The 142,586-nt window shown below is 39.3% G+C and overlaps 2 protein-coding genes and 1 non-coding gene across 6 annotated transcripts; 1 reads left to right on the forward strand and 2 right to left on the reverse strand.

Moving 5' to 3' along the window:
- Positions 1–57,180: 57,180 nt before the first annotated feature.
- LOC149022413 (small nucleolar RNA R71) lies at positions 57,181–57,287 on the reverse strand. Its single transcript, XR_016172572.1, has one exon. It is a non-coding gene; the product is annotated as a small nucleolar RNA R71 (small nucleolar RNA).
- Positions 57,288–76,833: 19,546 nt separating this feature from the next.
- LOC149022414 (uncharacterized) lies at positions 76,834–85,360 on the reverse strand. The gene is made up of 5 exons (XM_089150531.1): positions 84,747–85,360; positions 84,537–84,652; positions 79,066–79,410; positions 78,404–78,965; positions 76,834–77,750 (listed from the first exon to the last, which is right to left on the reverse strand). Exons 3-4 carry the CDS (start codon positions 79,408–79,410, stop codon positions 78,408–78,410), a joined length of 903 nt encoding a protein of 300 aa, XP_089006657.1. The 5' UTR covers positions 84,537–84,652; positions 84,747–85,360; the 3' UTR covers positions 76,834–77,750; positions 78,404–78,407.
- A 719-nt stretch (positions 85,361–86,079) lies between these two features.
- On the forward strand, positions 86,080–118,427 carry LOC149022415 (Reticulon family protein). 4 transcript variants are annotated; one of them, XM_089150534.1, is made up of 7 exons: positions 86,085–86,487; positions 86,651–86,814; positions 88,381–88,561; positions 88,662–88,803; positions 90,897–90,966; positions 91,872–92,056; positions 113,910–113,953. In XM_089150534.1, exons 2-6 carry the CDS (start codon positions 86,658–86,660, stop codon positions 92,036–92,038), a joined length of 717 nt encoding a protein of 238 aa, XP_089006660.1. In that variant the 5' UTR covers positions 86,085–86,487; positions 86,651–86,657; the 3' UTR covers positions 92,039–92,056; positions 113,910–113,953. The 4 variants fall into 4 exon arrangements, with proteins under 4 accessions (XP_089006661.1, XP_089006660.1, XP_089006659.1 ...); XM_089150533.1 differs by lacking the exon at positions 113,910–113,953 and adding an exon at positions 93,793–100,663 and having other exon boundaries at positions 86,086–86,487; XM_089150532.1 differs by having other exon boundaries at positions 86,087–86,487; positions 113,841–113,924.
- The last annotated feature ends 24,159 nt before the right edge of the window (positions 118,428–142,586 follow it).

Here is a 142,586-nt window from a genome sequence, read left to right on the forward strand (position 1 = left end):
AAGTTTAACCATAATTCAAGAAGGGTATGACATAGGCTAAATAAGAGATGAATATACAAATCAAAAAATCCAAACTTTGACCTCTATGGGTGTAGATCCTAACCAATCAAGTGTATGCATGTTTGAGACCCCAAATTAAACCAACAACTCTCTAGTTCAGTATCAATTCTCATATGTCTAGCCTATCATCCCTCTCTACTAATGAAGAGAAATCACTTATCCAAGGTCATGAGGACTTGTGAAGGTGGAAGTAACGTAGAAAGGGGCTAGATGGATGAAATACATACATGGAGATGATAAAATTAAAGCACCATTTTTTTTTCTTTTTCTTTTACAAAACATATAACAATTTCAAAATTTTTTTTTTTTCTTTTCATTCTCAAGGCAATAACACCTCTCCTAAGAAGCCGCCCAAAACATATCCTACACCCATAACATGGCTCTCAAATACTTATTGTCCAAGCATTGTGATGGCCTTTGTCTCTAAACCCCACTTGTGCAATGTTAATCTTGTGAGAATCCAAAATACTCACTTAGTGGCATTAACTACAGGGACCCACAAATGCAATGAAGATCTACTCACAATGCTTTTAACCTCACCATGAATTTAACATCCAAGTTACCTTCGGTCTATTCAAGGGATCACACAACCTGAGAGAGTTGCCAATGCGATACTAACACATACACCATGTACATCTCCATGGAATAATAGATGAAGTGAAATATGGTAGGGGTGGAACATAGATTGCATACTCTCTGGTTTCTACTTTGAGAAACTCTGAGTTTACTTACTGTTCTTATATTTTATACTTCTGATGTACTACTGTAAGTACAGTAGCACTTCACTTATGTTTTCTTTTTCATTATTCAAGCTTATATGAATTGCTTATTACTATATTGTTAAATGATTAGATCATGCTTTTATATTCTCTTTTATATGATGAATTGCTGATTGTGTATGACATGACTGATCTGAGAATGTGTTTGATTAGGTATGGTTTGGGATTGGGGAGTGTCATTTTGACACTTCTGTCCTTGGACATCGGAGGGAATAGTATGGGATGTTCTCCGATGATGCCCATTGACACTTTCCCGAATCATTTGGTGTCATACCTAGGACTGTCTAGCAGAGTTTGGCTAGGATGTCCCCCTCATATCAAACCCGATTCGGAAGGGAATTGAGACCAAACGACCCATGGCAGCAATGTGATTCACGGGCGCTTAAGACCGGTAACCAACCCGTGAGAGGACGGGAATCATATTGTGGGGGCCATTTATTGGAGGGTTGCATATGGATAGACTTGGGCTCATGGGCGCTCAAGACCAGTAACCAACCCGTGAGAGGACATGAGAGCTTCCCGTTTACCATATGTGGATAACCAATAGGGTTGATGAGTCCGTAGTTAGGGACTATTAGGACTCTAGTGCGAAAGATACCAGAAAGGATCGTTAGGGACGAGGAATGGACGTATCTGGAACTGAGTTGATGTGACTGAGTAGTTGACTTGCATTGGGCTAGGCTTAACCCTGACATGCGCCAGTACTTAGACCAATGGTGATGTGAAAGAGTGGTGACCTGAACCCCAACCATGGTTTGATGGGGACTTTACCCAATTACCCCGTCAGACCCAAGATGCCAGGATGGCTGAGGGGGAGTGACTGACGACCCAAAAGAAGTACGGTGCTATGACTTAAAGCATGTCTACCAATAGAGACCAGCATACATAGAGTTTAGATGCATACATACATTATCTGTTTCATACTGCATTGCATTTTGTTATGATTTGCCGCATGTTATGTATGTTGTTATGAGTTAACTTGCCTTACTGAGTTTCTTTTGAAACTCATTCCTTTTTTGTACAATCTTTTGTTAGATTATTCTATAGGTACTGACTACTATGACGGACAATACGATGAAGTGCAAACCGATGAAGCGTACTACACGCAAGGTGTTGGCGAAAATCAAGATTACCCTGATGATCCCTCGAGTGATCAAATTGTGTACTACAATTAGACATAATGTAGTGTTGGAACATCTCTGTTGGACTGACGAAGGCCACTATTTTGAAGATGTCATCTATAGGATAGAAAACTCTTAAGTTTAGTTTGTCTTTCTTATTTTTCTTTTGAAACAATTGTAATTCTTTTTAGACTTACGTACTACGTTCTGCTGTAGCTGTGGAGTGAGTTTCTGCCTCACTCTACTTCTTTTGATGTGGTTACATCTGGTATCATTTCCGCACCCTGATTATATTGATTATTCATTTCCTAATTTGAATCTTTTGTTTATAATATTAAAACCTTGATTATTTCCTATTTATGATTATGTTATTGTATATGTGGGAGGATGATTTCCTCGATACTTGATCTTCGGGGCTGTGGATCACACACTCGGGTATGCCAATTAGGGTACCGGCTGGGTGGATGTGACAGTAACTTAGTTGCTTACCTTTTTCTTTCCCTTCTTTTGAGAACTGGTTGTAACCTTTACTTTTATTTGATCTACCTTCTGTTGTTATTGTAGAATGGGTTTCCCCTTTTATTTCGTACTTTAACTATTTATTCTATTGATATCATTTCTGCACTCTGATGTTCTTTGTGATCCTTCTGAGTCTTTCTTGACTTTTATTATTAAATTACTTGAAAACTATGATTTGTTCTTGCTTTTGATTAAGTTATTGTGCTAAGTGGATATGATCATTCCTAAACTTGATCTTTTGGGCTGTGGATCACTCCCCCGAGTAATCCAGATAGAGTACCCACTGGGTGGATTTTTGCAGGATGTGACACAAGTAACCGCATTGGAGCCTTAACCCGTGAGCTTAATAAGCAAGAAGGAATTGCCGCCGAATATGGCAGGAGGATCGATGTCCTGGCCAAAGAAAAGGAAGATCTTCAGAAGATGGTCATCCCCTTCAAGCCTGAACATCTTTCCCAGGATCTTTGAAAAGCCTGCATTCGTAAATATTTGAACAGTGTTCCCTTCAGCAGTCTAATGCTCCCTTACAACACTCAAGCCTATCGGGAGGGGCAGAATGATGTGTGGAAGGCCACTCTCTCGGCTGATCCTTCTTTTGACACCACTTCCTTCAAGGAGGTTTGTCATTCTGAAGTTTTTGAGAAGCTTGAGATGCCTCTTCCCCAGTGGGCCCAGGAAGATGACGATCCTTATCCGGCCGATCCGGATCTTGATTTATATCTTAATGACTCCCCACCCCTTCCCGATACTGAGTCGGTCAGCGAGAATCAGAACCTTCGGGAGCAAGCCTCAGCTGCGGATCCTTCAACCACTCTAGTTCATCAACCAACACCTGAATGAGAGTTTTTTTTTTTTTTTTTTTTTTTTTTTTTATAATGTGACATCCAGCCCAAACCTAGCCCGGGATACCCTATTTGTTTTGGGATAAAGAAAGACTTGTTTAATGTTAGACCTTGAAGTTGGACCTTGATTTCAATGTTGTTATCCTTGAAAGCCTTAGGAGGCCATATCCGGCCTTATCCTTACCCTGACCCGGCCCGGAATTTGTATTGTCTGTTGATCCAATGACCCGAAGTGGTGGGAAAAGTCCTTGTATACCCTTTTGGTTGATGATTTGGTGTCGGAGCCCAAGCCCATGGACATTGACGATGATGCCCCTCACTTGAGAGCGTTGTCAGTGTTAGTTTTAAATCTGCGCACCGAAGAGGGGTGAATTAGTTGGTAGACCTAATGAATACCTGTGCACAATCCAAAAGTATTTCCCGAAACTAGACTTCTTTATGGACTTGTAGGAGAAAACCCCACTCAATTTGACCCCATATAGCCCTCCAAATCCCTGTCCGAAGTTGCTGAACTATGTCTGGAAAATCCTGCTTGCGCATCGAAGAAGGTGAGCTTAGTTGGTAGACCTAATGAACTCCCATGCTTTATCCAAAGGTATTTCTGGAAACTAGACTTCTTTATTGACTTGTAGGAGAAAACCTCACTCAATTTGACCTTGTATAGCCTTCCGAATCCCTGTTCGAAGTTGCTGAACTATTCCTGAGAATTCTGTTGAAACTGCTGTTGGTCGATACTATTGGTCGATACTATCAACCGAAGGTATCGACCAAAACAAGCCCAGAATCGTGAAAAAGATGCTGTTTGGATATTCTTTTGTCCTTTTAAGTGAAACCTCGAACCTAAATCATTATTTCACTCATTTCAACATCTGAGAACGTGGGAAAGCTCCTCTAAGCCTCCTCCTTGGCTTGGGTGATGATCTTCTACAAGAATCATTGTCTCTCTTCTCTAATCTCTTCTCCAAGGTATGTAATCTCTCACTCTCTCTCTAATCTACTTCTACCTCATCTTGTTCTTGCTACTGAGTTCGTGGAGAAGGTGCTGCAACCTTGCAACCACCTCTTCTACAAGCTCTCTTGGGTTGATTAAACCTCTCTTCATTCTTTCCATGCTATGATCTCATACATGATGTTCTTGCTTTCTTATTTTGATTTTCCTCTTCTTTACAACATGAATTCATTTCTTAATCTGATTTTCTTTAGCAAATAGGTCTGATTATATGTTAGTAATTGTCTATATTCTGTTGTTCATCATTCTATTGCTTAAATTCCTAAGTTCTCTTGCAATTGCAATTGATTTCATTGAAGAACATGATTCTTGCAAGTTTGAACCTAGGACCTCAAATTGGGGGTTTTCAATTCGACCATTGGATCATGTTAATTCTTGCTACGTAGTCTCCTGCTACTATTCTTAAGCATCCCTCCAAGTTTCGTATCGATCCGAGACCCGGAAGACCAATTTTGAGCCAAAACCTAAAGAAATAGCCAATGCCATGATTAACAACTCTTGAACTTGATATGCCAATTTGGGGATTTCTAATTTGACCATTGGATGATGTTAATTCTTTGATAATTAGTGTCTCTATATTGTGTTTAAGCTGCTCCCCAAGTTTCGTATCGATCCGAGACCCGGAAGACCAACTTTGAGCCAAAACCCAAAAAGCCAGCTTGCTGTCCGAAATTCTTTTGGTCGATGCCTATTGGTCGATACTATCGACCCAATGTATCGACCAACAAGGTTCTTTGTCGAAACTTTTGCCCAGCTTTTGATCCGTTCGATCTCCGATTGTTTTGATTTCTTCTCTAATCCTTCATATATGTTTGTTTAGGGTTTTAAGACTATAGTTGGACCATTCTCTTGTGACTTCGGATCATCTTCTTCACAATTTGAGGTAAGGATGGTTATTGCCATATAACATAGACTGTATGACTTTTACACTTGCTGTTGGTAACTTAGTAGACTTAACTTATTAATTGATTTTAGACATCATATGACTACTGTAGTTACCTTATGACAAGTAACACCATGCTTAATTACTTGATTTATCATGTTTACTTATTCTTGTCATTTATTTATATCTTGTATTATGAGATGTTATGACATGTTTTCAATATGATAATGTATTGTTGATATGTAATGGATGGAAATAAGCATGTGATTGCTTAGGTATGATTTGGGATTGGGGAGTGCCCTCATCGGTACTTCTGTCCTTGGACATCGGAGGGAATAGTATGGGATGTTCTCCGAAGATGCCCATCGACGCTTTCTGGATCATTGGATGACATACATAGGACTTGTCTAGATGTATGGCTAGGATGCCCCTGTCATATCGGACCCGAATCGGAAGGGCATTGAGACCGAACGACCCGTGGTAGTAGTGTGGATTTGTGGGCGCTCAAGACCGGTAACCACTCCGTGAGAGGACATAAATTGCATTGCGGATACCCGGAAGGGGCCATTTATTGGTAGGGTTGCAAATGGCTAGACTTGGGCTCACGGGCGCTCAAGACCGGTGAAATGATCCGTGAGGGGACGTGAGAGCTTCCCGTTTACCATTTGTGGATGACCAATAGGGTTGATGAGTCCGGTGAGTAATATCCGTGACTCTAGTGTGAAGGATACCGGAAAGGATCCCGAGAGGGGAGGAATGGACGTATCTGGAACTGACATGATATGACTAAGTAGATGACTTGCATTGGGCTAGGCTTTACTTTGACATGCGCCAATACTTAGACCAAATGGTGATGTGAGAGAGTGGTGACCGAAACCCCCAACCATGGATTTGTCCGAGAGGGATGCGGGACCCAACTTCCCCCGGTGATGAGTGACTGAGACTACCTAAAGAAGTATGGTGCTATGACTTAAAGCATGTCTACCATAGAGACCAGCATACTTAGAGTTAGAATCATATTTGCATCTTATGTCTCATATCATCTCGCATCAGTTCATGATTGATATCATATGGCTTATGTATTATGGAATAACTTTCCTTCTTGAGTTCTTTTGAACTCACTCCTTTTTGCAACATATTTTGTTAGACTTTTCTGAGGTACTACTCCTACCGTGTTTGTGACGGTCAACACTTTGAGGACTAAGTTGGTGACTCATACCACTTTGGCTACGGTGACTACATCGGTGAAGGCTATCAGTTCAAGACTCATATTTGTCAGGAGTAGATCCGGCCTGGCTTAGTTTCTTATGATTATGTTATTGAGGAGACATTGTATAAGTTAGAAGAAACTGTAACTTAGTTGCTTACCTTTTTATTTTCCTTCTTTGGAGATTTGGTTGTAACCTTTACCTTATTTCGATCTACCTTCCGCACAGTTGTCTTGTGATTTGGTACTTGTTATTCCGCACTCTGATGTTCGTTGTGATCCTTCTGTGATCATTTCTTAATTTTTATTATTAGATTACTTGAATACTATAAATTGTTCTTGCTTTTGATTATATTATTGTGATAAGTGGATATGATCGTTCCTAAACTGGATCTGTTGGGCTGTGGATCACTCCCGAGTAACCCAGATAGGGTACCCCCTGGGTGGATTTGGGGCGGGATGTGACAGATAAGGGTTGGCCCCCTGTGCCATTTCATGAATTTATGAATAGACCTTGATTCCTTGCCTTAAGAATTTCGTACTTATAGCCATAGTTGATTTGTGGGATTTCCTTTTCGGGAACATCCAAAATATTATGGTTATTCTATGAGAGATGATTTTGGGTAACTCTCATGAGAGGTACCCAAATTAGGAACCCTAATCATTTATTAATTGGTAGACCCTTTCCAAAGCCATTCTTGATTTTGAAAATACTAATGAGATGTTTCCCTTATCTATCTTGGGTGATTTGTGAGAGTCCAAATTGGGTACTCTCATGAGAGGGTATCCAACTGGTAACCCTAATGATTATCATTAATTCAATTTGATTCTCCCCAAAGCCTTTCTTAATTATGATTCCTTATTCTATATTCCCCTAGGGTGAATCTTTATTCTCCCTGGTTCTTACATGAGATCCTTGGACTATATGCCTTGAAAGCCTAACTTCTTGGTTCAAATCAAGAACCTATATTTTTGCCTTTATTTGATGCTTTGACCTTCTTGGATAGTCCTAATATGTTCTAGGATGCTCCCTTCCGAATTTCGGACCAATCGGACTTCAAATGAAGAAGTTATGATCAAACTAGGGTTTTACAGACCCAGACTGTTCCATTGGTCGATTGGTTGGTCTACTGACCGATTGGTCAACTGGGTCAGTAGACCAACCAATCGACCAACACAGACTGTAGCCTCAAAATAGTTCTGTTTGCTTCCGTTTGACTTCTAATCTTCTAGGTCTTATTCCTAATCATTATTATATGCTTGTTTAGGTCTTAATTGCTAGTCTTGGACCTCCTCCTCATTAATTCTACGGAATCCTTTAAATATTACTTAAGGTAAGGACGGTTGATCTCTAATAACCTAATATGCATGCTTACTTGTATTTGTTTTAGTATTACATGATCATATCACTGATGTATTTAGTTTCTTATAATCATATGGCTGCTGTAGTTCTTCAACTACAGTAGTAGTTGTTCTTATTATTCAATTGTTATTTCAATTATGAATGATATATATTGTATTAACAGTTGTGCTTGTGAATGACCCTAGGTTGTGATTGGGGAATGGGGAATGCCCTTTTGGCGTTCCTGCCTTTGGACACCAGTGGAGGTGGTATGGGACATTTTCCTATGGTGCCCCTTGGCGCTTTCCCTAATTACTGGTTGACATACCTTGGGAATGTCTAAAAGTGTTTGGCTAGGATGTCCCTATTATATCAGACCCGATCGGAAGGGAATTGAGACCGAGCAACCCGTGGTAGCAATGGGGATTTGTGTGGCACTTCAGATACCGGGTTACATTTGTTAAGGACATGAATCACATTGCGGATACTCGTGAGAGGCCATTCATTGGTACAGTTGCAGATGTGGGACATGGGCCCCTGAAATCAAGACAGGTAACCATCCCGTGAAAGGAAACGGAAACTTCCTATTAGGATGATGTAACTGGCCAATAGGTTTGTGAAACCCAGCCCTAACCTAGCCCGGGGCACCCTATTTGTTTTGGGTGAAGAAAGACTTGTTTAATGTTAGACCTTGAAGTTGGACCTTAATTTCAGTGTTGCGATCCTTGAAAACCTTAGGAAGTCATGCCCAACCTTTCCCTTAATGTAGATCCATATCTCGAAGTGATGGAAGTTGTCCTTGTGGACCCTCTTTATGGAAGACATGGTATTTGACTCGAAACCCATGGATATGGTTGATGGTGCTCCATACTTGGATGCATTGTTAGTGATTGTTTTGAATCTACAGCCTAAAGAAGATGAACTTAGTTGGTGGACCTAATTCTGTTCTCAATCCGAAGGTATTTCCCGAAACTAGACTTCTTGATTGACTTGTAGGAGAAAACCCCACTCAATTTGACCCCGTATAGCCCTCCGAATCCCTATCCGAAGTTGCTATTCTTGTTTGGTCGACTGCTTGGTCGACTGGCCAGTCAACCAATTAGTCGACCAAAGGAATACAAGCCCGAGAAAATCTGGTCTTTTGGTCAGTTTGGGTTCTATTTATGTCGAACTTCGTGGTTTTCACCCCATTTACTACTGGGACTCTCTTGGGACATGGAAAGGCTCCTCTTAGGCTTCTCCTTGGCTTGGGTGATGATCTTCTACAAGAATCATGGTCTCTCTTCTCAAATCTCTTCCTGAAGGTATGTTTTCTCTCATTCTCTCTCTAATCTACTCTCTCCTCTTCTTTTCTTGCTGTTGAGACCATGACTAAGGTGCTGCAACCTTGCAAACACCTAGTCATATGTTTCCCCTTTCATTTACATTAGTTCATTTCAATTCTTGCTATGCTATGCTTAATCTTAATCCTTAGCATTGCTTTCCATGATTCCTTTCATTCCAACTTGTATTATTGATCTCAACTAATGTATAGATGTATGTTAGGTCTGATTTATTGATGGTTTATGCTTCTAAACTAGTTCTTATCACTTCCTTAGCTAATTCCCCATCATTCCTTGCCATTGCAACAATTTCCATTTCAATTCTTCATGTTTATTATATAGAACTTAGGGTTTCAATTTGGGGGTTTTTCAATTCAGCCATTGGATCATGCTAATTCTTGTTGTGTAGTGTTCTTATATTGTTATAATCATTCCCTCCAAGTTTCGGATCGATCCGAGCCCCAGATGATCGGTTTCAGGCCAAATTCACTATTCAGCCCGTTACTGTTCATTCTGGTCGATTGACCAGTGGACCAGTCAGTCAACCAAAGGTGAACATCAACTCTGTCTTTGCTCGATTTTCTCCGTTTGATCTCCGATTTGACTGTTTTCTTCTTTAATGTTGCATATATGTTGTCTAGGGTTCAAGTACTAAGTTGGGGACTATTCTAAGTGATCCCTGGGATTAGTTTCGACTCGATTAAGGTAAGGACGATTATTACCATAATTACATGGATTATGTGAATGTTACTTTTATGATTGGAAACTTAGTATACTCACCTTCTTTATCGTATTTCTTATAATATATAACTGCTGTAAGTACTTCAAGTACAATAGTGCTATGCTTATCTATTCCTTTGTTATCATGAATGTTCATTCTTGCTAATTACATATGCGATTGATCATGTTTTATTCAATATCTTCTATGATGAAATATCATTTGTATATGATGTGATGGAATTGGGAATGTGATTGAATAAGTATAATTTGGGATTGGGGAATGTCCTACCGACATTTTTGTCCTTGGACATTGGAGGGAATAGTATGGGATGTTCTTCGAAGGTGCCCATCGACGCTCTCCCAAATTATTGGATGACATTTATAGGACTTGTCTAGATGTATGGCTAGGATGTCCATGTTGTATCAGACCCGATCGGAAGGGCATTGAGACCGAACGACCTATGGTAGTAGTGTGGATTTGTGGGCGCTCAAGACTAGTAACCATCCCATGAGAGGACATAGATCGCATTGCGGATACCCGAAAGGGGCCATTCATTGGTAGGGTTGCAAATAGCTAGACTTGGGCTCACGGGCGCTCAAAGATCGGTGAGTCATATCCGTGAGAGGACGTGAGAGCTTCCCGTCTACTGTTTGTGGATGACCAATAGGGTTGATGAGTCCGGTGGGTAATATCCGTGACTCTAGTGTGAAGGATACCGGAAAGGATCGCCCGGGGCGAGAATGGACGTATTTGGATTTGACATGATATGACTGAGTAGATGACTTGCATTGGGCTAGGCTTTACCGTGACATGTGCCAATACTTATACCAATGGTGATGTGAGAGAGTGGTGACTTAAACCCTAGCCATGGATTGTCTGAGAAGGTTTCAGGACCCAATTCCCACCGGAGAACCCAAGATACCGAGATGGTTGAGGGAAGAGTGATTTGAGACCTACCCAAAGAAGTATGGTGCTATGACTTAAAGCATGTCTACCTATAGAGACTAGCATACATAGAGTTAGTTTCATACTTGCATCATTTGTCTCATATCATTTTGCATCATGTTATGTTTTGTATCATGTATCTGTGTTATTATGGAATAACTGCGTTGCTAAGTTCTTTTGAACTCATTTCTTTTTGCAACATCTTTTGTTAGACTTATCTGCAGGTACTACTACTGTTGACTATGATGGTCAACACTATGGAGACCAAATTGATGACTCATACACTACTGTTCATGATGACTACGTTAGTGAAGACTATCAGGACGAGACTGATATTCGTCATTGCGGATTCGGCATTGTCTAGTTTCATATGATTATGTTATTGAGGAAACATTGTATAAATTAGAAGAAACTGTTACTTAGTTGCTTACCTTTTTCTTTCCCTTCTTTTGAGAACCGGTTGTAACCTTTACTATTATTCGATCTACCTTCCGTTGCTATTGTAGAGTTGGTTTCCGCCTCAGTCCACATTTACACTATTTATTCTATTGGTATCATTTCCGCACTCTGATGTTCTTTTATGATTCTTCTAAGATCCTTCTTGACTTTTATTATTAAATTACTTGAAAACTATGAATTATTCTTGCTTTTGATTAAGTTATTGTGCTAAGTGGATATGATCGTTCCTAAACTTGATCTTTTGGGCTGTGGATCACTCCACGGGGTAATCTAGATAGGGTACCCCCTGGGTGGATGCAGTAGAATGGTATCAGAACACAAGTTTTTAGACAATCATAACCACATAACACATTAATGAAGCATCCTTGAGTCATAGATCCAGAAGTGACTCAAACTTTCTTAGAAGTGAATAAAAGAGAACTTGGATTAGAAACTTGAATAAATGAAACATAATACATCTTAATTGAATAATACACAATAATTAAAGTTTATGACTTGTACTTGGGTTGTAGTCATGGTTAGAGTTAAGTTGTCAGTTTTAAGTATTGTATATGTGTGTTGAGTTGTGAATTGAGTCTTGAGTTGAAAGTGTCGTCATGAGTCGTCTTTGTGAGTGAGTCTTTGTTGTGAGGTGTTGTCAAGATAAAGTTGTCATGAGTCTAAGTCGTGTCGTGTCGTTGTCATGTGTTGTCATATGAGTTTGAGTCGGGTGTTGTCGTTGGGAGTAACGGTCGTGAGTAGTCGTCATGAGCTATAAGTCATAACTAAACATTGACAATTACTAATGCAACAAAAGAAATGCATAATGTACAATAACATAATCGAAACAAACTGAATTTCATTAATCACATAAGAGATCTTTACAAGTCTGAAAGGCAATATATCTGTGAAAGCATAAAAGGAAGCTCCTAGCACTATCTTTCTAGGTGATTGACTCCGGTGATCTTTCTGGTCCCTCCTAGATTTGAGCTCCTTCTCCAGTCGTGCAAATCTTTTCTCAAAGTATACATATAGGACTCTATCCTCTCCTGTCGTTGGAAGAAATCGATGACTGACGAGAAGCCACACCCGGAGCCTCAGAAGTCATATGTGATGGACCTCCAATCTAGCAGAAGCATGGTGTAGGAATCTTCTTATGTCTTAGAATCTCATCCTGACCTTGATCCTCATCTCCCTGATCATCAATATCATCCTCATCCCGAACTGGAACCCTGTTATGATCATCATCATCACCATCTCTGTGCTCATCACCAACAACATCACCCTCATCACCCTCATCTTGCTCATCACCATCATCATCGTCACTGGCATCCTCATTGTCTGTGTCATTAGCCTTGGCAATTTCATTCTCATCCCTGACCTAGCTACGTCACGAAGCCTCTTGTGATGTCTGTGCCAGCCGGAATCTACCAGCCAGAATCCTATACGTACGAAACATCCAAAATACGGACTAGTACCCCGGTAGTGAAGCTGATCGCTCTGCCTCCAACCGTAGACTCGATGACAATCCTACTACTATCTGTTTACGAAATTGTTCCTGAGAACCGAACTGATCTCTCATAGCCTAAGACTACTCTTCTAGTCGTGTCAATCAATCTTCTATAATGCATATGTGTGTCTCTATTCGCTCTTGTGTAGAAGTTATCGCTGACAGCTGAGAAACCACACCCGGTACCTCGGAAGTTGAATGCGAAGGACCTCCATCGTCAAACTGTCGAGCTGGAATAGTTTCCTCCCCATCTTCCTGATCCTCCTAATCCTGAGTCTCAACCTCATTATCCTCGTCCTCATCATCATCTTCATCCTGATCTTGAACCTCATTTGTAGTCTGGACTGTCGTCTCCTTATCCTTGTATTATCTCTGCTTGTGGCGTATGAATAGTACTATGATCCTCATCTCTACCTCTCCTAACCCTTAAGTGTTTTTCTTCGTGGTGGTTTGATGGGAAATCTGAAGAGTCAAGTTGATATTTGCATTGCATGAGTAAAGGAAGTTAAGCAATGCAATAGTTGGTGAAGAAGGGTATTTTGGTAAATTTTCAGAAAAAAATTGTTTTCGATGGAAAGTGCTAGTTGGGCATGTTAGCACGTGTACAAGAGTCGGTTTAACATGCTAAGAAGGTTGTTTGGGGGAGATCCATCGGAACCCTTGGATTTTGGAAAATTTTAGCAAGGATGAAAGTTGTGGAAGATCCTCCTGTAGAACTACTAGCCGCAGAACGTGTCCCCGACCTCTACCAGCCCTCCTACCTCCTCTAGGCATAGTGAACCTATTGAGTCAAGATAAGTTTTCAATTGGATGAGTTCTTGAGCTGTTTTGAATGGAAGAGTGGCATTTTCGTAATTTTTCAAAAAATGTCGATTTTGTTGAAATTGCGATTCGAACATACCAGCATGTATATAAGACTTTGATAAACATGTTGGGATGGTTTGTTTGATGAAAATCTATCAATTTTGCAATGTGGACATGAAAATTCAGCAACTTTAGAAGAATGAATCCTCTTTTGGGCAAGGTTTTGTGATTTTTGGAAAGTCGGATTTTGACCAAACGAAGTGTGTGAGCACCTTCCTCATGTTGAAACAGTCATGTAAGAATTGGTTTGGTGTCAAAATTCCTTTTGGTTTGAAAATGGGACAAATGTTTGTAAAGTTGGGATTTTGGTAAAGTGAATAGTGAAATTGGTGCAAAGTGTGGGAAATCTTTTTGGTTGAAGCTTGGCTTGTGTGGAAATTGGTTGGAGCGTGTTTCTAAACACTCCTAAACCTGTTTCTAACCAATAACAGCAAGCGTTTCTCAGTTTTGAAGAAAATCATGTTGTTGGTAATGAATTTGAAAAGAGAGGAAAGAATGAAGATTACCTTGTGTTGTTGATCTGTATGGTTTGTGTGAAGTTGTTGAAGCCTCTTGAGAGTCTTGGAACCTTAGGAGCCCTAGATAACCTTTTCCCCAGAACCAAACTTAAAGTTGGAAGAGTTTGAAACCAAGCAAGGTGATTTTCACTGTTTTGACCAATTTTGAGAAAATTTGATTCTGATGCTTTGGTTGGATTTTAATGACATGTGTAGTTGAGTTAGGTGTGTTTGTCATATTGGAAGTGTAATTTTGAATTTGGATAAACTTTCGTGGATTAATCTTTTACTGTTGTTGGTTTATCAGAATAGCCGGAAGAGGGAAACGTGGTGCCTCCTCTAGTCAGAATGGAAGAAGAGTTACCCCTAAAGTTGGAGTGTCTTCTGGTGGTGATGAAGATCAGAATGCTCCAAATGGTCAAGGTGCTGGTAATCCATCCGGTACTCTTGAAATGGCCAGTATCCTTGATGTTGCAAGTCTCTTGGGGAATTTGATGCAACAACAAAGTGCACAGTTCAATCAGATGATGACTGGGTTTATGGCTATGCACAACGACATCCGTGCTGCTGCCCAGGCAAACCCTAGTCATGCTGTTGTGTCAGATGCTGAAAGGTATGCAAGAATTCCTCATACCCGACTGATGGAAAGTTTTCTGAAACTGCAAGTCCCGAGTTTTACTGGAGTAATGGAAGATACTTTGTTCCCTAATAAGTGGCTGAGGGAATTAGAGAAAACATTTAGAAACTTGTAGTGCTCGAAGCGCCAGAAGATCCTGTTCGCCAAGCAGAAGCTGCAGCACGAAGCTGATGCATGGTGGAACTCAACCCGTCCTATCCTTGAAGCCTTGCATGTTGATGGTGTCACATCCACCCAGCCGGTACCCTATTTGGCATACCCGAGTGTGTGATCCACAGTCCACAAGATCCAGTATTTAGTAAATCAACCTCCCACATTAACAATAATATAATCAAGAACAAGACTAAATCAAGGTTAACAATATTATTCAAATGAATCAAAGTAAAGTAACGAGATAATCATCAGAGTGCGGAAATGATACCAATAGATATATAAAATCAAATGTAGAGTGAGGCGGAATCTCACTCCATGAGTACAGCGGAATGTAGATCGAAGTCAAAGGAGATTACAATTGATTCTAAAGACAACAAAGAAAGATATAATCTAACTAAGCTAAAGTCTATTCTAATTTGTAAAGAATGTCTTCGTAAACATAGACTTCATCAATCACGCTCAGACGCTCCCACTCCATAGTAGGGCTAATCTTGGTAATAAGTGAGACCACTCGAGGAATCCTCAATGTAATCACTTTGCGTATTGTACGCTTCTTCATCTTGCGCTTCTTCATATTGCACTTCATAGTCATCAAGGCCTGTAGAATAGTCTAACAAAAATGTTGTACAAAAGGAGTGAGTTTCAAATGAAACCCAGTAAGGCAAGTAATTCCATAATAGCATAAATAACATGATCACATAAACAAAGCATAATGTGATGTGATATGAGACAGACAATGCATGTATGAGTCTAACTCTATGTATGCTGGTCTCTATAGGCAGACATGCTTTAATTCATAGCACCATACTTCTTTAGGAAGGTCAATCACTCCCCCTCAGCCATCTTAGCGTCTTGGGTCTGCCGGTGGTAGTTGGGTCTTGCATCCCTCTTGGACATTCCTTTGTTAGGGGTTTAGGTCACCTCTCTCTCACATCACCATTGGTCTAAGTATTGGCGCATGTCAGGGTAAAGCCTAGCCCAATGCAAGTTTTCTACTTAGTCATATCAACTCAGGTCCAGATACGTCCATTCCTCGCCCTGGGCAATCCTTTCCGGTATCCTTTCCACTAGAGTCAGCATAGTCCTAGACTACGGACTCATCAACCCTATAGGTCATCCACATATAGTAAACGGGAAGCTCTCATGTCCTCTCACGGGTTGGTTACCAGTCTTGAACGCCCATGAGCCCAAGTCTATCCATATGCAACTCTACCCATACATGGCCCCCACAATGTGATTCATGTCCCCTCACGGGTTTGGTTACCGGTCTTGAGTGCCCATAAATCCCCATTGCTACCACGGGTCGTTCGGTTTCAATACCCTTCCGAATCAGGTCTAATAACAGGGAATATCCTAGCCAAACACTGCTAGACAAGTCCTAGGTATGACAACCAATAATCCGGCAAAGTGTCAAAGGGCAACATTGGAAATATCCCATACTACTCCCAATGAAGTCCAAGGATAGAAATGTCAAAAGGACATTCCCCAATCCCAAATCATACCTAAACAATCACAATCATAATTCAGTCATATCATCCACGACAGATATCTCATCTATGAAAGAGTATAATAAGACAAGATTAAATAAATAAGCAACATACATGAATAAGTATTCATACATGATCAAGTACATAAAGTAAATAAGGAAATAAGATCCTACTGTACTTACAGCATTCATATCATAATAGAAACTAACATAACAGTAGCAAAGCTAAGTAGTTCCCAAATTAGAAACTAAATCTATGCAATCTATGTTAATATGGTAACAACTTTCCTTACCTTAAATAGATTCGAATATATTCCGGACGGACAAGAGGATGAATCCAAAGTTAGCAAATAAACCCTAGAATAGCATCACACAATCATTAGGAAGTAGTCCTAAAAGAATAAGCATCAATCAAATCGAAACGGCCGAAGAAATCCAATTCTATTCTTGCGGGTTGATTGGCTGGGTTGACTGAGTCAGTCGACCCAGGCAGTCTGCCCAAGAGCAAATCCGAATCCAAAAAGAGAATCTTGATCCGAAACCTATGCTACACAATGCGGAATGCGACGAAACTTGGAGAGAATGTCTAACACAGTAGTCTAAGACTACAAATCATATTTTAGACATCAAACAACCATTAAAACCATTACTTACTAATTTGAAATCATAGTTTCTATTTTGGTAAAAATCATGGGTTTCATTGGAAACATGCTATGAACGAAAGAGATGAACTAGAGATGATAAGGTCTCATTCTAGTACAAGAACACAGTAGATCAGAGGTATGAATAATCATGGAGAGGCATCTAGAATGCTAGAATAAATCAAAATAAGAATATGATCATAGTTTAAGAAGAAATCATAAAATTCATATTAAGAATGAATATGATGATCATGGCACAAGAGAATGAAAAGAGATTGTAAAGATATGACTACAAGGATGCAGCATCTTCATCATAATCTCAGTTCAGAGATGAGAGTGATCATGGAAAGAATAAATCAAGAACACAAAAGATTGAATACTAACCTTTGATTGAAGAATAAGAGAGAGAACTAGCAAGATTGTAAGATTAGATCTTCTTCTACACTTTTGGAGGCTTGGAGATGGTTTCCCTTCGTTCTCTAAGTGCTTTGGAGGCTAGGGATACTAAAATCACAAAGTCATGGGGTATATATAGCAACATAACCTAAACAAAAGATTATGCTCGGGTTCAGCATCTCTGGGTCGATTGTGTCACATCCACCCAGTCGGTACCCCATTTGGAATACCCGGGATGTGATCCACAGTCCAAGGATCAATGATCTGAGGTCCATGCCTCCCACATACACGGTAACACAATCATGAACAGTAATAATCAATAGTAAAAACAGCTAATATCAAGTATCATGAATAAGACAAGATTAACTAAATCAGAGTGCGGAATATAGATAATAAATAAGGTATGATCAAAATCATAAAGGGTGAGAAGGTATGGTAGTCACCCTCTCAGAGCAGCGGAAAAGTATTAAATCAAGTTAGTTACATATCCAAGTATCACCGGAATAATTCAAAGACAAGTTAATTACAAAATCCAAGGTTCCACAAATACACCAGGGGAATGGGGCACTATGCTAGGGTTTCTTCTATACTAATGGTAGTCTCCTCAACAGTACGGATGAAGTAAACCCAGCGCTGCCGCTCCTGCACAACTGTGGGGCTAACCCTGGTGCGAATAATGATCCTCCTTGGCTCCAATATACGAATCCTCACCGACGCCACTACCCAGAGGGTAGTATGTGGAATCATAGTCCGCCTCATAGGAGGTGCCATCGTAATCTTCGGTACCTGGAATGTAATCTAAAACATTTGCACAAAAGGAATGAGTTCGAAGAACTCAGCAAGGAAGTTATTCCATAATTAGAAATCATACACATTCAGAACATATAATAATGCAATGTGATATGGAACATATGATGCAGATATGAGCCTAACTCTATGAATGCTGGTCTCTAAGGTAGACATGCTTTAAGTCATAGCACCGTACTTCTCTGGGTCGTCAGTCACTCTCCCATTTCCATATCTTGGGAATGCCCGGGGAAGATCGGTAAAGTCATCAAAAACCATGGTAAGGGGATCGGTCACCGCTCTCTCACATCACCATTTGGTCAAGTACTGGCGCATGTCACAGTAAAGCCTAGCCCAATGCAAGTCATCTACTCAGTCGGTCAAGTCAGATTCAGATACGTCCATTCCTTGCCCCCGGCGATCCTTTCCAGTATCCTTCACACTAGAGTCAGCGAAATCCCGGATTTCGGACTCATCAACCCTATTGGTCATCCACATATAGTAAACGGGAAGCTCTCACGTCCTCTCACGGATTGGTTACCGGTCTTGAGCACCCGTGAGCCCAAGTCTATCCATATGCAACTCTACCAATAAATGGCCCCTTTCAGGTATCCGTAGCATGGTTTATGTCCCCTACCGGATTTGTTACCGGCCTAGAGCGCCCATCCAACCATACACTACCACGGGTTGTTCGGTCTCAATGCCCTTCCGATTCGGGTCTGACACGACAAGGATGAACCTAGCCACACAACTAGACAATCCTATGTATGTCATCCAATAACTCGGGAGAGTGTCGATAGGCACCATTGGAGAAGATCCCATACTATTCCCTCCGATGCCCAAGGACAGAAGTGTCAGTAGGACACCCTCCAATCCCAAGTCATACGTAAGCAATCACACATCAAATCTCATCATTCTCATGCATCCAATGCATATTCATAGTAGTAATCAAATCATGATATTGAAACGAATCATTATAAACATAAGCAAATCAAAATGATAAAGTAACACAACCAATGTATAAAGATTTAAGTGTTACTGTTCTAACACATATGTAACAGTATCATAATGATTGAAAGAAATTTAGGGATTTTGTTCTTTGAATAAAGCATAGTTCAATATTTGATGACTTATATGTTTATGGATATAACCATCCTTTCCTTGGATGAGTTGATGATGAATTGAGAATACCAAGAATAGTCCAATAGAAGTGTTAAGGCCCTAAACAAACATCAATAATAAGTTAGAAAAGAAGTCGGGAAGATCGGATGTCATTTGAGTCAAAACTGACCAAGGTTGCTGTCAGCAACAACTTTGGTCGATGGTTTTGGTCGATGGTATCGACCAAAATAGTCATCGGGCAGAATAGTGGATTTTGGGGATTTTGGTCCGAAATGAGTCTTCCGGTGTTCGGATCAATCTGAAACTTGGAGGCATACTTAACAACAGTAGTAGGACACTATAAATCAAGGAATTAACCCAATCCAATGGTCTAATTTAAAAGCCCCAATTTGAGCTATCAAGTTCAAGTGATAAACATCATGGCATGAGTTGGAATTGATTGCATTGATGAGGAATAGCATGCAATAGCTGGAGGAACTAATAGAAATTCGATTGGAATCATATGGCAATGTTAAACATGAACATAAGACACTCTATAGCTCAGTTTGATATCAAATGGTATGATGTTAATAGGTAAATCATGGAATACATATGCTAGGCATGAGATATAAGCATTAGTATCAATGAATGGCTAAGGGAATCATGGATTGAGCATGAGTAGGCACTTGGAGTGGTGGTTGCAAGGTTGCAGCACCATTCCAAATGTCCCATCAGCAAGATGACAATAGAAAGGAGTAGGAAATGGTAGGGTAGAGAGTGGAATGAAGAGTCATACCTTAGTGTGGAAGATGAAGGCAAGAATCAATGATAAACTAAGTGTCTTTGATGAGATACCCTTCACATTAACCAAGGAGCTGCTTTGGGAAGCTCTCCCCACGTTCCCAGGTGAGAAAAATGATTGCAAAAGGCTCAAGGCTCGAGGTCATATTAAATAGAAAAGGAATATTCCATGGAATCATTAACTTGGCAGACTGGGACATTTTGGTCGATGGTCCTTGGTCGATGGTATCGACCAAAATGATCGACCAAAATGTTTTCAGCAGAAAACTCAGGTTTAGAATAGCAACTTCAAGTAGGGATTTGAAAGGCTATACAAGGTCAAATTGAGTGAGGTTTTCTTCCACAATTCAATCAAGAAGTCTAGTTTCGGGGAATACCTTCGGATTGTGCACAGGAGGTCATTTGGTACATCAACCATATTAATCTTCTCCGATGCGCATACTTTCCTTAAACACTGACAATGCATTTAAGCAAGGGGTATCATTGTCAATGTCCATGGGCTCGATCTCCAAATCATGATCATTAATCAGGATGGTCCATAAATCTCTTCTTCCACCGCTTCGGGTCCTCGGACCTGAATACAACAGTGGATCCGGGTCAGGGTCAAGGTTAGAATAGGGCTGGGTATTACAGATTGGCTGGGTAGGCTGGCCCAGTCGACCCAAGCAGTCGACCCAAGCAGACAGCAAAGACAAGATCAGGGAATTGAGGGCCTTCCACTACTCGGAATCAAATGAAACTTTAAGCACATATTCTATAACTTACCTAACATGGAAAAATCACTTTAAAACACATCCCACCAAGCTCTATGGTCATCAACCAATCTTCTCTTCATCAAGGCGTAGTCTCTTTTCTATATCCAACATTGTCTTCAAGTATGGGGCATCATATTCAATCTCCATAGGTTCGGAGTCGATTACTATGTCTTCTACTAATATGGCCCATAGTTGACTATCACTTCAACTTCGGGTCTTCGGACCTACAGACAAAAGAGTATCCGGGTTAAGGTTAGGGTTGGGTTTCACAGATGGTATCTCTTGGGAAATATTTAAGGAAGCGTTTTGTATGAATTATTTCCCTGAGTCTGTGAAGGATGCGAAAGAGTCGGAGTTCATGGCTCTTATGCAAGGTCAGTTTTCTGTACTTGAGTATCAACAGAAATTTGAGGAACTATTTTTCTTTGCTCCTGAATCCCTGAAGATAGATAGAGCTAAAGAGAAGAAGTTCTTCAAAGGACTAAGACCCTCAATCAAAGCATATCTCACCATTTTACCGATTGAGAGTTATGCTCAGATACTGCAAAATTCGAAGAAAGTTGAAGAAGCCGAGAGAGAAAAGTTTAGTCACCTGAGACCCTGCCCAATAGAAGTTTTGGCTTTGTGGAAAGGACCAACAGGAAATTCACTAGACCTACAGGGTTACACCGTATTCCACCTCGACTTATCAGCCGCGGACTATGGAACATAGTGTTGGGAATGCAAATCTTAGGCCAAACTATGCAAACCTGAGGCAGTGAATCAAGAACTCTCAGCACCGGTACAACCTATAGGACAGAGAGAACTTGTCTATTATTTCCGCCAACGGACAGGACATTCCGCCCGTCCTTGCCCTCGCAAACTAAGTCGTCGAGCTACGTTAGCTATGAAACCATTTTAAGCCCCTTCTGCCGGTAAAGTGATTAACATTGTTGGAAGTGAAATAGAACCAAATCAAGTTGTCGTAACCGGTACGTTGCTCTTAGCCTTTAACTTCTGCTATTGATCTATTCTTTTCTTGTGCATTGTATAAATACCATATCCACTACTTTGATTTATCTTGGCTTGTGCATTGTATGAATACCACATGCATTGCCTTGAATTATTCTTTACTTATGCATTACATACATATCGTATGCATTGTTTGATTTAATCCTTACTGATGCATTGCATATAGGCCATATGCATTGTTTTGATTTTTTCTTGCCATATAAGTTTGCCTAGTCTGTATGAAGTGCCTGTAAGTATTGTTTGAGTTCCTCTTAGCTGTTTGAGAAGTCAGCCAAGAGTTTAGTATTCTTTACCTATAAGATCCATTTTTCGTTGTACCTTCCATTCCCTTGGTAAAATTTCGGTGGGAGAATCACACCCCTTAAGAAGTTTCCCCATCTTATTGGAAGCCTAGGTATGCTTTCAATTTCGAAGGCAAAATTATTTTAAGGGGGGGGGGGAGATTGTGAAATCCCACCTAATCTTAACCTTGCTGTTGTGCTAAATGCATACCTACTATATACATTGTTCGATTTATTCTCGGTCATATGAATTGCCTAGTTTCGTTTGGTAGAAGTTTACCCCGAAGCTGATCTATTTCCTCTACTATTTCTTCTAGTGCCTTCTATCTCCCTTTGATAGAAGGGTAATCTTAAGTCATTCCCATGACTGATCCTTCTACCCCTGTTGTTCTAGAGTGGATCTCCATACACTCTATAACCTTGTGTTTTCCCCAAATGATGATTTCGAAGGGAAATCAAGTGTGATCTTCATGATTTGTTATTCCTTCTAATTGTCTCAAGACTTCAAGCTTTTCATCTCCTATTCTTCAATCAGAGGTTAGTTATCTCTCTTGTGTTGTATTAATCTACTCTTACTATGTGTCATTCTTTGTGATTGAGACTATGAAGAAGATGTTGTGTCCTTGCAACCATCTCTTCTACAATCTCCTTTCATTCTTAAGGTTGTATGATCTTCATATTGATCTATGTCATGATTCTTGTGAAATCTTCATGAAGCCATGATCATACTTTCGATTTAATTTCAAAGCATGGTAAAAGTGATGTATCTCCATTTCTTTCGAAAGCCTAGTACTCTCTCAATTTCGAGGACGAAATTATATTAAGGGGGGAAGAATGTGAAACCCAGCCAAACCTAGCCCAGGGCACCCTATTTGTTTTGGGTGAAGAAAGACTTGTTTAATGTTAGACCTTGAAGTTGGACCTTAATTTCAGTGTTGCGATCCTTGAAAACCTAAGGAAGTCATGTCCAACCTTTCCCTTATTGTAGATCCATGTCCCGAAGTGTTGGAAGTTGTCCTTGTAGGCCCTCATTATGGAAGACATGGTATTTGACCTGAAACCCATGGTTATGGTTGATGGTGCTCCATACTTGGATGCATTGTCAATGATTGTTTTGAATCTACAGCCTGAAGAATATGAGCTTAGTTGGTGGACCTAATAAACTCCCGTGCTCGATCTGAAGGTATTTCCCGAAACTAGACTTCTTGATTGACTTGTAGGAGAAAACCCCACTCAATTTGACCCCGTATAGCCCTCCAAATCTCTATCTGAAGTTGCTGTTCTTGTTTGGTCGACTGGCCAGTTAACCAATTAGTCGACCAAAGGAATACAAGCCTGAGAAAATCTGGTTTTTTGAACATTTTGGGTTCTATTTATGTGGAACTTCGTGGTTTTCACCCCATTTACTGCTGGGACTCTCTTGGGACGTGGAAAGGCTCCTCTTAGGCTCCTCCTTGGCTTGGGTGATGATCTTCTACAAGAATCATGGTCTCTCTTCTCTCTTCCCCAAGGTATGTTTTCTCTCATTCTCTCTCTAATCTACTCTCTCCTCTTCTTTTCTTGCTGCTGAGACCATGACTAAGGTGCTGCAACCTTGCAAACACCTAGTCATGTGTTTCCCCTTTAATTTACATTAGTTCCTTTCAATTCTTGCTATGCTATGCTTAATCTTAATCTTTAGCATTGCTTTCCATAATTCCTTTCATTCCAACTTGTATTATTGATCTCAACTAATGTATAGATGTATGTTAGGTCTGATTTGTTGATGGTTTATGCTTCTAAACTAGTTCTTATCACTTCCTTAGCTAATTCCCCATCATTCCTTGCCATTGCAACAATTTTCATTTCAATTCTTCATGTTTATCATATAGAACTTAGGGTTTCAATTTGGGGGTTTTCAATTCAGCCATTGGATCATGCTAATTCTTGTTGTGTAGTGTTCTTATATTGTTATAATCATTCCCTCCAAGTTTCGGAAAGATCCGAGCCCCGGATGATCGGTTTCGGGCCAAATTCTCTATTCAACCCGTTACTGTTCATTCTGGTCGACTAACTAGTGGACCAGTCAGTCGACCAAAGGTGAACAGCAACTCTGTCTTTGCTCGATTTTCTCTGTTTGATCTCCGATTTGAGTGTTTTCTTCTCTAATGTTGCATATATGTTGTCTAGGGTTCAAGTACTAAGTTGGGGACTATTTTAAATGATCCTTGGGATTACTTTCGACTCGATTAAGGTAAGGACGGTTAGTACCATAATTACATGGATTTTGTGAATGTTACTTTTATGCTTGGAAACTCAGTATACTCACCTTCTTTATCGTATTTCTTATAATATATAACTGTTGTAAGTACTTCAAGTACAATAGTGCTATGCTTATCTATTCCTTTGTTATCATGAATGTTCATTCTTGCTAATTACATATGCGATTGATCATGTTTTATTCAATATCTTCTATATGATGAAATATCATTTGTATATGATGTGATGGAATTGGGAATGTGGTTGAATAGGTATAATTTGGGATTGGGTAATGTCCTACTGACATTTATGTTCTTGGACATCGGAGGGAATAGTATGGGATGTTCTCCGAAGGTGCCCATCGACGCTCTCCCGAAATATTGGATGACATACATAGGACTTGTCTAGATGTATGGCTAGGATGTCCTTGTTGTATCAGACCCTATCGAAAGGGCATTGAGACCGAACAACCCATGGTAGTAGAGTGGATTTGTGGGCGCTCAAGACCGGTAACCATCCAATGAGAGGACATAGATCGCATTGCGGATACCCGAAAGGGGCCATTCATTGGTAGGGTTGCAAATAGCTAGACTTGGGCTCACGAGCGCTCAAAGATCAGTGAGTCATATCCGTGAGAGGATGTGAGAGCTTCCCGTCTACTATTTGTGGATGACCAATAGGGTTGATGAGTCCGGTGGGTAATATCCGTGACTCTAGTGTGAAGGATACCGGAAAGGATCGCCTGGGGTGAGGAATGGACGTATTTGGATCTGACATGATATGACTGAGTAGATGACTTGCATTGGGCTAGGCTTTACCGTGACATGCGCCAATACTTATTGGCACATCCACCCAGCCGGTACCCTATCTGGCATACCCGGGATGTGATCCACAGCCCCGAAGATCCATAGTCCAGGGACCACATCATCCACATCAACGATAACACAATTATGAACAATCAATATTAAACTAACAATTGATAATAATAGAATTCGAAAATGAGATACCAAAGATAATCAGAGTGCTGAAGTAACTATCTTAACAGATAAGTTAAGAAGGCAGTGGGCGGAATCCACTCCTTCAATCAAGCAGAAAGTGAGGTCAAAACTGGTAAATTATAAATCCCAAGTTATGAAAATAAATTTAAAGTTATTACAATTCTTCCAAGTTTAACTGTCACAAAAGAAGGGGGTGGGTAGCTACGCATAAGTCTCCTCCACAATAAATAAATTTTCTTCAAAAGTGAAGACCATAGAGATCCAACATGGCTGTTCCCAAACTATCCAAGGGCTAACCCTGATACGCCGAAGGATCTGATTTGGTACCGTCACCAAAGTCTTCATTGTAGCTAGCCTCCGGATAGTAGTATGAGGTATCCGGGTCTGCCTCAGAGAACATACCATCAGAGTAATCACCTGTAGAGTAGTCTAGCAAATATTGCAACCAAAAAAAGGAATGAGTTCAAAGAACTCGGCAAGGTAGTTATTCCACAACACATAAGCCACAAGATAATCATAAAATGATGCAGATGATATGAGACATATGATGTGATATGATTCTAACTCTAAGTATGCTGGTCATCTAGGGTAGACATGCTTTAAGCCGTGGCACCATACTACTTTAGGTAGTCTCAGCCACTCATCACCGGGGGGAATTGGGTCCTGCATCCCTCTTAGACAAATCCATGGTTGGGCTTTCGGTCACCACTCTCTCACATCACCATTTGGTCCAAGTATTGGCGCATGTCAAGGTAAAGCATAGCCCAATGCGAGTCATCTACTTAATCATATCATTTCAGTTCCAGATACGTCCATTCCTCCCCTCTCGGGATCCTTTCCGGTATCCTTCACACTAGAGTCATGGATATTACTCACCGGACTCATCAACCCTATTGGTCATCCACAAATAGTAGACGGGAAGCTCTCACGTCCCCCTCACGGATCATTTCACTGGTCTTGAGTGCCCGTGAGCCCAAGTCTAGCCATTTGCAACCCTACCAATAAATGGCCCCTTTCGGGTAACCGCAATGCAATTTATGTCCTCTCCCGGGGTGGTTACCGGTCTTGAGCGCCCATAAATCCACACTACTACCACGGGTCGTTCGATCTCAATGCCCTTCCAATTCGGGTCTGATATGATAGGAACATCCTAGCCAAATGCCACTAGACAAGTCCTATGTATGTCATCCAATAACCCGGGAAGGCGTCGATGGACATCTTCGGAGAACATCCCATACTATTCCCTTCGATGTCCAAGGACAGAAGCACCAGTAGGGTACTCCTCAATCCCAAGTTATACTTAAGCAATCACATGCCCAAGTTCATCATATCAATTCACAAGACACAACATCATAATAAACATTCGATTCATGACATTGACATAATTCATCATATATTGAGATTGATAATATAATAAGACATTGAATTAAAACTAATGTAAACACAAAGCTACTGTTGAAAGACATATGTAACAAGTCTAACATGATAAGAATATGACATAGAGACTATGTTCATTCGATTAGGAACACCAAGTCAAAATTTCACATCCTATGTAATTATGTCGATAACTATCCTTACCTTGAATTGGAGAAGAGGATGGTCCAAGATCACAAGCAAGTGGCCCAAATAGTCTTAAAACCCTAGACAAGCATATATGAAGGGTTAGAGAAGAAATCAGAACAATCGGAGATCGAACGAATCAAAACTAGGCAAAAGTTGCTGACAGCAATTCTGTTGGTTGATACATTGGGTCGATAGTATCGACCAACAAGCATCGACCAAAAGAATTTCGGACAGCAAGCTGGCTTTTTGGGTTTTGGCCCAAATTTGGTCTTCCGGGTCTCGGATCGATACGAAACTTGGGGAATAGTCTAAGCACAATATAGAGACACTAATTATCAAGGAATTAACATAATCCAATAGTCCATTTAGAAATCCCCAAATTGGCATATCAAGGTCAAGAGTTGTTAATCATGGCATTGGCTATATCTTAATGCAAATTGGGAAAAAAATATAGTGGATTAGGTAGGGACTCACTTAGGAGCAAGATTGAAATCATATGCAAGGTATAGATTAGGTTAATCATAGGCTTCATCTCAGTTTTGGTAAATAAAGCAAGTTGGTGAGCAATAAATCATGGAAATGCATGGTTAATGATCAAGAGGTAAGTAAATCCTAGCAATATCGGGGAAAACATCGATGTATAAGGTATAGAAGACTCATGGCAAGGTGTTTGCAAGGTTGCAGCACCTTGGCCATGGTCCCAACAGCAAAATAAGAGAAAAGATGAGTGAGAAAGTGACTAGGAGAGAGAGTCATACCTTGAGAGTAGAGCAAGAGAGTGGAAGTGAGTGGTTGGCAATGATTAATGGGGAAGATGTCACATCCTCCCAGCCGGTACCCTATCTGGCATACCCGAGAGTGTGATCCACAGCCCGAAGATCAGGTATCGAGTAATCAACCTCCCACATAAACGATAACATAATCATGAACAATCATAATAAAAGTGCGGAAGATAAACCATAGATCCAATGAGGAAAGAATGAATCATAAATAAATCAGAATACTAGATATAATCAGAGTGTCAAAACAGATAAGTAAAGTGAGGCAAAATCCCACTCTACAACCAGCGGAAAAGTAGCTCCAAAAGAGAATAAACTAGACAAAATCTAATCCCAGTAGCAAGTACAATGGGTAACTAAATTGTTCTCCACTTTATAGACAACATCCTTATATGTGTAAATCTCATAAATGGCACAAGGACGCTTCCACTCAATGGTCGGACTAAGCATCGTACGGAGCATAACCACTCGCGGGATCTTCAGTGTAATTGTGGTAACCGCAATCACCTTCCTGGAGATATGCCTCTTCGCCTTGCGCTTCTTCATAGGGACCGTCATAATATTCAGTACCTGCAGAATAGTCTAAAACACATTGTACAATAAAGGAATGAGTTTCAAAGAAACTCAGTAAGGCAGTTAAATCCATAATAACATAAATGGCAGGATTTCAGAACAAACATAAATGCAATATGATATGAGACAAGCAATGAATGAATGAATCTAACTCTATGTATGCTGGTCTCTATTGGTAGACATGCTTTAAGTCATAGCACCGTACTTCTTTAGGAAGGTCTCAATCACTCATCATCAGTTGGTAATGGGTCTGGCATCCCTCGAGACATTCCATGGCTGGGGGTTAAGTCACCACTCTCTCACATCACCATTGGTCTAAGTACCGACGCATGTCAGGGTAAAACCTAGCCAAATGCAAGTCTTCTACTTAGTTACATCAAGTCAGATCCAGATACGTCCATTCCTCGTCCCTGACGATCCTTTCCGGTATCCTTCACACTAGAGTCCTCATAGTCCCTGACTACGGACTCATCAACCCTATTGATCATCCTCATATGGTAAACGGGAAGCTCTCACGTCCTCTCACGGGTTGGTTACCTGTCTTAAGCGCCCGTGAGCCCAAGTCTAACCATATGCAACCCTACCAATAAATGGCCCCCACAATGTGATTCCTGTCCTCTCACGGGTTGGTTACCGGTCTTGAGCGCCCATGAATCCCCATTGCTACCACGGGTCGTTCGGTCTCAATACCCCTCCGATTAGGGTCGACATAACACGGGACATCCTAGCCAAACACTACTAGACAATCCTAGATATGTCATCCAACAGTTTAGGAAGGTGTCCAGAGGGCATCTCCGGAAACATCCCATAATATTCCCGTAGTAGTCCAAGGACAGAAGTGTCAAAAGGACACCTCTCCTTTCCAAACCATACTTAAGCATACACATGCATCAATTCATATCATCACATATATGGTAACTTCATATATGGAAAGAAATCAATAATTGCAATCACTTTGTATATAATTGGTAAGTAAATCATACATGAGTCAATTCAATATGAATAAGTAATGCTACTGTAATCAAAGTTATGCAACAGTAGTATATCATTGTAAGAATCTAATTAAGGAAACATATCAATGATATTCAAATATAGAAACTAGATTCATGCTATCTATGCAATTAAGGAAATAACCATCCTTACCTTTTATAACTCGCAAAGGAATCCTAAGAAATCAAGTAAGATCTTGGCAAACTTGAGAAGAAGGTCCTAAACAAGTGTATACAACATATTAGGAAAGATCCCTAACAGAAAAGATACCAAAACATCCAACACAGACCAATTCTGGAGTTGCTGTACTCATTGGTCGAGTGGATTGGTCGACTGGTCCAGTCGACCAATCAGTTGACCAATGCAGACAGTAGCCTAAAAAAAACAGAGTTTTAAGATATGAAATCCGAATTTGGTGGGTCAAAAGGGTACTAATCAAGGGGTAAACTACATCAGTAGTATCCTAACATATAGGGGACCTCAAAACATTAATCCAAACAAGATATCAAGATCCAAATTAGGAAACAAAAAGTTACCATAATTAGATCAACCATGGATCTTGAAGAATTCAAGGTAGAAATCAAAGACAAGAACAATAGGAGGATGGATCATTGCTTCAGGTAAAGATATCATGAAAAGCATACTTAGATCTTTAAGGAAATAGGCTTAAAAGCATAAATCTAAATAAGGAAACAAAACCTACCATATATGTAACTATCATGATTCATGAAGAACACATAGTATGGTAGAAGAGAACAACTAGAGATTGATAGATCATGGATCATGAAAAGAAAACACAGCAATTAACTACTAACATGATCAATATAGAAGATCCAAGGAGATCAGAATTCAAATAAGAAGTTAAACAAAGATTAGATCATGGTTTGATCATGATTCCTTCAAAAGCTTGCAATGATCATGGTTAAGATCATTGTTCTAGCCTTTAATCCTTAGGATGATCATGAGAGACAAGTCCAGAGATGTTTGCAACAGAGAATGCAGCATCTCCTCCACTGTCTCAACTCAAAAAGGAAAGAAAATAAGAGATAGAGGAGAAGAAGAGAGTGTAGACATACCTTTTGATGAAAAGGAAGAGTTTTGACGAAGATCCGTCAAGAAAATCACCAAGGATGCAAGGGAGATGACTTGCAGAGGTCTTTGGTTCGTTCCAAAGAGTTTGGAGGCAGAAAATACGAAGTAGACTCGAGATTGGACTTAAATAGAGCAAGAAAAACCTAATTGCCAAAGACAGCACCCATTGGTCGAGTGGATTGGTCGACTGGTCCAGTCGACCAATCAGTCGACCAATGCTGACAGCAATTCCAAAACAGGGAATTGAAGACCCAGATCAAGTCCAATCCTAAAGGGGTTTTGCACACATGTCAAGTGACTTACCTAATAGGTAGAAATGCCTTCAAACCAAGATAGAGAGCACTCCAAGTCCATCAACTAATCCGATCTTCATCAAGATTCAGTTTCCATAAATAGAACTTCATCATCAACTTTCATGGATTCAAAGCCAGACACCAAGTCCTCCACTGGGATGGCCCAAAGCTGACTTCTTACTTTACTTCGGGTCATCGGACCTACAAATAACAAGGTTTCCGGGTCAAGGTTAGGGCTGGGTTTTACAGAAGATGCTTCACCATTACCAAGGAGGAGTTCTTGAGAGGCCTTTCCACGTTCTCAGATGTTGCAATCGTTGGAATAGGGCTCCAGTCTCGAGGAATAAATAAATAGAATGAAGAATATTCCAGAGAATCTTTAAACCTGGGTTCAGCAACACTGTTGGTCGATACATTGGGTCGATAGTATCGACCAATAGTATCGACCAATTCATGTTTCTGCAGAATTTTTTAGAATAGTTCAACAACTTTAGGTGTGGACTTGGAGGGCTATACAAGGTCAAATTGCATGGGGTTTTCTCCTACAGTTCAATCAAGAGGTCTAGTTTCAGAGAGTACCTTCGGATTAAACACAAGAGTCCATTTGATATCTCAACTGTCTCACTCTTCATCAGTGCGCAGATTCTAACTTAACACTAGTAATGTGCTCAAGGAAGGAGCAGCATCATCAATGTCCATAGACTGGAGTTCCGACATCACGTCATCAACTAGTAGAGCTCATAAGTCCTTTCTACCACCACTTCGGGTCTTCGGACCTACAAACACAACCATGTCCGGGTCGGGTCAAGGTTAGGTAAAAGCTGGATTTTACACTTATATCAATGGTGATGTGAGAGAGCGGTGACTTAAACCCCAGCCATGGATTGTCCGAGAAGGTTTCAGGACCCAATTCCCACCAGAGAACCCAAGATACCGAGATGGTTGGTGTCACATCCCGCCCAATATCCACCCAGGGGGTACCCTATCTGGGTTACTCGGGAGTGATCCACAGCCCAACAGATCCAGTTTAAAAACGATCATATCTAATTAGCACAATAATATAATCAAAAGCAAGAACAAATTATGGTATTCAAGTAATCTAATAATAAAAGTTAAGAAATGATCACAGAAGGATCACAAAGAACATTAGAGTGCGGAATAACAAATACCAAATCAAAAGACAACTATAGAGTATAGCGAAAATATACTCTACAAACGTGTGCAGAAGGTAGATCGAAATAAGGTAAAGGTTACAACCAGATCTCCAAAAAAGGGAAATAAAAAGGTAAGCAACTAAGTTACAGTTTCTTCTAACTTATACAATGTCTCCTTAATAACATAATCATAAGAAACTAAGCCAAGCCGGATCTACTCCTGACAAATATGAGTCTTGAACTGATAGCCTTCACAGATATAGTCACCGTAGCCAAAGTGGTATGAGTCACCAACTTAGTCCTCAAAGTGTTGACCGTCACAGTCAACAGTAGTAGTACCTGCAGAAAAGTCTAACAAAATATGTTGCAAAAAGGAGTGAGTTCAAAAGAACTCAGCAAGGAAAGTTATTCCATAATAACATAAATCATAAGATGCACAGCATAGCATGATGCAATATGATATGAGACAATGATGATATATGATTCTAACCCTAAGTATGCTAGTCTCTAAGGTAGACATGCTTTAAGTCGTAGTACCATACTTCTTTAGGTAGTCTTAGTCACTCATCACCCGAGGGAATTGGGTCCTGCATCCCTCTCGAACAAATCCATGGTTGGGGGTTTCGGTCACCACTCTCTCACATCACCATTTGGTCTAAGTATTGGCGCATGTCAAGGTAAAGCCTAGCCCAATGCAAGTCATCTACTTAGTCATATCATGTCAGTTCCAGATACGTCCATTCCTCCCCTCTCGGGATCCTTTCCGGTATCCTTCACACTAGAGTCACGGATATTACCCACCGAACTCATCAACCCTATTGGTCATCCACAAATAGTAGACGGGAAGCTCTCACGTCCCCTCATGGATTATTTCACCTGTCTTGAGTGCCCGTGAGCCCAAGTCTAGCCATTTGCAACCCTACCAATAAATGGCCCCTTTCGGGTATCCGCAATGCGATTTATGTCCTCTCACGGGATGGTTACCGGTCTTGAGTGCCCACAAATCCACACTACTACCACGGGTCGTTCAGTCTCAATGCCCTTCCAATTCGGGTCTGATACGACAGGGACATCCTAGCCATACATCTAGACAAGTCCTATGTATGTCATCCAATGATCCAGGAAAGCGTCGATGGGAATCTTCAAAGAACATCCCATACTATTCCCTCCAATGTCCAAGGACAGAAGTACCAGTAGGGCACTCCCCAATCCCAAATCATACCTAAGCAATCACATGCTTATTTCCATCCATTACATATCAACAATACATTATCATATTGAAAACATGTCATAACATCCCATAATACAGTGTATAAGTAAATGACAAGAATAAGTAAACATTATAAGCCAAGTAATTAAGCATGGTGCTACTGTCATAAGGTAACTATAGTAGTCATATGATGTCTAAAATCAATTAATAAGTTAAGTCTACTAAGTTACAAACAATAGTGTAAAAGTCATACAGTCTATGTTATATGGCAATAACCGTCCTCACCTCAAATTGTGAAGAAGACGATCCGAAGTCACAAGAAAATGGTCCAATTATAGTTTTAAAGCCCTAAACAAACATACATGAAGGACTATAGAAGAAATCAAAACAGTCGGAGACCGAATGGATCAAAACTGGGCAAAAGTGGCTGACAGCAACCTTGTTGGTCGATACCTTGGGTCGATGGTATCGACCCACTGTATCAACCCAAAGGGTCTTGGATAGCAAGTTGGGTTTTTGGCTCAAAGTTGGTCTTCCGGGTCTCGGATCGATACGAAACTTGGGGAGCAGCTTAAACACAATATAGAGACACTAATTATCAAAGAATTAACATCATCCAATGGTCAAATTAGAAATCCCCAAATTGGCATATCAAGTTCAAGAGTTGGAATTCATGGTCTTCAATGGATTCAATTGCAAATGCAAGAGAGCTTGGGAATTTAATCAATAGAATGATGAGCAGCAGAATATAGACAATTACTAACATATAATCAGACCTCATTGCTAAAGAAAATCAGATTAAGAAAATGAACTCATGTTGCCATGAAGAGGAATCAAAGTAAGAGAGCAAGAACATCAAGTTTCATAATGAAATCAATGCAATTGCAAGGGAGATCAGGGATTCAATCAAGAGAATGATAAGCAATAGATTAGGAATGATTATTAACATATAATCAGACTTAGCATACTATAGGAATCAGTTTGGGAGATGAAATCATGTTGCTATGGAGGAATTTCATAAGAAAGACAAGGTTAAGAATCGATATGAGATACATAGCATTGATAGAATGAATGGGGGGTTTATAGGAATCACAAGAGACATTAGAAGAAGTGGTTGCAAGGTTGCAACACCTCCTTTATAGCCCCAACAGCAAGAATAAGGTGAGGTAGAAGTAGATTAGAGAGAGTGAGAGATTCCATACCTTGTAGAAGAGATTAGAGAAGAGAGACAAAGGATTCTTGAAGAAGATCAACACCCAAGCCAAGGAGGAGGCTTAGAGGAGCTTTCCCACGTTCTTAGATGTTGAAATGAGTGAAATAATGTTTTAGGTTTGAGGTTTCACTTAAAAGGAGGAAGGAAATCCAAAAAGCACCTTTTTATTCTAATCTGGGCTTGTTGGGTCGATACATTGGGTTGATGGTATCGACCAACAGTATTGACCCAAAGTAGTTTCAACAGAATTTTCTGGAATAGTTCAGCAACTTCGGATGTGGATTTGGAGGGCTATACAAGGTCAAATTGAGTGAGGTTTTATCCTACAAGTCAATAAAGAAGTCTAGTTTCTAGAAATAATTTTGGATCAAGCATGGGAGTTCATTAGGTCCACCAACTAAGCTCACCTTCTTCAATGCGCAAGCAGGATTTTCAGGATATAGTTCAGCAACTTCGGACAGGGATTTGGAGGGCTATATGGGGTCAAATTGAGTGGGGTTTTCTCCTACAAGTCCATCAAGAAGTCTAGTTTTGGGAAATACTTTTGTATTGAGCACAGGAGTTCATTAGGTATTTCAACTAATTCACTTCTCTTCGGTGCGCAGATTCAAAACTAACGCTGACAATGCTCTCAAGTGAGGGGCATCATCGTCAATGTCCATGGGCTTGGGCTCCGACACCAAATCATCAACCAAAAGGGTCCACAAGGACTTTTTCCTTCACTTCGGGTCTTTGGACCTACAAACATAACAGATTCCGGGCCGGGTCAAGGTTAGGATAAGGTCAGATATTATAGATCTACCCTAAGGGAAAAGTCTGGCATGACTTCCTAATGCTTTCAAAGATAGCAACATTGAAATCGAGGTCCGACTTCAAGGTCTAACATTAAACAAGTGTTTCTTTGTCCCAAAACAAAAGGGGTGACCAGGCTAGGTTTGGGCTAGATTTCACATTCTCCCTCCCTTAAAATAATTTCGTCCTCGAAATTGGGAGAGTACTAGGCTTTCGGAAGAGATGGAGATACATCGCTTTTACCTTGACTTCTCTTCTCCCAAAATCTATGGGAAACAAATAACAATAAGTCTATTGTAAGAAAACAAGGAATAAATCTAACATGCTTTGAAATCAAATCGAAAGTATGATCATGGCTTCTTGAAGACTTCACAAGGATCATGGCAACGATCAATATGAAGATCATAAAATCTTAAGAGTGACAGGAGATTGTAGAAGAGATGGTTGCAAGGATGCAGCATCTTCTTCTAAATCTCAATCACAAAGGCTAAAACATAGTAAGAGTAGATCAATACAACACAAGAGAGATTACTAACCTTTGATTGAAGAACAGGAGATGAAAAGCTTGAAGTCTTGAAACAATTAGAAGAAACATCAAATCATGAAGATCACGTTTGATTTCTCTTCAAAATCATCATGTGGGGAAAATACAGGGTTATAGAGTGTATGGAGAGTCACTTAAGTCAATCCAGTAGCACAAGTAGCAAAGGGATAGAAGAATCAATCATGGGAATGACTTAAGATCTCCCGCCTATCAAAGGGAATAGAAGGCACAAGAAGAAATAGAAGGGAGAAAATATCAACTTCGAGGTAAACTTCTACCAATTGAAACTAGGCAACTCGTACGACAGAGAATAAATCGAACAATGTATATGGTATGCATGCATTTGGCACAGCAGGAAGGTTAGGATATGGTGGGATTTCACAGTTGGGGGAAGAGTGATTTGAGACCTACCCAAAGAAGTATGGTGCTATGACTTAAAGCATGTCTACCTATATAGACTAGCATACATAGAGTTAGTTTCATACTTGCATCATTTGTCTCATATCATCTTGCATCATGTTATGTTTTGTATCATGTATCTGTGTTATTATGGAATAGCAGCCTTGCTGAGTTCTTTTGAACTCACTCCTTTTTACAACATCTTTTGTTAGACTTATCTGCAACTACTACTACTGTTCACTATGATGGTCAACACTATGAAGACCAAATTGATGACTCATACACTACTAATCATGGTGACTACGTTAGTGAAGACTATCAGTACGAGACTGATATTCGTCATTGCGGATTTGGCATTGTCTAGTTTCATATGCTTATGTTATTGAGGAAACATTGTATAAATTAGAAGAAACTGTAACTTTGTTGCTTACCTTTTTCTTTACCTTCTTTTGAGAACCGGTTATAACATTTACTATTATTCGATCTACCTTCCATTGCTATTGTAGAGTTGGTTTCCGCCTCAGTCCACATTTTGACTATTTATTCTATTGGTATCATTTCCGCACTCTGATGTTCTTTTATGATCCTTCTGAGATCCTTCTTGACTTTTATTATTATATTACTTGAAAACTATGAATTATTCTTGCTTTTGATTAAGTTATTATGCTAAGTGGATATGATCGTTCCTAAACTTGATCTTTTGGGCTGTGGATCACTCCACCAGGTAATCCAGATAGGGTACCCCCTGGGTGGATGTGACAGGATTGATGAGTTCGTAGTCCAAGATGGTGGATTTTTACCATAAAGATGTGATGACTCTAGGGTGAAGGATACTGGAAAGAATCTCGGGATGGGAGGAATGGAAGTATCTAGATCTAAGTTGATATAACTAAGTACAAGACTTGTATTTGGCTAGGCTTAATCTTGATATGTGCCAATACTTGACCAATGGTGATGTGAGAGAGTGGTGACCTAAACCCCAGCCACAGAATGTCCAAGATGGATGCCTTAACCTAATTACCACGGCAGACCCAAGATATCTTAAATGTTTGAGGGGGAGTGATTGACGACCCAAAGAAGTATGGTGCTATGACTTAAAGCATGTTTGCCAATAGAGACCAGCATACATAGAGTTAGAAGCATATCTGCATTGTCTGTTTCATATCATGTTGCATTTTGTATGGTTTGCTTTCATGTGTTATTATGTTATTATGGATTGAACTGCCTTGCTGAGTTCTTTTGAACTCACTTTTTTTTGCAACATCTTCTGTTAGACTTCTCTACAAGTAATACTACTACTGTACTATGATGGTCAGTATTATGAAGACCAAGTTGATGACTCATACTATACTGACTATGGTGACAACGTTAGTGAAGACTATTAGTACGAGACTGATATTTATCAGGAGTAGTTCGGCTTTAGCACTTGAGTGCTATCGATGGGATATCGTTCCATCCTCTTCTTGACGTTTATCAGCTTCGCTGAAACCTTAGTTGTTCGTTCCCCTTTTTTTTATTTTGGGAAGTGGTTGTAATCTTCTTTGCTTTTGATCTACCTTCTGCTTTGTCGTGGATTGATTTTTCCACCTCACTCTACACTTGATTGGTATCATTTTCCACACTCTGATGTTCTTTTGTGATCCTTCTGAGATCCTTTCTTGACTTTTATTTATAAATTACTTGAATACAATGATTTGTTCTTGCTTTTGATTATATTATTGTGCTAAGTGGATATGATCGTTCCTAAACTTGATCTTCGAGGCTGTGGATTACTCCTCCGGGTATTCTAGATAGGGTACCGGCTGGCTGGATGTGACAATAAGCCTAGGCTTCCTCCTTCGGAAGCCTCACTTGGTGCGAACCGACGCTTCATTGTTGGGAAATCTCACTCGCTGCGACACCGATGCTCCATCTTTCGGAATTCTCATTCGGTGAAAACCGATGCTTCATCTTTTAGAAGTCTCATTCCGTAAGACCGAAGCTTCGTTGAGGATCTTATTCGATTTCCCGACTCTCAAGACCGATTCATATCTTCTAATGTTTGCGAATACTGTGCTTGGCACAGTCCATTCGAAGAAAACCAAACGTTTTTTCTCGTAATTATTTCTGGGTTAACGTTCCCAAGAAATTTTAACGTTCCCTTGCATTTATTGCAATTGGGCGACAGCTCATTTCTCGAGCAGCACTCCTTCGTAACTAGTGTTTAACTTTCCATGTGGAAGCTTGCAACGGCCCTGACTCATTTATGTCAAATCCGAAGGGTCATTAATCTGTAGCCGTTGATCTTGGATCCGACGATCAGTACTCGAAATGTCACACTTCCTTGGCCCTTGATTTGTCTGAGTCATACCTCTTTGCATCACTTCCTGTGGTTATATAAACCCCTTCGACATACTTCAAACCTCAATTTCGTCCTTCGCAAACTTAGCAGCTCCTGAAGTTTGAAAATCCCTTCTTTGTCAATCTCTTTGCTTTCGTATTTCTTGTCTGAAGACTTGCAACAAAGCTCTGAACAAGTAAGTTTCTCCTTCTTCTCGTTCTTTTCTTTTTGATTTTTTGGCTTCTTCTCTCTGAGAAACTCCGAAACATAATGCTTGGGGTAGCTAGCTCTAGAATCATTGTTTTGGCATCGGAATCCCTTCTTCTAATGCGAATTAGAAGACCAACACCTTATTCTGGGGTCCTTTCTTGACCGCCTTGTAGATTCTTAGGGTTTTTTATTCAGTATTTTGAAAAGAGTGCTTGTTCCTTCTTTTCAATGCCTCCAAGGTTTAACCCGAATGCCATTCAGGCGAAGGCCACCAGGAAGACTACTTCAGCAGAGAAAAAGGTAGTTTGATCTGAAGAAGTAGACATTGTTCCCTCTTCTAATGCTCACACCCCGAAAGCATTAGCTACCGCCTCATTGGCATCTTCCTCAGAGAAAAAGATCGTTCAGCCTGAAGAGGAAAGCGTAGCTCCCTCTCCTGACGTTCAGATCCCGGAAGCTCCAGCTGTTGCCTCGTTGGCATCTTCCTCCAAGTCTCCCTTGGCCATGGAGGCCCCTACCCCAATGATGGAGGATCGGGTAGCTTTTGAGGAAGCCGAGGGCATTGATTCTAAAAAAAAACGCCCTCGTTCCGATGATGAAGTGTACAGGCCCTCTTGGACGTTGACAAGGTCTAACTTTGTGACGGGCGACTTTGAAAAGGCATTGGAGTAGTGCACCCTCGTCCAAATGCCCGCAGAGAGCAGAGCCTTCAATGCTATTCTCGACAAAGCCTTTGTGAACTCATTTGCCACATCCACCCAGCTGGTACCCTACCTGGCATACCCGAGTGTGTGATCCACAGCCCTGAAGATCAAGTATCGAGGTAATCAACCTCCCACATAGACAATAACATAATCATGAACAATAATAATCAATGTGCAAAAGATAAACAAAAGATCCAAATAAGGAAAGATTAAATCATATATCATTAGAGTACGAAAGACAATCAGAATGTCTAAATCAATAAGTAAAGTGAGGCGGAATCTCACTCTACAACCAGCGGAAAGTAGATCGTAAGTCAAAAGAAAGATTACATCCGTTTCTAAGACAAGAAAGAAAAGAAATAACAAACTAAACTAAAGTTTATTCTATCTTATAAAGAACGTCTTCATAAACATAGACTTCATCAATGACGCTCAGACGTTCCCACTCCACAGTAGGGCTAATCCTGGTAACAAGCAAAACCACTTGAGAAATCCTCAATGTAATCTTCATGGTTGCCAGCACCTTGCGTGAAGTACGCCTCTTCAGTTTGCGCTTCCTCGAATTGACCTTCATAGTCATCAGTATCTGTAGAGTAATCTAACAATACATTGCACAAAAGGAACGAGTTTCAAAGAAACTCAGTAAGGCAGTTAATCCATAACAACATAAATGGCAAGATTTCAAAGCAAAGTAAAATGCTATATGATATGAAACACATGATGCAAAATGATTCTAACTCTATGTATGCTGGTCTCTAATGGCACACATGCTTTAAGTCATAGCACCGTACTTCTTTAGGAAGCTCTCATCACACAACGCCTTTTGGTAGTGGGTCCGGCATCCCTTGGGACATTCCATGGCTAGGGGTTAAGTCACCACTCTCTCACATCACCATTGGTCTAAGTATCGGCGCATGTCAGGGTCAAAGCCTAGCCAAATGCAAGTCTCCTACTCAGTTACATCAAGTCAGATCCAGATACGTCCATTCCTCGCCCCTGGCGATCCTTTCTGGCATCCTTCACACTAGAGTCCTCATAGTCCCTGACTATGGACTCATCAACCCTATAGGTCATCCACATATGGTAAACGGGAAGCTCAAACGTCCCCTCACGGGTTGGTTACAGGTCTTGAGCGCCCATGAGCCCAAGTCTAACCATATGCAACCCTACCGATAAATGGTCCCCACAATGTGAATCCTGTCCTCTCACGGGTTGGTTACCGGTCTTGAGCGCCCATGAATCCCCATTGCTACCAAGGGTCGTTCGGCCTCAATACCCCTCCGATTAGGGTCTGACATAACGGGACATCCTAGCCAAACACTACTAGATAGTCCTAAATATGTCATCCAACAGTTTAGGAAGGTGTCTAAAGGGCATCTCCAAAAATATCCCATAATATTCCCGTAGTTGTCCAAGGATAGAAGTGTCAAAAGGACACCTCCCCTTCCAAACCATACTTAATCATACACAAGCATAAATCCATAACATCACATATATGGTAACTTCTTATATGGAAAGAAATCAATAATAACATACAACTTGCATATAATTGGTAAGTAAATCATACATGAGTCAAGTTAACGTAAACGAGTAATGCTACTGTAATCAAGACTATGCAACAGTAGTATATCATTGTAAGAATCTAATTAAGGAAATAAACTAACAAGATTTAAATATAGAAACTAGGATATGCAATCTATGTAGTTAAGGAAATAACCATCCTTACCTTATATAACTCGCAAAGGATCTTAGGGAATCAAGTAAGACTTTGACTAAACTTGGGAAGAAAGTCCTAAACAAGTATATACAACATATTAGGAAAGATACCTAGAAGGAAAGATATCAAAACATCCAAAATAAACCAAATATGAGGTTGTTGTACTCATTGGTCGATTGACTTGGTCTACTGCCCAGTCGACCAATGAGTCGACCAACAGAGACAGTGGCCTTAAAAAAATCAGAGATTAAAGAATATGAAACCGAATTTGGTGGTTCAAAAGGGTATTAAACAAGGAGTAAACTACAATGGCAGTATACTAGTATATAGAGGACTCCAAAACACTAATCAAATCAAGTCTTCCAAGTTACAAATTAGGAAACAAAAAGTTACCATAATTAGATCAATTATGGTTCTTGAAGAATTCATAGTAAAAACCATGGACAAGAACAATAGGATGATGGATAACTGATTGTGAATAAGAAATCATGAAAAGCATGCTTAGATCTTCAAGAAAATAGATCTAAAACTGAAGAACATGAATCTAAATAAGGAAAGTGAATGAATACATGTTTTCCTTCAAAAGCGAGTGATGATCTTGATGAAGATCATCCACCAAGCTTTAGATCCTTAGGAAAAGAGAGGGAAAGAGTATAGTGATAGTTGCAACAGAGATACAACATCACTACTACTGTCCTGAATCAGAAAAGGAAAGAAAAGTAACGAAGAATCAAAGATGAAACATAGAAGAGGATGATCACACACCTTTTTGTGTAAAAGCACGAGTTTTGATGAAGATCCGTCAAGATAATCACCAAGGATGCAAGGGAGATGACTTGCAGAGGGCTCTGGTATGTTCCAAAGAGTTTGGAGGCAGAAAATACGAAATAGACTCGAGATTGGACTTAAATAGAACAAGGAAAGACCTAATTAGCAAAATCAAATCCCATTGGTCAATTGGATTGGTCGACTAGTCCAGTCGACCAATCAGAATAGCAGTTCCAAAACAGGGAAATGAAGGCTTAGATCAAATCCAAACATAAAGGGGTTTTGCACACACACCAAGTGACTTACCTAGTAGGTAGAAATGCCTTCGAACCATGACAGAGAACACTCCAAGTCTATCAACTAATTCCATCTTCATCAGGGTGCAGTTTCCATAAATGGAACACTGACATCAACACTCATGGATTCCAAGCCAGCCACCAAGTCTTCTACTGAAATGGCCCAAAGCTGACTTCTTGATTTACTTCGGGTTGTCGGACCTACAAACAACAGGGTTTCCGGGTCAAGGTTAGGGCTGGGTTTCACATCATTAGTAATGTGAGTTTTGTTTTTTCGTCTACTTTCTTTCTACAATATCTTTATTTTTTGAATAACTCTCATAATGCCGCAGGAGTACTGCTAATAACTTCCATAAACAAGTGGAGTCAGCTTTCCGGATCGGTCAACTGCAGTTCGATCTTTCCAAGCTTCGGGAGGAGACCAAAGACAAAGACGCCGAGATTGAATGCCTTCGGGACAGGCTCTGGGAAGTGGCCAGAGTGAAGAACATCGAGATCGAGCAGCTTTCCTCTTCTCTGGACGTTGCTAAGGGGAGCATCCATAGCTTAGAGTGAGAAGTTGAGTGGCTCTCAGGAGAGCTTAAGGAATCTGGAGCGAAGAACATCAAACTCCAAAGGCAGGCAACTCCGTCTAAACCCAAACATATTCCTGTCGAAGTCCGGAGGGCTTGCGTCTTCAAATATTTGCATAGTAAGCCTTTTGATGATATGTTGGATATCTATCATTTGCAGGCTTACCAAGAAGGCCAGAATGAAGTTTGGAAGTCAATCCTGAAGAGGGATCCAAACTTTGATACGGCTCCTCACCAGATGCATTGCCATCCCGAAGTATTTGAAGAGCTGCAACTCCCTCCTCCCGACTGGGCTGAAGATTTGGTGGACTTGCCTACTCCGGATCCGGATATAATGTTATATCTTAATGATTCTCCTCCTCTGTCCCCTTTTAGAGACATTGTCTATGGAGAGCTTGCCCCGAATGTCAACCTGGCTACGAATCAAGCTTCCGTATCGGTCGAAAAGGGCAAAGAGGGTGAAGCCTAGAGTTCGTCATTCCTCTTGCTTTTACTTGGGGGAAGCTTATGGAATTCTTTGCAATCTTCCCCGGAAAAGCTAGATGAAGGGTATGGAATTGCGGAGTCTTTCCCAATCTTCTGTAGGTGGGAGCTTATGGAACTCTTCGCAATCGCCGAGGACGAGGGATCTTGCTTTGGTTTTTCTTCCCGACTTTGCTTTGACAAATGGAAGCTGCTTCGGTTTTTCTTCTCGAGTCTCCTGCGACAGATGGAAGCTGCTTCGGTTTTTCTTCTCGACTCTCCTTCAACAAATGGAAGCTTATGGAACTCTTCGCAATCGCTGATGATGATACTTAAAATTTACCCTTTTTTACCAAATGAGGAAATTGGCTTTGACATCTGTTGTTTCATATGTATCCTTTATAAGGAAAGCTTTTTGATGATGTAAAGGTTGGCCCCTTATGGTCATTAACAAAACAAAGAATTAACTTTATCCTCCCACTTTATTGATGCTTGGAGATCTTGTTCAGGTTTTTAACCGAAGTCTTCTGCAAAATTCCTTAGAATTTTTCCTTTGAGTGGGTCGGAACCGTTATTGTAAAAAAATTTATTCAGTCGTAACCGAAGCCTCTACTTAGGGATTCCTAAGAGTTCCTCTAAGCTTTCGAAGGTCCCACTCGGGTTTTAAGCCAATGCCTTTACTTAGAGATTCCTGAGAATTCTTCTAAGTTTTCGAAGGTCCCACTCGGGTTTTAAGCCGATGCCTTTCCTTAGAGATTCCTGAGAATTCTTCTAAGCTTTCGAAGGACCCACTCGGGTTTTAAGCCGATGCCTTTACTTAGAGATTCCTGAGAATCCTACTAAGCTTTCGGAGGTCTTAATTCGGGCAATGCCCTATAATTAGCATACTTAAGAATTTTCTTCAAAATTCTTTAAGCTTTCGAAGGTCTCACTTGTCACATCCACCCAGTCGGTACCCTAGATCCACAGCCCCGAAGATCAAGTATTGAGGAAATCATCCTCCCACATAAGCAATAACATAATCATGAATAGAAATATTCAATGTGCAATAATATAAACAAGAGATCCAAATAAGGAAAGAGTAAGATTATATAATATCAGAGTGCAAAAAGTTAATGGATAAATATCTAATCAAAAGAAGTAGAGTGAGGCGGAATCTCACTCCACAAAGCAGCGGAAAATGTAGCTCAAATCAAAGGAAGAAAGTACAACAATTCTCAAAAAGGAAAGTAATCAAAACTAAACTAAAGAGTTTTCAATCTTATAAAGAACATCTTTATAAGTGTAGACTTCTGAAATCAGGCATGGACACTTCCACTCCACAGTCGGGCTAATCATAGTACGAAGCATTATCACAGGAGGGATCTTCACTGTAATCGTTGTAACTGCTATTACCATGCGTGAAGTATATTTCTTCACCTTGCGCTTCCTCATATGGACCGTCATAGTATTCAGAACCTGTAGAGAAATCTAACAACAGATATTGTACAAAGGAGTGAGTTTCAAAGATACTCAGTAAGGCAAGTTAAATCCACAATTACATAAATAACATGATTACAGAACATAACATGATGCAATATGATATGAAACAGACAATGTATGTATGAATCTAACTCTATGTATGCTGGTCTCTATTGACAGACATGCTTTAAGTCATAGAACCGTACTTCTTTAGGAAGCTCTCATCTCACAACGCCAGTTGGTAGTGGGTCCTCCATCCCTCGGGACAATCCATGGCTGGGGGTATAGGTCACCCCGCTCTCTCACATCACCATTGGTCTAAGTACTGGCGCATGTCAAGGTTAAGCCTAGCCAAATGCAAGTCTTCTACTTAGTCATATCAACTTAGTTCCAGATACTTCCATTCCTCACCCTTGGCGATCATTTCCGGTATCCTTCGCACTAGAGTCAACATAGTCCCTGACTACGGACTCATCAACCCTATTGGTTATCCACATATGGTAAACGGGAAGCTCTCATGTCCCCTCACGGGTTGGTTACTCTTCTTGAGAGCCCATGAGCCCAAGTCTATCCATATGCAACCCTCCCAATAAATGGCCCCCACAATGTGATTCCTGCCCTCTCACAAGTTGGGTACCAGTCTTGAGCGCCCATGAATCCCCATTGCTACCATAGGTTGTTCGGTCTCAATACCCTTCCGAATTGGGTCTGATATAATGGGGTGTCCCTAACCAAACACTACTAGATAGCCCTAGGTATGAAAATCAATAGTTCAGAAAAGCGTCGATGGGCATCTTCGGAGAACATCCCAAACTATTCCCTCCGATGTCCAAGGACAGAAGTGTCAAAAGGACACCTCTCAATCCCAAACCATACCTAATCATTCACATTCATAAATCAGCCATAACATACACAACCATTGTCTCATCACATAGAAACATATACAATGACATGATCAATCTCATACATAAGTGACAATAAAAGACATTCATAATCAATATAATTCATATATGTAATGCTACTATAGTTGTAGTACCTACATCAATAGAATCACAACAAGATATTACATTTATGGTAGTGAATCCAAATGAATCTAAATATAGAAACTAAGATTCATGCAATCTACATAATTATGGAAGTAACTGTCCTTACCTTGTATAGCTTTGAGAATATCCGAGAATCAAGGAGAATGATTCTAAACTTAGCAAGAAGATCCTAATCAATCATAGATACCATATTAGGAAAGAGATCTAAAAGATAGAAGGTCAAACCAATCAGATCAAACCAAGAACAGAGCTTCTGCCTTCATTGGTCGATTGATTGGTCTACTGACTTAGTCAACCAACAGAGTCAGTAAGGTACAGAAGTGATGTGTTCTGATCCGAAACTTGATTTTCATGATCCGAAACACCACCAAACTTGGAGGAGACCTTAATGACAGTATCCTAACATTAAAGAGTAAGTCTAAACACCAACATTGATCAAAACACGAGGATACAAATTTGGAAACAAAACCTTCCATAAAAGTATCAATTAGGGTTTTTCGATGAAATCGTAGTATGATCATCAAATGAAAACCAGAGATGAAGGAATACTCATTCTAGTAAAGAATACAACGAGATCATACACTAATCAACCAAGAAAAACATATCTAAAATGGTAAGGATCAAATCAAGAAATTGGGTTAGGGTTAGACATTGTTTTTATGATGATTTCACAATCATCATGGCGAAGATCATCATGAAACCATAAAACAAAGATCACAAGAAGATTTTAGAAGGAATGGTTGCAAGAATGCAGCATCCACTTCATAATCTCAAACACAAAGAAAAGGAAAATCAAAGATGAAGAAGAAGATGGGAGAGTTAACCAACCTTAGAAGCAAGAAGATGAAGGATCGCTTGAGTTCTTGCAAGATTATCACCAAGGATGCAAGGAGAGGCTTGGAAAGGTGTCTTCACGCATCTCAAACGGCTTAGGAGGCAGAGGAGACGAAATAAACTCATAGACATCAATATATAGAGCAACCAAGACCTAAACAAGAAACAGATCTGATTGGTCAATTGTTTGGTCGATTGGCCCAATCGACCAAGCAGGACAACAAGGCCAAGATAGGGAAATGAAGGTCCAGATCAAATCCAAACTTAAAGAGCTTCTACACACACATCAAGTGACTTACCTAGTATGTAGAAATGCCTTCGAACCAAGTCAAATAATACTCCAAGTCTATCAATTAAACTCATCTTCATCAAGGTGCAATTTCCTTTTCAGTCACTGAACAAGTTTCCATAAATGGAACACCATCATCAACTTCCATGGATTCTAGGTCAAACACCAAGTCTTCCAATGAGATGGCCCATAGTTGACTTCTTCCTTTACTTTGGGTTATCAGACCTACAAACAATCGGATTTTCGGGTCAAGGTCAGGATTAGGATAGGGCTGGATTTCACATCACTCGGGTTTTAAACCGAAGCCTTTTACCTTTGTAAATTCCATAGAATTTCTATAGGCGTTCGAAGGTCTCACTCAGGTTTTAAACTGAAGCCTTTACTTAAATATTCCATAGAATTCCTTTAAGCTTTCGAAGGTCCACTCGGGTTTTAAACCGAAGCCTTTAGTCAAAGATTCCGGAGAATTTCTTTAAGCTTTCAAAGGTCTCACTCGGGTTTTAAACCGAAGCCTTTACTTAAAGATTCCGGAGAATTCCTTTAAGCATTTGAAGGTCTCACTCGGGTTTTAAACCAAAGCCTTTACTCAAAGATTCTGGAGAATTCCTTAAAACGTTCGAAGGTCTCACTCAGGTTTTAAACCGAAGCCTTTACTCAAAGATTCCAAAGAATTTATGTAAGCGTTCGAAGGTCTCACTCGGGTTTTAAACCGAAGCCTTTTGATTCAACGTTCAATTACTGATATGTAGCCCCCAATCAAAAGATTTGTTGTTGAAACTGGAAATTGCATTGATTAAGCAGAAGGCTCTACATCATAAACGAAAATGTTAAATCCCTACGGATAGTACTTCTTCAAGTGCCTTGTGTTCCACGATCGGTCTAGCTCACGCTAGGTGGCTATATTCTTCAACTTGTATGCACCCAAACCGATTGGCTTGACTATCATATATGGTCCTTCCCATGAAGGATCTAACTTCTTTTGGTGGCATGGATCTGAAGCCAACGTGTTCCTTAGAACCAAATCTCCCGATCGCTATTGGCAATGTTTAACTCGAGAGTTATAGTGTGATGCAATCCTCCGCTGATATTGTTGAGTTCGGGCTATTGCTCTTGTTCGAACTTCATCTAACAAGTCGAGACTCTTTAATAATCCCTGTTCATTCACTTTTTCCTCGCTCTCTTTCTCGAAGTTTCCCCACTATTATTTCCACTGGTGCTAATGCCTCAGATCCATACGCCAATTTGAAGGGAGTTTCCCCGATGGGAGTTCAAACCATGGTTCGGTACGCCCAAAGAACGTTCTACAATTCTTTGACCCACAAAGCTTTGTCTGAGTCGAGTCTTTTCTTTATTCCATTTAGCAGCATTCGGTTTGTGACTTCCACCTGACCATTGCTCTGTGGATACGCCACTGATGACATTCGGTGATCGATTTGATAAGGTCTGCATAATTGCTCGAACTGTGGATTGTGGAATTGTGTCCCGTGGTCAGTAACAATGATTTTCGGCATCCTGAACCTGTAAATTATAGATTCTAGAAAGAAATTCTCCACCTTCTTCTCAGTGATTGCCGCCAAAGCGCTTGCCTCTACCCACTTTGTGAAATAGTCAATTGCCACAATGAGATATTCTCGTCCATCAGATGCCTTGGTGAATTTACCCATAATGTCAATTCCCCACATTGCGAATGGAATGGGATCAAGAATTGACGTTAGAGTTTCTGCGGGCTTTTTTGACACTATTGCATGATTTTTACAATTGTTGTAGCGGTGAACATAATCCATTGCAGCTTTTTGAATTTTTGGCCAGTATAGTCCAAGCCTGAGGATTTTGTGAGCCAAGGCCCGGCTGCCCATGTGTGCACCACAAATCCCTTCATGAACTTCCACCACAGCTATTTCCGATCCTTTAGGGCCCAAACATCTAAGGAGTGGTCCAGCATAAGACCTTCGGTACAACCTTCCACTCTGCATAGTGAATCTTGATGCTCGTACCCGAACCATCTGGGCCTCCTTCGTGTCCTCTAGCAATTTGTCATCCCGAAGGTATTCCACAATCGGGTCCATCCAGCAGCGCTTGGTTTCGATATAGGATATCTCCTTTTCTTGATTGCTCAGGAGTGCTAACTCTTCTACATAAACTGAAGGTTCGAGCGTCTTTTCCTTGGCATTAACCAATCTTGAGAGTTCATCTGCCATTGTATTCTCCTTCCTCGGGATCTGGCATACTTTCAGATCTTTGAATTCTTTTTGCAATGCCCACACGATTTCTTGGTATTTCTGCAGTCAGGGTTCCTTGACACCATACTTGTACCTGATTAACAATCAGCTGCGAGTAACTGAAGATAGTTACGTCAGCTATCGCCAGGGCCTTAGCCAATCGGAGTCTGGCTATCAAAGCTTTGTATTCGGCCTCGTTGTTGCTTACTTCAAAGGCGAATCTCAAGGCGTACCGAATGATAAAACCTGTTGGACTCTTAAATAAAACTCCCGCTCCAACCCCATGCTTATTGCTCGAATCGTCCACGTATACCTCCCAGACGGTTGGGATACTTGGCTCAATTTCTTCTTCTATCAGAGTCGTGGTTTCCACGACAAAATCCGCTAGCGCTTGAGCCTCAATTACAGTACGGGATTTGAAATTTACTTGAAATTCACCAAGCTCAACCGACCATGCCACCATTCTTCCAGACAAATCAGGCTTATGAAGAACTTTTTTTCAAAGGAAAAGTAGTTAATACCTCTATTAGATGTGCCTGGAAGTATTGTCTTAGTTTCCTGGCTGCCATCATGAGGGCCAAAGCCAGCTTCTGGATCTGGGAGTATCGCGTTTCTGCATCAAGGAGCACGTGGCTAACATAATAGATGGGCCATTGCTTTCTTTCCTTCTCCCGAACAAGAACTGTACTCATGGCCAAGGGTGACGTGGCCAAATAAACTTGCAAAGTTTCTCCTTTCTCCGGTCGCGATAAGAGAGGTGGCTTGCCTAGAGTTTCTTTCATGTTCTCGAACACTTTTTGGCATTCGTCAGTCCATCAGGCCTCTTTGCTCCCCCTTAGATTCTTTAAAGCTTTGAAGAAAGGGAGACACTTCTCTCCCGACTGTGAGATAAAGCGATTTAATGCAGCCACTCTCTCGGTTAGGCAATGCTCATCCCGAAAAGTCTTTGGAGGTTCCATGTTAATCAAAGTTTGTATTTTGGCTGGTTTAGCCTCTATACCTCTTTAAGATACCACGAAACCCAAGAACTTCCCCGAGGATACGTTGAACGCGCACTTCTCTGGATTCAGGTTAATTTGGTATTTTCGTAGTACCGAGAATACCTCTACTAGATCAGCAATGTGCCCCGACCACACCACACTCTTGACTAACATGTCATCTACATAAGCCTCCATATTTTTCCCGATCAGATCTTTGAAAATTTTGTTCGCTACCCTCTGATAAGTTGCTCCTGCATTCTTCAAGCCGAATGGCATGACTTTGTAATAGAAACTTTCACGATCGGTCATGAAAGAAGTGAACTTTTCATCTTCCTGACTCATAAGGATCTGGTTGTACCCCGAATAGGCATCCATGAAACTCAGAGTTTCATATCCCTTTGTGGCATCTATCAAAAGATCTATCTGAGGCAATGGATAACAGTCTTTTGGACAAGATTTGTTGAGGTCCGTGTAGTCAGTACACATTCTCTATTTTCAATTGGCCTTCTTGACCATTACCACATTGGCCAACCAGGTCGGGCATTCAATAGGCTCAATGAACCCTGAATTCTTCAACTTCCTAACTTCGCTTCTGATAGCCTCGTGCTTTTCTATTGAAAAGTTCCTTCTCCTCTGAATCACCGGTTTGGCCTTCGGATCTATCCAAAGCTTGTGCTCTACTATTTGCCGATCTATTCCAGGCATGTCTTCAGCAGACCATGTGAATACATCTTTGTTTTCCCGAAGGAAAATCTTCAACTCTGACTTGAACTCCTCCAATTGTTCGGACCCAGTATGAGTCGGTCTTTTTTCATCATCGGGATCCAGTTGGATTCGTTCCAACTTCTCAACTGGTTCAGGTCTTTGCATCTCTTCCTCGTCTCAATCGTCACATATCTCAATCGGTAATGTCATGGCCTTCTTCAGGCCATCCTTGTCCTTCAAGATACCTTGACCGATTCCCTTATCAGTTGGGAACTTGATCTTTATATGCTTTGTTGAGACTACCGCACCTAGCTTTGTCAGGGATAGCCTGCTGAGGATGACATTATAAGCCAGAAGCTCTCGAACCACCAGAAAATTCACCCGAATGGTAGTTTCCTTGGGGAAATTTCCAACCGAAAGGTCCAGCTAAACAGATCCTTTGGCTATAGCTGACGACCCAACAAATCCATATAAGTGCGTGGATGATGGCTCCATGAAGTCCTTCTCGATCTTTAGTTTTTGATAAGCTTCGTAAGACAAAAGATCCACGGAAGAACCTGTATCAACCAGTACTCTATGCACCGACCGTCGTCCGATCTCCACCTTGATGACTATGGCATCATCATGAGATGTGCAAATTCCTATTTCATCCTCATCATCGAAGGTGATCAAACTTTCACCATTTGGCCTTTTCCTTTTTTGCGCCTCTCCTGTTCCAACGAACTTAGACTTGGCCTTCAGCTTTCGGAGGGACTCCGGTTCAAGTCCCCCAAATATAGTTAGAATAGAAAACCGGCTAGCATCAACCAACTCCTTTCCCTTCTTTGATTTGGGAACCTTGACCCGTTGTTCTCGACTTTATGAAAGGTCCCTCTTCTCGATAGCAATTCTTGGCTCCGCTTATCGCCCTTTGATGAAATTGGAGAGATGACTCTGAGAGATCAGTCTTTCAATGTCGACCTTCAGGTGTCTACAACCATTGGTGTAATGCCCGTTGTAAAATCAGGCCATATCCTAACCCTGACCCGGCCCGAATTTTGTACTGTTGTAGGCCCGAAGACCCAAAGTGGAGGTAGAAGAGACTTGTGGACCCTCATAGTTGAAGATTCGGTGTTTGATCTAAAGCCTATGGACATTGACAGTGGTGCCCCTTATTTGAGCACATTGTCAGTGTTTAGTGAAAATCTGCGCATCGAAGAAGATTGAATTAGTTGAAGCACCTAATGAACTCCCGTGCTCAATCCAAAGGTATTTCTTGAAACTAGACTTGTTGATTGACTTGTAGGAGAAAACCCAACTCAATTCGGATCAGTCTGGCCTTCCAAATCCATACTCTAAGGTTGCTATCAGCCTTGGTCGACTGGTCAGTCGACCAAGCAGTCGACCAGCAGTTGTTAACTTCGAAAAATAACAAAAATCTTGACCATTTTGACCCTACCTTTTTGGAACTCGTGGATGAAGGTCTACCCTAATCATTGGCACTCCAGAGAACGAGGAGTGACATTCCCTAGGCCATCTCTTGGTGTTTGTGAAGATTATTGGCTCCAATCATTAGCATTCCATCTCAATCATCACTTCAAGGTATGGATTCTCTTATTCTCCTTCTAATCTACTCAATATCCTATTAATTTCTACTCTTGGGACCATGGCTGAAGTGCTGCAACCTTGCAAACACTTGGCCATGAGCTTCCCCTTTCATTTCCATCAATCCCACTTCATTCTTGCTATGATTATGATTACTTACATTGCAATTCCATGATTTCTTTCATTTCAACCTATTCTTTAATTCAAACTGATGTGTAAATGTATACTAGGTCTGAATTACTATCGATTCATGATTCTAAATTAGTTCTTATCATTCCTTTAATTGATTCCCCATCATTCCTTGCAATTACAATCAATTCCAATTCAATTATTGATGTTTAGCATATGGAACATAGGGTTTTGATTTGGGTATTCATATTTGGACCGTTGGATCATGATAAAATTTAGTGGGTAGTGTCCTCATATTGCCATGATTGTTCCCTCCAAGTTTCATATCGATCGGAGCACTAGAAGATCAGTTTCGGGCCAAATCTCCATTTCTGCCCGTTATTGTTTGCTCTGGTCGACTGCTTGGTCAATTGGATGATCGACCAGCCAGTCGACCAAGAATGACAAAAACTCTATCCTTGGCCAATTTGCTTCATTTGACCTCATGCTATGGATACCCGTTAGAGGACATAGATCATGCTATGGATACCCGTTAGGGGCCATTTATTGGTAGGGTTGCAAATAGCTAGACTTGGGCTCACAGGCAACCCGAGACCGGGAGTCATATCCATGAGGGGATGTGAGAGCTTCCCGTCTACTATTTGTGGATGACCAATAGGGTTGATGAGTCCGTAGTCCGATTTGGTTGTAGCCATAGGATACGCTAACTCTAGTGTGAAGGATACGGAACCAAGTTGGTCGGTGCCATAGGGGAAGTATCCGGATCTGACTTGATACGACTGACTAGATGACTTGCATTGGGCTAGGCTTTGCCGTGACATGCGCCAATACTTATACCAATGGTGATGTGAGAGAGTGGTGACCTAACCCCTAACTATGGTTTCTAATGAGGACTTTACCCAATTACCCCGGCAGACCCAAGATATCGTGTATGATTGAGGGGGAGTGACAGACGACCTAAAGAAGTATGGTGCTATGGCTTAAAGCATGTCTACCTTAGAGACTAGCATACTCAGAGTTAGAATAATATTGCATTATTGTCTCATATCATCTTGCATCATATTGTGACTTGTATCGTATGATTTGTGTATTGTGGAACGACTCGCCTTGCCGAGTTCTTTGAACTCATTTTCTTTTGTGCAATTATTTTTGTTAGACTTATTTGCTGGTACCGAAGACATTGATGGCTCCTACTATGAGGCGGAGCAGGATCCCTCATACTATGGTGAAGGTCCTGGCTATTACGAAGATTACGGTGAAGGTGCCGAGGGTGATTACCCTCCGTACTAGGATTAGCCCAACCTTGTTACAGGAGAGGCCGTGCTTGGTTTCTTTTGTGTATACATACGAGAACACCTTATACAAGATGGAGGAGACCCTAGCTTATGCCCTTTTCTGTCATTCTGGAACTTGGACTTGTTATGTTAACTTTATGGATTTACTCTTTAATACTGGGTTTGTAAATTAACTTAATTAACCACGTTCCACTGCTACTGAGGGAGTGACTTTTGATCGCTCTCTCTCTTTTGAGATTACCTTTATATACACTTGATACCTTATAATTTTCCGCACTCTGATTTGGTTATCTATTTCTTATCCATTTTGATCTAGTTATTACTTGCTTAAAACATTGATTATATTGTTCGTGATTATGTTATCGTGTATGTGGGAGGCATGGCCGCTCGATCCTCGATCCTCGGGCTGTGGATCACATTCCCGGGTATGCCAGATAGGGTACCGGCTGGGTGGATGTGACACCCGTAGTCTTTGTGAAAACGGCAATACTTTTCCATGTTACGCTCTCCAAGTTTGGATATAACCTTCAATGGCCATTTCAAAATATCTTGCCTTTTGATGATATTCAGAATCTCTGACCAAGGAGTATTCAACGGTGTGTACTCACTTTGATCGGGAGAACGCTACCTCCACGCCGAATGGGGCTTTCTTTCTAGATCATGATTGGGCTGCCTAGGCTTCTGCCTTTTTTCAGGAGCCTTCTGTTCTTTGGTGGAGGCCTTCGTTTCTCCCTGACACGCATCTAGAATCCCAGTCACCTCTGCCTGCTTTTGACATCTTTGCACCAATTCGGCATAAGTGGTTGGCATGTCTTGAAGTAATAACTCCAAGAGTCTCCGATTTGTGAGTCTAGTGAACAGAGCAATTTTAGCTACCTGTTCATCTAGATTCTCAACATAGTAACCTTGTTGAATCGCTTCAGGTACTCCCGAATTGACTCGTACTTCCCTTGCTTTATGTTGAACAGAGTATCCACTGTCTTTTTGATCTGGATTCTGCTCTGAAAATGACCGATAAACTTCCATGCCAATTCCTCGAAATCGACAATTCTTCCCAAAGGAAGATTTGAAAACCACTTCTGTGCCGCTCTGGTCAAAGATGAACCGAACACCCTGCAAAGGATTTCTTCAGAATTACCAGCCACAGCCATAGTCTACTGATAATAACTTATATGGGTGATGGGATCTCCCGAACCATTGAACGAAGAGAAAGTTGGGAGCCGAAAATTGTGAGGAAACACAAATCCAGCTATTGCCTCAATGAAAGGAGTCTTTCTGATGACCGAATAGATGTCATTGGCCATCTTCCCTTGGGAGTGCAATCCCAACCTTTGATTGATATCTGCAAGCTCCTGACCAATGTGGACTGAATGTCCCCCACCGGTCCGATAGCTTTCTCGACCCGAACGTTTGGAGGTTGGCGAGTGAGTGCGTACTCCTTGGCCCAACCTCATTACTAACTGGGTTCGGCTTGATTGCGGCTGTCACATCCACCCAGCCGGTACCTGATAACTCTATGAAATAGAGTTAAGATTTATAACTTTTATACTTGAGATGGCTTGATTTAGGAGTATTTTGTCTTTGTTTTAGTGATAGTATTCATTAGGTGTTGTTTTATTTAGTCTCAACATGTTGCATTTTGTTTAGTTCATTTTTGTCACATTGCATGAATTTCCCTTCTTTTTATGGATGAATTTGACTGTTTCTCTTTCTCTTGAACATGTAGGTGAAGATTCATAAAGAACATGTCCTCTAACTTTGTTGTAGAGTTGTTGCTGCATTGCTACAACAACGGAGCAGAATATTCTCAGATCCAATTCAAATGGAATTGACCAAAAAGGGCTAACTTAAGTGGACTAAATTCTTGTAAATACATGATGGTTTTCAGCCCTTGATCTCAGGAGGAAGGTTCTAATCCTATGGCCAGAATCTAACCTAATGATTGAAGACATTTATGGAAGAAAGAGAAGAGAGGCAAGGAGGACAAGAGGGGAGATTCGACCAAGGTGTGGATGATAGACTTGGCTGAGAGGAAGGAGGTAGAGAACGAATGCTGGAGCTCTTGTGGAAGCAAGGAGCTGCTGGAGTTGCTGATTTGCTGAAGAAGAAAGTTGGAGCTCATGTGGAAGCATTGAAGCCTTAGTTTATTCTTGTTTATATAACTCTATCTTCTTATTTTCTAGTCTCATGTCAACTATACTTGGTTTTATGCATTCGAATTCTGTTATGGGCTAAATCTTAGCTGTGTTGGGATGATAGTAGTACCTAAACCTGAATTTTGATATGTAATTAATCATGTGTTCTTTAGTTTTATTGCAATCCACTTTATTGTTAATGAATTCAGCATGTTATATTGACTAATTTCAGTTCTTGAATGATCTTTCTTGAATGAATGTTATGATTTCATTAATTGAAAAATTAATGAAGTCTAGGTGTTTGTTGAATTGTGTGAGTTAGCATCATCTTTAATTAGGTTGTGTTAATTAGTAGGTTGGGTAGGAATACCCAATTACCTCACATTACCATTGATTGGATTGGGTTTAAATTGCATTCTTAATTCAATTCTTCATAGGAATATGCTGATGTTGATTTAGGATGCTAGCTTATGTGTATTGGAAAATACCATATTGCCATTCATTCCAAGTTCTTGATTTATCTTGGGGTTGTAGTATTGCTTTAGTATTTGTGTTTTAAAATTCAGGGGAAGGGAAACTTGATTCCTAACACACTTGTCACTCATTAAGTTTCTTCCATTGCTCAAATCTACATTTTAGTTCCTTAGTTTTCTTTACCTGTCATTTGGTTAATTAGTTAGACAAATACCAATCAACCTTGTTAATTTCATTTAAATCAATTTTACTTTTACATTGAAAGTTAAGGACATAATTCTCCGTGGGATCGATTTTGTACTTATCATTTATTACTTGATTGCGATACGTATACTTGCGTAATATCTTGAGATACAAGCAACAAGTTTTTGGCGCCGTTGCCGGGGAATTTTGCCTTTGATAATTAGTGTAGAAGTAAGTTTTTGTTTTATCTACTGAAATTTCTTTACTTTGATATTAGTTTCCTTTTATTCTCAGGTGTTTTTACCCTTGTATGAACACGCTGCACGATCAAGAGTTGGCACCCTTTGACATCGAAATAGAAAGGACATTTCGAGCTAGAAGAAGGGAGCAACGAGGCCTAGCAGCCAGTTCCAACAATGGCTGAAGCGAAGTGAGAAATGGATTGAATAATAATGAGAATAATATGGCAGTGAGGGTGATGATAGAGATAGAGCCATCGAGCATACGCTGTCCCCATGTTGCATGAGCTGAATCCAAGCATAGTACGACCAGATATTCAAGCCTTACATTTTGAACTTAAGCCGGTGATGTTCCAAATGCTTCAAGCGTGGGACAATTCGGTGGGCTTTCAACAGAAGATCCTCATCTCCATCTTAGACTCTTCATGGAAGTAAGTGACTCTTTCAAGATACCGGAGCAACTGAAGAGGCTTTGAGATTGAAGCTATTCCCTTATTCATTGCGGGATAGAGCAAGAGCGTGGTTGAACTCCTTACCTCCCCAATCAGTAGCTACATGGAATGACTTGGTAGAGAAGTTCTTGATGAAGTACTTCCCTCCAACAAAGAATGCCAAGCTCAGAAATGACATAACTGGTTTTCAACAGTTGGATAGTGAGTCTTTATATGAGGCATGGGAGAGGTTTAAGGAGCTCTTGCGTAAATGTCCTCATCATGGCATTCCTCATTGGATTCAGATGGAGACTTTCTACAATGGTTTAAGTGGACAAACTCGATCCATAGTTGATGCATCAGCCAATGGGGCTATATTGGCAAAGTCTTACAATGAGGCTTATGAAATTTTGGAAAGGATGGCCAACAACAACTACCAATGGCCAAGTTGAAAGAGCTGCTTGCAAGTAAGAGGGTGGCTGGAATTTATGAGTTGGATGCAGTGACAGCCTTAACTGCACAAGTTTCATCTCTCACTAGTGTGTTAAAATCTGTAAACTTGGCTACAACTGTACAACCACAACAAAATCTAGCAGTCTCTTGTACATATTGTGGTGGGGAGCATGTCTTTGATAGTTGTCCATCTAACCCAGAATCAGCCTACTATGTTGGTAATTTCAGCAAAGCTAATAACCCATATTCCAACACTTATAATCCTGGTTGGAGGCAGACACCTAACTTCTCTTGGAATGGTCAAGGACAGAATGTAGGCCCATCATCTACCCCAACTAGACCTTATCAACTTCCAAGTGCTCAACAGCAAGTGAAGATTCAGCCTATAGAACCTTCTTCATCAATTGAGCTCCTATTGAAAGAATACATGGCAAAGAATGATGCAATTATTCAGAGCCAAGCAGCTTCATTGAGAAATTTGGAGAATCAAGTTGGGCAGCTAGCTAATGCTTTAAGCAACAGACCTCAAGGATCACTGCCAAGTGATACTGAAAATCCTAGGCGGGAAGGCAAAGAGCATTGCAAGGTTATTTCATTACGGAGTGGGAAATATATAGAGCCACCTCATGTTAAGTCCAATCAACCGAAGGAAACTAATCTGTCCAAGAAGAAAGGGAAAAGGAAGATCCAGGTGGCTGTTCAAAAAGACCAATCTGATTTTGAACACCAAAGTGTTGAACCACCAGCTACAGCTCCATTGCAACAGGGTTCTCCAGAAAAAGTGCCTTATAAACCACCCCCCTTTCCTCAAAGATTTCAAAGGCAGCAACAAAACCATCAGTTCAAGAAATTCTTGGATGTTTTGAAGGAGCTCCACATCAATATACCATTGGTAGAAGCACTTGAACAAATGCCAAATTATGTGAAATTCATGAAAGACATCCTTTCTAAAAAAAAAGATTTGGAGAGTTTGAAACAGTAGCCATGACACAAGAGAGTAGTGCCTTCTGCTTTGAACAAGCTTCCTCAAAAATTAAAGGATCCTGGGAGTTTCACCATTCCTTGTGCTATTGGAGAAAATTATATTGGGAGAGCCCTTTGTGACCTTGGAGCTAGCATTAACCTTATGCCAATGTCAATCTTCAAGAAGCTTGGTGTGGGAGAAGCAAGGCCAACTACAGTAACACTTCAGCTGGCTGATAGATCCTTAGCTCATCCTGAAGGAAAAATTGAAGATGTCTTGGTAAGAGTTGATAAGTTCATCTTCCTTGCTGATTTCATTGTTCTTGATTTTGAAGCTGATAGAGATGTGCCCATCATTCTTGGAAGACCCTTCTTGGCCACTGGAAAGACTTTGATTGATGTGCATAAAGGAGAATTAACTATAAGGGTAAATGGAGAGCAAGTCACTTTCAATGTTCTCCAGGCAATGAAATCTCCAGATGAGATAGAGCAATGCTCAATGGTAGATATCATAGAGGAGCTGGTTTTAGAAGAAGTTGAGACAAAGGGTAGTAAAGATCCATTAGAGCTTTCATTAACATCTGAAATTTCACAAGTGGGTGATGAAGCGGTAGCTACATTAAATGGTTAGATGCAAGACCAGGTGAGACATTAAGAAAGAATGGATTTGATCCTCTTGTATTATCTGAGCATGCAACTCAATCTCCTAAGCCATCAATTGATGAGCCTCCTGTGTTAGAATTGAAGCCTCTTCCGGGACACCTTAGGTATGCCTATTTGGGTGAAGGAAAGACACTTCCAGTTATCATTTCAGCGGTGCTAACAGAGAGCAAGAAGATATGTTAATTAAAGTGCTTTGAAGAAATACAGCAAAGCATTAGGATGGACCATATCGGATATCAAGGGAATCAGCCCATCAATTTGCATGCACAAAATTCTGCTTTGGAAGACTCGCTGTAATAATTCTGTGGAGCATCAAAGGAGGCTGAATCCAATTATGAAGGAAGTGGTCAAAAAGGAAATCATTAAATGGTTAGATCTTTGTGGGTGGTGTATCCAATTTCAGATGGCAAGTGGGTGAGTCCAGTACAATGTGTCCCCAAGAAAGGAGGAATGACAGTTGTGGAGAATGATAATAAGGAGTTGATACCTACAAGAATAGTGAGTGGGTGGAGAATATGTATGGACTATAGGAAGCTTAACAAGGCTACAAGGAAAGATCATTTCCCTCTACCCTTCATTGATCAAATGCTTGATAGATTGGCTAGAAAAGAGTATTATTGCTTCTTAGATGGATACTCAGGGTACAATCAAATAGCCATTGCTCCTGAAGATCAACATAAGACCACTTTCACTTGCCCATATGGTACCTTTGCCTTTAGAAGAATGCCTTTTGGTCTTTGTAATGCCCCACCACTTTCCAAAGATGTATGATGGCCATTTTCAACGATATGGTGGAACAATTTGTAGAGGTGTTTATGGATGATTTTTCGGTTTTTGGAGAAACTTATGATGAATGTCTCACTCACTTGGCAAAAGTTCTACAGAGATGTGAAGAAACCAATTTAGTCCTCAACTGGGAAAAATGCCATTTTATGGTTAGAGAAGGGATTGTTCTTGGACACAAGGATTCCAAACAGGGTCTAGAAGTGGATAAAGCCAAGGTTGCCATTATAGAAAAATTACCACCACCATCAAGTGTGAAAGGGATTAGAAGCTTTCTTGGACATGCTGGGTTTTATAGAAGGTTCATAAAAGATTTTTCACAAATATCTAAACCATTGTGTAGCTTTGCTTGAAAAAGAAAGTCGGTTCAGCTTTAGTGAAGCATGTATGACAGCATTTTTAGAGTTGAAGAAGCAGCTGATCTCTACACCCATCATTGTGGCACCGGATTAGTCTATTCCCTTTGAGGTCATGTGTGATGCTAGTGATTGGGCTGTAGGAGCAGTTTTGGGACAGCGTAAGAATAAGGTATTCCATTCAATCTATTATGCTAGTCGGACCCTATCAGGAGCACAACTGAATTACACTGTCACCGAAAAAGAGCTCTTGGCAGTTGTGTTTGCATTTGACAAATTTAGAGCTTATCTAGTGGGGGCAAAGGTCATTGTGTTCACAGATCATTCAGCCATCAAATATTTGATACACAAGAAGGATGCTAAACCAAGGCTGATTAGATGGATCTTATTGCTTCAAGAGTTCAATTTGGAGATAAAAGATAGGAAGGGGACTGAGAATCAAGTGGCTGACCATCTGTCTAGGTTGGAAAATCCAAACCAAGCAGCTGAATTTGAAATTAAAGAAGTCTTCCCTGATGAACAACTCTTTTTTGTTTCCCTCTCAACACCTTGGTATGCTTGATTTTGCTAATTATTTAGCCGGTGGACTTCTACCCCCTATGATGCCCACTCAACAAAGGAAGAAATTTTTACATGAGGTTAAAAGGTATTTCTAGGATGAACCATTCTTATTCAAGCTATGTGCAAATCAAATATTGAGGCGTTGTATCCCTGAGGTAGAAGTAGAGGATGTGTTGAGGCAATGTCATGACTCCCCATATGGTGGACATTATCAAGGAGATAGGACAGCAGCAAAGGTCTTGCAATCGGGGTTTTATTGGCCAAGTATGTTCAAGGATGCCTATCAATTCATTCAAAAATGTGATAGATGTCAAAGAGTGGGAAACATCTCAAAAAGGAATGAAATGCCCTTAACCAATATCTTGGAAGTAGAATTGTTTGATGTTTGGGGAATTGATTTCATGGGGCCTTTTATTCCTTCATATGGCAATCTTTACATTTTAGTAGCAGTGGACTATGTATCCAAGTGGGTGGAGGCTGCTGCTTGTTCAACTAATGATGCAAAGGTGGTTATTGACTTCATGAGAAAGAATATCTTCACTAGATTTGGTACTCCAAGAGCCATAATCAGTGATGAAGGTTCACATTTTTGCAACAAATATCTTGGAGCTCTATTGTCTAAATATGGAGTTCGTCACAAAGTTGCCTCAAGCTATCACCCCCAAACAAATGGACAAGCTGAAGTTTCTAATAGACAAATCAAGTTGATTTTGGAGAAAACAGTATGCCCAACAAGGAAGGATTGGTCCATAAGGTTAGATGACTCCCTTTGGGCCTACCGGACTGCCTACAAAACACCTTTTGGAATGTCACCATATCAACTTGTGTTTGGAAAGGCTTGCCATCTACCATTGGAACTAGAGCATAAGGCATCTTTGGGCAATTAAGAAATTCAATTTTGACTCTACTTTGGCTGGTGAGAAGAGAATGCTACAACTCCATCAACTTGATGAATTCAGGCTCCAAGCATATGAAAATGCCAAACTCTACAAGGAGAAAGTGAAGAAATGGCATGACAAGAAAATCTTGCAGAGGGTATTTGAACCAGGTCAGCAAGTTCTGCTGTTCAACTCCAGACTCAAATTATTTCCAGGAAAGCTGAAATCAAGATGGTCGGGTCCTTTTACAATAATGACAGTATTTCCACATGGAGCAGTGGAGTTGCAAGAGGGCATCTCTAACAGGAAATTTCTAGTCAATGGGCAGAGAATCAAGCATTATTGGGGAGCACCATTGGAGCGGGACAAATCTTCAATTAACCTTCAAGAGGCTTAAAAAGAAGGGAGGTCACTTAGATTTCATTATTTTTAGTTTAATTGTGTGCTATTAGTTCATTATTGTTAAAAAATAATAATAATAATAAAAAAATAAAAAAATAAAAAAAAAATAAAAAAAATGAATGATAGATAATTTGCTAACATGTATATTTTGATGTGCAGGGAGTGTGGGGAACAAAAAGAAAGTGATTGGGTGTTTTTCCAAATTTATCATTAAATCCAACTGCTGAACAGAGCATGTTTCAATATCCAGCAAATTTCACTATCTTTGTAGTAGCGATGTGGCCACAATGCTACTACAAAGTTTTGACCCTCAGCTACGGGTCTTGCATGTTCTGTTAACACATTCTATTCTCTGTTGAAACTTACATTCTGTGTTCGTTGCTATAGCAAAGCTGCAGCAAAGCTACAACAACGATTAAACCACTCACCCGACCCGGTTTCATCTCAAACCCAACCAACCCATCAAAAATACACTTCTAACTTCTATCAGACCCTGCTGAACCCATACTGATTCGAACCAATTTCATATTTTTTTAAACCCTTCTAAACCAATACCAACCCAAACCCATAAAACCTCTCATTTCAAATCCAAATCAACGAAACACTCAGCTCACTTCGTCGACTCTCAAGGCACCATCGTCTCCTCCACTGCAACTCATCCTCATCTTCTCTTCCATTTTCTGTTTTTCAAAGACTTTCACACCTCCATTTACCTACATTCACCCACCACAGCAATCTTCTTCTTCACCGATAGCCCATCTTTCAAAAAAAAAAAAAAAAAAAAAAAAAAAAACCCTAACTTTTTCCCCCATTCCATTCTCGAATCACTTCTCAGAGGCCTACCGATGTCGTACTGGGTTTCGGGCATGTTTTTGTGGTATTTCGACCTTTCATCTTCCCTACACCACATCAGCTAAGTGTTCTCCCCATTTCTTTTCTTTCATTCTATATTTTTGAACTTTCGATTTCTTTGTGTTTTTGTTGAATGTTCAATTTGTGGTATGTGGGTTATGTGTTTGTTCTTATGTTGTCTTAGTGTATGTTTTCGTTAGGGTATATACAACTTTTCTTATTTGTTTAGGTGTTATTTTGGAGCTACAATCACTTGCACACACCAATACAGCATTTCTGGGTCATTGTTACCCTATGCTCATATCCTCTGTTTTTATGCTTGCTATTTGCACCTAAAACAACATAGAATTTGTTTGTTTGTTTGTTTTTGTTTGCTTAGTTATAGTTCATTGTTTGTTAATTGTTTGTTCTTGTTTTCTACTTTTATGGTGTCTCTGTTTTTGTTAGATAAGGTATGTTTTAGTGTTTGTTTGATTAGTTTTTTTTTATTTTTTTTATTTTCTACAATTTGTTTGATTAGTTGTTGCAGTGTTTTTGTTAGCTAAGGTCTGTTTTAGTGTTTGTTTGACTTCAATAGTGGTTGTTAGGGGCCAACCCTGTGCACTCCATTCGAAATGGCCCCTAAGAAGAAGAGCAAAACAGACCCTAGTTCTAGTGCTTCAATGAGTCCCTCTTATTTTGCCTCTCCCTTAGCTGAGAACCGCTTCACATCCATCTCCACCAAGAACTTTCTTCCGGAGAAGGGGTTCAAATTAAAACCCAATGAAGCCCAAGCCTTTCCATTCATCCCATCCATTATAGCTAGGCATCATTGGGAACAATTTTGCACCCATCCTGGTGCCTACATCCCTTCCATAGTCTACGAATTTTATGCCAATCTCACTGCCCCATCTCAGGATCAAGTCTATGTTAGGGGGATGCACATACCTATAGATGGACCATCCATTAATGCCTATTATGCATTGGCCAATGTGGAGGATGAGCACAATGCCTATCTTGCTTCAGCAGATCCAACTGCCATGCATAACATTATCCAGATTTTATGTTCTCATGGCACGGAGTGGTCCTCCTCCACCCAAGGTGCATTAACTATTGCCCGCCACACCTTGCAACCGGCAGCCAAAATTTGGTACCATTTTTTACAGACCCACTTGATGCCCTCCACGCATAGTCAGACTGTTTCAGTGGATAGAGCTTTGCTCCTCCACTCTATTTTGGAAGGGCGTCGGGTTAATGTGGGTCATCGCATTCATGAGGCCATTTGTGCTTGTCTTTGCTAGGCGGGGTGGTAGTTTAGCTTTTCCCTGTTTAATTACTGCTTTATGTTTGGCTAACCATGTTGATGTGCAGGCTTCTGATGTCCATACACTCAACAAAGGTGCCATCACACACTTCAGTATCACTCGCATGCTTACACCTAGTGCAGCTCCCCCTTCCAGTGCACCACCTCCTGCTGCAGCATCAGCCATTCCTCCCACTTCTTCTACCTCTGGTGCTCCATCCTCTAGTTACACTCAATTGGAACAGCGCCTCAGTCAAGTAGAAGCCACCCAATTTCAAATGATGTTGGAACATCAAATCACTCGTGACCTCTTCCTTGGTTATATGCGTTATGTGGCTGCCCGTGATCGCGCCCTTGAGTCTAACTTAAGGATGAATAGCAACCGGTTCCAATCTTTTCCAGCTTTTCCCAACTACCTCTTCGCTAATCCTTGGGGCCAAGATGGGAACTACATTCCTAATATAGATGAGGAGGATGAAGCTGAAGCTGCTGCAGCTGCTGCTGATGATGAGTTCCATTCATTAGATGATGATGATGAGGCCTAGCTTGTTCAGGGAAGTTCCGTTCTCTCTCTTCTTTTATTGTGTTTTCTTTTTATTACCTTACTTTTTTTTTCCTTTCTTTCGCTGTGAGGACACTGCTCATCTTTAGTTTGGGGGTAAAGTTCTTTAATTGCATATGTTATCTTCATGATATGGATGTCCCCAGTTAACAGTTAATTTTCTTCAGTTTTTTTTTAAAGTTGCTGTCCAGTTTTAGAGTAGCTGTTTTGGGTAGATGTTTTGTGTAGTTAATCTGGCTTTTCATGAAATTTGGATGATTGTTAAGTAATGTGAATGTCAGTGCCTCTTACTCTGGTTTTGTTGGAAATCTTAGCACAATTTTGCTATAATGATCTGATGTCTGCATTTACTCATGTTTGTGATGCCATACTATTGATGCACCAAGTGATGTTTCAAGCTCTAGAGAACCTGGGGAAAGCTGGATCAATGTGAGAGTTTTTAGGATTTTAGAATTGATTAAATGAGAACCTCAAGACTTACACATTAGAGATCCCCATTTGGTTGTTTCCAAGAACTTTGTGCATTGTGAATATTGATTGATGTTTGACCCCTTCCCTTCCCTAAAAGAATAATGCTCCGCTGATTTGGGTTGCCTAGTAACCAGGAATATGCATGTAACCCATGTGTATTTTTGACGTCAACAGTGGCCCGAAATATGAGCACCAAAAAAAAAAAAAAAAAAAAAAAAAAAAAAAGAATAATGTTCCGCTGTTTTGGGCAACCTAGTAACCAGGAATATGCATGTAACCCATGTGTATTTTTGACGTCAACAGTGGCCCGAAATATGAGCATGCAAGGCACTCTTGTTTGTGATCTTGTTGAGTAACCGGGTATCTTCATCACAAATGAGCGATATTCGCGTAAAAAGGCAAGATGACAAAAAAAAAAAAAAAAAAAAAAAAAAAAAAAAGTTCATAAATAATAAGTTTGGGGGTCAAATGCTCAAAAGAGTATGAAACAAGTTCTTGGGGTTGTAAAAAGATATGGATTCCTAATTAGTGGAGAGGTAATCATTTGGTCAACATATTAGATCAATGAACTAAACTTGATGACCATGATTCAGCTATACTAGGGTGATCTGGGGCAAGATCCTTAACTTTCACACACACACTTGAGAGCATCCTGATGAGTAAAGTATGACATCTAAGTGTTATTGGCCAGATGTGTTGGATTTGAAAATTTAGAAAAAGATTGAGAGGCAACTTCTGTCTAACACTCATCCTATTGCATGCTTAAGCCGAGTTATTTGCTTTTCTTTTCTTTTGATTTCCTCATGCTTTCATTAGTAGTTAGTTGTTGTTTTCATTTGTCTTTATTGCTCGAGGTCAAGCAATGTCTTAAGTTTGGGGGTGTGATAACTCTATGAAATAGAGTTAAGATTTATAACTTTTATACTTGAGATGGCTTGATTTAGGAGTATTTTGTCTTTGTTTTAGTGATAGTATTCATTAGGTGTTGTTTTATTTAGTCTCAACATGTTGCATTTTGTTTAGTTCATTTTTGTCACATTGCATGAATTTCCCTTCTTTTTATGGATGAATTTGACTGTTTCTCTTTCTCTTGAACATGTAGGTGAAGATTCATAAAGAACATGTCCTCTAACTTTGTTGTAGAGTTGTTGCTGCATTGCTACAACAACGGAGCAGAATATTCTCAGATCCAATTCAAATGGAATTGACCAAAAAGGGCTAACTTAAGTGGACTAAATTCTTGTAAATACATGATGGTTTTCAGCCCTTGATCTCAGGAGGAAGGTTCTAATCCTATGGCCAGAATCTAACCTAATGATTGAAGACATTTATGGAAGAAAGAGAAGAGAGGCAAGGAGGACAAGAGGGGAGATTCGACCAAGGTGTGGATGATAGACTTGGCTGAGAGGAAGGAGGTAGAGAACGAATGCTGGAGCTCTTGTGGAAGCAAGGAGCTGCTGGAGTTGCTGATTTGCTGAAGAAGAAAGTTGGAGCTCATGTGGAAGCATTGAAGCCTTAGTTTATTCTTGTTTATATAACTCTATCTTCTTATTTTCTAGTCTCATGTCAACTATACTTGGTTTTATGCATTCGAATTCTGTTATGGGCTAAATCTTAGCTGTGTTGGGATGATAGTAGTACCTAAACCTGAATTTTGATATGTAATTAATCATGTGTTCTTTAGTTTTATTGCAATCCACTTTATTGTTAATGAATTCAGCATGTTATATTGACTAATTTCAGTTCTTGAATGATCTTTCTTGAATGAATGTTATGATTTCATTAATTGAAAAATTAATGAAGTCTAGGTGTTTGTTGAATTGTGTGAGTTAGCATCATCTTTAATTAGGTTGTGTTAATTAGTAGGTTGGGTAGGAATACCCAATTACCTCACATTACCATTGATTGGATTGGGTTTAAATTGCATTCTTAATTCAATTCTTCATAGGAATATGCTGATGTTGATTTAGGATGCTAGCTTATGTGTATTGGAAAATACCATATTGCCATTCATTCCAAGTTCTTGATTTATCTTGGGGTTGTAGTATTGCTTTAGTATTTGTGTTTTAAAATTCAGGGGAAGGGAAACTTGATTCCTAACACACTTGTCACTCATTAAGTTTCTTCCATTACTCAAATCTACATTTTAGTTCCTTAGTTTTCTTTACCTGTCATTTGGTTAATTAGTTAGACAAATACCAATCAACCTTGTTAATTTCATTTAAATCAATTTTACTTTTACATTGAAAGTTAAGGATATAATTCTCCGTGGGATCGATTTTGTACTTATCATTTATTACTTGATTGCGATACGTATACTTGCGTAATATCTTGAGATACAAGCAACAAGTTTTTGGCTATCTAGCATACTCAGGAATGTGATCCATAGTCCAAGGATCAAGCATCAAGGGACCATGCCTCCCACATACGTGATAACACAATCATGAACAATAATAATCAAGGCAAAAGCAATAAGTAATAGATATCATGAATAAGATAAGATCAACTAATCAGAGTGCGGAAATAAATAATACCAAGTGTATAAGTGTAATCATGAGAATGAGAAAATGAGTAAAAGTCACTCTCTTAAGGCAGCGGAAAAGTAGTAAAATCAAGTTAAGTTACAATCCCATGTTTAAAGAGTAACTTAAATAAAGTTAATTACATATCCCAAATGTTTAACAATAATCCAAGGAAATGAGGCACTAAGCAAGGGTTTCTTCTATCCTAATGATTGTCTCCTCATAGGTGTGGACGAAGAAAGCCCAGCACGGCCGCTCCCTCACCAAACTGGGGCTAACCCTGGTACGTAGAGTAATCCTCTTCGGCACCATAACTCTGATCATCACCGTAGCTACCATCCGAAGGGTAGTATGAGGAATCAAAGTCTGTCTCGTAGAGTGTGCCATCAGAGTCTTCAATACCTGCGGGAAAATCTAACAACATTTGCACAAAAGGAATGAGTTCAAAAGAACAAAGCAAGGCAGTTATTTCATAATTTAAAATCATATAAGTACAAATCATAACATAATGCAATGTGATATGAAACATATGATGCGAGTATGATTCTAACTCTATGAATGCTAGTCTCTATGGTAGACATGCTTTAAGCCATAGTACCATACTTCTTTAGGTAAGTCTCAATCACTCAATACCGGGGGGAATTGGGTCATGCATCCCTCTCAGACAAATCCATGTTTGGGGTTTCAGTCACCGCTCTCTCACATCACCATTTGGTCTAAGTATTGGTGCATGTCAAGGTAAAGCCTAGCCCAATGCAAGTCATCTACTCAGTCGTATCAAGTCAGATCCGGATACTTCCACTCCTCCCATCCCGGGATCCTTTCCGGTATCCTTCACACTAGAGTCACGGATATTACCCACCGGACTCATCAACCCTATTGGTCATCCACAAATAGTAGACGGGAAGCTCTTACGTCCTCTCACGGATATGACCCACCGATCTTTGAGCACCCGTGAGCCCAAGTCTAACCATTTGCAACCCTACCAATAAATGGCCCCTTTCGGGTATCCGTAGCATGGTTTATGTCCTCCCCCGGGTTGGTTACCGGTCTTGAGCCCCCATCAAACCATACACTACCACGGGTCATTCGGTCTCAATACCCTTCCGATTCGGGTCTGACACAGCAAGGACAATCCTAGCCACACAACTAGACAATCCTATGTATGTCATCCAATAACCCGGGAAAGTGTTGATAGGCACCTTCGGAGAACATCCCATACTATTCCCTCCGATGCCCAAGGACAGAAGCGACAATAGGACACTCCCCAATCCCAAGTTATACCTAGGCAATCACATATTCAAGTCCATCATATCTTATACATTTGATACATTTTCATGATAAAAGTTAAGTCATAATATCGAAATGATCCATCATGAATACAAGTAACAAGAATAATAAATCATTATGACAAGAGAGTATGAAATCACATTACTGCAGTTCTAAAACATGTATAGCAGTCCTATAGTATTCAAAAGCAATTAAGAGTCTAAGTTCACTAAGTATAAGCACCAAAACATAAGTTGATAGCCTATGTGTTTATGGAAGTAACCATCCTTACCTTAGGTTGAGTTGATGATGAATCAAGAATTACCAAGGAATGATCCAAAGGTAGTATTAAGACCCTAAACAAACATAAATAAGAGGTTAGAGAAGAAATCATGAAGATCGGATGTCGAACGGGTCAAAACTGGCTGAGGTTGCTATCAGCAACAAGTTTGGTTGATGGTCCTTGGTCGATGGCATCGACCAAAGAGGATCGACCAAAATGTCTTCGGGGCTGCATAATGGGTTTTGGGGATTTTGGTTCGAAATTGGTCTTCCGGGGTTCGGATCGATCCGGAACTTGGAGGGATGGTTAAGAACAGTATGAGGACACTACAAATCAAGGAATTAACATAATCTAATGGTCCAAATAGAAAGCCCCAAATTGAGCTATTAAGTTCAAAAGACAAGCATCATAGCATGTATTGAAATTGATTGCATTGACATTGAAAAGGCATGCATTAGCTAAGGGAACTTATAGGAATTTGATTAGGATCATATGCTAGTGATAAACATGTACATAGCACACTATATACCTCAGTTTTGTACAAGAAGGCATGATGTTAAGAAGAAAATCAAAGAATGTATATGCAAGGCTTGAAATGAGGGCATAGCATCAATAGACAAGTGAGAGGATCATAGGTTAAGCAAGAGTGGACACTTGGAGTGATGGTTGCAAGGTTGCAGCACCATCTCCAAGGTCTCAATAGAAAAAGAGGGATAGAAAATGATAGAAAAGAATAGAATAGAGAGTGGGAGTGATGAATCATACCTTGTAGTTGTTGATGGAGACAAGGAACAATGATTAACAATGATTTTTTGTGGGATCTTCCTCACAAATGCCTAGGAGGTGCTTTGGGAAGCTCTCCCCACGTTCTCAGGAGTGATAATGATTGGAATAGGGCTCAAAACACGAGGCTAGCATAAATAGAATAGGGAATATTCCAAAGAATCATTAACTTGTCTGTCTGGGAAACTTTGGTCGATGGCATCGACCAAAGAGGATCGACCAAACTGGAATTCAACAGAAAATCAGATTTTGTTCAGCAACTTCGGACAGGGACTTGGAGGGCTATATAGGGTCAAATTGAATGGGGTTTTCTTCTACAATTCAATCAAGAAGTCTAGTTTTGGGGAATACCTTCGGATTGTGCACAGGAGTCCATTAGGTACTTCAACTAAATCACTCTTCTCCGATGCGCAGATTTTCACTAAACACCGACAATGTACTCAAGTAAGGGGTATCATCTTCAATGTCCATGGACTCGGTCTCCGACTCATACTTATCAATCAAAAGGGTCCACAAGTCTCTTCTACCACTGCTTTGGGTCTTCGAACCTATAAACAACAACGGATCCAGGTTAGGGTCAGGGTTAGGATAGGGCTGGATTTTACAGCAGCTGTTCATGTCGACCGTTCCTTCTGGGTAGTACTCCAGTTATCCGTCCCCTGTCTCGCTCTCAAGAATCCCCTCGTAGATTTGGGTCATAATTTTGGCCTCCTGCCGGTTGCCTATCTCCTTGTGGGGAATGCCCTCGTGGCGGTGGTATGAGCGTCTCTACCTTTGTCACATCCACCTAGTCGGTACCCTACCAGGCATACCCGGGTATGTGATCCACAATCCTGAAGATCAAGTATCGAGCAACTATGCCTCCCACATACGCGATAACACAATCATGAACAATAATAATCAAGGTAAAAGCATATAATAAAAGAAGTCATGAATAAGATAAGAACAAATGATCAGAGTGTGGAATAAAGACGATACCAAATGTATAAATATAATTCAAAAGAGAGAGAGTGAGCGGAAGTCACTCCCTCAGTGGCAGCGGAAAAGTAGTCAATCAAAGTTAAGTTACAAAACCAACATTTAAGAGTATATCAATGAAAGTTAAGTTACAGATCCAAATTCCAAATAACCGCAATAAGGCCTAAGCTAAGGTCTCCTCGGTCTTATACAATGTGTCCTCATAGGTATACACGAAGGAAACTAAGCAGGGCCTCTCCCACACCAAAGTCGGGCTAATCCTGGTACGGAGGGTAATCACCCTCGACACCTTCACTGTAACTTTCATAATGGCCAAGACCTTCAGTGTAGTATGCGGGATCCTGGTCCGCCTCAAAGTATAATCCATCGGCTTCTTCGGTACCTGCAGAGAAGTCTAACAAAACAATTGCATAGAAAGGAATGAGTTCAAAAGAACTCAACAAGGTAGTTAATCCATAATACATAAGCCATATGATACAAATCATAACATGATGCAAGATGATATGAAACACATGATGCAAGTATGATTCTAACTCTATATATGCTAGTCTCTACGGTAGAGATGCTTTAAGTCATAACACCATACTTCTTTAGGTAAGTCTCAATCACTCAATCACCTGTTGGTAATGGGTCATGCATCCCTCGGGACAAATCCATGGCTGGGGTTTAAGTCACCGCTCTCTCACATCACCATTGATCTAAGTAGTGGCGCATGTCAAGGTGAAGCCTAGCCCAATGCAAGTCATCTACTTAGTCATATCATGTCAGATCCAGATACGTCCATTCCTCGCATCCCGGGATCCATTACGGTATCCTTCACACTAGAGTCATGGATATTACTCACCGGACTCACCAACCCTATTGGTCATCCACAAATAGTAGACGGGAAGCTCTCATGTCCTCTCACGGATATAACCCACCGGTCTCAAGCGCCCGTGAGCCCAAGTCTAGCTATTTGCAACCCTACCAATAAATAGCCCCTTTCGGGTATCCGTAGTATGATTTATGTCCTCTCACGGGATGGTTACCGGTCTTGAGCACCCATCAAACCATACTACTACCACAGGTCGTTCAATCTCAATGCCCTTTCAATTCGGGTCTGATACAATGGGGATGTCCTAGCCAACACATCTAGACAAGTCCTATGTATGTCATCCAATAAGGAAAGCATCGATGGGCATCTTCAGAGAACATCCCATACTATTCCCTCCGATGTCCAAGGACAGAAATGTCAAAAGGACATTCCCCAATCCCAAATCATACTTATCCAATCACATTCTCAGTTCATCATATCATACGTACATGATACATCATCATAGTGAAAGATACATCATAACATCACATGATCAAGTGTATAAGTAAATGACAAGAATGAATAGACATGATAAGCAAAGTAAATAAACATGGTGCTACTGTTATAAGGTAACTACAGTAGTCATATAACGTCTAAAAACAACTAATAAACTAAGCCAACTAAGTTGCCAACATTAGTGTAATAATCAAATAGTCTATGTCATATGGGAATAACCATCCTTACCTTAAGCCGCGATGATGATAATCCAAAGGTCACAAAAGAATGATTCAAATATGGTATTAAGACCCTAGACAAACATAAATTAAAGATTAGAAAAGAAATCGGAAAAATCGGAGGTCGAACGGATCAAATCGGCGAAGTACACAATTCAGCAGTCCGTTGGTTGACTGATTGATCGACTGACCCAGTCGACCAAGCAGTCAACCAAGGGAATAGTGCCTGAGGCCAAATAGTGATTTTTGGCTCAAAATCGATCTTTCGGGGCTCGGATCGATCCGAAACTTGGAGAGATTCATTGTAACAGTATAAGAACACTACTAATCAAGTAATTAACACAATCTAAAGGTCTAATTAGAAACCCCCAAATTGAAATCCTATGTTCTAAGTGCAAGAATCATAGCATGGATTGAAATCAAATGAATTTGCATTGGAAATGAATGAATTAGCTAGGGGAACTAATAGGAATTGGATTAGAATCATATGCTAGCAATAAACATAGACATAGCACACTCTATACCTCAATTTGGGACAAGAATACATGAAGTTAAGAAGAGAATCAAAGCAATGCATATGCAAGGATTGAAATGAGAGCATAGCATCAATGGAAATGGAATGAGATCAATGATTAGCTAAGAGTGAACACTTGGAGTGATGGTTGCAAGGTTGCAGCATCAACTCTAAGGTTGCAACAGCAAGAAAAGAAAAGAAAAGAGTAGAATAGAGAGTGAGAGTGATGAATCATACCTTGTAGGTGCTAATGGAGACAAGGAACAATGATTGGCAATGATTGGAAGGGAATAATCTTCACCACTACCAAGGAGGTGCTTTGGGAAGCTCTCCCCACGTTCTCAGCAAGGTAGAAATGTGAAATAGGGTTCAAAACACGAGAAACACTTTAATAGAGAGAGGAATATCCAAAAAGCATCTTTTTCTCGGATTTGTACAACCTTTGGTTGACTGGCTTGGTCGATTGGCCCAGTCGACCAATCAATCGACCAAGCATGTACAACAAGCTTGAATCAGGGAAATGAAAGGCTATACGGGTCCGAATTGAGTTGGGTTTTCTCCTACAAGTCAATAAACAAGTCTATAGTAGAGAAATACCTTTGAAACAAGATCAGAAGCGCATCAAACACTTCAACTAAGCTTCCCCTCTTCTAGGTGCAGTTTCTCACTGAACACTGACAGTGTATCCAAGTGAGGGGCTTCACTGTCAATATCCATGGGCTTCGAATCATACACCAAGTCTTCCACTATGAGGGCCCACAAGTCTCTTCTTCCACCACTCTGGGTCTTCGGACCTACACACATCAAGGGATCCGAGTCATGGTCAGGGTTAGGATAGGGCTGGGTTTCACAGCCTCTCTCGCATGCCTTCGGGCCTCCTGATGATCAGGAGCCTGGGGAGCCACCACTTGTCTGACCAGCGTACAAAGCATCTGGTTCATCTCCAAAAACTGGAGTTGCATTTGATCCAACTGCTGCTGGAGAGGATTTGGAGGGTTCAAGCGTTCATTACCGCCCAATCCGTCATCTTCATGTACTTCACGAGCACGACTTCCTTCAAGGATATCTTCTGGAGCGTTCCCTTCTGGAAGTCAAATGCCAGTTCTCGCTGTGCCGCCGCAGCTGCTGCTGTTGACTTGGTAACCATGACTTTCTGGAGTTTTTCCCACAGATGGCCCTAAATGATGCGTCCAAAATCTGCTCAGCCCTTAAATCACTGGAGAATGACTTGCAAAACAATCGTCAGATGTGGCCCGACCATGGGGGTCGGGAGTCCACCTCCGATGGCTAAGTCAGTTAATGAACTGATCACAAAGGCTTTGGCTAGTTGCAAAGCTAAAGTATGAATACGATTACTGGGAATACGATTCAATTACCTTCTCCGTACGTAGGTTTTGATTTATATAGAGTTTACCTTCTAATCCCGTCCATTGAATCGGTTCGAGCCTTCTTTTGGTGGCCGTCATATCTTAACGGTTAGACCCGTTAGTGGGGCGATGGATAACTTCCCTTGATCACACGATCTGGACACTAAGGGCATGGTGATTATCCAAGTTGGCACGATCGTTTGCTCCCGTAAATACTGATAACCGTCTCTTTGACGGGTTATCCATCCCGAGAATCTCGGACTTGTGCTTGCCTGTTGATCGTGTAAGGTTTCTTCCTTAGCACGCTATCTTCAAACCCGATTTGTACGAACCTGGGTCGGTCGGCTCATCCCTGACCGGGGTCAAAGGTTGAACCAAGAATAAACCCGGTTCAACGATATTTTTCCCGTATCAGCTGCAAAAGGGTTTTTCAGGTCAAATGCAAGGCAGATGGCTCCATTGATAGGTACAAAGCCCGCTTGGTGGCAAAAGGGTTCAATCAACAAGAGGGCTTGGACTACCATGAAACCTTTAGTCCTATATTAAACCTACCACTATTCGCTGGTCTTTGCCCTAGTAGTCTCTTGTTGTTGGCTTATCAGACAATTGGATATTTAGATTCTTCATGGTTTTTTAAATGAAACAGTCTATATGAAGCAATCTCTTGGCTTTGTTGATAGACATCACCTTGATTATGTATGCAAACTTTGGTGCTCTCTTTATGGTTTAAAGCAGGCCCCATAAGCTTGGTTTGATAGGTTTAGCTCTTATCTTCTTGAGTATGGTTTTGTTAGGTCCAAGACTAACACCTCATTGTTTGTCTTTCAAAGTCATCATGGCATTATTTTTATGTTGATGATATTATCCTTACTAATAGTTCTGACAGTCTCTTGGCCCATTTTCTCCGAGTTCTTGGCTCTGTTTTTGTATTAAAGGATTTGGTTCCTCTTCATTATTTTCGGGCATGTCTATTACTCAATATTCTACTGATCTACATTTGTCTGAAAGCTAGTATATTCAAGATCTTCTCAAGTGGGCAAATGTGACTGATTGCAAACCACTCTCTACACCAGTTTCCACTACTGACAAGTTAAGCAAGTTTACAGGGAAATTAGTGGTTGATCCCATGAGGTATAGTAGTAGCGTCGGTGCCCTTCAATATGCGACCATGACAGGTCCCATATTCAATTTGCGGTAAATAAAGGCTGTCAGTTTATGCACTCTCCTATGGTTGATCACTAGTCTGCAGTCAAACAGATTTTTCACTACTTAAAAGGAACCTCCTCACAAGGACTTCTTATACATTGTAACTCTCCACTTAGTTTATTTGCCTTTTTGGATGTTGACTAGGCAGGTTGCCATGATGATTGCAAATCTATTGGTGGTTATGCTATATTTTTTGGATGTAACCTTATCTCTTGGAGTTCAAATAAGCAAAACACTATGGCCTATTCCAACACATAGGTTGAATATCATGCTCTTGCTAATGCCCCTACCGAGCTTACTTGGTTACAATTTTTGTTACTTGAATTATCGGTATAATTGCCTTCCGCTCCAATTCGCTGGTGTGATAATGTGGGGGCCACCTATCTCACTATCAATCCTATCTTCCATGAGAACCAAACATGTCGAGATAGACTTTCATTTTGTTTGTGATAAGGTTGCCAAGGGGGATCTCCAAGTTCGCTTTCTCTCCACCAAAGACCAGCTTGCTAAAATCTTCATTAAGCCTCTCTTCCATCAAACGTTCAGCTTCTTGATGTCCAACCTCAAGGTCTCATCTTCGCCCGTGAGTTTGAGGGGGAGTGTTAAGGATAATTATAGTTTTTTGCAATCTAAGGGTAAAACAGGAAAACCACATCCACATGCAACCCTAGCCAAACTTAAGGTTGCCCTAGCCACCACTACTCCATGCGTGCAAGAATTCAAGAACTCCACTCATAACTCAACTACCTTCTCCATGGGTGCAAGGCTTCAAGAATCAAACTCAAACGCAACTACTTAAGGGCCTGTTTGGTTGTGTGAATCCAGCCATTTGAAATGAAATGAGATTTCAAATCTATGGATTTCAAATCTATGGACTCATGAATGAAAAAATTAACCGTTTGGTTACTTGAATCTGATGAAATGAAATCTGTGGATTCATCCTGAAAACTGTTTGGTTACTTAAATCTGTGGAATGAAATCTATGGATTCATCCTGAAAAACTGTTTGGTTATCCTAAATCTGTGGATTTGAAATCTATAGATTCACCTTGAAAAACTGTTTGGTTATCTGAGTCCAGATTTAAGGCCTATTTGGTTGTGTGTATCACGTTTTGCTTTTCCAACTAAAGGAATTAAGAAGTCTACCTTTAACACCGCCCATATAATATTTTCTTCAAAAGGTGTCATTAAAATGGTAGAGAGAACTGAAGTCCAAAATGATGATTCCATGTGAACGGTATTGTTCTGTGCACTACCATTGATATGATTCCCTCAAACGATTTCTTGAAAATAAAGGAAAAGAGAACTTCATATTGTGAAACCTGAAGTTACAGACTTTGAAACTAATAGAGCTTCACAAAGGGTATTCATCGTTAATTTGAAACAAGATGTACACTTAATTAAACCATATTGGCACCAAATCCACTAAAAAAGATCTCAAAGTTGAATGAGGATATCCAAAATAAAACTCAAAATTAAGCCATATGGCTGAATTGCAGGGAACGTCAAGGCCTATTTGGACTCTTACAATCACCCTGAAACCAAGATATGACCATGATGGATCAAAACTAAATCATGTTGTGAACTAATTAATCAAAAAAACCAGTTGATACCATTGGAAGAACCGTAACTTCTTGAATTAGTGAAAACTACCCAAATGGGTTGCTTGAAATGGTTTACGGCTCTGCATAAACCATATTAGTTAATTTGATTAAGATAAATTTTAAATATCACCCACCACAAAATCAACAAGGTGCTCAAAAAAAAAAAATCTAAACACAAAGTACTAACCAAACAGTTTTTCAAAATGAATCTGTTTCTTAGTCTGAATTGAGATTCAACCATGTAAATGCCAAGAGCTTCTGGGTTTGAGTTCCCAGAATCCATATATATTCAGCATAAGTTGAGAGCCTAATACCAACTTTATCAGCTCCAATCTCATTGACAACAGCCTCAACAACTTCAAGTGGGAAGCGGTCATTAACTTGGTCTTTCATCTGTTCGGTCATTAACTTGGTCTTTCATGAACTGCTCTAGCAAGTAGCCATGAGCCCCATGGATTTCAACTCCATCAAAACCTGCAATCCAAGGAAATTTTAATCAAAATCAACACCATCATAGCTTTTTCATGGACAACATCAGATGCATTACATATCAGATTTGGAGGTTTTGAATTGACATATTAATATTTCCTAACACAAAGAATTGGATTGTTTCCTCCATTGCATTGCAAGATAAAAAATCAGGAAGACACCATCCAAGTGCTTTAATCTAATCTGCAAGAGTGTACAGAATACAGATCCAACGGCATACTAGTTACATCTATCCCTTGCTTTGGGTGGGATTTGATGGCTGCCTCTCTGGAAGCTACTTCGCTATGACCTGCACCTATGCAAAGAATGAGAAGACCATGGAGAAACAGGCAAACCCACATATATATTCCTTGTAGAGGAAGTTACTTCGCTATGACCTGCACCTATGCAAAGAAGCTATAGAATGAGACACAAATCTGACATAAAATAAAACAAGCTACTCAAGGAAATTATACACCCAAGAAATGACAAGTATGATACACATCTACTACAATATATGTTAGCAAATTATACAAATTGTCCAAAAAATTCATGCAACAGAGAAGTTAAGCACTTCTTATGACAGAAGCCAAAAGAAAAAGTTATGGACAAAAGAAAACAAATACATCATAAAGCATCAAGTTAAAACTTAAACATACCAGTTTATCCAAACAAATTTCTGGGTACATTTGATCCAGTGGCAACAGGGAACAGCTCATCCAACATTATCAACTTCTCTTCATCATCATAGTCCAAGAAAACTTGGGCTTCAGCTTTGTGGTTGATGAAGTAAGTCTTGGCTGCCATTCTTCGACGAACATCGAGGCTAGGAATTGCTTTGAGTGCTTCTGTAAGCTTTTTTGACATAGCTGGGAGATAATCCGACTCCACAAACATGTCAAAGGCATTAGCCAACTGCTTGAAGGGACTTACTATCTTATCAACCGCAGTCTTGGCCTTCTTCTTCTTACTTGAAGATCCCTCAGCAGCCTCTGATGTTGGCCTACCTCGAGGTGTCGACCTTCGACCAGTCGGGGTTGGTTGAGCACTTCCCTCTCCATCGGTCTCTAGTGTCATTTCAGCCAAGTCCACATCCTCAATGCCTATAGTAGTTGGGTGACCCGCATCTTGACCTGTGGCAATTTCATTGCCAAACCACGTAAGCACCTCATAGTGGATGGGTAGGACTTGCGTGTCCTTCCAAAACCTTTCTTCAGTTTTCTACAAGAAATGTAATACAAACATGTTGATATGTAAATGTATTTCAAAAAATAAGTGTTTCCAATGAAACATATTGACTAAAAATCAGATTTGTTCATACCTGAAAGGAAGCCCACATGTGCTCAGGTCCATCGAACCTTGATTCTTCGCCATTCCACCCAAGGCCGCTGCATTTGATGAGGTCCATTAGGGCCTTGATTCTTGCCCTCCACACTCTATAATGGTTTTTGATTTGATCAGCCACATATGAAGTTTGGAGTGTTACATTAATCGTGTTTGCAATTTCTGCAAACTGAGCTGGCCTAAGACCATTATCTCCTCCTTTCCCAGACTTATGGTGGGTGACCAAAGTCTGCAAAAACAAATTCGAGTGTGCCTTGGACCACTTGGCTGTATCCCTTCTTCTTGGTTGAGTTGATTGGGATTGTGATTGTGATTCTGCCATCTAACAAACAAAAAAAAGAAGCATCATTATGGTAGATTAATAGATCAGTTGTAACAAAACAAATCTGAAAATAATAATAATATAATCACATGGTGATTTTAACTATGTCCTCAAAATGATGCCAAGGACAACAAAGACAACAACAACCAACCAAATGATGCTGAGGACAACAAAACATCAAAGTACTGTTTTACTCTCATTAAAAAGAAACAAAACAAGTGCATATTTAAGTTATATGTAGCTATTTATCCAGTATGAACAATATTAAACAGCAAAGTACTGTTTTACTCTCATTAAAAAGAAAGGAACACAATTCACCACACAGTTACCACATATGAGATTGATTAAGAAACTATAATGGATGCATAAGACTACTAATTACAGTCATGTGCTAGTCACATGCAGACTTAAATTGAAGGGACTTACAATGCATGCTGTTCAAATTGAAAAGTGTACTAAATCATATATACTAAACAAGTCGTATGAGAAAAAACAGAAGATACAAACTAAGGAGAAAAAACCAAAATACCTTCTAATCTCTATCTTCCATCTCTCACTTAAAATCACCCTTTAACCTTATGCAGATGTTCAGTATGCCAGGGAGATTACCAAGCTAAGGACAACCTCCAAACCCAAAAAGAAAAAAGAAAAGAAAACACCAGTAATAATATCATATTGTTCAAAATTCAATAGGAATCACTAGCAGGGTATGTGCAATCAAGCTCGTGATCAGCAAGGCAATATGTTGCTCTGTTTTGGGGAGGATGTAATTCACAAGGGAAAAAAACACAATGTGGAGGACATGCAATCAATAGTAAAGAAATAGTTAGGGCAAACAACAACTTTCTTTCTTCGTGAAGTTACAGCCAATACAATCTTCCAAAATGTGCCAGCAAAGATAGAGGGGAGGGGATACAAAAGGATGACATAAAAAAAAAAAAAAAAAAAAAAAAGCAAACTGAATGCTTATCAAAATAGTCTAAGATACGCCATCAGTAGTAATTCAAAACAAGACACATCATTTAAGAAAGTTCATTCAAATCAACTCCTCCATCCCAATCATCCCACATTGTTTGAGCAAACTGATGACGAAAATGTTCTGGATCAAAGGCAATGTCATCGTGAACTTCATGACTGGTAATGGGAGGGTCTTCATCAGATTCTTCATCGGTTTCTGGATCCTCACTTGAATTTGATTCTTCATCGTCCTCATCAGATAGTTCTTCATCAGATAATTCTTCATCCTCTTCTTCAAAAGTGTTTTGGCTAAGTATAAAATTATGTAGAAGAACGCAAGCTAAAACAATCTTCACTTGTGCTTTGAAAGGATATTCTGCTTGAACCCTCAAAATCTTGAAACGCCTCTTCAACAAACCAAAGGTTCGTTCAATGACATTTCGCACAGAAGAATGTCTCAGGTTAAACAGTTCTTTCAAATTTTTGGGTGATTCACGACAGTTCCTCCATTCTTTCAAATGATACCGAGTACATCGATACGGTCTTAAGAAGCCCTTTCGATTAGGGAAGCCAGCATCAACAAGAAAGAACTTCCCTTCAGGTACCGTTAGTTGACTTGGTCCTTGTCTATTTACGCAGTCGTCCAAAACTCTTGAATCCGAGGCTGAACCTTCCCAACCAGCTAGGATATAGGTGAACTTGTGATTGTGATCGCATGCAGCCAAGATATTTTGAGTAACATTTCCCTTCCTATCCCGATACCTTTTCTCGCCGCCCACCGCTATCATTGCAGGGACAAGGGATCCATCTATGGCACCAATGCAATCCTTGAAGAAAGGAAAATATTTAGCTCTATATTCCCTCGTGCATGGAGGCTTCAATAGTTCCGGATGCAATTTTATTATTGCATTCAAAACAAAATTGAAGTGTCGACTCTCACGCTCTCTCCGAATGACTAAACCGATGAGCAAGGTCACGATTCGAATGGTTGAGACCAACTACTCTCAAAAACATCACCAATTGTTCCTCCAAACTGAGAAACCTACTATCAAACATGACACCCTTATCCCTCACCAATTGACACAAGTTGAAGAATGCCTTTCTACCAAGCCTAGTTTGCTCTCGGCAAGTACGATCAGATACCCCAATGATTCTCTCTGTCTCATGTTGGCCACGAAGAGTCTCACCCCGATATGGAGCTCTACTTAAGAACAGTCTCTGAATCTTTTCCATTGCTAGGGCCACACCCATAATGACAAATATCACGGCTTTCCTCCGCCTCTGTCTCCTCGGTTCTTCACTCGCCTCCTAAGGTGCTCATCATCCATTTTAATAGAGGTCTACAATCAATTTCAATAAATTAAAATTATATAGTATTCATATCACAATACCTTTCAAAGTAGTAATCATATAGTGACAGCAAGAGATCAAAGAAAAATGTTTCATTACAATCATAGTAGATTACATAGTCTAAATGTCATGGTTTCAATACAATATTAGGCATAACTACAATCCTTGATCCAAATACATACTATGATGTCCTAAAATTACCATTGCACTCCTAACATTTGAAGAAATAGTACTACCCCAATCAGAATCAAAACATTTTGGATCAGTCCTAGCTTTTTCTCCACTTCTTTCACTCTTTTCTTCAAAGCTCTCATCTCCACCTTCGCTACATCTTCTTCCCCGCCTTGTATCCATAAGAATTGCAGGATTGGATGTGCTAACTTGCTCTAGTGGTTCACACCACTTAAAGAAGCCACATCCGTTAGGAAAGGCTACACAACATTGATATAGTCCGTTGGGATTTCGTGACGACTCAAAGCAATCTTAACTGGGGCTTGCTTCCCACATTTGCATTTTGTATTAGTATACTTCAAATACGAACTTGAATTTTCATTAACGCTAGAAGATGACATCCTGTAAATGCACAAACAAGCAGGTATAGTAATACCTAAAATCTTTGTAAAAGAACAAATGCTATATTGGTGCAATGTAGCAAATATTATGACCTAACTTAGTTACCTAAAATAACTAATACAGCACTGCTAATCTAGAGCAGCCAACCTGCTTTCAGGCAACTATATACGAGTAATATTAGCATTATGATAATCGAAGAACTACTTCTTTGCATGGGTTGAATTCAGAAGTCAAAACATTGCATCCCCTCTTTTCTTTACCAAAGAGGGGGAAAATGAGAAGTAATCAAAAAGATATGGAGTAATACCTGATTAGGAAGAGAATTACTTAAATAGGATTCTGTGGTTCTAAATTTATTAATGGGGTCAAACATATTAGAGGCCTAAAATATGAATCCAACATTCAGTAAGTTAGGGCCACTACAGGTTTACTAATTCACTATACCTGGTGACATTAGGATGACCATATACTTCAGTCTGTCTGTTATGTGGCAGTAATGGGGATTTCATGTGACAGATTATTTACGAAGTATGAAAGAAAAAAAAATGAAAAATGCCATTTATTCTGCACTGGAAAGGAATTCTTTCTTACGCTGAGATTTGTCAAGGTAGATGGATAGATAGATTTGAGTTCCTCTATCATATGGACCCTCTCATGCGCTGACACTGGACTAGATAAATAGTGATATCAGAAGCTCAAGTTTTACTTTTATTCCAAATGCAAGTTGTTGGAAGTTAAGGTACAGAAGAAGCCAGCAGGTAAAGACATACCTGAAATCCACCAAGGGGAATTTCCATTTGGGATAAAATACTGTCAACATCACGAATTTGATAATGAAGAGAAACTAATTTGTCACTTCCTTTATGTACTCCTGAAATGAGGAGGATGGTTATGGAAAGTATCTAAGAGAGGGGACCATTATCTCAACCAAAGCCACAAATAAATGGGCGGTTTGGATGGATTAATTTTCCCCCACCACTACTAGCACAGTCTTGAAGGTTGAGTTCTGCCCACCACTACTAGCCCAGAAAGTGATAAGGCAGTCACCATAGGAAAGATCAGATATAGAAGATTTGGTCTTCTCACAAACATTAATATGCAGACACAGCTGCAGCACCTGGACTTGATTAAAACGAAGGGCACTAACCTTTATAAAAATTCTGGGTTTTGCAGATAACCCTTTTAAGTTTTAAGATGGTTGAATCAAAGATGTAATAAGCATGTGTCACTACTCCCAAGACACCTGAGACTGAAGACTGTAAGCACTTAACAAGATTCAAGTGCAAGGAACCATGATACCAAAGATGAAGACCAAGTCCCTGAAACCAACGTAAAACTGAAATCATGTGGCACTGGGTACAAGAGCAACTTCCCTAGGATCCCATTGTTAAGTTGACTAATGGAAATGGGACCATTGGAATGAAGCTTGGAAGAACATACAATCATCCCAGCATTAGGCTAACAAGTCCATAACATTGAGAACCAACATCAATAGAACAAACAAAATCAAAATGTTGGTGTGAGTGAGGAGTCATTAATTGATAAATGACAATACAAGAAACAAAATAAAAAATGCAACACCTCAGTGTTTCTCTAACTGAAGTGAATTTAAAAACAGTTAGAGAAAGACATTGAAAGATTTTCTTAGCATGCAGTCGGGATGGTCCCCTAGTTGTGTAGGCATCTAGGAACGGCAACTAGGCAAACCAAGGTGCCTATATGCCTTGACAAATCATGGTCTACCATAATATAGCAGTATGACACATCCAAGCAACTGCTTACTACAACTATATCAATTTAGGAGTCTGCTAGGGTGATATGAATCAGAAACCCTGTTTAGGTTCACTATGGACCCATCCAGGTAATAGAAAACTCAACGAAGAGCATTAATGGAAAAAAGCAAACATATTGGCACCCCGAAGGGGAGAGTACCAATTAGAAAATAGCCAGTTTATAAATACAGCAAAAAGAGCATCAAGCAACATGATGAACATAGAAATTATAACTTCACACATGCTGCTACCCATTTCAATTGCACGACCTGGGTGAAATAAAAGTAATAGCAATCACTTCAATGGAAAACTTTTCATTCCAAGAATTCAAAAAGTAAGAATCCCTAGCTACCAACTAGCAATCTTCATGTTTCAAACATACAATAGCTTTCGTACTCTAGATAGCACAAGATTAACAAGAGAAAACGAATCTGACTCAATTGAAAAATAAAATAAAATAAATAAAGAGAGTACCACAGGAAAGGCCGAAAGGGCAGCTCGCTGGCTGCTGACTGCTATACCTCAGGACTCAGACTATGAGGAACAGAGGAAGAGAGTATCTCAGGAAAGAATCGCAGGTACTGCTCAGTCTACTTGTATGATTCATAAAACAAAGAAAACAACTCAAATCAGGGTACTGCTAATAAATTGAGGAAAAAAGAGACAAATTCTATACCCACTTACCCTGTTAGTCTGTTACCCAGGTGTTCGTCTCGATCTCTCTAGTCTCTGATCAGAGATGAGAGATTTCTGCTCTATCTTGCTGGTGGAGTGAGAAGAATACGAAGACGAGAGTGAGACAAAGACGATTTCTGCTCTATCTTGCTGGTAGAGTAAGACGAAGACGATTTTCTGCTCTATCTTGCTTGTTGAAAGAGTTCGTTCACTCTACTGTTCGTTCCTTCTGGGAAGCGAGAGGAGACCTTCGTTCGGGAAGCTAGAAGAGACCTTCGTTCGGGAAGTGAGAAGAGAAGAGGACAACGTTCGAGTTCGAACCAGAGGAGACCTTCGTTGGAAGCGAGAAGGAAGAGGACGTCGTTCGAGCGAGAGCGAGAGGAGACCTTCGGTGGAAGCGAGAAGGAAGAGGAAGCCGTTCGCGTCGAGACACCGTCAAAACGAAATGTGGAATGCGCTCATTCAAGGGGTATTTATAGAAGATGCTCATCCCACTCATTTCACCCTAATCGACGAACTCGGCTGATTCACAATTTTAGCCTAAATTTTGAAATGAGTTGATTTCTGAATGGGCTCATGTTTTCCAACCAAACAGGGTTTTTATGCCCACTCATGAGTCCAGGGATTTGAAATCCTTGGACTCACACAACCAAACAGGCCCTAAGAGACTCCAACAGATTACATCTTATCCACTACAGACTCAAAGTTGTACACATAGGAGACAGTTCATACCAAATACAAATAGATAATTTGTGTAATTCAAACGCTAGAGTAAAAGTCTAAGATTAATGTTGCACATGACTCTTATAACTATAAATATGTAATATGTACTACAGTCAATTACAAAGAAACAAATCACATTCTTATAGACATAGGTTATAAAGATCAACTGAACCATGTACATCCCTTATCAAACTCTCTCTCTCTCTCTCTCTCTCTCTCTCTCTCTCTCTCTCTCTCTCTCTCTCTCTCTCTCTCTCTCTCTCTCTCATGGTTTTCTCTCTGCCTCTATCTGAAAAACATCTCTCTTGGAAATTATGGGCTTTAGCACTCTTCGTTGTGCACTGTACTCTGTCTTGTCCGTCTAACTATTGGATGGATGAAACGTGTACTAGTTTAGTTGCACTTCAAATGGAAAAGCTAGAGGTTACCAAAAAAAAAATGGAAAAGCTAGAAGAAAATCAATTCCTTTAAAAATAGTTGGGACAAAAGCTTGATTCCTCCATTGAACAGTTGCAATTAAACTAGTTCACAGGTCGCTTATCTAACGACCAGAAGGACAGGACAGGACGGAGGGCAACCCAAGACATTTGAGATTCATTCATGAGAAAAGTTTGTAGGACGGTCTTGGGCCCAGCCCAGTAGAGTATGTAGTTGGATATTCCTATCGACTTATTCGTGCTCTGAACCTTAACAGTTAATTAGAAAAATAGAAACTTCAAATCCGTTTGTCCTTCCAATGCAGACGGAAGGTTTTAGTTTTGGGTTGATTTCGCTTCTGAGAACGTCACGTTGACCCGCAAAGGCCGCAACCTGTTTGTTTAACCCGCGAAGAACAGCTTTTATTATTCAAAATATACAAAACCTGAGTTTTGATTTCAACGTATAATTCTTGTCTCTTGTTTGTTCATGCCGGGAGCCGGGCCTTGTATTCGCGAACGCTTTGGAGATCTTTGATTTCAACTTCCATTCAACCAGGCTCCAGCCATCCAAAACTGATACGAGATTTCGCTTTTTGTGGTTTAATTTGGTATGATTCTAATGCCCCTAGGTCTTTCTTTTTTAGGAGGGCTGTATCTAGTAAATTGATTTCCGCAGGCATTTCTTTTGCAGATAACTGATTGAAGTTGTCATATTCAATGGTACTGTTTCTTGTAAATTCGGATTTACGATTGTTTTCACTTATTTGGCAGACGATTGATGGATAAGTCACAAGGTTTATCAGTTCTTGATGCTGAAAGAGATGCAAGGAAAGAAAATTCGGCCGACCCTTGCTGTTCTTCATCTTCTGGTGTCCAGGGGTATAGGTTATTTGATCGCCAAAGGTCTATGCGGCAGATAATGGGAGGAGGCAAAGGTATGAATGTTCTTGAATATTTGCTAACTCAGATTTACGTTTTCTTTTTGGGTAAAGTAGGTACAGTTCTTTTTTTTCTTTTTCTTTTTTTTTTTGGTAAAAGTAGGTACAATTCGAATGACTGAAACAAGTTAGGAGAAATAGTGGGAGACCCTCTATGAAAGAAGTAAAGAAGAATAATTACTGAATGGAAGCATAGTATTAACAAGCTTTGTCAGAGCATGTGGATTTTAATTCTTACGTGGTCCGCTTATCCCTTGGTTTTTCTCATTTCTTGTTTCACAGCATAAATACTTCAAGAAGTTGTGATTAAACTGCAAGCATATCTAATATTCAGGATTTTCAAGAATAGAAACCTGGAATGGTACTGTACAGTGCTCTACAAAGGATGAACGTGTGTTTGTCTTCGGGTCTTAAGTCTGTATAAAGGCTAACTGGTTGTTGGTATAAGATATGTAGAACCTTTTGGTTAATGGGCCACAAATCTTACCTTAACACAACTATGGTTGCATGGACAGTATGAAAGTTCTGGTTAATAGGATGTAGGGTCCAACATGATATGTGAGATGGTGATACTAGTTGTCAAGGCATCCAGGCACTTTGGTTGCTTTGTTTGTTGGTTTCACCTTGCATTTAGGCACACTGCTTAGACGCTGTGACAACTGTTCGATACATACAGAATAACTGAAGGAAGATGAATATTGAAATGCAACATTCCAGCAGCCTTACAGGCCCCTAAAAGCCCTAGCCGAAACCCTTAGAACCCCTAATCAATTGCTGAAATCATATTAGAAGATCCTGAAGCTAACCCTAAATCTGGGTTTACATTAGATTCTTACCCTACTGTCAACTCCATATCTCCAAGGGATAAAACGGTTCTCAGGAAAATGAATGAGTGAAGAAAAAAGTTTCTGGAAACATCATACTTTGTCTCCATCTTGCTTTCTTTGAGGCAACAAAATTTATGTTGGAATTAATCTTTGTTATTATAAATTTAGTATTCATCACCTTGCTGAGGTTATTCTTTTATTTCTATCTTTCTGTTACTCTCTGATATGGTTTTCTTTCAAGAAACCTTTTGAAATCCTATATGTTTTTATGACTTGCATGGATGTGCAATCTTAAGGAAGGGTTGTTTGCTGAAAGTTTTGGCTTTTAGATTTGGGATATAGGGGTGGAAAGATATAGATTGTGTTTATTCCTGAGTTACCATCTGGTTCTTAATGCTAAATTTTCATAAGGTGGATGATCAGCTATTCACATTCTCCTCTGTCTCCTTTTGCTGGAACCTGTAATCATTCTTGTTCCCTCTTTTGCTCTTTTCTTGCATTTTTTTGGCTTCTAGTTTCTTTTTCCCTGTAAAGTTACTTCTACTTGGTGCTTGCAGCCTTATACCTTCTGCTTTTGATGAATCTAAATTGTTCATTTCTTGGGACCTTCCTTTTTGTATGATGTGAATTTTCTACACATCAATCAATCATAAAAAGGAGAAATAAAAGGGTTTACTTTTCCTTTGGAATCTGGTTTCATCTAATATAGCAATTGGTTTCTTTTTTTGGCTTTTAGCTGCTGATGTTATCCTGTGGAAGCAGCAACGTGTTTCGTTTGGTGTCATTGTTGTTGCCACAGTTGCGTGGCTCCTGTTTGAGTACTCCGGGTTGCCTTTCTTATCAGTTTGTTCAGATGTTTTGCTGATTATAATTGTAATCCAGTTTATTCGGTCCAACTTTGCTGCTTTCCAAAATAAGTAAGCCTTCTTAGCTGTACCTAGTTTTTTTTTCAACTATTTTGGCCTGAAAATGTATTATTTTTTTATCTATGGCATCTCTTTTGCTTTTGATGACCAGGCAACTTCAACCATTACCAGAGCTAGTCTTGTCGGAGGAGATGGTTAACAGTGCTGCAGCATCTTTTCGTGTTAAAATCAACTACTTACTGCTCATGGCACATGATATCACTCTTGGCAAAGATTTCAGCCTTTTTTTTAAGGTCAGTGATACTATTGTAATAAAAAACTTTGTTTATGAAACTGGACCGTATCTGGCTGGCAGAACTGTGAATGGCACCAAGAAAGTCTAATTCAAGGCAAAACTTCATCGTTTGGGAGGTTTTGAAACTAGGGAAGCCTGTCGGTTTTCATAAAAGTTTCCAAAAACTGTCCCATTGAACCATCTTTTGCTTTTCGATGTTGTTGCTTGTCGGGAAAACATGGCTAAAAGTTGAAACTGCACAATCCTTTGTCAGTTCAAATCTGATCTGGTTCCAGAACTATGATTGAACTATCTAATTTCAAGGGGAAGTGTTATGTGAGAAGGAGGAGGATGGTTTATCATGGCTAGATGTGGACATGACATGAGAAGAATCCTGTAATAGAAATGAGGATGGTCTACCATTCCTAGATGTAGATTTGTTCTAAATGGGAAATGGTTTGTAGGATCTTCTGGCAGAATATTTTTGTAGTTGAACATCCAATCTTTCGCATTCTTTTGGCTTCCCTTTTTTAAATGGTGCACATCAGTATCAGTAACTAAAACAGCAGCAATCATACAGGAGAAAAATAGGTAGTAAGAGAAATATTGAGGAAAAAGAAATGGCAAGACTGCCAAAGATGCAGAATCAAAACAGCTGGAGCCACCTCCTATGGCTACTATACAATCATCCAATGAGTTACATCCAGCAAGAGTAATAAATTAGAAGTTTTGACTGATTAGGAAAGAAGAAAACTAGCCTGACTAGAAGAAGAAAAAGAAAAGCAAAGCAAGTAATATAGTTCTAAATTGGTAGGAAAAATATTTCTTCTTAGAACGTATTAATTTGACCCCATAAGCAGGACCACCACCATGTTGCTGTCAGAACCCCCTTTTTCTTTGGAGAATCTTCTAATTGTTCCAGAGCACCAGAAAGATATTCTTTAACCAGAAACAATTCAGTTCAGATGTAGGATACCTATCTAGAAGTTTTTGCAACTCAATCATATATGATGGAGTCATCAAAGATTTGACCTTTTTGAACTGTCTAAATGTAGCCCTTTTAGATACTTTTTCAGACCTATTGCCGATCCTAAGTAGCAATCACAAATTTTTATCTACTATTCATGATATTATGCATGGATCAGAAATATCATGGTAATTTTTCCTCCGACCAGGATAAAAGATCCCATTGAGGTGGCTAATCCCATGCATCATATTATATGCACATTTGGCGGCACAAATTGCATAGTATCATAAATAGCTATTCCAAGTATTACCCATCCGCCGGGAGAGTTTATAAACAAATGCAGATTCCAATTATGATACTCGTAAAGAAAGAATTGCAGTAAATGCAAAGAAGGGGCACCTTTTACTTAGATGACCAACTAGAAGCCAAAAACTAGGACTTGCAATGAACGTGGTAGTTCAGCTTGGTTAAAGTAGGTACTTTTGGTAAAATTGGGGTTAGGGTTTGGTTCAAGTATATTAGCTTCCCCATAAGCCTTCTATATTGATCTATCTATTCAAATTCTCTCCACCACTGGTTGTAACTTCTGATGTGGATTCATAGGAGTGTCAATGTCTTAGCAGCAAGCGTACCATTCTTGAATGACATAACTTACAGAACAGGAGTTTTAGTGATGTAAATCCCTAACAGCCCTCTAGTAGGAGCCGCCAGAAGCATTAGGGAAGCAGCCCTCTTCCGCACACCATGTAGGGGTATTTTGGTCATTTTCTGGAATCCAACCAATTTTGTTTAAGAGTTTTAGTTTGAGTAGGATTTCCATTATCGAAGAGTCCTAGTAGTTGTTAGCAGTCTATTGTTTATTTAATTTCAAATTGTAATTAGTTAAGTTGAGTAGGAGTTTTAAGTTAGAACAGGTCTCAAGTCCTTTGTAACATTGAACTCCCTAGTCTTGTGGTCAACTGACTCAGAACCACTGGCTTCATCCCAAATCCGTGGTCTTCAATCTGGGTTATTCTATGTTATAATCTAATGAGATCCCAAATTTGTTTTTTTTTTTTTTTCATATATTTTTTTTAATCCGTAGCTTTGTCAATAATTACCCGTTGAAATAAGGAAAAATGCTGAGAATTCTTTTTATTTTACAGGTTGTTGTTTGTTTGTGGTTCTTGTCACTTATTGGTAGCTTTTTCTCATTCATCACAATGGCATATATTGGTATGTTGCCAACCTCGGACTTCTAAGTTTCACTAGCTCTCCTCTTTACTTAGCATATCATTAGCATGGAGTAACCTGTTAATTGAACATTTTACCATTAAAGCCATGTTGTAAAGGTCTCATACTAGGTCATTTATCTAACCTTCCAAAGATACAATTGGTTAAAATCCTGAAGGTATTCGTTCTGGTTTAGAGGTAGTTGTTTTATCGCACATGATGGTCAGCCCTTTTTTTTTCCCAACCCAGGGAAACCCTATTCAACAATAAATCCGATACTGTCTTAGTTGAACCTACCTGTTCAAGTAAGATCCAGGAAATATTGGCTTCTAGTTGTTTTCTTGTCATCTAGGACTGTATCACCAAGGCAGTATGGTCCAATCCCTAGATTTCAGCTCAATCTGAGCTGTCTTGATATGTGCAGCTTCATCCTTCGTTTTGGTCTCCATTGATCTGTTTCTAATATATTTTTTTGGTGAATTAAGGAAAAAAAAATTAGTGCCTCAGATTAGATTTGTTTCTAATATTGTATAGAAGAAGTCTGGACTTTTAAAATTAGAGTTTACAGATGTCCTGACTCCTGATTAATTTTTTAAGTTATCTATTCTTTACCCATTTACCGAAATTCCAGCAGAGTCATTCTCTCAGTTAATCCATTCCAGATTCTTTTACCTTTCCAAAAATGGTCCTAAAACTTCCAGAATCAGAATTTCCGTTGCTTTATAATTGGATATTTATTGCTTTGATGGGAATGGACCAAGCAACCTGGAGATATAGCTAAGAACCCGGCTTTGAATTGACCACATTTATACTTAGTTGTACACTTCTCAGACACACACAAAAGAACTTGTTATATAACTCAGATGTGCTGATTTTTGTTGCAATTTGCACTTTGGGATGGATTTCAGGAACCATAATATCAGTAACTCTTCCTGCATTGTACCATAAATATGAAGAGCATGTGGATAAGTATGCTGGTTTAGTCCACCAGAAATTCGCAAAGCACTATAAAATAGTGGATGAAACTGTTATAAGCAGGTTACCTCAGAGTTTACGGAAGGATAAAGATACATGAATTACAAATATGTGATAGGTAAGGTGTTATATGCATATGTTGCAGCTTCTTCAAGATTTTTTTTTCTTTTTCCTGTTGCCTCAAGATTTTAAATGTAGTACCACCTTTTTGTGTTAGGAAAATCCTGAAATACCATTAATATTCAGTATGTAGAAAATGCAATATGATTTGTGATATCTTGTCTACTGTATGCTCTTAACAACCTAATACTGTTAGACGCTTTTCTGTTGTTCAAAACTCTCAATCCCCTTGACTAGGGATTTTGGCTGATGGTCAGGTTATGTGAGCTTTAGGATTTTTATTGGGTTTATAGATGTAATACAACAGCAACAAACAACAACAGACTCAGGCTTATCCAAACTTAATAGGGATTGAAAGGGATCAACTAGGGGTCAGTTATCCACGATTATATATGAAGCAGCCAAAGATAGATAGGACTAAATTTGGTATGGCGTCAACTAAAGGCTAGGGTTAGGTCAAAGTTTTGATGGTATGGCTAGGACCAATGAGTGATGAGAATTCTAGCAACGAAGGTCATGGGTCTTGTGGATGATGTTTGAATGCTGAATCTAAACTCCAGGTATTAACATTTGTCTTCTAGGTTTTGAAATGGGGAAAAGATTTGGCATTTAGGATTTAGAGTTAGAATTTTGGGTTGGGATTTGGATCGAGTTCTAGTCAGGTCATGGTTCAAGGTCTCATGAGATCTCAGTGAGATCTTAGTTTTATAAGACCTTGAGACGAAACCCCAAGAGAAACCTGGAAAGTTATAAATCTCGGCCGAGATCGTGCTCGAGTTGAGATCTTGGTTCAACCAAGATTTTGGTCCAACCAGGCCTTTTAAATATAGCATCTCATCCAGTTGAGATATGTCTCGACTATCTCACCTCTCTCATTTCAACCTCTGCTACCTTTGCTGGTTTTCCTCTTTTGGCTGGATTTTTCACGGGAAGAGTAATTTGATCTCCTTCTAGACTGCATGAACACTCCATTTAACTCTTCTATAACAAATAATCGACAAGGATATAGTGATTTTGAAGCCAATCTTCAAGCAAGGTGAGTGCTCTTCCCAAATTTCATTTTTATTCAAAAGCTAAGTTCTTGTTTCAATGTGGATTAAATATATGTTGAACATCATTTCCTAATATACACTTTCATGGAAGCAAAATTAGTTTTCTTTTTTGAATTTCCTGAATTAAAAACTAAATTTCGTAAGAAATTAAAATTAAAATATCATAAAAAATTGTTATATTCTGGAAATGTTTGTAATGTGTTGCTCCACGAGGAGGGCTAAACCTCTTGTGGTCATTTTTTTTATGAATGTTGCTATTTATTTTTAATTTATAGATTAGTAAATTAAAAGAATAATTACGAGAATAATTTTTAATTTCGGAAAAATAATTTCTTTTTCCAAATGATTTTTATGTTATGTTGTGCTCTATTAAAAAATAGAATCATGTTAAATTAAGAATGCTATGTTTGTGTTTTACAACAAAATTGTATATCATTTATTAAAAATTATTTTTTATATGTTTTTGATTAACCAAAAAATATAGTCTCATTAGTTTCGTGTTTCTAGTTGTTGGGTATGTTAATGTATGAGTGTAATAGCTTAGACTTGAATATATCAGTAGTTTATGTGAATGCTTTATGCATATACTTTGATTATGTTTTTCAATACATGCTGGTATTTGATGATGTGTATGAATGTATTAACTTATATATCGCTTTAATGGTTGAGCATGGATGTGTAGTGGTGCTTCTGAGTTCTGGCATTGCTTAATAACATGGTGATCCCCTAACTGCCAACAAAAAGAAGTCAAAAAATTCTGGGGGTGCAACAAGATTGAAACAGCACTTGGCGGGGGAGGAGGGATATCAGGATGTGGCCATGTGACCTAAATTACCCTTTGAAGTGCAGCAAGCAGTTACCAACAGTTTGAAAGGAGTTATACTGAAGAGGATAGAGAAGGAAAGACATCAGAGGGAGTTTTGAGGATGCTGTGTTATGGAGGCAGTCTACAGATTTGGAGGAGGAAAAAAATAATGATGAGGTGGCTAGAAGAAGTATGGGGGTTGAGTCACAGGACGAGTGGAGACAAATGGAAGCTGCTTTTGCTATAAGTAGGCAGTCCTTGCATTATGAGAATGTGAAGAGAGTTGAATATGTTAGAGGTTCAGGGGCATCTGGCTCAGCCATTGCATCTACATTTGAGTTAGGAGAAGGTGAGAGGAGGAAAAGACTAGACATGGGGAGGACCCAACATACAGGAGAGTGCCATCCCCAAATCCTATGCTTCAACAAGAACCCACCATCTTCAGGCAACAAGACTACTACCAACCAACCATCCCTCTAATGTTTGGTAATAATGGGCAAGATCAAGTAAGGGATATAATCAGCAAGTTTATGTTCTACAACAACTGTGCACCCAATGGAATCCAGGGTCGATATTACCGTGGGATGCTTGATGCAGCTGCCAGGGCAGGTCTAGGGTTGAAAAGACCTATGTCCTTGGAGTTGATGAATGCGTACTTGTCAAAGCAAAATGAGTTGATGGATAGACACTTAAGCCATGGTGGGAGGCATGGGATCACAATGATGCTTGATGTATGGCCTGGACCTATTAAACAATTCATTATAAACTTTATGGTGAAATGCAATGGCAAGACAGTCTTTTTGAAATCTTTGGATTTCCAAGGAAGTAAAGAATGCTGATTTCAATTATAAGAAGTTGAGATGGTAGTGCTTAAGGTGTGGGCAAACAAATTATCCAAGTTGTGACGATCAATGGTGCTTACAATAAGAAAGTAATTTGGGGAGATGCTGATAACAAAGAAGAGCAGCAGGATTCATCTCCTCTTATAACTTGTGCTACCCATTCCATTGATCTGATGTTGAAAGACTTGGGTAAGTTGAAGTCTACGGGGAGCGTGGTTGAAAGTGCAAGGCAAATGACCACATTTATTTGCAACCATAGGTATGCCTTGCAACTACTGAGGGGCAAGCTTGGTGGTGATTTAGTGAGGCTTGGTGTGCTAGATTTGCCACCAATCATGTTGCATCGAAGACGTTTTAGTCCATATGGTGGGTCTTAGGTTTATGTTTGCCAATGAGGATTGGTTTGGGGTGGCCTATATCTGATACACCTGAATGAGAACAGCCCAACAAACCATTGCTAGTGATTCCTTTTAGAAGGACTTAAATAGAGTGGTGGGTATCCTGGAGCCAATTGCCATTGTTTTAAGGATGGCGGAAACTAAGAAGAAGCCCTTCTTGCCCACATTTACGTTGCCATCTAGTCGATGAAGGAGATGGTCCAAGCTGCTGCCTAAGAGCTTTGAAGTCCTACATCAGGAAGATCATTGATTAGAGACGGGAGAAGAATTTGAGCCATCCTTTACACAAAGCTGGTGAGTCCCCATGGACGCAAGAAGATAAAGGATAACGTGTAACTACTATGGTAAAGTCATCCAAGGAGGTAAGTCCAAGCAACACTTGGTTGGATATTATGTTGATACCCCCAAGTGCCAACAAGCCCCTCCTGAGGTGAGTAATGTTATTCTTGACAACATGGTTGAGTTGGTTGAATGATGTAGAGCTACAAGACATAGGGTTGGACCGGTTGGTGGAGGTGCTAGTGCTAGTGGAGTAGTTGTTGGAAAAACTGCTTAGTGACTTAGTCGTTGATTTTACTCTTGTACTCTCTAACATGTTTGATATATTATTTGGCTTTAAACCTTCATGTTTTCATTTATAAGTAATGGTTATGTATTTCATGTTTAATAAGTTTGGATGTTCATTCTTTCAGCGTCTCGATTTCAATGTTAGAGTCCAGTAGAGCTCATACATACACTTGTTTTCTCACATGTAAGGCCACCACTGTGTTTGAGAGGCATAAAGTGGGCTAAGTACCAAATTCAGCCCAAAATAAGCCCTAAAACCCACCAAAATGGGCTGTCAAATTCATTGGAGTTAAGCTAGGATAAAGTACCACATTTCGGCCTAGATCTCACGAAACTTTGGTGATGTAATCCCTCCCCCTAATCAAACTAGCAACTTGGGCCCTAGAGCCAAGACCAATTGACACACTTAAGTGGGCTGGTTGAACCCTACTAGGGGTATTTTGGTCATTTTCTGACTTATTTTTATTACTTTGGTCGAATAATTTTGTTTTACTTTTATGAGTCCATATCTAATTTTATTTCTTTAGCGTTGAGAGTTCTAGTTAGATTTGGAGTCCCAATTGGAATCTATTTTAATTAAGATTCCTTTTGGATAATTAGTTTTTATTTCTTTTATTTGTGTTTGTTATTTATTTAGTGGTAAATGGGATCCTACTCTATAAAGGATTCCCTAGTTGAGTCAAGATAGGTTTGTAAGTCTTTTCCCTCTAATCATAAGGCAGAAAGATTAAGAAGAGAGGCAAGATTTAAGAAACCATACCAAGATCCCTAGAAGCGTACCCAAGAATTAGTTCTCCAACCAAAGACCAACCCATTTCCTACCTAAACCCTCCCATACCCAACCGTAGAGTTCTCTTTCAACTCTAGGGTAATTCTAGGTATCTCAAAACCAACCCATTTTGATTTTGTTAAATCCTAATATGTCCCTAGGATATTCCCAAAACCATAAGTCATCCCATATCCTGTTGACAAAACCCCTAACACATCTCATATTTCTTTGTTAAATTCTAAACATTGTTTTCTTCTTGATTCCTACAACCCATTTAGGTTTTTGTTAATCCCAATCCAAAACCCTAATCACCTAAATTTTCACTGTCAGACCCATCTCAACTAGGTTTGTTAAAAATCTCCAATTCTTAGGTTTGGTTCTTTATTTGTTGGTACACAAAGGAGAGGATTCCAAGTCAACCTTAATTTTAGGGAAATAATTACACATCCCCTAACCCTAAAATAATGGTTGCATCACTTGGTTTTTTGGTTGGTCGAGATCTAGGTCGAGACTGAGATCTCAAACCATGAGTTAGGTAGGGAGAGTGTTTGATCCAAATATTATACAAAATTGATGGTTGGATTATGAGATTTGAAGAATAGATTTTGGCAAAAAGTGGTAAGGCAGAATACTAGGTGATGCAGAATTAAAGACATATAAGAAAGAAAAAGCCCAATGGATCAAGCTCATCAAAGGCCTAAGGATATGACCTAAACCAGCCCATATGACTGTTAGTCGGTTAAAGTCAATTCACATGTTATGACCTTCATAGGCTAGACCTAAGCCCAAGTCTAGTATTTGAGATTTTCATCAAAGTCAATAGAAGGGCTATAGTTTGAAAATAAGGAACTTTTGTCAAAAGTTTTCCTTTGTCAATAGTTAACTAGTGGTTGAGTCATTATTAGGTAGGTGTTAGCTAGTGGTTGGACGGTGCAATTGATGTTTATGTCTCCTTAGAATGGCTATATAAAGGGACTTATGTAAGAGGATGAAACACACTCTCATCATTTTGAAATCAATTTGCTAGTTATTCTTCTCTTTGGAGAAACCTTGTGTTCGATCAAGGTAGGTTGGTGTCCGATCCAATCGATCCGCCTTATGGTGTGAAGCCCGTGTGTTATTTTGTTGTCTTTGTTGTTCTCTCATTTATGCCATATCATTTTCTCATTTCCTCATTTATCCATCTAGCAACTAGCAATAAGCCCATCTAGTTCTTAATCTTCTATATCGGTTACTACCCTTACCTTGAAATACAAATCTGTCCCTATTGTTCTACTGTTATCTTATAGTTATCTTTGTGATAGCTATTTAGATTTTAGCTTTGCTTTAATCTGTTTCATTCTTAATTTTGTGAAATCTGAATTTCTTTCTTGTGAAAAGATCCTATTTGGCTACTGTTTTGATCAAGCAAATACAGTACTACATTATTTGGTAGCAGAGCCATGATAGGGCGTGAGAATTCTGGACCTTTTGGTCCAACTAATCCTATAATAGCAATGATGGAGATGTTTTAACAACTAAGCAATCAGATCATTGCAAACCAAAAACAAGTAGAAGAGAGCCTTCTCAACCATAGAGGAAATTTCAGTCGAAATTGTCAAAATTTTGACTGAAATGCAGGAAAACCAAAACAAAATTCCAATTATTTCGGAAAAGTTACAGGTTTCAACAGAAATTTCGGAGGTTTTGACCAAGATTTTAACCATCTCAACCGAAAATTTGACCATTTTAACATTCCAACTTGTTTTACCTCAGTTTTTGGATTTCTATCCCATTTTCACCTAATTTGCACGACTCCTTTGCCTTCAAGCATCCTTTTTGCTCATCTTTTGCCTCCAAACACCTCCAAAGCCACAACAGCTACAAAGGAAACTTTGGCAACAATAGAATGTAAAGCATGACCATACCCAACAGTTCCAAACTTCCCTTTTTTTTATTTTTGTTTTGTTAATGCCTTAAATAATCATGTATTGCCTTGAATTAATATATATTTAGCTTAGGACTATGATCTATACTTGTCTTTTGTTAAACTTATTTTTTTATTATTTGCTACTGATGAAACCCTTATAATATCTTGAAAAATTAATACAAAGTTGCAAGAATTAACAAGATAGTACTGGTTTAATGGTGCTAGTCACCCCTATACCCAGAGGTGCCCCTCAGCCTACGGCTGCCCAAAATCACTCATAACCATTCGATCCCCTCTCCCCTCTATTTATTACCTCAACTAACCCTAACTCACCCTTATTCTCTCTCTCTCCTCCCCATCGCCTCATCCTAGGGTCCTAACAACTATCGGCCCGTCGAAAATCATCTTGTCCTCAAGGTGATGGAAAATTTGAGAAGTTTGGTCGTCACATGCTTGTCGCATAGCTGTATTAATTCAGCATCTTGACGCGCTCTCCTTGACAGCCCATATATCCCAACTCCAATTAATTCGAAACAATCCATACAGAGAAAAGGCTTTGACGCTTCATCGAATGGAAAGAACACACCATGAATAGCCAGAGGAGCTGGGTTCAGCCGAAAACCATGAACAACAAGCTGCTGTATGAGTTGTGCATCAATATGGGGATTAAGGGCTTTCAATGGATAGCCGCCATTTTCTCCAGATGTGTAGAGGAAGCAATCAACTGCATGCCATTCTATGCATTCCAAAAAAATCATTTGTTTTCCATTGTTCGACAAATTCCTAGGTGTAGGATGTGAAGTTAACCCATGAGCAAGAGTAGGGTTGCTGATTTCACCAAGCGTCGGGTTCACAATCATCGTTGGTGGAAGCTTGGGTAAAATAGCCTCAGATGCCAGTGTCTTCCAATCAGCCGGATTTCTTTTGTCGCCATCAACGAGATCGACGCCCATCTCAACCGCGGCGTCTCTCTCTCCTCCACCCGTGCCTCCATCGTCAATAGCAGGTAAGGACTATAAGGTTGATGACGATGGTTTTACCCTTTGTTGGCTTGGTCGAGCCGCTGGTTTGGTGATACTATGGGTCAAATCGGTTTTCTGGTTGGGTTTTGGTCCATCTGAAAATTGTGGGTTCAAGGTAATGCTGAGGCCTGGGTTTTGTGTAAACAAAATGGGCCAGGCCCGTGAGAGATGGTTAAAAGGGGTAAGGTCCAAATACTTAAAACCATGAGTTAAGGTAAAGGGCTGGGTATTGGTTTGATGGAAGGGGTTGGGTTTTGGGTCATGAAACTGTAATGGGCCCAAATTAATTCTTTTGAATGGGCTAGGTCTAAACACTTAAAATCATGGGTTGGATATTGGGTTAGTGAAATAAAATGGGCTAGGGACTAATGGTATGGGTTGGGCCCAAGGGGGTTTCTTGGGAAATCTGACGGCCCAATCTTTGAACTTGGTTTTCTTTGGGCCTAAGCTTGATACTTTGCATACCTGGGTTAGGCCGAATTGATAAGAATTTTGGCTCTTAATATGTGAACCAAACCCATGAACCGATTTGAATTGAGCCGAACCAACCCCAAAAACCCTAAAACCCAATTGTCTTCTTCCCCATTTTCTGCAAACGAACCACGTAGCCGCCTGAAGTCTTCCACCGTGTGCTCTTGTCTTCCCTCGATTCCTCTTCTCGTCGCCAACCTTTGATCTAGCAGGAAGATTTATCACTGCTGCTATTTTAATCCGGTAGGTGTTGATACCTGAAACTCTCCCTCTCTGCTTCTCTCTTCTCCATGCTCGGCGAGACTCATCGCCACTTGCTGCAACTTTCACTGCCCCATAATCGACTTTACAGGGTGGTTTTGCGAATTTTTTCCATTGAAAACTGACGCAGATTCAACATGGGGAATCTTTGCATTCTTCCCATCACCGAAATCAGTAACTAGAACCATCTTGAAGTTCGCCCAGGTAAACTCCGGCCAAGACCTCTCGTACACGCAATCCAATGCGTCTCCCTTCAAGTGTTGGAGAGCTATGCCTAACCGTTGGTCATCCTCGATGCTGCGTTCCCAGCAAAACAACAGGATCTCAAGAAGCCAACTTTGCACATCTTCTGTGCCTGAAAACAACAGCAATACCATCCTTCTCTAGGATCGAACTGCTCTGATGCCAATTGATGAAACCCTTATAATATCTTGAAAAATTAATACAAATTATTAAGAATTAACAAGATAGTACTGGTTTAATGGTGCCAATCACCCCCATACCCAGAGGTGCCCCTCAACTGTTAGAACCCTAGGATGAGGCGATGGGGAGGAGAAAGAGAGAATGAGGGTGAGTTAGGGTTAGTTGAGGTAATAAATAGAGGGGAAAGAGAGGGGAGAGGGGATTGAATGGTTATGAGTGATTTTGGGCAGTCGTAGGCTGAGGGGCACCTCTAGGTATGGGGGTGACTGGCACCATTAAACCAATACTATCTTGTTAATTCTTGGAAAATTAATGTTGATGAAACCCTTATAATATCTTGAAAAATTAGTACAAAGTTGCAAGAATTAACAAGATAGTATTGGTTTAATGGTGCCAGTCACCCCCATACCCAGAGGTGCCCCTCAGCCTACGGCTGTCCAAAATCACTCATAACCATTCGATCCCCTCTCCCCTCTCTTTCCCCTCTATTTATTACCTCAACTAACCCTAACTCACCCTCATTCTCTCTCTCTCCTCCCCATCGCCTCATCCTAGGGTCCTAACAGCTACCATTTTTTCATTTTAATAATTATTTTTTAAATTATGTATTTTTATTTTATGTATATGTGATATATGGTCTTCAACTTAATGTATGTGAGACACCATTACTTGATCTAGTTGATCATTTTATTTTGTTGACTTGTTATATATGTAACCATTCTATCAAACAATTCATGTATGCTGATGATTCTATGCCTGTATGCAATACAGTTTATACTTGTCGGAATCAGTCATTTGTTAGTATACTTGAATGTTAAATTTCAATGGTTTTTTTTTTTTTTTGACAAAATACTAGTTCCATTGTGTTTATTATGCTTTACATAGGTAGGAGGCAAGAAATCAGATGAAATGGACGTCATATAAGCTCTGAAACCTAGGGTCGAATTAAGTAAATAAAAAAATCATATTTTTCGACTGAAATTTCAGTCAAAACCTAAAAATTTTGGCTTTTTCTTGGGTTCAAATCTTGGTTTCAACTGAAAATTTTTCCTTGCTCTCAGCAATGGAGGCTAGAGTCGCTGCCTTTACTAGGCCCCACATCCTCCACTTAGTGAAGAATCCTAGCCAACTCACTCTGTAGCTAAGGATATAGGAAGAGGGCCCCAAAGAATTTCATTTGTGCAACCAAACTTCGAAGAGCACTTGTGGATTTATTTCACCGGAGAACAACCTACGTTCATGACTTTCAAAAGGTTAAGCTTGAACTCAAGGAATACTCGGGTAAGCATGATCCACAAGTGTTCCATGATTGGTTGGCAACATTGGATGATTATTTCGATTGGTATGAACTATTGGAGGCACAAAAGATGAAGTTGGCATGTACCAAGCTAGTTGGAGCTGCACATGAATGGTGGAGAACTCGTGAATATGAGTTATAGGATGGTGGAGAACTCGTGAATATGAGTTAGAGAACTCGTGATGACATGTTAGACATTCTTTCTCTGGTGAGAACTCAATTATTCCAAGCGATGCTATTCAACATATGATTTGGAGCTTTATGCTGTCATCCAAGTGTTACACCATTGGAGACACTATCTCATCGGCATAGAGTTCATTCTCTACACTGATCATGAGGCCCTTTAGCATCTACATTCACAGAAGTCGATTAGCAACAGGCACGCCAAATGGGTTGCCTATCTATAGGAGTTTGTGTTTGCAATAAAGTACAAGGTTGGAAAGGAGAATACAGTGCCTGATGCATTGAACTGAAAAATACTTACTCTTAACACATTCTCACACGTACAATTAGCATTGATTAGATATGTGATGAGTATGCATCTGATGAAGATTTCAATGTGCCATATAAGGAATTACAGCAAGGCGGGCAACTTCAAAAATACTCACTTCACAATGGGTATCTATTCACGAACGTTGCATCGCTGTGGTTTGGGAGGTCATTTCGGCAGGGATAAAACCACCATACAAGTTACTGATCGGTATTATTGGCCTTATATTGCGTTTCATGTAATCATGTAATCATGTAAGCAAAATACAAGTTTGTACTCACTATTACTAGTGCCTCATGTACCTTGGATTGATATTAGTATGGATTTTGTACTTGGGCTACCCTTTACAAAAGAGCGATATGACTCCATCATGGTTGTAGTTGACCGATTCTTAAAGAGAGCTCACTTTATACCTTGTCTCAAGACCTTTGATGCATCTCACATTTCAAAGATATTCTTTAAGGAGGTTGTACAATTACATATGCTACCAAGTAGCATTGTATCAGATCATGACCTCGAGTTCATGAGCTACTTTTAGAAGGCATTTTGGCTGAAAACTAACACAAAGTTACAATTTTCAACCTCATTCCATCCACGAAAAGACAGAGATGGTGAATCGAAGCTTGGGAAACTTATTGAGTTGCTTGGTTCATGATTATGGGAAGACATGGCCATCCATACTTGTTATAGTTGATTTTGCTTACAACAACTTGGTTAGTCATACGATAGGTCGTACTCCATTTGAGATTCTACTTGGAGTTCAACCCCGACGGCCTATAGACCTTGTTCCACTACCACCACAAGCACATATAAGTATTGAAGCTGACTAGTTTCTGCACCATATCACAGAGGTATATGCTGATGTTTGCTGAAGATTAACTCTTAGCAAATGATTCTACAAGGCTAAAGCTGATCGTCATTGATGATATGTGGAGTTTCAACTGGGAGATATGGTGATGGCTCATGTCAATCCAGATTGGTTCCAACATGGAGTCAACAACAAACTCCATCCAAAGAAGATGGGACCATACAAGGTGCTAAACATATTGGACCAAATGCTTGCGTGCTCGAGTTACTGGAAGAAATGAACATAAGCAACGTCTTCAACGTGGCTAACTTACATCTTTATGTAGGACATCACTCTGATGATGGAGACACCGATCAAATGTAGAGGCTACCCCAACTCAAGCCACCAATTGATGACGCCATTGACAAGGTTTTGGATGAATCTTACAAAACCAATCGTCGTGGCACTGGATACCATGCTTTCCTTGTCAAATGGAGGAATCATCCACAACATGATAGTACTTGGATTCATGCTAATGATTTCAAGAAACTCAATCCCGATCTGTATGATTGTTACATGTCATTTGTCCATTCGTCAAAGACGAATGTTTTCAAGCTGGGGGAGAGTTGATGCGGATTGAAGACATATACAAGAAAGAAAAAGCCTAAATCAGCCTATGTGATTGTTTAGTGGGTTTAAATCAGCCCACATGTTATGATCTTCATGGGCTAGACCTAAGCCTAAGTCTAATCTTTGAGATTTTCATCAAAGTCAATAAAAAAGGCTATAGTTTGAAAATAAGGAAGTCTTGTCAAAAGTTAGCTGGTGATTGAGTCATTATTAGGTACATTTTAGCTAGTGGCTGGATGGTGCAATATAATGTTTATGTCTCTGTAGAATGGCTATATGAAGGGATTTATGTTAGCCGATGAAACACACACTTATTATTTTGAAATCAAATTGCTTTGCTAGCTATTCTTCTCTTTGGAGAGACCTTGTGTTTGATCAATGTAGGTTGATGTCCAATCCAATCGATCCACCCTGCGGTGTGAAGCCCGGGTGTTATTTTATTGTCTTTGTCGTTCGCTCATTTTTGCCGTATCATTTCCTCATTTATTCATTTAGCAATAAGCCTATCTAGTTCTTAATCTTCTATTTCGGTTGCTACCCTTACCTTGAAGTACAAATCTGTCCCTATTGTTCTGATGTTATACTAGAGTCATCATTGTGATAGCTATCTAGATCTCAGCTTTGCTTCACATCTGAAATCTGTCTCATTCTCAAGTCTGAAATCTGAATTTCCTTCCTGTGAAAAGAGATCCTATTTGGTTACTGTGTTGATCAAGCAAATACAGTACTACCTTACTGGGGTTTTGGTTAAATCTCAATTTTAGTGTTAAAAGTCCTAGGTTCTACAAGATTTGACAACATTTTGGAAATCTCAGTTGCTTTTGATTAATAATTCAAAATTTTCAGTAGCTTCGACAAAGAAATGCCTAGTTATGAATCTTATGACCAATTTTGACTAGCCCAATTTCAGCAGTTCTAACAAGTTTTGGTAGTTTTGATTAGTTACAATGGTTTCAACCAGTTTTTGACTGGCCCATCACAAGTCAGAACTTTTTCCTGAAAATCCTTGACTTTGACATGGTGTCGATTCTCTCTTGTAGGTCTCAATTTCTGGCAGGTTGAATCCAGCCTCGAGACCGAGATCTTGATCCCGTTTAGGAGGCATGAAGATGATATGGTCCAAATATGGAAGAGTTAAAATGGTTAGATGCAAAGAAATTGAAATTTAAAAAAAATAGAAACTTAGGGTGTTGATGGTTCCTTGGGGGCAGCAGACAGGATTGAGTGAATGAGATGAAGTGTCCAGGTTTTGGGTAGACTTGGATGACTTTGACTGGTGAAATAGACTAAGGGGGTAGATCAAGTTGGATGTCCAAAAAAAAAAAAAACCAGATGGAGGAAAGAGTGGCTACAGTTTGCTAGATCTCCTTCATGGTTGAGAATCTAAACTTGAGGGCTGTCTAACCCTTTCAAAAAGCAAATTGGACTGAGATCTTGACAAGGTGTTTCCCTTCTTTTTCTTTTCTTTTCTATATTTTTTTTTTTGGGGGGGGGGGGGGGTTGTAACGGGACTTGAACCTCTATCTTGAGGGGTATTAGGTGTCTTTGGCTAGATTTTGGATGAATTTCAATGGTGAAATAGGCATATCGGTGGATCCATGTGAAGGAGGACTTCCAAAAATGAAGAACACATAGGAGGAAAAGGTGGTAGGGGTATTTGGTGTCATCTGGGGCTGAAACTTGTGATATATCCTATTTCAAGCCATTTGAACACAGAATTGACCCAAATTTGTGGAAAAAAGTAGTGTAAATGTAATATACCCCTAGATTGATAGATGATCAACTTGCACCAATATTCTAGGATCTAAATTCAAAATGTTGGGGTTGTAGAATTTTGGGGGTAGTTAATTTGGCTACTCAAGGACTTAGGAAGTACCTAGTGATTGGGATTTAGAGGATTAGAACAAGAAGAATTGGATTGAGGATTCCTCAACTTACTGTTGTTGAATATATTCTTGAATGGCAGCTTGAATGATAGAAGTTACTGTTGGGGGAAGAAAAGAGAAGAAATCAGAAATGGCATTTCCATTTGCATTGCTCAACAGCACTAGAGCTCTTATTAAAAAAAAGTCATTAATTAATCAAATCATCTCTAATTGATAGGGGATGCATTACATATATATAGATTACCTAGAATTCCTAAATTAATTTCTAAAAGGAATCACACTTAAGTTCTTAATAAAGTAAGTAAAATCAAAACAGAATTTATCTAGCTATTAAGTATCCTAATCTAACTTAAACACTACCTCAAGTATTGAATTTAACTACTCATTACGTGAGCATTACCCCCACTTTATGGGCTTTTAATTTAGCCCTTTACAATTTACATTAACAAACCTAAAATAATAAGCCTAATGTTTATAGTACCCACTCAAGGACCAAAATAAAGTATTATACAGCTAAAATGACTCATTGTATTTGTTCTTCATTTTTCTAGTTGTTAGAAATCACACACTGAGAATCAAACTAGATGCAAGATTGAAGAAAAAAGCAAGGAAGAAGAAGAGGAAGTAGTAGTCGTAGAACCAGCTGGGGAGAAATGCACCTTGTGATTGTGGATTATCTTCCCATAATTGCAGGTATTTATGATATTCCATTCTTCAATTACAGTCTTGGAGGACAAGTAATTGTGTCCTCTAAAAAGGAAACAAAAAAAGAAAAAGAAACAAGAAAAAGGAAAAGGATAGAATAAATTGATAGAAGATTCAGTCCAAAATAGAAACAAATAAAAATAGAAAGTATTAAAATAGTAGAATAGAAAGTATCCAAAAAGCAAACTCCTAGCTCTAAACCTTGCGCACCAAGACTTGCGCAATTCTCAATGCTAGCAATTGGATCTCATTAATTTTCTTATTCGATTCGTAGGTTCCTAGCATATTTGTTCTAGAGCACATTTCAATCCATGGGAAGCGAGATAAAGACTGGTATATCCATGTCTAGTGAAGGGAGTGTATCGATGTGGCTTACAAGGGTTCTATTTTTTTGTTAGGAACACTAGATCAAGCCTAAGCATTGATTGTGACCATAGTCTAGATTTCAGTCCAAACCATCAAATTTTTGACCGAAATTTTGGTTTTTTGCCTAGCCAAGACGACAGCAAAGGGAAATCTTTTTCTTTGGTTTCAACAGAGATGGTCAAGATTTTGACTGAGATGGGGTTTCAAGTCTTTTGACTGAGTTCTACAAACCCTATTTGGAAGTCCCAAGGTCAGCGCAAGTTCCACCGATCGAGATCTCAGGGATTTCCCCCTTCTTTCCCTCTTCGAAGCTCTTTTTCATTCAAAAGCTATCCCTCCATTGTCTTTCTTCACCTTGTTTGCTACTTACCCCATGGTTTATAGTCCTTATGGAGTATATGGTGGAGTTGCTGGATATAGGGGGTTATTTGCTAACACTAGTAGTTTGTTTGCATATGGGTATGGGGATGGATCAGGATCAAGTGCATCATTTGTGAACTCCATCTTCGGATATCCATCACACCCAATTGGGCCAATCCAACCATCATCCTCTTATAGTCCATTCCCTGATTATACATTTTCTAGGTTGGGACATCTAGCTTATGCTGATGATGGCACCTATAGATTCATAGTATTGGACAACTTGATTAAATTTTCCAAGACCATGACATGGGAGTCTTGTCTAGTATCTAGAACAATGAATCAAATCTACTAGTACTACGTATCTTGTGGGATGAATCCATCCATTGATGGAGTTGAGTTGAAGATATCAATAGTACTTTTTTCTTGGTTATTTACTTTGTAGCTATTGTATTTATATAAACATTATGAGTACGTATATAATTTGTTCAATTTTGCAAGTCTTTGTATTTGTCCAAACCTCTCAAGTTTATTACCACTTGAATATAACTCTTCATTGGTTTATGTAGCAAAATACCTTTGCCATTGTTTTTTTTATGATTTAAATAGGTTGTATCCAAAAATCCAGATTAAACAAGACAAGGAAAAAAACAATGAAAATAGGGATGAAACCATCCATCAAGTTGTTTGGGGAAAATTCCCAAATTTTGACTGACATTGTTGAAATTTCAAACTCATCTCGGTTCCAAGGCTGGTCCAAACTGGCCTTGAAGCCAAGTTTTGATCCTTGATTGGGAGTGGCTCTTTAACACCTAAAAGGAGAGACCTTGAAATGGATCTACTAGAGGAGTTGGCCGGGGATAAATTGAGCGAACTTCAAGGAATACATGCAACATCACTTTGGTGATGCAGGAGGATAGAAGCATATACATGGAGTCTCCCAGTGTTGGAACTAAGAGTAGCGCTATTGTGGTTGAATTAGAAAGTTGCAAGGCGGAATCGAAGAATCATGCTGAGAAAGGGAGTGGAATAGGGAGCAGAGCAGGTGGCAAAAGGTGCCATGGAGAAGAAAGAAGAAGAAAGTACGATTGGCTGCTGGGGGTGTATCTCACTGAATATGGAGAAGAAAGAAGAAGAGAGGCTCAGGTAACCATTTTACTAGAGATTAAGTGATAGGCCCTAAGGTTGAATGGAAGAACGGCGAAGGGAAGAGGCCTGCAGTCAGCGGAAATCAGCAGGCGGCAACTTGGGCTGTTGCTTGTCTGATAGGAAGAAGAGAGGTTAAAAGGAGGCTCGGTGGTTCAAGCCACCCTCCATAAACCAGTGAGCTGGTTTGGCTTAAACCTGAGAGACCAAAGGCTAAGTAATACGGGCCCAAATCAGGTCCATTTGGTCTAAAATTTCATGCCTAAACTTAGATACGAAACAAAGGATCAGCTTAGGCAGCCATTTCTAACACCCAACACACTTTCTGCCACAGATCCAGTTCATACGGTTCAACCCATTCATTCAACCCATGCCCAAACTCAAACCAAGCAGATTCAGTGGGGCTATGTAACTGGGCTCAGAAAAAGATTTCCAAGCCCATCTCAGCCATTGGTTTGGTACCCACACAAGCGTCATTGATGTGAATCCAATTCTAGGGTTAGGGTTTCTAGGAAAATCTCCCTAGAATTTAGGGTTCACCCAGAATCTTCCAGCAAATAAATGAAAAATATAATGGGATGCCTATGGGGAACCAAGAAAGTTGTTCGAATCTCTTAGGAGAGAGATGGGGTTTAACAGGTTAATCCAAAATTATGTGGGAAGGCCTTTTGGAGAAAAGGGGAAAATTAGGGTTTTGTCAAAACTCAAGATGGGACAATTAACTTGGTAGTAGGAAAGCCAAAATAATACTATGGAAGATGGGAAGGGTAAAAGAAACCTGTGGTTGGGTTTGGAGGGGTTTGGGCTGATTCCTGGAAAGACTAATAGGTGGGGTTTCAATTCAAGATCTTGATTCTTTCGTCCTCTACTCTATTTTCTTTCTTCTTTTTGTTTTCTGTTCCCGAAAGGAAGAGAGACAGGGGCCAAAAGGATTGGGATGGAGAGGGGGGGGGGTGTCATAGGGCAGGGAGGGGCCTAAAGGGATCTGGGGGTGTAAAGGAGGTAGTAGGGGTGTTGTGGTAACCTGGGTTTGCTGTTGCCCAGGTGCGGCAGCAGAGAAAGGGGATGGGAGGGCCTGCACAAAACAAGGGAGGGGTAGGGGGAGTCTTGCTGGGGTATGGGAGTGACTGTTAAGGGGCTGCCATGGACGGGGTTGGGTTCTTGGTGTTGTGCTAGAAGGGAAAGGGGGTACAGAAGCTGCGATGGGTTTGGAAGAGGACTATACTTACATGTTCTGGAGCTGTTGTTTGATGGCTATAGGTTGTGAAAGCTTGCTGGAAATTGCAAGGCAGAAGTTAAAGATTGAAGAACCTTGCTGGAAATCTGAATGGTGCTGAATATTGAAGATCTTTACAAAAGTCCACCGAGGCCCCCTCAACTGGAACCGCGGTCCACAAACTCAATCAATTTTCATTCAATAATCAGACTTAAGAATCACAAAGAAATAATAGGCTATTTATAGCCTACTAAAAGAACTAGACCCTAAGTGGGACTCCCTTATAGATTAGGATCCTAACACATAATCTTGACTCTTGAAAAAGAATTTAAATATCTAAAAGACACATGCTGAAAATAAAAGATTAGATAACTAAAAACTCTATCCAGGAAAGTTCACTTGAAAAAGAACTAATTGGGACACTCAACTACTAACTACTAACTCAACAACTAATAAAGATAAATTCTGATAAAAAGCAAACTCCTAAAAGATGTAAAAGATAAGAATGCTTCTTGTAAAAGAGTGTTATCTTGTCCATACTTAACCAACTCAAACACAACTTAAATAAGAAGTAAAACCCAAATTGGACTCTAGGACTAAATCTGGAATGAATTCCAGCAATAAAAGAGGGCTGAAAATGCCCTAAATACCCCTACTAGGGGGTTTGGCTAGTCTATGAGGGCTTCTTGGAGCCGTCTAGAGGGCCCCGCTAAGGGTTTCGGCCAGGGGTCAGAATCATGGTCACATCACCCATTGTTCATCTTCCTTTACTGGCATGAGCAACGCTATGCACTAGAGCCTACAAGAGTCGAAGGTAGTGGCTTCATGGCTGCCGGCGGAGGCGTGGCTTTTAGCGCTTGCCTGGAAGTCACCTTCAAGTCAAGGGGTCTACGTTGTTTGCGGTCGGGGCAAAACATGGAGGAGAAAATTTGAAGGTCTTGATCTAAGAGCTCTTCAGATACTCTGATATTAGCATGCAACTGAGTCCTCAAGCATGAGTCCACACCAGGAAAAGCATCTTAACATCTGGAATGCGCCGTTAAGTCAACAATGCAGGCAGTATGGATTAACTTCTGATTGGTATACACATGCTGCAATATTACATAACACAACCACCCCTAGTGTGCCGATTCCAAGCTGCAAACCAGTAAACAGTTGTGACTGGGTTAAAGAAGTTTCACAAGCAGAAAACCAATCTTCATTGTTTGGAAATAGGTTTGGGCTTTAATGATGGGAAGTTATTGCCTCCTTAGAATCTCACGACTGAAAAAGCATGTTGGAGCAACTACACCTTACAAGCTGCACAATGGTTCTTATCTTACCCTCTTTTTCTTTCAAACCTTCCTCAATCGACTGTCTAGGGAGTTCATGTTATTGAAACAAATATTCCTGATGATTATAGGTGAACCTATGAGTTTAGGGACCTCCATCTTAGTGATCTACATTTTATAACAATCAACAATATCTAGATGAAGGTAAAGAAGATGTAAGATTAATCAATGGGTGACTATAGTCGTCGAACAAGTAAGACAGTTTGTTTTTGTGAACACTGAACAAATCACAAAAAGGGTTGTACGGGAAGTACATGAAGACCGAGCTTATGATCTCACCTCACCTTGAGGGCAAGGTCAAACTGAAAGAGGGTACACCATAGTGATAGGGTAAGGGAGTTGTAGGGGATCAATTCCATAACCAACTGCTGGTTGGTGGGTTATAAATAGGGGGAAGGTGTGAGGAAAGGTTATCGAGTATTGTGTGGGTGGTTTGGGGCAGCCTTTGCTGGGGTGACTGGCACCATCATAACCAGTTTATCTTTCATCGTATTTGTTCTTCATTGTTCCAGTAATTGAATCTCATTAATTTTCATATTTGATTCGCAGGTTCCTAGCAGCTACTGGTTTAATCAGTCATTAGATCCTTATTTGGTTGTTGGTTAAAGCCCCATGTCTGGCCATCAATTCTACAGGAATTGAGTTTTCTACCTCAACAGGATTCATGAATCCTCAAGTCTGTCATTGTCCTTCAAGCAGAATTTTGCCATATCCTGTCTTTCAATTTTTGGTTATTTATTCTCTTCAATCAGGCTTCTAAACCTCCACTGTGATTCTGGTTTTTTACCGGAAGTCTATTTTATCTGGAGATGATTTAGAATTCATAAATTTACCTTCTCGTGCATTGTCCACCAAAAACTTGAAACCATGCGAGAAAACGTAGGGAAGGTTTTAGTAGATCTTAAAATTACTTGTGACAATTTATGCAATTGAAGAGTTAAATGCTGATCACAGCCAATTTTATGGAAACTTCCTTTGGCACATTAGTCTCACTGTTTGCGCAAGGGATGGAAGAGCCAGAAGACACAGTTGGTTTGAGGATCTCCTTGAAATGGAAGTCCTAGAAAAGTGCCCGTGATCAGAGTTGCAGATGAACTGATCAAATATTCGATTGAAGATAAAGAGATCTCCTATGGAATATTATGTTGAAAAGGAGTAAATCAAGACCATACCCATAGGACTGGCCATTTTGCATATGTTCCATAATAGATTTTCTAAGTCCAAATTTTTTAGGGTCACTGATCTTGTATGAGAGGCATTTAGATCGTCAAATCAAAGCAATTGATTATGGTTGCTTTCAAGTGCTGGTGGTTCTTTCATATTTTATTACTTAGGTAAGAGTTTTGTCCAACAATGGAGGAATTAGTGCAGTAATGGTTTTTAATTTGGTCCAACAGGTCCTAGACTTTAATTTGCTCATTGTCGGGTCCTAGGGGCCAAGGGCTTTGTGTTTCGGTTTATTGATATAATAAATAGGGTGAACCCAGTGCCTAAGGCTACTGCTCAAGCAGAGTCCATAGTTAGTGTCTTAATTCTGAATGCATGATTTATTTTATAAGTTAGCTTCGTAAGAGTCCTACTTCTTTATTCATTTGTGAGTAGCATTTAGCGTCTTGGTGGCACTGGAATTGGAATAGGTCTTGAAAGAACCTGCCTTCTTTTTCATCCTCTCTGCTATTATGTCAGTCCCCCACACCCCACCCCAAACAAAAAAAACATTTTCTTAATCTATTTTGTAGAGTTTTGAGCTGTCTATAAAAATTGTCTGAGGCTTGCATGCCATGCTTTAGGGCACTCTCCACGTAGGGCATCAGTGGTGAACTCCATACATGCCGTACATAAATTTGATGAATACAAGTGGTTCTGTGGCGACTCAGAACGCTCCCTTTTATGGTGATTCAGAATGCTCTGTTGTAGTGATTCCAGTCCTGCAAATCAAGTGATGATTCTTGATCATATTCTTCTTGTCTAGGTTCAATTTCAAACCTCCCCACCTTCGATGGCCAAAACAATTCCCTTTCCTTTCAATTTCTAGGAAATTCATCCAGGATTCCTACATTTTTTTTTGGATATCTTGTTGTGGTTTTGCACTTCTGAGACTGGTTCAAATGTTATTAAGGATAATCCTGCAAATTTAAGATTCATTTGATCAAAAAAAAAAGGAGGGGGGGGAGACTGAGATTCCTATACCATCGAGTTTTTCGATTTGTTTCAAACTTTTTAGGACTAATCCTCAGACCATTATCAATCTTCAACCAGAGTATTGACCTCGTCTGTTTATTTGATTTTTGCTGATACTAATTTCTATTGCATCTGCATTTTAAACATTCATTTGATTCTTAGTTTCTACTAGATTTCTAGTTATATTCTTAGGTGTGTCAGAACACCATAAAAGTAACCCGTTTACAAACACAGAAGGCTCTTTTGTTTGTACATTTCTTTTCAGCTGAGTCATCAAATGAGAACAATTGTATATTTGAAGGGAATCATATAGAAATACAGATTTGCAAACTGAATCAAGTAAGAGCTATCTTGAATGCTCAATCCTTGCAGAACTGTTACGGAGAAAGGAAAATCTGTGGTGCAGATATTAAAATCATTAAACGGAATATATTTGTTGTTGTTAAAGAACATATATAGACCATGGTGTCATCTAGAATTTACTATTATGACCCATATAAATACTTAATTCAACTTCCTACTAATTCCTATTAACATATGGTACTACACTAATTTAATATATATTGATACTGGCCCCGTAAATAAAAGAGAAATAAAACTGAGGGGTGGCTGAAATTGAGAAATTAGAGAACTCCACTACCCGGGTTGTTGCTCTCTTGTGCTCTCTATTATTCTATAGATTCTGCTACTAGCTTCTAGCTCTTCTTCAATTTCTTCCTATGTTATGTTTGAACAAAAACAGAATAGAAATCTGATTAGCATCATTTGTTTGCTTTGTCAAAGCTCTTCTTAATTCTCTTAGGATTCTATAAAAATTGCATAATGCAAGTCAAACCATTTCTGAACAATTTATTTGTGGTGAAAGCAGGTTGAACTTTCATGTTTGTTACTGTTTCTCCCAGTTGAGAAATCTAATGCCAACACCCCCGTTTTCCAGTTGATCATCTCCGAGAGTATTTTGCATCCCAAGCTGAGTTCTTGTTCCTGTTATTTCATTTGGAAATTCCACGTTTTGTGTCTTTTGTGGTTCTTAGTGGTGATGAAGCTGTGGAATTTCAGAATTACTTAGGTGTTACAGGTTACTTGATCAAAGAAGACAACTACATTGATTGTCAGTGTGAGGAAGTGCTTACTGACCATGTTGAATATAGCTGGAGTAGGCTTTGGTGTACACTGTGCTGCTCAGGCTTCCTGCATTTTTCGGCTGTACGTTTGGGTTGCTTTCCATCTCAGATACAAAGTACCATATTGCAAAAGGCTTGAAAGTTAACAAGGTGCCACTGCATCTACTGATGCTTGGCCAAAGCCGAGAGTATTGTATGGTCGTATCTACTTGGCTGTTGACTCCCATCGGCTAAGAAAGTGTTATTCGTGTAACTAGCACATGTTACATTCGTGATATTCTTTGCTGCTTGACTCTCCCAAAAGCACATTATCTTCGGATTTTACTAAATCTACTGTACCACCAAAAGAGTCAAATACTGGTATACATCCATGATCATCTAGCTAGTTTCATTGTTCGTTATTTTTGTCATAGAAGGATTGGTGATTCAGATCACTTATAATAGATCTGTTGTCTGCTGTTTTAGGAGCTGACCGTCTAGTGCCCTTTCTTTTGCAATGCCTGCCCAATACTGCAATATATAGATTTTTTTTTTGGTAAAATAAATTATGTACAAACACCATACAGTTTCCTCCTCTCTTTTTTCCCCTCTATTTTTGTATCTTCTTCTGAAAAACATGATTATCCAATTAATTGTTGTCTTGTGGATAAGGGAAACATGTTGTTACATAGAAGATTACTTTCTTATCAGACTTGAGGAGATGCTGTGTTTGAAGTTATCAGATCTATTTGCTCCTTCTCCCTTAACTGAATATTCCTTAGGGAGGAAGGATCCCCCTTCGATAGGCGTGATACTCCTGTAGCCGGAACCGGTGTGGGGAAAGGCTCAAGTAGGCATTGTTGGGATTTAAGGTTTGAGCACAAGATTGCTTAGAGCATTACACCCTGAGTATCTAATTTGGAATACTTAAACCGTTGCTTCCATTTAGTATTTATAAAACAATACTAAATTCTATGGTTAATGGGCTCTCCCACAAAGGCTCATTACACCATTAGATCGTAACTAATTATATGACCTATAATAGAACATAAGTTGGGTATGATTTATATACTTCAATAATCTCCTCCTATGATTTACATATGCTCCAAGCATTAGTCCTAAAAATGTGATGTTCAAACTCAATACAGAGTCATTCATAACTTTCCAACGAATAATATTAAATTAAATTAAAATGAATACTTTAAACAAAAGTCATGAGTTTAGAATAAACCTAAACCCAAAAAACAAAATTAAAGGCTTTTCATAAATAAATTATTTAATTTGTATGAGAAAAATTAATAGTTCCTCAGCGTTGAACTATTGTACTCATTAAGTAAAGCATCTTCATTGAGTTCCAGACTAAGATGCTCTCTCCATTTTTGCTATCCCCTATAAATTGTCCAATCAGTAAGAAAATATATATGAGTATTTAGTTCTACCAAAAGAACTTAGTAATCTATATAACGGCTGAAAAATATGTATATTTTCATTTAATTTATAAGCAATAATAAGATCTAAATGGTTTCTTTTTGCAGAGATACATTATATGTTTCAATTTGGAATGTTATTGTTATCATGTCCACCACAATTAATAGTTGTATTATTAAATTTGGAATGATACACCCTTCTACAAAAGACATATCATCAAATGTGGAATGATATAAAGCTAACAATAACATCATTGAAACATATTAACAATTTGCATATTCCTAGTTTGGTATAATAAAGTAATCAAGCTTCTACAAAGGTTGTTACATCACCAATGTGGAATGACTTCGCACACCTCTATACTCCACAGTCGTACCAAGTTATCTGAAATATGTAAATTGTCATGAATGCAAACTACAGCTAGAGGAAATTCAAACAATTGAAAACAACATAGAGTTGGATTAAACCTACCTATATGGTCATTAACCCCATCTCATTGGCAGTTTTGAATGTTTGATTTTTATTCAATCCCTTTGTAAGGGCATCTGTCATGTTCTCGTTTGATCTCACATCAATCAAAGTGATCACTCCTTATTCAATAAGATAATTCAACACGACTTGTTTTAGCCTAATTTGTCTCCTCTTACTATTAAAGAGGGAGTTATTAGTTATCATTGTCATTGCTTGATTATCACAAAACAAACTCAAATAGGTTATCTTCAAGTTAACTAATGGAATATTTAAAAGATAAATCTTGTATCCACTTTGCCTCATCTTCTATTGATGCTAGAGCATATAATTCTGATTTCATAGAGTTCAACATAGTGCAAGTTTGTCTTTTAGATTTTCACACAACAACTGTTCCATTTAGAGTAAAAATATAACCACTATTGGATTTGTTGTTTTCTATATCTAAGCACCAAAATGCATCAGAATATCTTTTCGAAATTGGAGGATGTTCAGTATAGCAAATGATATAGTTTGTAGTCCCCTTAAATATTTCATTAGACTTTTGAGGACAACCTAATGCTTTTTACTAGGATTACTAGTGAAGCGACTCAACATGCCTACTATATAGGTTATCTCTAGCCTAGTGCAATTCATTGCAAACATAAGACTACCAATAAGTTTAGAATAATTGACTGATTTACAACTTTACCATCATTCGATACAAGTTTTTTGTTATAATCATATGGTATCTCAACCGGTTTGCATCCACGGTATCCCCATCTAGAAAGTAGCTTTTCAATATAGTTAGCTCGGCTAGGGATAAATCATTGCCCAGTAAAACTTACTTTCACTCTAAGAATGGTGTTTACACTCCAAGATCCATCATATCAAATTCTTTAGCTAAGGTTTCTTTAATGTCGCTCATGAATGATCAGGACCAAGAATTAGCATGTCGTTTGCATATTAGCAAAGAATTATAACCTTATTTGACACAAACTTATTTGTAAATGCATTTTTCAGAGTTATTAGTTTGAAACCCAAAGCTTTTTACTGTTTTGTCAAATTTTTTATGCTATAATTTAGGTGTTTGTTTAAGACCATATAAAGATTTATTTAATTTACAAACTCTATATTTGAAACATTTCATTACACACTCTTCAAGTTGATCCATGTAGATGTCTTCAGTTAGGTCTCCATTAAGGAAAGTTGTTTTTACATCCATTTGATGCACAACATAGTTTTTAATAGATGTCAAAACAAGAAGAATTCTAATCGCATCTAGATAACAGATCGGTGAGTAAATATCAAAGGAATCCACTCCACTGACTTGAGTATAGCCCTTAGCTATTAAAAGAATTTTATATTGAGTTACCCATGTATCAAGATTTAGTTTATTCTTCAAGACCCAGTAAACAACCTACACACTTAGCACCTTTAAGTAAATCAACTAAAGTCCATGTGTTATTTTGTAGTAAATAGTGCATTCCATCATCAATTGCCTATGCCTATAGCGAAGAGTCTCTTGATATCATCGCTTCCTTACAGGTAGATAGTTCATTATCTAAATAGTAAGTCACATAGTCATCACCAAATTTTTGGGTACTCCATCTATTTTAAAAATACATGTAGGTTCTGATTCAAGAATCACATTGGGATTAGTGTAAAAAACAATTGGTTTAGATTCCATAAATGATTATGTAGCCATTCCTATTGGACCAGGTAAGATCATACCTTAATCTCGAAGAAACTTATCTTTAAAGAACATTGCATCCCTAGATTTTATCACCACATTGGTTGATGAATCCAAGAACCAGTTTGCAATGTTGTCTTATGTACATCCTACATATACACAAATGTTGGTTTTAGGTTCCTTTAGGGTTTTGTATCCTCACATAAGCAATACAATCTCAATTCTTTAAGAGGTCAGTTCTACAAGGATGTTTATGCCACAATTCATATAGAGTTTTTGTCAATTTTGAGTGGAATAACCTATTTAGAATATGATTGTTTCTCTCCAATAACAGTGCTTGCCAGCAGTCAACAGCATAAAGTTTAATATTCCTGTTAATGTCATGTGCTTATGTTCAACTATGCCATTTGATTGAGGTGAGTAAGGTGTAGTAGTTTAAAAAATTATACCCTCAGAGGCACAAAAAGTTTTGAACTCTATCAAAGAATATTCACCTCCTCTAGCACTTTTAAGTCTTTTAATTTTTAAATTTAGCTGATTTTCAACTCTACTCTTAAAAAATTTGAAATTTTCAAATGCTTCATCTTTTGATTTTAACAGATTAGTATGATAATATTTAAAAAAATCTTCTATAAATGTAATTAAATACTTCCGTCCTCTTTGAATTGTGAAATTTTTAAAATCACAAAGATCATAATATATTAATTCTAAAAGTTGTGTGCTTTTAGAAACCTGACAAAAAATTTGTAGTAATTTTTGTTTAGGCATATGCTTCACATTTGTTAAAATGTTTAGAAGTATTTAATGGTAAATTATGAGTTTTAGAAAATTAGACCATCTTCCTATATATCATATGTCACAATCTACAATACAATGTTTTAGGATCAATTAAATTGAACTATTATGATTTGCTGTCGCATTTTCTAAACTCAATCTATACATGCCATTAATTAGATAAGCACAACCAAAGTTGTGAGATTTAATAAATATAGTCACACTACCACTATGAAAAGAAATACACATGTCAACATTGGATAAAAGGTTAAGTGAAATTAATTTTTTTTCTAAATTAGGAATTACTTTAACATCTTTTATAGTTAGAACTTTACTTGAAGATAAATTAGATTTAAAGTTCCTTTGTGGGTCTGAAACCTCAACTCTGTTATTCAGCAAGTTATTATTGTGACAAACATGAAATGTAGTTCATGAGTTCAACATCAATCTGAAAAAATAATGTTTTCGACCTTCTCTGTGCCCACCATGGCTACAAAGTGTCTAGGCTTAGTTTTATCAATTATCATATGAATTTCTTCCTTTTTAATGTTTCCATCGTTCTTTTTTGATAGTCTACAGTCAACTATAAAGTGTCCTCATTTTCCATAGTTATAGCACTTGCCCTTCTTTTTCTTTAAGATGGTATTTTTGGACTCTAACTTGATAGGTTCACCTTTGTGTTGCTTGATTTTTTTTAGAATTATACTTGGGATGAGTGACCATATTTGCTACAGATTTTTGTCCATTCACTATTTTCAAGTTGTGTTTAAGTCTATTCTCATCTTCAACTCGTATGAATCATTTGAGATCATTCAGCCCTACCTGTACCTTTTTCCTATACATCTTAGTCCTAAATGAGTATTAGGTAGATGGTAACTTATAAGTAATTGCCCCAAGAAAAAATTTACCACTGTTGTAACTAATATATCCATTATCGGTTTATACCAGTCAAACCAACATCAGCTGGGTTCGATTGAGAGATAAAGGCAAGATGATCAAAGACGTCCAAAAAGGAGCGATGATCTGATGGTCATGATTGAAAGAGAATTATAAGCGGGAAAGCCAGTATAAAAGCAAGGGAAGATCCGTAGGAAGGTAAATCTCTGGAATCAGCCAAAACTCTAAGCTCACTCTGATTGAACTCCATTACTAGCATTTTAGAAGCTCCAGAGAGCTCTGTAAACACCATCGATACCATACTAACTAGACCGTCGGAGACGAGACGCCGATCAAGACGATCGGCTCCGTTTCTTACTGTGATTCTGTTTCTTTCAGGAGTGAGAGGTTGATTGATCGAAGAGCAAACCAGATCGAATCAGATCTGAGGAGTTCGGTGCGGGAAACTACGGTTCAAGGCAATCGGCGGAAATAGCACCAACATTTGGCGCCGTCTGTGGGAAATCAGTCCAGAACATAAGCTATGGCTCAATCACCTGAGCGAGAGGAGGAATTACCGATAGAGATGGCGGAAACAAGCCAGAGGGAGCCAAGGAGAGTAAATCCAAAAAGAAGAACGAGAGAAGTGGTTCCGATGCCGCAAATTCCAGTGATGCAAACTCGACGAGGCGAGAGAATCTTTGGAAGATCATTCTCCACCTCGTCCGACCGATCGGTTTGAAAGGCAAGCGAAACAATTAGCGAGATACATTGGCGACATCTCGTCCGAGTTAGATCCAAATCGATCGGCGAGCGGTTTGAGAGCATGCAACATCAAATACTTGGAAACACAAAATCGATGAGGACTTTCATCAAGCAGATCGGAGTACATCCTGAGGAAAGAGTTCCGGTCTTGTCAGCTGGAAGATCTCGAACTCTTTCCCGAGCAAAAGCGACCTCTGTCCCAAACTCTCATATTCAAAAGTCAGGAGGAAGCCGAAGGAGATCATTTCTGAAGGAAGGATCAGGAGAAAGTGCGGATCCAAACTATATTCCACTAGAGACTGAAGATCGAGAATCATCCAGAGATGATCAATTGAGTCATATCTGGAGCAAAAAGAGTAGGAGCGTTGGGAATTGGAGAGATAAGAGAGAAACAGGAAAATCAGGAGATTGCAGATCTGAAGTTTATGGATCGGAAATTAGTAAAAGATTTCGCGTCCTCGATGATCAGATTCAACGACTGGTGAACAAAGATGGCGGAGAAAAAGCTGAGGAAATAATGAACCAGAATCCATTTGCTAAAGATATTATGTCAACACCATTGCCGTGCAATTTTAAACTTCTGACATTCACGATGTACGATGGAAGTACAGATCCAATGCAACATCTGGCTCAATTCAACTCTGTTATGATGCTAGCAGGTAACTCTGATATTTTAAAGTGTCGCTCATTTCCATCTTCCTTGTAAGGATCTGCAACAACCTGGTTCTTCAGCTTATTACCAGATTCCATTAAAGATTTTAAGGATTTGACGAAAGTATTCTTGTCAAGATTCCAAAGTAGCATGAAAAGCAGCAAAACTGTTGATAACTTAGCTGCAATCCGTCAAAAATCGGGAGAATCAGTTCGAAATTATATGAAGAGATTCAATCAGGAGTCAATTCAAATTAAAAATTTGAATGAGGCGGTGGCATATGACGCTATGTTCAGAGGCCTAACAGATGAGCATCTTCTGGAATTCCTGATCATGAACAAGCCAGCGAATATAGCAGAATTGACGACTCGTTGTAATTAGTATGCAAATATGAAGGACATTCTCCAAGCAAGAAAAGAAACTGATAGCAGTGGAGTTAAAAGGAAAGATGATGGAGTTGTGAAATCTGATCAGAGAGATCAGAGAGAGCGAAGGAATAGCAGGAGCTTTTCAAGAAATATTCCTGATCATCAATACAGAAGGGACATTCCAAAAACATTCCAAGAAAACTATACTCCTCTCAACGCAAGAAGATCGAAAATTCTGATGCAAATTCAGCATCAGGGATTTATGAAATGGCCATTACCTATGATAGCAAAGGCGGATGAGAAGAATCCGAATAGGTTCTGTAGATATCACAAAGATCATGGTCATGATACTGATGACTGCAGAATTCTAAAAAATGAAATTGAACGACTGATCAACCAAGGAAGATTGGACCAATATGTTCAAAAGAGAAATGGGGGAAATAGAAGAAATGCCGCTGATCAACCGAGAAGGTGGAACAATCGAACACCAGCTAGAGAAGAACAAGCCAAGGGAGATTTTCAAGTACAACTCTCGGGAGGAAAATACTAAAACAGCGGGAAAATCGGCAGATTCAACGAAGCGGTCCCCGTCATGACCATCCTGGGAAGTTTGGACTTAAATTCAATTTCAAAATCTAAGGCGCACGCCGAGTATGTGAATACTGTTGAATCTCATGTTATTCCTAGAAGAATCAAAATGATGAAGGAAATAGTCTTCACGGAGGAAGAAATGGAAGGAATTCAAGAACCACACGATGACGCCATTGTGGTGGTCATCGAGGTGGCAAACGAGAGATATTCATAGAGTTACGGTAGACACGGGATCATCTGTAGACATCATGTCTTACGAAGCTTTTCAGCGATTGAAGTTGGATACGGTCAAGATAAAACCTTGCGGCACAAGACTATTTGGATTTTCTGGAGAGTCTACTTCGGTAGAGGGAACTGTGGAGCTAACGATAACACTTGGAACACATCCACAAACGGTAACTACGGATTACTAAATTTTTGTTAATAAAAAGTCTATCAGGCATACAATATAATTCTCGGGAGACCAACGTTAAATACTATTGGTGCAATAATTTCGACAAGACATTTGAAGGTCAAGTTCCCAACGAAGGAGGCATTGGAGAATGCAAATCGGATCGAGAAAACTTCAAGGCAAAGCTATACAACTTTTTTGAAGGATTCGAAAGCACAAGGTAAGGCACTCACCTTCTTTGTTGAAGTTACGGATAACGGGGATGAGGAAAAAATTCAAAGAGGTGAACCGGTAGAAAAAGCTGGAAAAAAATTGTTTTGGTTTGGAGAATCCGAGAAAAAGGGACCATGATAGGAACCGATCGAAACAGTCGGGACAAGGAGCAATTGAAAGAATTTCTTGAGCAAAAACGCAGATGTCTTTGCACTGGTCGGCACAAGACATGCCAAGTTTAAGCAGAGAGGTGGTGGAGCATTGTTTATGGATAGATAAATCTACCAAACCGGTGAAAGCAGACGAAGGAATTTCTCGTCGAGAAAAGCATGATGCAATTAAGGTTGAAGTGGACAAACTTAGGAGATCTGAGTTCATTGAGCAAATCGAGTGTCCAAGGTGGCTAGCAAATGTGGTAATGGTGAAAAAGCATAATGGAAAATGGCGAATGTGTGTAGATTACACTGATTTGAACAAGGCATGTCCCAAGGATTGCTATCCTTTGCCGCGAATTGATCAGCTAATCGATGCCACATCGAGTCGACAAATGTTGAGTTTTATGGATGCTTATTCTGGTTATAATCAAATTCTTATGAAGAAGGAGGATCAATCTCACACGGCATTCATGACCAATCGGGAAAGCTATTGTTATAAAGTTATGCCTTTTGGGTTAAAAAATGCTGGTGCAACATACCAAAGGGCAATGAACAAGGCTGTCATTGATCAGATTGGAAGAAATAGGGAGGTTTATGTAGATGATCTTCTTGTGAAAAGTCAATTTAAATCCGATCATCTCGTCGATTTAAGAGAGTGCTTTGATGTATTGAGGAGAAATGGAATGAGACTCAATCTGAGAAGTGTGCATTTGGAGTTTCATCTGGTAAATTCCTAGGTTTCATGGTCACACGAGAGGGGCATTGAAGCAAATCCGAGAAAAAATCGAGCTATCTTAAATATGACGGCTCCCAGTGATATGAAAGAAATTCAAAGCTTAACGGGAAGAGTTGCGGCATTAAGTAGATTTATATCCGGATCGGGAGATAAGTGCACACCATTCTTCAAGGCTTTGAAGAATCTAAATGCACTCAACGAATTCAAATGGTCGGAGGATTTGTCGGGAATTCATTTGAAGAGTGAAGAGGAGGTTGACCGATCCACAAGTTTTATCTCGACCAAAGCCCGGAGAGAGCTTGCAGATATATCTATCTTCTTCAAAGGCGGCGGTAAGCGCGGTGTTAATCCGGGAGGAAGGTACTATTCAAAATCCTATCTACTTTGTAAGCCATACATTGTTAGATGCAGAATCTAGATATACGGAATTTGAGAAACAGGCTTTCGCCTTAATAGTAGCAGCCCGGGAAGCTCCGACCCTATTTTCGAGGCTCATCCAATTATTGTTCTTACTAAGCGGCCTTTAAAGAAAATACTGCATAAACCTGATCTAGCGGGGAGAATGGTATCATGGGCGGTAGAGTTAACGAGAACATGATATAGATTATAAACCTAGAAGCTGCGATAAAGGCACAAGTTTTGGCCGATTTTATTGCTTTGAAAGTATTTCATCACCGAGAGGAGGAAAAAGATTCTAGTAAGGTGTCTTCTGTGTGGACCTTACATGTAGATGGGTCAAGTCATTCGCGAGGATCGGGAGCGGGAGTGATTTTACAAAGTCCATTTGGATTTGTAATTCAAAATGCACTACGGTTTAATTTTCATGCTTCGAACAATGAAGCACAGTATGAAGCTCTTATTGCAGGGTTACGACTAGCCAAATCTCTTTGTGTTCAAAGCATCGAAGTAAAAAGTGATTCTGAGCTGGTGGTCAGTCAAGTCACGGGAGCGTATGGAGCAAAAGATGATCGAATGGTCAGCTATCTTAAAAAAGTATCACAATGTAAGGAGTGGTTCGCACAATTCTCGATCACAAGGATATCTCGAAATCAAAATAATGAAGCAGATGCTCTGGCAAAATTGGCATCCGCAAAGTCTATTTCTATTCCACAAACTATATATTATGAGGAGCTAGATATTCCGGCATATTCAGAACCAGATAATGGAAATTGACGCAGAGATATCTTGGATGGATCCTATTATACAGTATTTGAAGGATGGTATTCTTCCTGAAGATAGGGAAAAGGCCAGAACTGTGAAAAGAAGAGCTGCCAGGTTTATTCTAAAAAATGAGTTATTATATAAAAAAACAGTTTACGGGCCACTCTTGAAATGTTTGGGACCCTACGATGCTCTTTATGCCTTATCCGAAGTTCACGAAGGAATGCTGGAAACCACTTAGGTGGGAAAGCTTTGGCGTATAAAATTTTAAGACAAGGATTTTATTGGCCACGAATGCAATCCGAGGCAATTGAGTATGTAAGAAGGTGTCATCAATGCCGATTCATGCACCAATTCGAGCCGGCCAGTGAGCAGCTAACATCAATTCTTAATCCTCTTCCATTTGCTATGTGGGGTATGGATTTGTTGGGACCTTTTCCTGTTGCAGCTGGAGGGAAAAAGTTTGTAGTGGCTGCAATCGATTATTTTACGAAATGGGTAGAAGCAGAAGCCTTGGCAACAACTACCACGAGTCAAATTGAAAAATTCTTGAGAAATCATGTCATATTCGGATATGGCCTACCAAAGATTCTACTGACTGATCACGGACCGCAATTTGACAATGAAAGATTCAAGGAATTCTGTGCAGACTATCATATTGAGTGCAAACACTCATTTGTAGCATATCCTCAATGCAATGGTCAAATTGAGGTAACAAACAGAACACTTTTGCAGGGGATAAAAAAGAGGCTGGATGAAGCGCATAGTTTATGGATTGATGAACTACCTCATGTACTATGGGCGTATAGGACTACGGTCAGGACCCCAACAGGTGAAACACCTTTCAGACCGGCGTATGGGTCAGAAGCATTGGCTCCAGTGGAGGTTATGGTGGGATCAAACAGATATGAGGGATTTGATCCAATAACTAATGAAGAGGGACTGCGGGCAAACCTCGAATTTTTAGATGAAGTCAGAGAAAAGGCCTTATACCGTAATATGGAATATCAGAGGAGAACAGCAGCGTATTATAATGCTCGAATCAAACATAAATCTTTCAGAGTAGGAGATTTGGTTTTGAGGAAAAAATCAGCATCGGGATCCAAGGAGCTGTGGAAAGCTTTCTACAAACTGGGAAGGGCCATATGTGGTAACAAAAACTGTGAGCAAAAACACATATTGGCTGAAGGACTCTCATGGAAGTTGTTTGAAACGACCGTGGAATGTAGTTCACCTTAAGAAATATTATCAGTAGAAAGAATTTTCTGGTATTCTTGGAGAATGCATTTTATTAAACGTGGTCATCCAAAGTTTCTTCTTCATTATTAATCCAAAAGACATTTATGCGAACCAGTTTCTTCTGATCAAGCCATTTCAACGCTGATCCAGGGTCATTCTTTCTGAGGATGATCCCGACTTTCGGAGTCGAGGCCCAAGTGGTCGGCCTTCCGAGGCCTGGTCATGCTTTCCGAAGGCGATCACGGATCATTCCGTACCAAGGGTGATCCCGACTCTTCGTGAGTTAGGCTCAAGTAGCCAGCCTCCGAGGCATGATTATGCTAGCTGATCCGGATCATTCCTTCCGAGGGTGATCCCGACTCTTCGTGAGTTAGGCTCAAGTAGCTGACCTTCCGAGGCCTGGTCATGCTTTCCGAAGCTGATCACGGATCATTCCGTACCGAGGATGATCCCGACTCTTCGTGAGTTAGGCTCAAGTAGCCTGACCTTCGAGGCCTGGTCATGCTTTCCGAAGGCGATCACGGATCATTCCGTACCGAGGATGATCCCGACTTTACGTAAGTCAGGCTCAGGTAGCCAGGTCATGCTAAGCTAATCACGGATCATTCCTTTCGCGAGGGTGATCCCGGATTGTTCCTTCCGAGGAATGATCCCGACTTTCGAAGTCGAGGCTCAAGTAGCTTGACCTTCCGAGGCCTGGTCATGCTTTCCGAAGCTGATCACGGATCATTCCTTTCGCGAGGATGATCCCGGATTGTTCCTTCCGAGGAATGATCCCGACTTTCGGTCAGGCTCGGCTCCGGTAGCCATCTTTCTAAGGCAGCATTCGGATCGAGTACGACGGAATTAATCGGTAAAATAACTCAAGGATCAGGTTACCCTGAGGACTATTAATTGAAGTTCAAAGATCGGATCAGGTATTAAATCAACATCTAAAGGTATACGATCAGGTATTAAAGTTCCTTTCAAATACTCTTTCATCGGAGGTATTTCATTGAGAAGTCAATTTATAAAGTTTGATCAAAGATATATACATCTAATCAATTATGAATTGGTTAAAAGATGATAGTTAACATTACGAAAGATACTATTATGTTGAAACTAAAAATATATATATATATATATATATATATATATATATATATATATATATATATATATATATATATTATATATATATATATATATATATATATATATAATATAAAAATAATAAAAATAGAAGGAAGGAAGAAAATTTCATTCATATAAAAGTTGAACAAGTTAAAAAACCTCATATGCAAAAGAGGTAGGTAAGAAAGAAAAAGGTAAGTTCATAAAGCAAAAAGAGTGTTTTCTTCATATGTGTGATTTTGTAGATGGATCAACATCTGTAGCATTACCAGACGGATCAACATCAACAGCATCATTAGCAGCAATATCTTCATCTCCTTGAGCAGGTAAATTATCATCATCATTATCATCTGAACCACTGGCAAAATGATCTGGGCCAAAGCTGGAGGAATCACTCATATCATTATCGGAATCATCTTCTGATGAACAATCAGAACTGGGATGCTTCAAATTCCTAAGATCAAAAAAGGTTCTAGAAGGGAGAAATTCTGGGGATAGCAACTTGAAATCTAAACCAGGATGAGTCTTAAGGATCTCTGAAAAAATTTGGTCAGAGCAATCCTTTACCATATTCTTGCAAAACCCTAGGAAAGTTGGATTATCTCCAACTTCCTTCATAGAGGAGGTAACCGAATTTAAAACTATCTGGTTTTCACTTTGTATTCTTCTCTTTTCAATTTCAAATTGTTTCCTCTCTGCCTCTAAGTCTTCATGCAGCAAAGTTTTGAATTTTAAAGTTTCATCCAGGAGAGCATGAAGGTTTTCTTTCTCTTTAGAAACCAAATTAAAGGAAGCATCGAGATTATCCTTTTCTGCTGTTATCTCATCGAGTCTTAACTCCAAACCATTACTCTTATCCTCCAAAGCAGACTTCTCCAAGATAATTGAGCTGAAAGCTTTCACATGATATTCTTGTGCCAACTCTAAAGCTGTATTTAGCTTTTCAATCTCATTAAACTTTTCTGGAGTTCATTCTTTTCCTTCTCAATACTTTGTGACCGGACCAATGCTCTAGTTAGCTTTCCTTTAAAATCTTCTCTTTCACCTGTGGCAATTTTAGCCTTGTCAAGGGCATCATCCTTTAACATTTTAAGTTGAAAAAGCTCATTCCTATGATTCAAAATGGCTTCTCTCAACATAGAAACTTCTTCCTGCAATTCGACACAATGGTCGAGCAAATTTCATAATCGGTATGCAAACTATCAAGATCATTCATCAAATCTATTTCTCCTGAACTCATTCTTTGTTAATTTTCTCTCTCGAAGATCCCAATTTTCTTCGAAGATCCTGTACCTCATTAACCAATTCGAAGTTCTTCTTCATCAATTCATCATTTTCCTGAGACAAAGTTTTTCTCTCTCCAATACTTGAGAAAATGCATTGAAGGCAGCCCCAAAACATCGTTGATCAATCAATATATATATATATATATATATATATATATATATATATATATATATATATATATATATATATATATATATATATATATATATATTAAAGACAATATAAGTAATCAGATCAATAGTAAATTAATTCTAAATAAAAGAAAGGGAAAAAGGTCTAATTCTTACCCCCACCCATGAGAATAAAGGTCAGAATCGGACATCCGTGCGATATTCCTCTTGTCACGAGGGATTCACGCCTTTTGTACCCCATTCTCTAGCGACCTCCCAATTACGGCTGGCCGTATGATTTTCTTTTAAAAACCACTCGGGGTGGAAAGGATTCCCGGAGTCGGCATTGCTCATGGTATCATCAACTTTGATCGGGGGCTGGTTGGAGATCGGCTATCTCAAGAATATTCTCGGGATTAACATTTCTTTGCAGCATCATTTGAACCAGTCTGCATGATGATATTTTCTTGGTCTTCATGACCGTTATGAGGGTCAATTACCATGAGAGCTTCAGGTGGGACAAGGTTATTCTCTGGGAGAGCTACTTCATGAATTCCATGGGAAACGTTTTGGTTATTTTCATCCAAAGGAGGAACATCTTGATCACTTTTCTCAGGAGGGGGAACATCAGTATCTGGGGGAGCAACAACATCAGTATCTGGGGCAGCAACAACATCGATCTGGGACAGCAACACCCAACACAGGGGATGGATAAAGGTAAAACGGAAATTTCATTCACACGATCCTCGGCAACAACATCCAAGGGAGAGACAGGAACATCAACATTTTCATCACATAATTGATCAGCTATTTCTTCAATAATACCACCTACAGCATGTGTTAGTATGTCTTCAGCAATTTTCTTCAGATGGTTAGAAGAATAGTCAAATAAATCCTTACCTTGACCTTCATCCTCAACCATTTTTTCTGGGAAGACGGAAGTATCATGAGGAATTTCTTCACGTGGATTATCTTCAACAGTGGGAACTTCGTGGGGGCCAGTATGAATTTCTTTTCTTATTTTCTTCTTCTTCTTCTTTGAACCAGACGGGCCCTGGTCAGAGACTGGACCTGTAGACCTAAGTCTACATCTCAATGTATTGGAGGTTCTGGAGGTCCTCATCTTAGGACCAGGGGTTTCACTTGCATGAATTGTTTTCACAATTTGCACCATCGGCATCTTCTCTGATGGCACTTTCTGGAGCCGGGGTAGTTTTCTCTTGATCAGGGGAATCTCTCTTAGCAGTTTTTCTTTTTGAAGGATGACGGGCATTGTGTTTTCTTTTCTTGGAGGGTTTAATAACCCTAGAATCAGATTTCTTTTCCTCTGAAACACTTCTCCGTAGATCAGCAACATTAAGGATGGGACGAGCAATTACTTCTGATGGCAAAAATATATGATAATGAGTAAGGATTACAAAAAGATAGAAAGGTATACAACAGTTATTATCTTTACCTGGAAAAAGGCCGTGACTAATGAGACCTGCATCTGTCTTCAACTTGGCCGCATCTATGGGAGTTCCAGTCGGAATCATACTCCAAGTTATTCGGTCATATTCAGTAAGCACAGGACGTACTTTTAGAGGAGATAAGGATTCTAAGGAATGAAGACACCATCGAGACCGGAAGTTTGGATTTGGAATGGTGCAGAAGAAGTATTTTTCCCGCCATTGCTTGTTGTCATGGGGAATGGAAGAATCAATGAAAATTTTGGATTCTCTTCCTAGTTCACCCAAAATGCAGGTTCTTCTGGCAAAGTGAAGGTATCCGCGTTCGCGGGATACTTTCAAGGTGTAATAATTTCTGAAGAGGTCAACGAGACGGGACACGATTCATCCTGGAGAATAAACGCAAAAAAACGATAAACCGGTCTCCAACTATTTGGAGTAAGCTGAGAAGGACAGACATGATAATAGTCCAATAAAGATTGAACTACAGGAATCAGGGGGATTCTAAAACCTGAATCAAGGTGATCAAGGTAGATGGTGATAACACCAGGATCAACTAAGTAAGGACGGTCGGAGGAGTCAGGAACCCATACTCTAGCATCAGAAGGAAAATGGTAATTTTCCAAATAAGAATCCAGGTGGGACTTCTTTATTTTAGTGGGATACCACTCAGGACCAGCATGCTTTGGGTCCATTTTTTCTCTGGACATGTTGACGGGGAGTATAAAGAAGGATGGCTTCATCATGAGCATACGGGACCGGTTTCCGATCCGAAGGATTATCTTTGAGAGGAGGAAGAAGCACCGGACACGTTTTTCATTTGCTCGCTGCTTGGAGGTATATCGGGTTGGGAAGAGGTGTCTGGTCTTGAAGGATTGGAAGCGGGATCCATGGCGGAGACAAGAAAGGAAGAAGAAGAAAATTGAAAAGGTAAAATCTGAAAAGGAGTAATAAAGGAGATAGCAGATAGGTATGTTTGATGTTCGCGAAGAAGAACAGAGTATGGAAAGGAAAAGGCGACAGTTGACAGATATATATAAAGAATGAGAGAGGATTTCTTGAAAGGAGCGGGAAATACACGATGGTCCAAAATCAATGGTCATTACCTTTCGTAACCGACGCGTGGGATTAATCGGCTAACGTATGAAAAACAACAGTTGAAAAGAATGAAGATGATGTGTGAAAGGGCAAGGGAACAATATGATGGTAATGCATGGGAAAAAGACGAAGTCAGTGATCTTGCGGCGGTAACGTTAAGGAAGTTAAAAAGTTATATTTGAAAATTCAGAAAAGATCTGACAAGACAGTGATTTCAGCCGGTTTTAAGATAACTTGGGGGCTGAGTACAGTAATATAATTTCAACCAATACAAAGGACATGATTTCATGAGATATATGGTTATAAGCAGATTTTCAAGATAATGATGATATGATATGATAACTCGTCATCAAGGTTTTGAAGAAATCGAGGATTACCTGGGGAAAAGGCGTAATAGCTGGACAAGGAATACTGTGTGATTTTGATGAAAAGGATAAAATCTGCTGATCAGAGTCTCATTTAGATTCAACCTGATCAGCAAGCTTGGGGGCTTATGTTGTAACTAATATATCCATTACCGGTTTATACCGGTCAAACCAACCTCAGCCGGGTTCGATTGAGAGATAAAGGCAAGATGATCAAAGACGTCCAAAAAGGAGCGATGATCTGATGGTCATGATTGAAAGAGAATTATAAGCGGGAAAGCCAGTATAAAAGCAAGGGAAGATCCGTAGGAAGGTAAGTCTCTAGAATCAGCCAAAACTCTAAGCTCACTCTAATTGAACTCCATTACTAGCATTTTAGAAGCTCCAGAGAGCTCTGTAAACACCATTGATACCATACTAACTAGACCGTCAGAGACGAGACGCCGATCAAGACGATCGGCTCCGTTTCTTCCTTGTGATTCGTTTCTTTCAGGAGTGAGAGGTTGATTGATCGAAGAGCAAACCAGATCGAATCAGATCTGAGGAGTTCGGTGCGGGAAACTACGGTTCAAGGCAATCGGCAGAAATAGCACCAACAACCACAAACATTTTTTTTTCTGTAATTAATTTGAATTTAAGGTTTTTAGGTCTGTAACTTGATGGAGTATTTCTCTATCTTCAACAAATTTGAAATTCATGAATTTGTCTACCAAATGAGTTTTGGACAATTCTTCTTCTTTCCTATATTGAACATTTAGGTTGTCACATATTCCTTAGTAGTTTTACAATTACTATATGTTTCTGCAAGTTGATCTGACAGGACATTCAACAAATAATCCCTACAGAAATCTTTTTTTTTTTTTCCATTATGTTTCATCAACATTCTCTATGGTATTTTCAAAAGAAGTTTGTACCATATGAAACATACTCAAAAACTTCAATGCGAATTGTGCCTTCCTTTTCCAAGCATTAAACTAAAACTCATTAAATGTTTGACCATATCAATTGGAATGGAATCCATTACATTATGAGAGATAATAAACACAATTAATTAAAGATAATTCTAATAATAATTTAATCAAATGTTTTGTTACATAAATATTCAAACTTCAAAGAGGAATCATAATTATCTTTTCCAAAGTTATAGAATTGAGCAATTTTAACAAACTGTTATTTCCTTTTCTTTCTTAAAGACAAGAAATTTTTATTTTTATTTTTTTTAATCAAGACAAGAAAGATTTAAACCATTGGAAATCTTTTTTTTCTTCTTCGGTATTTCCACCTATGATTACAGTCATATTCTAAAGCCATTCAATTTCATGTAGTTAATTCTGTATAATTTGTTCAATGTAATTAATGTCACTATGAAAACAAAAATAAAGAAATAAATAAATAAATAAAAAGTAAAAGAAGAGAAATCATAAAAATTGCGGTAGCCTTTTAATCCAATTCTTCTTTATTTCTTTGTTTATTATATTTGTGTTTTTATTTTTTTTATTTTTTTCATAAACAGGGCTAAAAAACCCAAATCAATTTAAAGAGAGCTGGTCAAACGATCCACCTGAAGGAACTCCTCTATACCTTGAGGGGGTTCCTGAAAGAAATGCGTAGGAGACTCCAATGTTGTTGTTCTCTTCGTCATCCAATTGGCAACCATATTTGCTTCTCTATTAGTATGAGTAATGATGATATTTTCATGCAAATCTACCAACTCTTGAATCGCCACAATAATCCTTGTCATCCTTCCTTGATTTTGAGCACTTAGTTTCAAACAATCGATTGCTTGTGAAGAGTCAGACTCCATGTAAACAAGTAGCATATTTCTTTCTACTGCATAGCATATGCCTACACAAATAGCATGGAGCTCAGTTTCGAGAACACTTGCCTTGGGGATTCTATGCACAAAACCTCCCAAGTACACCCCTTCTGAGCTGTGAAAAACCCCTCCAATTTGATTGAAATCTTCTTTACCAACTGCAGCATCTGCATTGCATATTAGCCACCCTTCCGTTGGTCTTTTCCACTTTGCCTTTCTTCTAACACTTCGTAATAATGATTGTGGATTATTTTCCTGGGTCCAACTGCATCCACATGTGAGTAGTATTCTTTTATCATTTCCACCCCTCCCCCTGGTCGAGTGAAGTCTTCTTCATGAGTATCACGATTTCTCCAACCCCACAGTAGATATAGTGTGATGGTGAAATTGGCTGACCATCATTTCTGTTGTTGTGATAGATTTCCATATATGCTTAGGTAAAGCCAATCACTACGATCACAATTGAAGAAATGTCCTTGTTGATTCATTGGGATTAATCGTTTCCATACTCAACTCGCATATTGGCAATCTCTAAATACATGTAGACTAATTTCGGCTTCATGAAGACAGAAGTTACAGAATGAGTGGTTCATGAGTCCCATTTTCCACTTAGTATCATTAGTTAGCAGCTTGTTCAGACTTAGAACCCACATGAAACAAGAGATTCTTTGCGGCACCTTTAACTTCCAAATGGCCTCCCAATACCTGTTATCAAAAGAAATGTCCACACCAAGACTATTGGAATCTTCTAATACTTCATATGCAGATTTTATTGTAAAACATCCATTCTGTGATGGATTTCATAGCCATACATCCTTTCCTTTGCCTGTACTTGGCGGTGGGCATGCTTCAATTTTAATGCAACAGTCAGAAGGTAATATATTTTCGAATTTTTCCTTTCTCCAACCTCCATTTCCATCCACATATGATGATATTTTTTTCCTTACTCATTCCACTGGGTATATCATATATAGCTTTTGACTTAAGGTTCTGCCCCACCTCCAGCCAATTATCTTCCCAGAAAAAAGTTGAAATTCCATCGCCAACATCAACTTTGCTGTTACTCAACACTTTGGGAGCTACAGTACAAATTTCTTTCCAGATGGAAGAGTCACTCGGACTAGCTTTGAATTTCTCTTTTTTTCTATTGCTTCCATATTTTGCCTGCAAAACTGATTTCCAGATAGTATTATAATTTAAGAACCCCCAAACAAGCTTCATTCACCTTAACGAGATTTCTAAAGCCCAATCCACCTATCTCTTTTGGTTTGCAGATAGTATCCCACCAATGAGATGAGATCGCCTTTTGTTTTGAGTATCACCCCATAAAAAACCTCTAGCTGATTTTTCAACATCATGAAGTATTCCTTTTGGTAAGGGTCCTGATTGCATAGAGTAAATTGGAATAGCCATAATAACTAATTTAGCAAGGGTTATTCTGCTAGCCAAAGAAAGTGAATTAACCTTCCAATTCGACAGTCTACTCTTCACTTTAACTAAAATATGGTGGTAATTTTCCTTCTTAACCCGTCCATTCCAAATTTGGATTCCTAAATATTTACCAATTTCTTTTGTTTCACTAAACTGCTGATTCCACTACGGAAACTGCCACACGAGGAAGGTTTGCAAGGGTTTATGTGGAGATTGATTTGCAAAAACCATTATTATCTAAATTCAGGAGGAAAGGAAGAGTGCATCAAATCCTCTATGAATCGCTACACCTATTGTGCTTCAAGTGCGGGAAGTTTGCTCATAATCAAGATCAGTGTCCATCTACAAGAAACGAGGATGTAATAGAGCCTACTACTAATGAAGGAGAGGAAGCTCAAGCAGAGCCGATCAATGCTACAGGTAGAAACAATCTCCCTCCTTCTGATACGTATGGACCATGGATGATCGCCCAAAAACCACGTTACAAGAGGAAAATGATGGGAGGAGGGGACGTCGGTGGGAGTGATAGAGGGGTAGATAATTTTGTGGCAGGAGGAAACTCAGCTAGAAGAGTGGTATCTAGATCAAGATTCATGGCCCTTAATACAGAGAATAACCAAAATATATTGGGAGAAAATCCTAATGTAGTTAAAGAAGTTGATGTGGCCTCATTTCAGCAATTAAATTCTTTGAATCATGACAGACATGTGAAGAATAGAAGCCAAACAATAATAATTATAATGTGGAATCAACTTTAATAACCTTCCCTATCCTTCCTGCAAGATTAGATAAGAAGTGTGTATCAAAGTATTCAATTGAAACTCCTGGGAACCGTACCCATACCACTAATTTTCGAACCTTTGCTTCTGCTGAGTTAAAATCAGGTTCCCACTTTCTAATGGAGAGATAATCATCTCCAACAATCCAAGGACCTGTAGTTAGCACTTTCCTGTAGTCTTCCTTTACTCCAAATTTTGCAATGAAAAATTCATTCCCTATATCAATTAGGTCTAGAGAGCCTACCGGTTTCCATACTGCAAGCAGACGCTTAGATAAGAACAAGAATCCCGTCGATCGCCCTACTAATTTAATTATGAGCGATTGTTGCCAAGGAGCTTGCAGCCTCTTCTTTTCCTTTTTTGATAACACAATTGTCGGGCATAATTTATCTTCCTCTTTAAGAACTTCTTCATCAATCTCCTCACTATCTGTCTCCCAATCCAAAAGGCCCTCGTAGGAAAACCCATCGATATCATATCCTTCATCTTCCATCTTCTGGTCATAAGACATCTTCTGATCATCTTCTATTTGAGAGGTGGATCTTGCGCCTCTAACCGTATCAACATAGGAACGAGAGGAAGGAGAATTCCATGCGTCTCTCTATCCGTGTCAAACTGCGAACAAGAAGAAGAAGAATTTTTTTGATCATCCCCTTGACATGGTCGTCCACGCTTTACTTTCTTGCTACTTCTTTTCAATTGATCGATTTCCTCCGTCGAAGCACCAATCACCGCTAAGCTCTCTTCCGATATCATTGCTAGGATTTTTTTCTGGAAGATACCTGACAAAAGAATGCACTTGTTCTGTTCCACGAAAACGGAAACGGCTGAGCTTTCTTAACCCTCCGTTAATGGTGATTACTAAACTCGAACGAAAACTCAAAAAGAGAAAACGAGAAGCTTCAGGAACCGTGGCAACCAACGGCTTTAGTTCTAGAAGATCGAAACAGATGAATGAGCGCCCCCACCCGGTGCGGTGTGACCTTTGGTGTGACGTCTTTACTCAAGTGCCACACAGCATCCAGGTTTCTTTCAAACCGTCCAAAGCTAATTTTTTCTTTTTTAAAAGAAAGAACTTTTAAGGCTGTTTATTATATTTGTTATTACTACCTTTTTAATCTACCAAAGTTTCAAACCAAAGCAGTAAAAATCATAGTTGTCAGACCAAGTTACAAAGAGGAATCAATTTACAGTAATAGGGATTAATCAAATAAATTAAAAAAAAATAATTCATGAAACCAATTCAAAGTAATCATAAAGACCTTCTTTTTCAAAGTAATCATGAAAAAAAAAGTCATTCAAAACATATGAAGTGTTAGAAGCATAAGGTTGATTAATCAATCCTTACGATTAATTTTATCGACCTTTTGATTTCTATCAAATCCCAAGAAGAAAGCAAAAATTAATTGATTATTTATATAAACTACATCATTTCTCTGAAACAAAATTTATCAAACAAGAGAGTGGGAGCAACTTAGTTTTACTGAATTATTCACAAATTAATTGAATCGTAGATGGCTTGTTGCGGCAGTGTTCAATCACTTTTCAACCGATTAATTCGAGTAATGATGAGCAACGTAACTACTACTTTAAGATTGATTTGAGGTTTAAGCATAATGTTGTTTAAAGCATTACACCCTGAATATCTAATTTAGAATACTCAAAACAGTTATTTTCAATTAGTATTTATAAAACATTACTAAATTCTATGGTTAATGGGACTCTTCCACAAAGGTCCATTACACCATTGGATTGTAACTAATTCTCATAATTACTTCCACAATCCGTATCGAAACTCGAATGGAACTCTTGATCCGGGTTTGGCCACATACCAATGAGCCCAAATATTCATAAATCAGCCTTTCTACCCGACATTTGTTATTGAAGTCTTATACTTAAATCACAACCAATGTTAGTATAGCCCATCCAATCCCTGCCTTGAACCCCATAAATGACCAAGAATCCGGATCATCACGACGGGTTGACCACCACAAATTCGGTGGGACCCACCGGTAAAAAGTAAATAAAAATAATAGAAACCCTCCCATCACCCAACCCCTGGGTCCCCCTATATTTATGGTGGTAAAGCCGTGGGGGAGCACAAAGTGCTACCCCGATGGGTAGCTGATCCGGACTCAATGACCAATGGTGTTGTGGTCAGTCCATTCTTCTATGCCATTTTCTGGTCAGATATGGCACAGGGTGTACAAGAACACTCTTGAATCTTGGTATTCTATACCATGAGAAAGTGTAACTTATTTGTGCGGCTCTCGGAAGGAAGGCGATATGTAGATCTTTTAAGATCCAATTGATGTGATTAAAAGAGCGGAAGAGCGGGTAGATGGTAGCTGAAGGATAGTCCCCAACAGCTATTGACCACAAATTACGGGGGCCACAGGATTAGGGTGATTGTTTTTTTTTTTTTTTAAGTGTTTTATTAATTTTTACTTGTGGACCTCACATAATTTGTGATTGTAAAGCCATAAAAAAGCTGAAAAATGATCTACACTCCATGGAATCCACGAACTGTCTTGTGAGAGAAGTGGTTGGGTGGATTTGTAAAAGCAGCAGAGTGATGTAAATGACCATCGTTTGTGATTGAAACATACAACAGTTAGAAAATTAAAACCCTGAATTGATGTCAACAGAATTAGTTGAACGACACGCACTGATGAGTGGCGAAGTGAGCGGAGAGATGGTAATGGTACATCTTTTGGGAGTACTGTGGCAGTTGACAGTAGATAATGGTGGTGACCTGATAGTGATAGAGAGACTTGAATTCCTCTCTCCAGTGGTTAGTGGCCGTATAGAGACTTTTGAGTTCCTCTCCGGTTGACTTTGGTTAGTAATGGTTAAATGATTCAGGAGTAATTCACGGGAGGTATGCTTTATATTCTGGGGGAAGGCTATGATCTGATGATTTTAAAATCAAACTCTGATGATGCATTGATCGATGCAGTGAACGACCATGAAACACAAGGCCCAAGGGGCAGGCTATCGGTTTTAGATGATATGTATTATCTACCATCTAAATTTATCAATTGTTAATCCATGCCAGCACAATTATAGGGAAAACAACTCGTGTGCAGACATCCTATCCTAGAAGGCACTATATTTGATGAGCGAGATAGTCTAGTCAATTTCCTCTCCTTGGTTCCTTTCTATGATTGAATAGGACTCCTCGGCTGGAACTCGGTTCTCTCTTATTTGAATAAAGTTCATTACCCCCCAAAATATAAAAATAAATAATTCATCAGAAGTTGTACATTGTGAGGTGTTCTGATGGGTATTTTGAGCTTTTGATGGTGTGGGGTCCCTTTTTTGTAATGGTATGTGTTACAAGGAACATCAAGAAATAACAAGAAAAAATGGAAACAAAACGGTAGATTACAAAGATTTAATGTTGTTCACATTATAGGAGAACCCCGTGAACCCAATACATGGTGAATAGCATAAGATTAGCACGTTGGTGAATCCATCGAATCATACTAGCTGATCTGCTGACGAGTTGCTGGAGTGCGCTTCGTTAAGAAAGTGGAACATGGGTGGTGCTAAGATGGGCTGTCAAGCTTTCATTCTCAATATTTTATCAGATATCTCAAAAGAACGACTTATTCAAGTCACCCACCAAAATATACGGAGTGGGTCAATCTTCATAACCTAGTACAAAATTTCTAGGCTCGTCGGGCAACAATATGCATGGTGAATAGCATAAGATTAGCATTAACGTTGGTGATAATCATCAGTCATATAATTAGTATTAGCTGAATATTCTTACGAGTTGATGGAGGCGTTGGACGCTTAGAACTTGGTTAGACCGGTATAAATCGGAAGTGGATATTTTAGTCACAACACAAGCCCCCAAGCCTTCTGATCAGGTCGAACTTGTATGAGACTCTGGTCAGGAGGTTTAAATCTTTTTGATAGTTGTCTTTAAAATATTCTTCATCTTGTATTGGTTGTGAGATTTCTTCAATACTTGAGCTCATCTCTAGTTATGAGGGATTATTTGAACGCTGGGTTCATCCTTCAATTGAGAAAATTGCTTTTTCATCCAATCTTGATCTTCTCTTGCATTTGGAAAATGTTCAGCCCCCAAATCATTTTAAAAAGGAAATAATGGGCGACAGAAGATAATCTTGAGGATGAAAAGAACATAGAGGGGGCAGCAATCTTTGACCTGCAACACATCTGACCACATACTATACTTCTAACCACTTGTTATATTTTTGATCAGTTGCTGATGAAGTATTCTTAAGAAAGAGTGGCTGATGAAGCTTTTTGAGAAAATAGTTGATGAAAGCCTTAATAATTGATCAGATATCTTTAGAGAAAAATTGATGATGAAACTTTCAATAGTTGATCAAAAGTCTTTTAGAGAAAACGGCTGGCAAGAGCCTTAATAGCTGATCAGAAGTCTTTAGAGAAAATGGCTAACAAGAGCCTCAATAATTGATCAGAAGTCCTTAGAGAAAACGGCTAACAAGAGCCTTAATAGCTAATCAGATGCTCTTTTTGAGAAAACGGCTGACAAGAGCCTTAATAGCTAATCAGATGCTCTTTTTGAGAAAATGGCTGATGAGAGCCTCAATAACTGATCAGATGCCTTTTTGAGAAAATGGCTGATAAGAGCCTCAATAGTTGATCAGAAATTTTTGTCCTTAGACAATAGTCGAAGAGAGTTTTAGCAACTTTGATTAGAATCTTCAATATAATCTGCTTTGTGAGAAATTTTCTTGATCAGCTCCTTTTGGCTTTGACATAGTAGTAGTTTGAAGGAATTCTTTATAATATTAACTTATCATCTTCTGATCATTGCATATCTGATTAGATACATACTTCTGATCAAACTTGTATTCAGTATTAGCTTCTGATGAGATATTTCTGAAGAAAATATAGCTGATGAAAACCTTAATAGCTGATTAGATATTCTCAGATAATGGTTTGCATAAAATCTTTGAGCTTTCGATAAATAGTCCTCCATATAACTTGATCCTTGAGTTGTTTGATTGATTAATTCCATTGCTCTCGATCAAAAGGCTGCCTTAGAGAGATGCTGCCTTCAAGAGATGCTGCCTTAGCGAGATGGCTATTGGAGCCTGACTTCGGAAAGTCGGGATCATCCTCGGAAGGAGTGATCCGGGATCATCCTCGGAAGGAATGATCCGTGATTAGCTTAGCATGACCTGGCTACCTAAGCCTGACTTATGTAAAGTTGGGATCATCCTCGGAAGGAATGATCCGTGATCAGCTTCGGAAAGCATGACCAGGCCTCGGAAGGCTAGCTACTTGAGCTTGACTCACGAAGAGTCGGGACCACCCTCAGAAGGAATGATCCGTGATCAGCTTCGGAAAGCGTGACTAGGCCTCGGAAGGCTGGCTACTTGAGCCTGACTCACGAAGAGTCGGGACCATCCTCGGAAGGAATGATCCAAATCAGCTAGCATAATCATGCCTCAGATGGCTGGCTACTTGAGCCTGACTTCGGAAAGCCGGGATCATCCTCGAAAGGAATGACCCTGAATCAGCATTGAAAAGGCATGATCAGACCTCGTAAGGCTGGCCACTTGAACCTGACTTCGGAAAGTCGGGACCACCCTTGGAAGGAATGATCCGTGATCAGCTTCGAAAAACATGACCAGGCCTCGGAAGGCTGGCTACTTGAGCCTGACTTCAGAAAGTCAGGATCAGCCTCGGAAGGAATGACCCTGGATCAGCGTTGAAAGGCATGATCAGAAGATTGGTTCGCCAAAAATATCTTTTGAACTAATTGAAGAAGAATCTTTTGATAGAAATAATTCTTCAAGAATAATATAAGTCTTCAAGAATGATATAAGTCTTCAAGAATAATAAAGTCTTTAAGAATGATGATAATTCTTCAAGAATAATATAAGTCTTCAAGAATGATGATAAGTCTTCAAGAATAAAAGGAATCTCTGCTCTTGCTACTGATAATATCTTTTGAGATGGATTATATTTCATGGTTGCCTTAAACAACTTCTATGCAAATATTTGGTGATCCTCCGCTATATAGAAAATTGCTGGTCAAAAACCTTCATAGCCGAGATAAACCTTTTATGTGGCTGAGAGAAGCCTTTAGAGAAAGTTGCACAATGATCAATGCTTTAATGTTCAGACTGTTAAAATTGAGCAGAGTAAGAGATCAAAGTTTGCCATAAAGTGCAAGATCAAATAATAAAATGATAATATGAAGTTTGCAATAATTGCAACTCCTCAAGAAATTTTAATTTATGTAGTTTTGGACTGATGAACTCCCAAGATGTATTTCCTCCTTTTTCTGTTTCCACCTGCAAACTTAAAGCTTCAATTCTAAACCTAACAATCATACTAGGAGAATAATATATCATAACACTATAGGGAAGCCCACGGTTAGAAACTTAATAAAAAGCCTAATTAATGAATGGTCAGGAACTAAGCATTTCATATCGATTCAAGATAGAATATATGGATTCCTGCCTCATTAAAGATAAGACAATATCTCATCCTTCCTATATGCAGCCAGAAGGATAACTAGACATTCTTTTATGATTAATAATAAAAACAAATAAGACACTTCACAAATGTTTGTTTAGGGTACAGATATCTATATGCAATTAACAGAAACATATAAAACAAAATAAAAACTTCTATGACTCCTCTAAACTTATATTCTATTTACTCAAACTCCCGTCATAAGTTAACTATATACAGTACTAACAGAATGCATATTTCACCAATGTCTATTCTTTCTCTATTTATTTATTTATTTATTTATTTATTTTAAAGGAAGCTAAAGTGAGTAACCATCTGCAAGTAAAGAGCTGTACTCATCTGGAATTTTTGATATATTCCTCTTGATATTCCAAATTCATCTCTAGGTTATATATGACAAACACTCTTTATCCAATGTAGAATGAATCTTTGTAAATCGAAGATTTCAAATATTGTTAGAAAAAGAAATGATGACCAGGAATTTGTAAATCAACTATTGTTAGAAAAAGAAATGATGACCAAGAAACTCTAATATACTTATCTTTTTATTGCAATAGAGTTCTTGCTCCATGATCTCTTTCTGTACTTGAATTTTTCAAAAATCTTTGAAATGCTTCTTTGAGGAGTAGACGTTTGAGTACAAGAGCTATTGGAAAGTAAGATTCCCGTAGAGTTGCATTTTCTTCGCAATCCAGAGAAAGTTGCTTTGTCCAGGTTACTATGCGAAAGTCCATCTAAAGCCCTATCTGTTGCAGATGCTGAAATGAATACAGTGGATGCTCTTTGTAGGATTCTTTCATCAAATTGTTCAGTGGAACTGAAAAGAGATGCTGCTGAGTTATGTTATGTCCTTTTTGGAAATCCAAGAATCAGGTCTACAGTGGCTGCAACTCGCTGTGTTGAGCCTCTTATCTCTCTTCTTGCGACTGAGTTTAGTCATGCTCATCATTCAGTTGTCCATGCACTTGATAAACTACTGAATGATGAGAATTTGGGAGAACTAGTTGCTGCAAATGGTGCTGTCATTCCCCTTGTTGGACTTCTTTATGGTAGAAACTACACCCTCCATGAGGCCATCTCAAA

The sequence above is a fragment of the Hakea prostrata genome, chromosome 3 (genome assembly GCF_041222555.1).
Source record: "Hakea prostrata isolate BN-2017 chromosome 3, UWA_Hpros_2, whole genome shotgun sequence".
In the NCBI taxonomy this organism is placed as follows: domain Eukaryota; kingdom Viridiplantae; phylum Streptophyta; class Magnoliopsida; order Proteales; family Proteaceae; genus Hakea; species Hakea prostrata.

Bases quoted from the DNA above. Each gene is read 5' to 3' on its own strand.
- LOC149022414 (XM_089150531.1), bottom strand. From the start codon at position 79,410: ATGGCAGAATCACAATCACAATCCCAATCAACTCAACCAAGAAGAAGG. The intron at 78,966-79,065 runs GTATGAACAAAT...CATTTCTTGTAG, and splicing joins ACATGTGGGCTTCCTTTCAG to AAAACTGAAGAAAGGTTTTG.
- LOC149022415 (XM_089150534.1), top strand. From the start codon at position 86,658: ATGGATAAGTCACAAGGTTTATCAGTTCTTGATGCTGAAAGAGATGCA. The intron at 88,804-90,896 runs GTCAGTGATACT...TTTATTTTACAG, and splicing joins ATTTCAGCCTTTTTTTTAAG to GTTGTTGTTTGTTTGTGGTT. The intron at 90,967-91,871 runs GTATGTTGCCAA...GATGGATTTCAG, and splicing joins CATCACAATGGCATATATTG to GAACCATAATATCAGTAACT.